Here is a 125,730-nt window from a genome sequence, read left to right as displayed (position 1 = left end):
GTACCTAGAAAACCTCATCAAGGCACAGCTGAAACGAGGTTTTGTTTTCTTAAATACGGTATTTTCCACACCCAAAATTAAAGGGAATATACATCATTTGCTTTTGCTGTAATTTTCAGAAATGGATGGAATTGGGGGGTTGGAAATATAAAGCAAATATAGTTACACTGACTTTTTGGAGGTTTTGGGTTCGAAAATGCTATAAAAACCAAGAAAAACGATCATTTTCCTGTAGTCTGGTTCCCTGACTCCATATAAGAAGAAACAGAGCAGTTTACATACATTGGGGAATTGTAAGGTCAGGGAACCAGTCTAGCTGGCTCGTACCCGTTCTTAGGTTTGTAATCGATTGCAAACAAGTGCAATGGTCAATTGGGACCAGTATTTGAAAAAAAAGCCAGTTGTTTCCAACGCTGATCGGCCGATCAGCGTTGGAAATTGATACAAAAATACCACTTTTCTTGAAAATGACAGTATACCAGGTGCCATAATTTTACAGGATGCTTTAGACTGTCATTTACCAACATCCTATTAAGGTATTTCGCAAAAACTTGGTAGTTTTATTTTTCGATGTTTGCCAATGTTGTATATTCCCTTTAAAACGAACTTTTACCTTGGCTAAACATACATTAAAACCTAAAAAAGACATTTTATGCATTTACCTTGTGAACGAATGCAACATATTCCTATTGCAATTGAAGATGTATAACTAAAGCGGAAGTTCGTACATTATGTTGTAAGGGCATTATGTTACCCGCACACTTTGTCATAAAACTTATAGGTTTCTCTCGAAAAAGGCGCCTGCGTTAAAGGTGATATTACGACCTGAAATCACCGAAAATTTCAGGTTTTTGCAACACTCTTTAAAAAAGTTTCAGTTGAAAGGAAACTAACCAGGGAGGGCAGTATTGCAGTGTTGTGTACATTAGTCCACGGGTCAGGACCCCAAAATCCACCAATTTTTGTTTCACCTTGAATGTCCAGACCCCATCTTTTTAACGTTATCCATATGGGCATTAGGGGGCGGGCCGTAACCCCCCGACCCCACAATGCAACATTTTATATTTACTCCTGCATGAACGCGAATCTCTAGATATTCTTTGATTGATGAACATCTCAAGATTATATTTTGATATGATATCGTTTTCAATGTGGTAGCTTATTATTGATTATCACCCTTTGAATGTCCAGACCAAAGATCGCTGTACGGCGCTGTATGATCTTTGGTCCAAACCTTTTTGTCAACGAATCCTTTTGGCATCGGGGGGCGGGGCCACCCCCTCCGCCCCACAATGCAACAGTTTATAATTACAATTACTGCTAGATCTAACAAAAATCTTCTAAATCACCCAGAATTAGCCTATTATACTCACATATAGATGTTATGCATTTAATAATATTTTTTTTAAAAATGGCCGCGTGTCTAGCCTAGCTTTCATTGAGTTACTTTACTTTGTAGTCGTACACGTCAGGGAATCTCAACGCCAGGAATATGCCTGCCTATCCCCGCTATTATAGTATTCAACGATTTGTTTAAAGTGATTGAAGCATGTTCAAAACAAAATCTGCCATATTCTTAATAGGATCACCGATTTTACAGAATTATGTTAACAATCTGGTACAAATTTCCATATGCTCTATAGATTTTCTGCTGGATTCGTTGTTTTTTTCAAGCAGTCTGACAAGTCTAGCCGAAAATCGGTTAAAATGTTATCTTGTGCGGTACATGTACACCATTTTCGTCTGCTCAATTTTTTTAAACAGACTCCCTCGTCCAATCAAATTAGCTAGATTGACGAGAAGACGTCACCAACATACTTCTGACCAATGAGAGACAGGCCACGCGAGCCACGCGTGCTACGTCACGGTACTTCCTGGAACGCCCTCCCGTCTTATAAAAAAAATAGGGAATTTGGGGTCAACGGACACTGTACTGGCGCGGACAGCTCGCAATGTCACCAAAAAATTGCCTCAAATTTCACAAGCACAACTTGATACTTTAACCTCCGAGTCTGTTGTCCAGCTTCAAGCCTCCAACGCGGAAACTTGTGCATCATACCCTGGAGTCTTCATGGGCGCAACAAAACATCAAATTTGGACGCTTGGAGTCTTGCAAATCGACCAGAAAACCGGCCTCATGTACGGGGTCACTGCACAGCTTCAACGCAGACATGTTGCATGTTGCGTCGTCGTCAACCATATTGAAAGGTTGACTTGAACTTTGCTGTAGGCCTACAGAACTTGTCATAACTTTTGTTCAAAAGCACTGAACTGGACTTCGCAAAGCATTCCTTTGGATGCTCAATTTGTTCTGAACTGAACTGAATGGACACGTGGAATTTATGTGAACTCATCATTTTGTCGAATGATCTGAAATGACGTTTTTGGAAAATACTGAAGTCAAGCTTTTGGAGTTCGTTGGGGTAAGTCCAAATTTGAAAATTTATCTTCTCCTCCCGTCACATAGCCCCATAAATGTGGCCCATTTACTGGACTACCTCCGTAAACATAGGCCACACTTCCACATGTACAAAAATGTGTCGAACTTTGTCAAATTTTGATTTTCACATTTAGGCTTAGTTTGTAGGTTTTTTTGCTTTAGAAGCATACTCACCGTCTTTTAGGCTAATCACAAAGTGCTGCCCTTTTCAGATGTCTATTTTTCGTGAAATTTCCAGAGTTTGCACACGTTTGCGTATCAAAATTTCAACATGAAATTTCAACAACAAAAAAGACATCTGAAAGCCCTTTTAATTTAGAGTTAATAGCATGTGAATACCGGCCAATTTGTTTGTCAAAATCATACATGCACATGCCTTTTGGTGCATTGCACATTTCATGCACTGTGTCAAAAGCCAGCTCGTGGTGGAGTCTGCACGTGAGCCGCTCGTGGCCGGCGTGGTGTGGACGTGGTATTATAGATTCCGGTGATTCTTATTGGTTGAAAAGTTGAAAGGCCGCGCGCGCGTTATGCGGCCAGGTGCACCGTTTTTGCTACACTTTCAAAGACATTTCAGCAAGGCAGGGGCTTATAGGGATTTACTCAAAAGTTGGAGTAAACAAGTTTAGATTTTCGTTGGAGGGTTCCTTGGAATTTGGTTGCCTTTTCGTTATGATTGTATTAAAATTACAGGTTTAAAACTTACCAGAACAAATAGTTTCGAACTTTTCTGTTATTATTTAAAGATGAAAAGAAAAACCTGAACACCATAAAGGAGAAAACAACGGAGCCAATGGATTTTATCATAAACCTGAATTTATTTAATGTAAGCACACTATTTTGAGTATTAGGGCGGCATTCCAATGGACTAAAATCATTTGTTTTTTGACAATGTATCCACGGATCTCAAATTTGTATTAATTGCTCAAAATATGTAACTTTAAACCATTAGCTTTAGGGTAACTTGTATATTATAAATGCTACTATAAGTTCAAGAGGACAGCAAAAGAAAACTATTGAGAGCTGAATTATGATGATTATGATTGTATAAATAGAGATGTTATAACAGATAGCCGACGGATTTATTTGAAACTCAAATGAATTGGAGAAGACCTGCTGTTGCGATTGAGACCAGCGAAATTCGACGTTTGGAAGAAGGCAAATAAGGCAAAGTTGTGATTGTAGTAAATGAATGCTTATGGTTCAGGTTAAGGCGTAGGATTAAGGCGGGGTAGGCACATGGCGCGCGTAGGCAGCTGAGCACACCAGCAGCAGCGTAAGGGAGCTTAAAGGTAGAGTCTATCATTTGCAGCCATCCGAGAAGTAACTGGCGTAAGTATTGTTGAAAAACTAACTTGGTTGAAAGATAGTAAGGAGACTAAACTCCCTGTGAAATTATTCTTTCTGGGAAGCTGTCATTTTGAAGTAATCAACGAAAGAAGGCATTTCCAACGGTGATTCTTAAGAAGCACCGTAGGAAAATTTAAATTAGTAGTTCGTTTTGTTATTCAGCGAAGCGCGCACAAGTATTCGAACGACGCACACGCGCGCGCGGTTGTTATAATTCGTCGGATCAGTGCGCGACGTCGCGTATCGTTGCAATTCAAAACAATTCAAAACATGATTCAGCAACTTTTGATTTGAAATTGAGATCTTAGAATGCTGTTTTTCTCGGAATGTACAGCTGAAGCTTAGCTGAAACTTCATCAGGTTAGTTGCTCAGTATCCTTCATTAGATTTTGAACTCTTTTGTTGCTTCAAACGAACAAAATGCACAAATTACAAATGATGGACTATACCTTTAACCTGGCACGGTCATGGTGTAAAAATTAACTTATAAAAATATTTTAACAAAACAATTTAAAAACTACCTCTTCGGGGTACAGTTAGAACCGTCGGGCAAATCGTAGCTTGATCCTTAAAAAAAATAACGGTAATCAATTTAATAAAAAATTGCATCGAGGTAGTGCGCACTGTAACGGAACAATACAATGTTATCGATATTAGAACATTTCTTTTTAATATCAATTTTGGTTTTTGAAATAAGTAGACTTTACTGAGCTCTAAGCTTACATGGGTTGATGAGCATCCGTCATTTAAAAAAAAATAGGAGGACATCGTTGGGATAGTTTTCGCAATGTTATAATTGTATGTATGGTATATATGTAGCCAAATAAAATATAAAAATTAAAGTGCATAAAGAGCAAGTGGTAATCAAATAATAATAGTTTAAATGGCATGAGAAACCGAGGAGTTATAAATATAATATCATCGTAACAATCTAGTGTTTTAAACGTTAAAAATCCATGATGACTTCCATTAGGATTGTATTTGCTGCAATTAAAATCCTGTATTGTTACGGTCACAATAGCTCGATAATTTGACATTTTTATTATGAAGTGAAATCTCTTGATGTCAAACATCGTGACAAATGAGTGTACGAAAATTCATTTTAATATAACGTGTATTCAGTGGCGTAGCCAGGAATTTTCAGTGGTGGGGGGGGGGGGGCGCTGTGGGGGTCTGGAACATTTCATGGGGGCGTCATGTAGATCAATGATAACATTTTTAGAAACTCAAAATCTCAGTGGCGGGTGGGGGCTACTGGGGGCGACAAGATTTCATAGGGGTGGGGCTATCGCCCCCCACGCCCCGTGGCTACGCCACTGCGTGTATTTCCTGAGTTGTTGGCCCCAAATCGAGTTTGGTGGTGGAGATCGAGACCACTATAATAGAGGGCGCGACAAATAAATAGTGGTCTTAACAACGCATCAACAGGGATGCTGCACAAGTGAAGAAAAGCGTAGCCAGGAATATTTTAGTGGGAGGGCTCGGGGGGGGGGGGGGTTGGCAGGACATTTCATGGGGGGCGTCATGTAGATCAATACTAATTTTTTAAGAATCTAAAAATCTCAGGGAGAGGGTGGGGGCGACTGGGGGTGGGGGTGACAAGATTTCATGTGGGGGAGGGAGCTATCGCCCCCACGCCCCCCTGGCTACGCCACTGCGTGTATTTCCTGAGTTGTTGGCCCCAAATCGAGTGTAATTCTTGAGTTGTTGGGCCCCAATCGGGTTTGGTGGTGGAGATCGTGACCCCTATAATAGAGGGCGCGCCACAGAAATAGTGGTCTCGGCAACGCATCAACACGGATACTGCACAATTGAAGAAAAATAACAACCTCGTTTCCGATGAACTACTCAAGAAATACAAAATGGATTCAATTGAGATTTCGTGCCATTAATTTTCACGATGTGTAGCATAAGTAGTTTGAATGGCGTGAGAAACCGTGGAGCTATACTTACAGTATGATCGTAACAATTTAGTGATTTAAACGTTAAATATCCATGTTGACTTCCATTAGATTGTATTTGTTGCAATTAAAATCCTGTATTGTTACGGTCACAATAGCTCGATAATTTGACATTTTTATTATGAAGTGAAATCTCTTGATGTCAAACATCGTGACAAATGAGTGTACGAAAATTCATTTTAATATAACGTGTATTCAGTGGCGTAGCCAGGAATTTTCAGTGGGTGGGGGGGGGGGGGGGGGGGGGGCGCTGGGCGGCTGGAACATTTCATGGGGGCGTCATGTAGATCAAAGATAACATTTTTAGAAACTCAAAATCTCAGTTGGGGGGGGGGGGGGGGGAGGGGGCTACTGTGGGGTGACAAGATTTCATAGGGGGGGGGGGGGGCTATCGCCCCAACGCCCCCCGTGGCTACTCCACTGCGTGTATTTCTTGAGTTGTTGGCCCCAAATCGAGTTTGGTGGTGGAGATCGAGACCACTATAATAGAGGGCGCGCCACATAAATAGTGGTCTTAACAACGCATCAACACGGATGCTGCACAAGTGAAGAAGTTTTAAACACTAGATTGTTACGATCATATTATATTTATAGCTCCACGTTTCTTCCCGCCATTCAAACTACTTCTGCTACACATCGTGAAAACTAATTGCACGAAATTTCAATTGAATCCATTTTGTATTTCTTGAGTAGTTCATCGGAAACGAGGTTATTCTTTTTCTTCACTCGTGCAGCATCCGTGTTGATGCGTTGTTGAGACCACTATTGATGTGGCGCGCCCTCTATTATATATAATGGAGTTGACCTGTGGTCTCGATCTCTACCACCTAACCCGATTTTGGGCCAACAACTCAAGTAATACATGTTACATTAAAATGAATTTTCCTACACTCATTTGTCATGATGTTTGGCATCAAAAGATTTCTTTTCATAATAAAAACGTCTCTTAATCAAGCTATTATGACCGTAACAATACAGGATTTTATTTGCAACAAATGCAATCCTAATGGAAGTCAACATGGATTTTGATCGTTTTAAACACTAGATTGTTACGATCATATTATATTTATAGCTCCACGGTTCCTCACGCCATTCAAACAACTTCTGCTACACATCGTGAAAACTAATTGCACGAAATTTCAATTGAATCCATTTTGTATTTCTTGAGTAGTTCATCGGAAACGAGGTTGTTCTTTTTCTTCACTCGTGCAGCATCCGTGTTGATGCGTTGTTGAGACCACTATTTACGTGGCGCGCCCTCTATTATATATAATGGAGTTGACCTGTGGTCTCGATCTCTACCACCTATCCCGATTTTGGGCCAACAACTCAAGAAATACATGTTACATTAAAATGAATTTTCCTACACTCATTTGTCATGATGTTTGGAAACAAAAGATTTCATTTCATAATAAAAACGTCACTTAATCAAGATATTATGACCGTAACAATACAGGATTTTATTTGCAACAAATGCAATCCTAATGGAAGTCAACATGGATTTTGATCGTTTTAAACACTAGATTGTTACGATCATATTATATTTATAGCTCCACGGTTCCTCACGCCATTCAAACCACTTCTGCTACACATCGTGAAAACTAATTGCACGAAATTTCAATTGAATCCATTTTGTATCTCTTGAGTAGTTCATCGGAAACGAGGTTGTTCTTTTTCTTCACTCGTGCAGCATCCGTGTTGATGCGTTGTTGAGACCACTATTTACGTGGCGCGCCCTCTATTATATATAATGGAGTTGACCTGTGGTCTCGATCTCTACCACCTATCCCGATTTTGGGCCAACAACTCAAGAAATACATGTTACATTAAAATGAATTTTCCTACACTCATTTGTCATGATGTTTGGAAACAAAAGATTTCATTTCATAATAAAAACGTCACTTAATCAAGATATTATGACCGTAACAATACAGGATTTTATTTGCAACAAATGCAATCCTAATGGAAGTCAACATGGATTTTGATCGTTTTAAACACTAGATTGTTACGATCATATTATATTTATAGCTCCACGGTTCCTCACGCCATTCAAACCACTTCTGCTACACATCGTGAAAACTAATTGCACGAAATTTCAATTGAATCCATTTTGTATCTCTTGAGTAGTTCATCGGAAACGAGGTTGTTCTTTTTCTTCACTTGTGCAGCATCCGTATTGATGCGCTGTTGAGACCACTATTTATGTGGCACGCCCTCTAATATAGTGGTCTCGATCTCTACCACCTAACCCGATTTTGGGCCAACAACTCAAGAAATACATGTTACATTAAAATGAATTTTTCTACACTCATTGGTCATGATGTTTGGCATCAAAAGATTTCATTTCATAATGAAAACGTCACTTAATCAAGCTATTATGACCGTAAAAATACAGGATTTTATTTGCAACAAATGCAATCCTAATGGAAGTCAACATGGATTTTGATCGTTTTAAACACTAGATTGTTACGATCATATTATATTTATAGCTCCACGGTTCCTCTCACCATTCAAACTACTTCTGCTACACATAGTGAAAACTAATTGCACGAAATTTCAATTGAATCCATTTTGTATTTCTTGAGTAGTTCATCGGAAACGAGGTTGTTCTTTTTCTTCACTTGTGCAGCATCCGTATTGATGCGTTGTTGAGACCACTATTTATGTGGCGCGCCCTCTAATATAGTGGTCTCGATCTCTACCACCTAACCCGATTTTGGGCCAACAACTCAAGAAATACATGTTACATTAAAATGAATTTTCCTACACTCATTTGTCATGATGTTTGGCATCAAAAGATTTCATTTCATAAGAAAAACGTCACTTAATCAAGCTATTATGACCGTAACAATACAGGATTTTATTTGCAACAAATGCAATCCTAATGGAAGTCAACATGGATGTTGATCGTTTTAAACACTAGATTGTTACGATCATATTATATTTATAGCTCCAAGGTTCCTCACGCCATTCAAACCACTTCTGCTACTCATCGTGAAAACTAATTGCACGAAATTTCAATTGAATCCATTTTGTATTTCTTGAGTAGTTCATCGGAAACGAGGTTGTTCTTTTTCTTCACTTGTGCAGCATCCTTATTGATGCGCTGTTGAGACCACTATTTACGTGGCGCGCCCTCTAATATAGTGGTCTCGATCTCTACCACCTAACCCGATTTTGGGCCAACAACTCAAGAAATACATGTTACATTAAAATGAATTTTCCTACACTCATTTGTCATGATGTTTGGCATCAAAAGATTTCATTTCATAATAAAAACGTCACTTAATCAAGCTATTATGACCGTAACAATACAGAATTTTATTTGCAACAAATGCAATCCTAATGGAAGTCAACATGGATTTTGATCGTTTTAAACACTAGATTGTTACGATCATATTATATTTATAGCTCCACGGTTCCTCACGCCATTCAAACCACTTCTGCTTCACATCGTGAAAACTAATTGCACGAAATTTCAATTGAATCCATTTTGTATTTCTTGAGTAGTTCATCGGAAACGAGGTTGTTCTTTTTCTTCACTCGTGCAGCATCCGTGTTGATGCGTTGTTGAGACCACTATTGATGTGGCGCGCCCTCTATTATATATAATGGAGTTGACCTGTGGTCTCGATCTCTACCACCTAACCCGATTTTGGGCCAACAACTCAAGAAATACATGTTACATTAAAATGAATTTTCCTACACTCATTTGTCATGATGTTTGGCATCAAAAGATTTCATTTCATAAGAAAAACGTCACTTAATCAAGCTATTATGACCGTAACAATACAGGATTTTATTTGCAACAAATGCAATCCTAATGGAAGTCAACATGGATGTTGATCGTTTTAAACACTAGATTGTTACGATCATATTATATTTATAGCTCCAAGGTTCCTCACGCCATTCAAACCACTTCTGCTACTCATCGTGAAAACTAATTGCACGAAATTTCAATTGAATCCATTTTGTATTTCTTGAGTAGTTCATCGGAAACGAGGTTGTTCTTTTTCTTCACTTGTGCAGCATCCTTATTGATGCGCTGTTGAGACCACTATTTACGTGGCGCGCCCTCTAATATAGTGGTCTCGATCTCTACCACCTAACCCGATTTTGGGCCAACAACTCAAGAAATACATGTTACATTAAAATGAATTTTCCTACACTCATTTGTCATGATGTTTGGCATCAAAAGATTTCTTTTCATAATAAAAACGTCACTTAATCAAGCTATTATGACCGTGACAATACAGGATTTTATTTGCAACAAATGCAATCCTAATGGAAGTCAACATGGATTTTGATCGTTTTAAACACTAGATTGTTACGATCATATTATATTTATAGCTCCACGGTTCCTCACGCAATTCAAACGACTTCTGCTACACATCGTGAAAACTAATTGCACGAAATTTCAATTGAATCCATTTTGTATTTCTTGAGTAGTTCATCGGAAACGAGGTTGTTCTTTTTCTTCACTCGTGCAGCATCCGTATTGATGCGTTGTTGAGACCACTATTTATGTGGCGCGCCCTCTATTATAGTGGTCTCGATCTGCACCACCAAACCTGATTGCGGGCCAACAACTCAAGAAATACACGTTACATTAAAATGAATTTTCGTACACTCATTTGTCATGATGTTTGGCATAAAAAGATTTCATTTCATAAAAAAAACCGTCAATTAATCAAGCTATTATGACCGTAACAATACAGGATTTTATTTGCAACAAATGCAATCCTAATGGAAGTCAACATGGATTTTTATCGTTTTAAACACTAGATTGTTACGATCATATTATATTTATAGCTCCACGGTTCCTCACGCCATTCAAACGGCTTATGCTACACATCGTGAAAACTAATTGCACGCAATTTCAATTTAATCCATTTTGTATTTCTTGAGTAGTTCATCGGAAACGAGGTTGTTCTTTTTCTTCACTTGTGCAGCATCCGTGTTGATTCGTTGTTAAGACCACTATTTATGTGGCGCGCCCTCTATTATAGTGGTCTCGATCTCCACCACTAAACATGATTTCGGGCCAACAACTCAAGAAATACACGTTACATTAAAATGAATTTTCCTACACTCATTTGTCATGATGTTTGGCATCAAAAGATTTCATTTCATAATAAAAACGTCACTTAATCAAGTTATTATGACCGTAACATTACAGGATTTTATTTGCAACAAATACAATCTTAATGGAAGTCAACATGGATTTTTATCGTTTAAAACACTAGATTGTTACGATCATATTATATTTATAGCTCCACGGTTCCTCACGCCATTCAAACCACTTATGCTACACATCGTGAAAACTAATTGCACGAAATTTCAATTTAATCCATTTTGTATTTCTTGAGTAGTTTATCGGAAATGAGGTTGTTCTTGTCTTCACTTGTGCAGCATCCGTGTTGATGCGTTGTTAAGACCACTATTTATGTGGCTCGCCCTCTATTATAGTGGTTTCGATCTCCACCACCAAACTCGATTTGGGGCCAACAACTCAAGAAATACACGCAGTGGCGTAGGCAAGGGGGGCGTGGGGGGCGATAGCCCCCCCCCCCCTGCTATGAAATCTTGTCGCCCCCCAGTAGCCCCCCCCCCCCCCCTCCAATGAGATTTTGATTTTCTAAAAATGTTATCATTGATCTACATGACGCCCCCATGAAATGTTCTAGACCCCCTCCAGCGCCCCCCCCCCCCCCCCCCCCCCCCCCACTGAAAATTCCTGGCTACGCCACTGAATACACGTTATATTAAAATGAATTTTCGTACACTCATTTGTCACGATGTTTGACATCAAAAGATTTCATTTCATAATAAAAACGTCACTTAATCAAGTTATTATGACCGTAACAATACAGGATTTTATTTGCAACAAATACAATCCTAATGGAAGTCAACATGGATTTTTATCGTTTAAAACACTAGATTGTTACGATCATATTATATTTATGGCTCCACGGTTCCTCACGCCATTCAAACTACTGATGCTACACATCGTGAAAACTAATTGCACGAAATTTCAATATAATTCATTTTGTATTTCTTGAGTAGTTCATCGGAAACGAGGTTGTTCTTTTTCTTCACTTGTGCAGCATCCGTGTTGATGCGTTGTTAAAGGGAATATACAACATTTGCAAACATCGAAAAATATAACTACCAAGTTTTTACAAAATACCTTACTAGGATGTTGGTAAATGACAGTCTCAAGCATCTTGTACAATTATGGCACCTGGTGTGAAGTCATTTTCGAGAAAATGGTATTTTTGTACACGTTTCCAACGGTGGTCGGCCGACCAGCGTTGGAAAAACCTAACTATTTTTCAACTACTGCTCCAAATTTACTATTTTTTCAGTCCAAATTTTGTTTGCTATTGGTTACATGTTCATGAACGGATGCAGGCCAGCTAAGACTGGTTCCCTTGCCTTACATTTTTTCATCATCTATAAATTGATCCATTTTATCTTTTGTGGAGTCAGGGAACCAGACTAATTGAACCTTTTTTGTTTTTCTTGGTTTTTCCAACCTTTTCGAACACAAAACTTAAAAAATGTCAGTGTAACAATATTTGATCTATTATACTAACCCCTCAAATAGTTCATTTCCGAAAATTACAGCAAAAGCCAATGATGTACATTCCCTTTAAGACCACTATTTATGTGGCTCGCCCTCTATAGTGGTTTCGATCTCCACCACCAAACTCGATTTGGGGCCAACAACTCAAGAAATACACGCAGTGGCGTAGCCAAGGGGGGCGTGGGGGGCGATAGCCCCCCCCACTCCATCCTATGAAATCTTGTCGCCCCCCAGTAGCCTCCGCCCCCTCTCCCCCACTGAGATTTTGAGTTTCTAAAAATGTTATCATTGATCTACATGACGCCCCCATGAAATGTTCTAGACCCCCCCCCTCCAGTGCCCCCCCCCCCCCCCCCACTGAAAATTCCTGGCTACGCCATTGAATACACGTTATATTTAAATGAATTTTCCTACACTCATTTGTCATGATGTTTGGAATCAAAAGATTTCATTTCATAATAAAAACGTCACTTAATCAAGCTATTATGACCGTAACAATACAGGATTTTATTTGCAACCAATACAATCCTAATGGAAGTCAACATGGATTTTTATCGTTTAAAACACTAGATTGTTACGATCATATTATATTGATAGCTCCACGGTTCCTCACGCCATTCAAACGACTTCTGCTACACATCGTGAAAACTAATTGCACGAAATTTCAATTTAATCCATTTTGTATTTCTTGAGTAGTTAATCGGAAACGAGGTTGTTCTTTTTCTTCACTTGTGCAGCATCCGTATTGATGCGTTGTTGAGACCACTATTTATGTGGCGCGCCCTCTATTATATTGGTCTCGATCTCCACCACCAAACCCGATTTCGGGCCAACAACTCAAGAAATACACGTTACATTAAAATGAATTTTCGTACACTCATTTGTCATGATGTTTGGCATCATAAGATTTCATTTCATAAAAAAAAGTCAATTAATCAAGCTATTATGACCGTAACAATACAGGATTTTATTTGCATCAAATGCAATCCTAATGGAAGTCAACATGGATTTTTATCGTTTTAAACACTAGATTGTTACGATCATATTATATTTAATCTATTTTGTATTTCTTGAGTAGTTAATCGGAAACGAGGTTGTTCTTTTTCTTCACTTGTGCAGCATCCGTATTGATGCGTTGTTGAGACCACTATTTATGTGGCGCGCCCTCTATCCGTGTTGATGGTAGCACACCAGTAAATTAACTTCCATAGAACCCAAAAGTAAATGCTCCCACTTCAAAAATTCGGGGAAAATACTCACAATTCTCCAAGGTTTTCGAAACACACATCAAATTAAAACTTATTTCATCATCTTTCATTTTCTGTTCAATTTTTGGGCGGTCAACTGATGACTTTTAGGAGAAATTTCCATCTGAAGATGATCACCCCTGAAAATAGTCCTGAAGCCCATCGCCATTTTGAAAAACAATGCCTACACTCCATTGCAAAATAGCGCGCTTTTAGGGTCCAAATTACATCCAAATTACACAGAACTGCAAGCTCCCAGTCCTGTGCACGGCTTCCACCCAAATTGTTTACGAACACTCAAGTTCATGGCCCACAGCATGCTCAAATATCGAAGATTTTGAGGACATGCAAATCGTGATTTGGCCGGCGCAGGCAATTTCGGACCGATTTACTGGTCTGCACCCAGAGGTTTTTAGCACTCTGTTTAAGACCGCTTAGAATCTGGGTGCTGATAATTACCCGAGCCGGAGGCGAGGGTAATTATCAGCACCCAGACTCTAAGTGGTCTTAAACAGAGTGATAAATACCGACCGAGCACATATTTATTCCCATTCATAAAAACCTTTTCAGTAAAAAAATATCAAATAATTCGTTCAAAAAATCCCGATTTTGTTCAACAAGTTCACTTCATGCTTTTTTAAACATCCCTCTAGCAAAATAATGGAGTGTTCAGCTGGTGAGTAAGATGTAAACAACCCTTTTATGGAGATTGACGCGCGCGTAGCATGTTCTGCGCGATGTTGCGCAGAACGCACCTGGGGCGTTGCGTTTTGAATTTAGAACTCTGAAATACTGACTCCCTGGTAGTGTTGCGCATGCCTACGTGAGGATTGTGAACGTTCAACCAATAAAACGGTAAGAGGCACTGGATTTTTAGGAGTCCACATTTTATTTGACACTGAAAAAGTGTTTAAGACCAGCTAGCCTAGTCTGGTTCCCAGACCAAAAGATTCCGACTTTTCCTGATGAATCCGGTGTCACATGAAAATCCGACTCCTATGAAAATCGGACCCCTTTTCCCTTTTATTAATCCCTCTCACGTGACCGGTCATTTTCCTAATTATCGTACTTACGCATGCGCAGTATTACCAATGAGTCCGATTTTCATAGAAACCTACATTCACGCTACACCGGTAGCCTCCGGTAATACAATGTATTACAATTTACGTCACGTGACTAAAACGGGAGGAATTCCTCCTTTTTCCGAAAATTTCCGAAGTTTACCGAAGTCGTTTCGTCGACAATCGGATAGCGCCCGAGTATTTCTGAGCATATAAAATAGGTTTAATTAACTGCTAATTGCTTATTAATTTTATTTTAAATGAGTTGATGATTAATATTCATTGTTTTCATTTTAGAAAACTTGAAATTCAACGACGATTTTGTGCATCAAATATACTCGGATCGTACGGGCGAACTTTTTGCTCCGTCATGTACAATTTTGAATTTGACGACCGTTACCGAGATTTTCCAAAACTCGGTCTTCATTCGGCTCCGCCTGCTAACAGTGCTATTTGGTTCCTAATTTTGAAGATTCCAGATCAACATTACTCAATGTTATCTTACAAAAACATCAAACTGTATTGTCATAACTGTATGATATTACGAAGCAAGTGATTTATTTAAAGATTTGATCAGAACATTAAAAGCTAAAAGTGATAAAGCGAAATCGGAAACGAAGCCGCGCTTTGAAAAAGGGCCATTAATGTCGTCATGTTTATTTTTAGCCACGGAGGCTGGCTGACCTACAATTTAAGACGTGAGCGTCGGGAATAATTGTCAGGTCTGGGAACCAGACTACAGCTAGCCATGTCTTTATCATCCGTTTAAGACCCTGCCACGTGACGGGCTCTCGACCAATAGGAATAGCTAAACTGTCTGAGGTATTTATGAATGCCCTTTCTATAGAGGGCAAGCTTCATAAATAGTGGTGGTACTTATAAGTTATAGCCTCTGACAAGGCATCATGAAGGCGTTGACTTTTGAACAAAAAAATACACTCATGTACAACCTGTATTTAATTGTAATTTCTTCCAGTGATTTGTCATGATGATCACATTGGGATCTTATTTTTAATTTATAACAATGCATTACGTTGTGCGTTTTGTGAATGAGCAGTTCTCTGCTCCAAACAGACACATTTTCAACGGGCCCCGCACTAGTTATCACAAATTTTAAATTATTCATCAGAGCAGATTGGTATCCTCGATCCTCCCTCTGCGCAGATAAGGCTTTGCAACCAAGTAGCTTTAAAAAAAAAAAGCAAAGCAACCACTCTTTTCCTCAGCAAAACTTATATTGTTGGCTTACGATCATCCACCGTGCCGAATAACACAGAAAAAGCTCTTTATTTGTGGCAGCAGTTTTGGCGTTGTACAAAACAATCTTGCCTTATTCTGCGCAGGGGACGCTTCGTGCTGTCCGGGCCATGTAACTCAATAAAAACTGTTTTTTAATAACTAAGACTTATTGGCTTGAGGAAATTACATTTTCTGAGCTTTTCGAGCAAAAGTTCTTTCTTTTTCCTTTCTGTTTTTCTTTGCCAATACACTTTTCGTTACTAGTTTCAAGATTATTTTGAATGTCCTTTTTTCGAGATTGAAACAAGGGCTTAAATTTACATATTTATATAAATGTATTTTATACATATTTATCTACTAAATGAAGATCCCAATGATATTATTATTCTTATCATCCCATGCAGAGACAGTTTTTAAGATGTCGGATTTTAAAACATTATGAACCAAAAAAATCCCAAAAAATATAAGAATTGTGTTTTTTAGTTGCACCGTAAGTTTTACACACTCGTAGAAACTGCAAATTTTTATCTTTGACATCTTAACTATAATACTGACAATATTGGGAGACCAAGAAAGGTCACCTTTTGGTCATATTTTCGACTTCTGCAGGCCCGGAAGCATCTGCCTGCATTTGTACTTTTATTAGCTGTAAAAAGCCGGTGTTTTTCATATTGCGCCTGAATTCCCGGTAAAGCCTTCAATTTCCATTTTTTTTCGGCTGCTGTTTAAAGTTCGTGCATCAAAGCATTTTTTACGATGCATGCCTTGCAAAATATAACTAGAAAGGCGAGTGCGGAGAAATAGGAGCGCGTTGCTTTAGGAGGTCGGACGATATTGACAATTTTATTTCATTTCTTTAGTTCTACAAAATGAGGCCAACTCGTGAATGAAGCCTAGTCTCGGTGACATGCGCAGCATTTTGCCAACGGTGCAGTTTTGGAAGCAACACATAGAAAAAATGACATATCTATTCAATGAGGAATAAAAAAAAATGGTTTTATCAGATGAAAGTTTACCCATAGAGCTATATTATTTACCACGAACACGGCGCATGCTGTTATGAAAGGGCGCCCTCTCTATTGAGCAATGTTTCATCATCCATGTGGTTCTTTTGACTTTTGCAGTTTTGGTGTTCCCGGTCCCTGCGCTGCCTGCTGCAGTTTTCAGCATTTTTCCGTCGGCATTTTCCGGACGTGCCAAGTTAGTGCTAGGCGGACGACAAACGAGTTCTAACCATGCCTACGATCGCGGTACCTAGAGACTTACTCTTTGAAGCACTCGGGAGAACGTACAGTGAGTTTTGGATTGGTATTTTTTCTTGATCAACTTGTTTATGATGTTCCATGCATAGTGCCCAGATTCCGGACAAACAGCAATGCCAATCATAATACGATATAGCCCAGGTGGACTCCCTTTACTCCCTACGTTACGGAGGGAGTCCAGGGTATGAAGTGCTCAAAACCGGGCGAAAAAAATTATGACCAATATTTTCAATATGTTTACCTTGTTGGAGAAGCCAATTTTTACGTAGCAGTATTCTGTGTGTCCTTATCTATTGGGCCGGGGGTACTCCTAGAACTATGAGGCTCCGCGTGAGCGGAGCCTCATAGATCAAGAAGCCCGCAAAATTGCCTGCAGCACAAAACACTAATAAAGTACAAAAACGTCCATCAAAATGCAGCCATTTCACACAGAACCGCTGCACAGTTTGCCCCTTTACTCCGTACTTTATCTCTTGACATACTCACGTATCTTGTGCGGAACTAACATAGGTGGATTCTGTCGGTTTTTAGGCCAAAATGATGAAAAATATGCCCTTTCCGCATTGAGCCAACCTGACACTTGAAACGTGCACGCATTATGATCGAGCGATGATTTTCGGTTCGCTCGGAGCGCGCCGCGGGGGGTACGGTACATGCACTTGTACGCATGCACATCATTTCGCTTGTACCGTACCCCCCGCGGCGCGCTCCGAGCGAACCGAAACTCATCGCTCGATCATATGCGTGCACGTTTCAAGTGTCAGGTTGGCTCAGTGCGGAAAGGGCATATTTTTCATCATTTTGGCCTAAAAACCAACAGAATCCACCTATGTTAGTTCCGCACAAGATACGTGAGTATGTCAAGAGATAAAGTACGGAGTATAGGGGCAAACTGTGCAGCAGTTCTGTGTGAAATGGCTGCATTTTGATGGACGTTTTTGTACTTTATTAGTGTTTTGTGCTGCAGGCAATTTTGCGGGCTTCTTGATCTATGAGGCTCCGCTCACGCGGAGCCTCATAGTTCTAGGAGTAGCCGGGGGTTCAGGAATTCCATATGCGATGCTGACCGACCTTAATCAGGAAAATAAACTCGAAAGCAACGTTAAACTTGTACATTGTTGTAGACTCTTTTCATTGCTAGTTTAGTCGTACAGGACGTACGTCCGTGCAGCGTGAACGCGCAGTGTGCACGCGCGATTTGCTTAGTAACCACCCTCAAACACATGCGCACTAACTTGTATTTGTAAGCGCAGTCGCCTATCCAAAGATCGGGCGTGTTTTAGCGACCGTGACCAGAAACATATCTCGGCTTTGATCATTGGTGGAGTGTTTTCATGACTTCGGTTGGCTGGAGTGACTATCGGCAAGACAAAGCCAGTCTTGGGCCAAGACTAGCGAGCATATATGCGATGCGTAAGAAAATCGCATCTTCTACTGTAAGAAACTGTTCAAAATTACTAAAAAAATATGTCATTTGAAGAATTATTTAGAGAAGTCTGCTTTATGTTGACGAAAGTCATTTTGGAATGATAAAAAACACCCTCGAGTCTAATTTGATCAAAAGTAAAGAGTGGCCATACACTACACTCACGCCAACATTATGCCTACCACGCTACCAAGTTGTGGAGCCTTGCATGCTCTAATGACATTACAAGACTAACAAATGATATTTTTGCCTTTTACAGCTGATGAAGAATTTGAAGAATTATGCTTCGAGTATGGTCTGGAGCTGGATGAAATTGTAAGAATTTGTTTGCAGTGGACATTTTGCCGGTCACAGCAAAGATGTGATGTACTTACCGGCAATTTCTTCACAACCAATAAAAAAATTACTGGAATGGTATCAACCAATCAGAGAAGACTTACGGCATAACATCGCTCCTTTGCATTTTGCCTTGACCGGCAAATGTCCATTGCTTTATTTTTGTCATTTGTCACTGTCTCATTTTCCCTTTGATTTTATTCTTTGAATTCTTTTTGGTACTTTTCATCACTGAAGAAAAACATGAATTGTTGTTCATTCATTCATTACGGTTTATTACACAAAAATATCGAACAGCATGTCAAAAGACTAACAATGTCTGATTAACAAGTTAAAAACAAATTTATACGAGAGTAAAACAGTAATGACAAAATAAAACAGAAAAAGTTGGCTTACAAACAAATTGTTACTACACTATTGCATTAAAAATACAATTACCAACAGTCATTTTGGACTTTTCATTATTTTTGTATATCTCTGCACATAGGCTTGCATTTTATCGTAATACCTTTTTACCAGAGAAAACAGACTGACCTTGGACTTGTTTTTTTTGCTTCTTGTAGACATCCGAGAAAGCTATGATTAGCAAAGAGCAAGGAGCTGAGAAAGCGGAAGGAGCATCGGATGTAGTCATCTACAAGGTGGACATACCGGCCAACAGGTCTGTGAATTACTACTTACTCTAGCCGTCTGGGCATATTTAGTTTTATACAGGATTAATTTTAAAATCGCTGTATTAAAGCAGCTATCCAAAAAGTGACTGGAGTAATTATTGTTGAAAAACATACGTGGTTGAAAGATAGTAAGGGGACTTACTCTCTGGAAAGCTGTCATTTTGAAGAAATCAACGAAAGAAGGCCTTTCCAACGATGCGTCTTAAGAAGCACCGTAAATTGTAAATTTACTGTAAATTGTAAATCATTATTATTATACGTGTAATAGTACCATTAAGGAGACACGTCATCGTTATTTCTTCGCACGATGGGAGACATCGGTCATTAGGGAGACATTTTCATGTCTGCCTAATGTCAGAGGCAAAATTTTAATGTCACAATTAGATTATATTTGTTGCTCGTAGTCTAATTTGTTAACATACCAAAATTCATGGAAAAAGGACAAGGGAATATTGGGTTAGGGCACATTTTAAGTTTGAAAAAATTGTGCACAAGTCTATGGGGATGTCTCCCAAATGTCCAATCCAGGGTAATAATAATTATTATTATTATTATTAGCCGGATCTTAATTACCTGGTTATGGCTTACAATTAAACGTGTGCCTATGGAAGTAGCCGCAGCCGCTGTGATACTGGCAGCCATTATTTGGATGCTTCTGGTACCCTACATGCACCTTCAACCCTAACCCTGCGGGGTATTTTAGCTAGACACCCTGCTGAACGCAGCAATATGCCACACTCTTCAAAATGGCAAGCCTGCTCAGTGTACAAGCATGCAACTTTTCCTCGGATCCGCTGTTTTCCTCGTTTTTTACTTCTCATGAATGCCATTACAAATTGAAAAATACTGCACAAAGTCTTGTGTGGTTTGGAGTTTCCTCCTTTTTGTCTGAATTTCCAGTTGCATGCCTGAGTGTAGCAAGATCCATCGGGTCACAAATCTCAATGCCAAACAGCCTCAGAATCTTTGATCACTGATGCAGCAGGATACAACTGTGGCATTGTTCAGTGGGACGAGCTCTCATTGTTTGAGAATTGGCCGTTTATGCACTTGTGTTGATGGCTCAATGCAGCATGGTCTCACAGACTTTCCCACCTGAAGCACTGAGTTGCGTCTGGCAGGGTTAGGGTATAATCTTTCACTTGAGGAAACCAATAGTACTTATTTGTACTTTCAAGGGAAGTCAAGCCCCATGTGAAGCAATAGTGACTACCTAGGTGGATTTGGCAAGATTAGGGTTAATCTAGGTTATTTGTCTTCAATCCACAGGTATGATCTGTTGTGTCTTGAAGGCCTGGCCCGTGCCCTAATGGTCTTCCTACAGAAGATTGAACATCCGCGCTACGTCGCTACGCCTCCGGCTGATGGAAACATGCAACGCCTTATCATCAAACCTGATGTAAGTTGTAACCATAGGTGTTGATCACTTTTGATCAAACTGATTGCCGTCAATGCAGTTGGCGGCGAGTTGACGACAGTTGACTGCAGTTCACTGCAGATGACAGTGTATTAACTGCAGTTGACAGCAGTTGATGGCAGATGACGGCAGTTGACTGCAGTTGACAACAGTTGGCAGCAATTGAAGCCAGTTCATGCCAGTTAACGTCAGTGGACTGCAGTTGACAGAAGTTGACAGCATTTGGCAGCAGTTGACTGCAGTTTACTGCAGATGACAGTGTGTCGACTGCAGTTGACAGCATTTGACGGCAGCTGACACTGCAGTTGACTGCAGTTGACGGCAGATGACGGCAGTTGACAGCAGTTGACAGCAGTTGACAGCAGTTGATGCCAGTTAATGCCAGGGGACTGCAGTTGACTGAAGTTGACAGCAATTAACAGCAGATGACAGCAGTCGACTACAGCTGACAGCAGTTGACAGCAATTGATGCCAGTTAATGCCAGTTAACGCCAGTTGACTGCAGTTGACAGAAGTTCGCAACAATTGGCAGCAGTTGACTGTAGTTGACGGCAGTTAACTTTAGTTGACAGCAGTTGGCAGCAATTAATGTCAGTTTCGCCACTTGACTGCAGTTGACAGAAGTTCGCAACAATTGGCAGCAGTTGACTGTAGTTGATGGCTGTTGACTGCAGTTGACTGTAGTTGACAGCAGATGACGGCAGTCGACTGCAGTTGATGCTAGTTATTGCCAGTTGACTGCAGTTGACAAAAGTTGTCAGCAATCGATAGTAGTTGATGGCAGTTGACAGCAGTTGACGGCAGTTGACTGTAGTTGACAGACGAAGACGGCAGTTGACTGCAGTTGACAGCAGGTGACTGCAGTGGACAGCAATTGACGGCAGTTAACTGCAGGTGATGCCAGTTGATAGCAGTTAACAGCAATTAATATCTGTTTCATCTTGCCATGCACTCATATTACAATGTCTTACATATTAGTTCTAGATGAATCGATAAATCCTTACAGTACTGGGACAGTGTTTAACAGTACAAGGTTTAATGCTTTAACCTATAAACGATAAAAGCGTAATGCCCAATAGCAAAGGGCTTACCTGGATAATTTGTTTACCCTTTTGTTTTTAAATTTTCATGTTTCAGACAGCGCGAGTTAGACCGTTTGCGGTGGCAGCCATCTTGAAGGATATAACCTTCACCCCAGAGAGCTACAAGAGTTTCATTGACCTACAGGACAAACTGCACCACAACATAGGCCGGTGAGTAGGTTTGTGACGTTAAACGTTTAAAGCTTCAGTCCGTCATTTGTGGCTATCCAAAAAGTGACTGACGTAATTATTGTTGAAAAGCATACTTGGTTTTAAAATAGTAATGGGACAAAACTCCCTGTGAAATTATTCTTTCTGGCAAGCTGCCATTTTGAAGAAATCAATGAAAGAAGGCCATTTCCAACAATGCGTATAAAGACACATTCTTGGAAAGTTCCGATAGGAGTTCATTTCGGCGAAGCGCGCACAAGCATTGACAAGACGTACAGGCGTGTGCGGTTGCTTTAATTTGTCGGTTCAGTGTGGCTGTGCGACATCGCGTAGCTGCAATCGGCACAGTGAGAACGTGTCTCTGACACTGAATTCAGGCCCAATTCTAAACATGACTCAGCAACTTTTGATTTGAAATCGAGATCCTAGAATATTGTTTTCTCGGAATATACAGCATTCACTAAGCTAAAACGTTATCATTCTTTATCAGATTCTTCTTTGGATTCGGGTGGTGTTATTATTGAAAACGAACCAAATGCATGAAAAGTACTTGATCCTATATGCCTTTAGGGTTTGTTCTTTGGTGTCATTTTTATTACTGCTATTCCTTCAGACGACGAGCTCTGGTTTCCATGGGAACTCACGACTTGGACACCATCCAAGGTCCGTTCTACTTTGATGCTCAGCTGCCGGAGGACATCAAGTTCAAACCCCTGAACCAGGTCGGTCTGACAATAATGGAATGGTCCATCTTGAGAATGCAGAATTGTGCTCACTTATTCCTCGTTTTGATAAAGCAGATAACAAATTTGCTATCAGAATTGTGCTGACTTATGCCTCATTTTGATAAAGCATGTTATAAATTCATTGTCAGAATTGGGCTCAATTATGCCTCATTTTGATGAAGTAGATAACAAATTTACTTTCAGAATTGTGATGGCTTAAGCCTCATTTTGATAAAGCATATTGCATATTGTCAGAATTGTGCTGACTTATGCCTCATTTTGATGCGGCAGCCAACAAATTCGCTGTCAGAACTGTGCTGACTTATTCCTCATTTTGATAAAGCAGGTAACAAATACGCTGTCAAAATTGTGCTGACTTATGCCTCAGTTCGATAAAGCAGGTAAGAAATTCGCTGTCAGAATTGTGCTGACGTATTTCATGAAGTTTCCATTAACTTCATTTCATTTCTGAAAATTTGAATAGGAATAAGTGATTGCATATTCGGATGTCCTGATATTTGACACAACCTTAACTCCCGTAATTTTATTTTTAACCAGACTAAAGAATACACTGCTGTTGAGCAGATGGAACTGTTCTCTACAGTGGGTCACCTCCGCCACTATCTGCCCATCATACGTGACAAACCTGTCTATCCTCTTATACATGACAGCAACAACGTAGTGCTGTCGATGCCTCCTATCATTAACGGTGAGTCGTTCGTAACTGACATATTTTTTCCTGACCCCTCTTAACCATTCTTCAGTGTTAAGAGTCGAGACGCAAGTTTGATCGCAACTTCCATTGTTGCCTCTGCCAAGGAGGCTATGTTTTCATAGGCATTGGTTAGTTTGTTGGTTGGTTGGTTTGTCTGTTAACAAGATAACTCACATATGTTTGGGGTGGTCCTTGGTACAAGTACAGATCGTTAAGATTGTGAAAGTGATCCGGATCTAGGTCTTGATCTAACTCTGGCACCCTGTGTGTTTGACCCATAGAGCTATATTAAATTACTAGAGCGCTAACTTCGTGTACAAAGTAATGCCTGCTGGGCGCATCCATGTTTGTGCACAAACCTATGGAGACCTAGAAATTGTGTACGGCTTTTGTACGGCTATTTGCATATCTGCGTTTGTATTCCATACCGGTGCGTTATCGAAGCCAATACGCCCAAAACTGAAACGTACGATCAGCAAATGAGCGTGTCATTTTGCTCTACGCAAACAGGGCAACGCATGCGCGTATTTGCTGCAGATGCTTTTTGCTGTCACGTTTTTTTAACCGGCAATGACGCGCTTAAGTTGTTTGCGTGTGTTCTACTTGCGCGTTGCATGTAGAGTACACTTTCAAAATTCAATCCATCTAATTTCATTGTGTTCTACAGACACGCACATGAATTCAAAATGTCTGCGCCCAGGACGGCTTCAAAGCATCTCCGCGCGCAGAATGATGAGTTAGCGCTCTAGTAATTTAATATAGCTCTGCGGTTAAACCTGTGAATGTGGCTATATGGGCTCCATGCACCAACAAAAGAGGGCGCATTTTTACCACTTTTGAGAGTTCCAGGGACCAGTCGTGATGTGAAACCGTGATTTGAAAAAGTGTTGGCAAAACGCTTGTTGACAGTGCGTGTAACCGCGCGATGCACTGCGTTTAGTACAGTACATACATTTATGTACAGAACATAACATGAGAAAAGGCTATTTTACTCACATATGTGTGAAAAGTTGTGCACATCATTGTTTTTTAATCTACCTATTTCAGACTAAGTTACAATCATAAAACAGATTTTTTTCACAATTCAAAAATAACTTCATGGAATCCCTATATCCCTAATACCTATACCAAGAGGTGAATTTGCCCATAGTTTTGATTTTATTAGGGCACCGCGCAGATCATGTGTATTTATATATTGGTCTGAAATGCCAGTCTGATCTACACGTAAATTACGTGTAGCTGTGCACTGTTTCTCTTACAGGCGAGCACTCCAAAATCACTCTGGACACGAAAAACATGTTTGTGGAAATAACGGGGACGGATCGGAACAAGATCGAGATCTCGCTGGACATTCTGGTCAGCACCTTCAGTCAGTACTGCTCCAAGCCTTTCCAGTAAGTTCAGCCACTTCACAAAAACTGCAATCAAACAGAAAATATTGCTTAAGAAAAATCTTACATGCTTAGCATTTAACAAGCCAAGAAAAGCTTACTTGCAGCTTACACCTGGTGATCATATCAGTTGGTTACCTGATTTTTTTCTTATAAACAAATAATTTGTAAGCTTACCAAATTTCTGTGCTGAATTGAAATCTGCCCCATGCCAGTGCAAAGATGAATAGATTGGTTTTTTTTCGTTTTCAACAAATATGATACTTAATTTTTCCAATTTCCTTATTTTTCTCAATTCACTCACTCGCCACATTTCTATCAAACTTGAAGTTTTTTATTTCAAAAATCAAACGATCAAACTTATCAAATTTGAAGTCCAGAGAACTATTTACAAGAAATTTGAGTAATTATTTGTATCGCTATTAAAAAAAATATCACTGAATATCTCACTTCTTTGATTTTTAAAATGTTGTCTCTGTTTTTGCCCCCTTTTTTCTTTGTAGCCCTTACATGTAAAACCGGACTTGGGCTAACATTAATATCTTGCGAATTTCATTAAAAAAATCAATGATCAATGAATTACACATAAGGGTGTGCATTTACGGGTAGTACAGGAACCGGGTACCCTATGGCAAAAAATACGGGTACCCGGGTACCCGTTAAAGAAATCCAAGCCAAAAATTCAAATCTGGGAAGTTGCTGTTCAGATTGTTCATAAAGGTCCGCACGATAATACTGACACCTCGGTGCGGCAATACGGCTAGATAGGGTGTATACAGTGAGCTCTTTAGCTATGTGGTGAAAACTGTAACTTTCGCAAGCATCATAAAACGTGAAATTGGTTTTGGTTTTCCATGTATCGTGTTTTTCATTTTGAAATTTTCCCATTGACATTCAAAACATTTCTTTTACATTGACTGAGAAGTTATTAAGTAATTAGCGAAGTTGGTTACGAGTACTCGATTCCATAATCTGGAACCGGTTCCATATAAGGTTCAAGTAAGGTTCAAGAACCATAACCAGTTCAAGTAAGGTTCCAGATTATGGAACCGGTTCCATAAATTGGAACCGGCCATTAATGGAACCGGTTCCATAAATTGGAACCGGCCGTTAATGGAACCGGTTCCATTAGCGGTCGGTACTTGGGCACCCGGTTCCGTTGCATGGCCCTAATTTACACATGTGCCTGTTTTCTTTTATCAGAATCGAAAGTGTTGAAGTGACTTACCCAGATGGCTCCAAAACTATCACGCCCACGTTACGGTACCGCCATGAGCAACTGCCGGTGAAGCTGATCAACAGCAGGATAGGCATCAAGTAAGTCATCACAAAATCACTGGGGAAAAAAATGAGCATGGTAGGATTCAAATCTACGACCTTTGAAATTCCAAACTGGTGCTCTGAGCTATGCAGCCCTAGTTGCTGGAGCTTCAGCAAAAACTACAAATTGCATGAAAGATGATCGCACATCAATTGTTCAGTCCCGCGACCATCATGCAACTGACTATAAACTGGCATTAACCCTCAGTTGTTTGATCAGTCACAGACAGTCAAAAATTCAATCCTGTTCCCTTGCCATGCCTTTACACAGCCTAATCACCAACAGTCAGATCATATTTCCGGTAGGCACTGTGACAGTCAAATTCCATCATCAGACAAAAGCAGGTGACTGGTGGGCGCAGCTGGCTAATCAATCTCCTACAGTCAAAGCATAGCTACATCAGGTTTTATAACAATTTAGCAAGTCAATCCTGCTTTATGAAGGCAGGGAGCACTCAACTGTTACAAACAGTCACTTGAATGATTTTGACTGCTGGGCTGGCCTTGATGAAATTGCCAGCCAGAGAGGGAGGGTTAATTCTCAAAAACTTCAAATTCACTGGTGACATGAGTGGCCCTTTTTCATGTTTATTCATAATCTACTTCTTCCTCTAGTGAGGATGCCGAGGCGTTAGCCAAGCTTCTGACCAGAATGTGTCTGAGCAGCGAAGTCGTCGAAGACAAGAAACAACTCCGAGTAGAGGTCCCCCCAACCAGAGCTGATATCCTTACAAACATTTTTAAATTTCACATTTTGAATTATTTATCGGACAGTTCTTGTTAACCCTAACCCCTAAACCCTGATGCCAAGGACCTTGAATTGCCCTTAACCTACCTCCTCACATGTCATCCATGCCTGCGACGTGATCGAGGACGTGGCCGTGGCGTACGGCTACAACAACCTAGTTGAACGCATTCCACAAACCAACACCATCGGAGAGCAGCTCCCCATCAACAAACTGACGGACCTGCTCAGGCACGAGATGGCTGCTTCGGGATTCACTGAAGTCCTGACCTTTGCTCTGGTAAGTTGAACCAAAAAAAGAAAATTTTGAAGTTGAACAAAGTGGGGTTGGAACCTGCACCCTGCAGATTGCCGTTCTGGCGCCCTACCAACTGAGCTATCCAGCCCTATGTTGGCAGTTCCCCAGTTTGTTAGTTTATTTGTTAAAAGTGCTGTGGCCTCGTGGTTAAGGGCACTGGATTCGTGGTCTGTGGGTAAAATTGCAGGTTGTGGGTTCGAGTCCAGCCCGGGGTCATGGTGTGTGTGCCCTTGGGCAAGGCACTTTATCACTCATTGCTTTTCTCCACCCAGGAGTAAATGGGTACCTGTGATTGCAAAGATGGTTATTGTGATTGAGTTAGCTTCCTTGCACCTAAAAGGCTGCATCGAGCTGTATACTCCCCAGGGAGCTGAGATAGTATTTTGAATGCCCAATGATTAGGGGTAATAATAACGTAAAGCGCTTTGATCTTAGTTAAAAGCGCTATATAAGAACATTATTACATTTGTAAATCCTTAACAAGCTATAAATCCTTTAATACCATGTAGCATATACTGGTCACAATGGTCTAGCAACATTAGGAAGTCACTCCTTGGTGTGACTCCTGGTTTGACCTTGACTTTTTTCTTCACTAGCCAGCTGGGCTACTGAAACAGACTCTTAACTAGCCCGCGGGCATTTTCACTGTGCCGCATGTTCGTCTTTTATAGAGTGTTTCATATACAACAATGTGTATACAAGTAAACATGTATCCTGATGCAATCTTGTCAGTGTTTTTAAGAAACAGATTTAATAATTTAACCCTAAATGGTTAATAAAATTAGACACAAATTGATACAGGTTTGCTTTCTGAATTTCGTGATTTATTTCTTCCTGTCTTTTTATCTTTGCCGTAGCCCAATAATTTTTGACTCACCAGCCAGGCTACTTAAGGAATAGTTTGACTAGCCCGCCGCTGTTTTGACTGGCATTTGGCTAGCGGGCTACCGCTAAAGTCGAACCCTGGTGACTTAATATTAATGGTGGATTGAAGTTGAACTATGAATCCCCAACAGGGAATCAGTCTAAGTTGTGTCTTGCATTTTCCTTTTCCCCCCCTTTTCTATTTAGTGCTCTAGAGAAGATATCTCTGAAAAAATGAGGAAGGATATGTCTACGACGAATGCTGTCATCATCTCCAACCCCAAGACCCTAGATTTTCAGGTAAGCATTGGTTATCGTGATTCTAAGACACTGGATGCCAAGGTCAGGGGTAATCCCTTTCCCAAACCCCTAGATTCCCAGGACATCTCTTTACGTAAGACCCTGGATTCCAGGTAAGCATTGGTTATTGCGATTCTGATACCCTGGATACCAAGGTCCCAGATAATCCCTTTCCCAAATCCCTAGATTCCCAGGACAGCTCTTTCGTAAGACCCTGGATTTTTAGGTCAGCACTTTTCTCATTTACAATGTCCCTGGATTCTTAGGTCACCTGCTTTCCCAAACACTTACAACCTTGATTTCAAAGTCGATTCTATCAGCACTAAGACCCTTGATTTCCAGGTCAGTACTTTTATTATTATTATTTTTATTAATCATTTCTGGTAATGAAACCAAGGATTCCTCAAAAGCGCCCTAGGCACTGTAGCTCGCAAGCCTGAAGAAACCTGTGGAGAGAAGACAATGAGAAGAAGTTACAGTTTTAGAGGTGGGAGGAAAAGCCCAGAAGAATATTCTGGGGAAAACCCACGGTATCAGGCAGGGACTGAAAACCCAATCCACATATTGGCCCAGGCAGGATTCGAACCCGGGTCACAGTGGTGGAAGGCGAGGAAAGTACCGCTATGCCAACCTGACTCCCTATCCCAAGTCCCTGGATTTTTAGGTCAGTCACATTCTCCAGCACTAACGATCTCAGTGTAACATCAGCAACCCCGCTAGTACTGACCTGGAAATCTGGGGTATCCTAACCCCCAGATTTCCAGGGCAGCACTTCTCCTTACGCCCCAGACCCACAATTTTTTCAACTTGTATTGAATTGAATCCGTTATGGTTTGGAAGAACTGGGCTTTATAGTTAACCCTCCTGCTATTTAAACAGACACAGACAGTCTAAATTTCCATCCACTTCCTCTGCTGTACTTTTAACACAGGCTAGTCACCAGCCGTCAGATCATATGTTAAGCAAGCACTGTGACTAGTCAAACTCAGTCAACAGACCATGAACAGACAAAGCAGGCAAGTTGTGGTCACAGCTGGCTCATCAGTCACCCGGAGTTAAAGAGATAGTCCATCATTTGTAATTTGTGCATTTTGTTCGTTTGAAGCAACCAAAGGGCTTAAGATCTAAAGAAGGGTGCTGAACAATTACTAACCTGATGAAGTTTCAGCTCAGCTTCAGCTGTATATTCCGAGAAAAACAGCATTCTAGGATCTCAATTTCAAATCAAAAGTTACTGAATCATGTTTTGAATTGTTTTGAATTGCAGCTATACGCGACGTCGCGCACTGATCCGACGAATTAAAGCAACCGCGTGTGCGTCGTGCCAATGCTTGTGCGCTACGCCGAATAACAAAACGAACTACTAATTCAAATTTTCCTACGGTGCATCTTAAGACGCACCGTTGGAAAGGCCTTCTTTCGTTGATTACTTCAAAATGACAGCTTCCCAGAAAGAATAATTTCACAGGGAGTTTAGTTCCCTTACTATCTTTCAACCAAGTTTGTTTTTCAACAATAATTACGCCAGTTACTTTTCGGATGGCTGCACATGATGGACTATGGCTTTAAAAGCAAAGCTGTATCAAGTTACATAAACAGTCACAGCCAGTCAATCCTGCTTTGTGTAGACTGGGACTTTTGAACTGCTGTTAACTGTCACTTGATTGATTTTAACTGAAAGGACTTCTTGGCACAGACTGTATGTTTGCATAGGAGGGTTAATGATATAAGGCTTACAAACAAAAGTGCTAATCTCCAAATAACTTTAATTTTTCCTCTAGGTCGCACGCACATGTCTTCTGCCAGGAGTTCTGAAGACCATCAGCAACAACCGTAAGATGCCCTTGCCCATCAAGGCCTTTGAGATCTCAGACATCATCGTCCAGACTAAAGAAAAGGATGTAGGGGCTCAGAACCTGCGACATTTCTGCGCCGTGCACTACAACAAATTACCGGGCTTCGAGGTTTGTCTTGATAAGTTCTTCCGAGAACACTTTTCTATAAATATATTTTTATTTTCAGCATGTAATGTGGATTCCATGCAGGGACTTTTGATGGTGATTTGCCAACTTTTGTAGATAAAAAGAAATATTTTGCTTACAAAAAAATGCTAACAGGCAGGTATCATGCCCCGTACCGCACTCTAGCTTCACCCTTGATGACATATGACCTCAATAACAGGATCAAGTGACATCATTATTATTATTATTATTATTATTATTTATTTATTATTATTAATTTCTGGTAATGCAACCAAGGATTCCTCAAAAGTGCCTTAGTCACTGTAGCTCGCAAAGCCTGAAAAACCCGTAGAGAGAAGACAGTGAGAAGAAATTGCCGTTTTAGAGGTGGGAGGAAAATCCCAGAAGAATTTTCGGGGGGAAACCCACGGAATCAGCCAGGGTCTGAAAACCCATGCCAAGGCGGGATTCAAACTCGGGTCACAGTGGTGGAAGGCGAGGAAAGTACCGCTACGCCAACCTGACTCCCCTAAAGCTAAACGTTAACGCTTTAGTCACTTTAGTTCCGGAAACCGCCCGAGCACTCTATGGTTTTATTGATTCTTCAGTGAATAAACACATTGTAATACAATGTAGTACAGGTGTTAATTATGGGTAAAAGAGTTTTACATGAGATGTATCAAGTTGACGGCATGTCACCTGATGATGTCATGTGACTTTTGTCACCTGACTTGTAGAGTGACTGAACATGGCTCTTTATACTTTCAGGTCATCCATGGATTACTGGATCGCACAATGCAACTTCTTGAAATTCCCTTCTCTAAGGAAGATGGCTACCACTTGAAAGCAATTGAAGGTAGGAATTGATTTTGGGAAATTGCCCATGCACAGTGACTATAATCAGAAACAGGTCATTAGTTGAGCATTTTTACAAATTCTTCTGTGCTTAATTGATGTAGTTGTAGGAACCAAAAAAAAAGCCGGTCATTATCACGCAGTGAAGACCGGATCCTCACACTGTTATTCCCATTAATAAATACCTTTTTAACGAAATAAACAGTTAAAATGCTCCAATTTTGTGACTTTCTTTCGGCGATATTTCCAGACTTTTTTGTGTTCATGTTCATGGGCCATATTTTAACTTATGCGTGGTACCCTGTCTCTTCAATAAGCGTTGTTATATACACCACAGCCGGGCCTAGGCTGCGCTGGACAACGTCTTCATTGTGTACGCGTACAACGTCCAGGGTTTGGACTTCTGCTGCCGTAGCGAAACAAATTACAACAATGTTGTCATATTTTTACCTGATGGAGGAAGCTGAAATTTCGTTTACACATTCCTTGTGTCCAGAATTACAAAGATGCTTGGTTTAGGAAAGGTAAATATGTTGATGGGCGAAGTGTTTACAGAAAATAAATCGTAGATCTGTGCTTTCGTCGTAAACATCCTCAGTATACTGCACTGCATGCTGTACGATGTCGTTTCAAAACTTCCTTACGCGCGCGCACCCATAGCAACTGTGTTGCGTACGCGCGCGTCAGTCTCACGCGAAGGTGGTTGAGCGCATGTGCAGTGCTGTATTGTTACAAGCTGCCGTATGACTGTTGTAAATTTGGCCAATCATTGCCTTCCATGGGGCTGGATCAATGCTGGTTCAGGGGCCATTTTTTCGCTTGTTCTTTGAAGCCAGTCTTTATATCACCGTTGATACACCCCCACGTGATCGAGTCTCGACCAATCAGAAACCATCAACTCTCCAAGGTATTTATTAATGCAATATAACTATACATAATTATACCCAAAGTGCCGGTCAGACAAAAAGTGTAGAAAGACTATGGGATTTGGGATAGAACAAAAAGAAAAAGCAGAAAAAGAAAATCAGTGCAAAAACAAAGGCTTTCCCACATACTTTTCTTTTAGATTCTACCTACTTCCCTGGACGGTGTGCAGACGTGCTCTTGAAGGGCCGGAGTATCGGACGCATCGGGGTGCTGCATCCTGAAGTACTGACCAAGTTTGAATTGACCAATCCCTGCGCAGCGCTGGAAATCACTATAGAGCCCTTCCTATGAAGGTCGAAGCCATTCTAGACTTTACATTCTCTTAATTAAGGGTCGTTCTTATATATTGCTTAACGTATATGTATGGTTATCTGTGGCAGTGTGTATGGACTCACTTCAGTTGTGGTAGAGGGTGGTTTTGTAATTAGAAAGGTTTTGCATGCAAATGAATTCGCCTATGCATATGTTTAAATACCAATAACGGTTATTGGCTTAACTATTGTTACAGGGATAAAAACATACATGCGCCAACTTAGGTACCATATGCCCTTGGGTCTCAAAAATGTGTCAATGTCTTTGTTAGGAAGGCACTAAAATATAATTACAATATAAAAAATGAGGATGATACTTAATAATAATAATAATGGAGATTTGTAACGCGCCATGTCTGTAACATAGTGACACTCCTGGCGCAGCGTTATTACCCTGCTCATTGGGCTAATGAAACATTCCAAAGACCATCTCAGCTCCCTGGGGAGTATACAGCTCCATGCTGCCAGTTCGGCGCAAAGCAGCTAAATCAACCACACTAACCATCTCTGCCCTCACAGGTACCCAATGTTTTACTCCTGGGTGGAGAGAAGCAATGAGTGACAAAGTGCCTTGCCTAAGGGCACACGCACCATAGCCGCAGGCTGGACTCGAACCCACAAGTCCAGTTTTTTAAATGTATATTGGTCATGTACTGACAGTGTTGAAATAATCATGAAATCCATTAGACATTGATTTCTTACAAGCCATTTACTTTACGAGCGAAAAATTATTGAAAGTATCTAAGTGTTTTGGAGAGTGTATGAAAGCAAGGGTTAATTAAAAAGGCTAAAGCTGTAAAAACCAATATTTTGTTTTGGTATAAAATCTGGCCCCAGATTATCTCTATGAATTAATACCTGAATACCGCCCCTCACAAAATCTTCGCTCCAGCTCACAACATCATCTAATTCCACGTGCACTTCATAACAGATCTTATTGCCAATGGACATTTCATTATGCAGCACCAGAAGAATGGAATAAATTACCTCATCAAATAAATATCGGCCCATCCTTGGAAAATTTCTAATCACAACTTAAGACACACTTGTTTGATGTTTTCAGAAACGCATAGAGACATTGCTTGTGTAGGCCTACATTGCGCTATGTAAGAATTAAATGCATTTCTGTGAATTCAGGTTGGTTCTTTTAATCAAATAATGGTCACATTGTCAGGAACTTTAAAGTAATACATTAAAGGGACACGTTCATCCCACTCTGGCTCACATACATGTAAGAAGCGTTTGAATGTGTGAATTGGGCCTGTTTGAAGTGCATCTGCTACTTAATGCAGGTCAACATCTGTTGACACAGCAAAAATGTATGATGTTTTATTTAAAGGGAAGATACAACATTTGCAAACATCAAAAAACGAAATGATCAAATGTTCACGAAATACCTTACTGGATTGTTAGGGAATAACAGTCTGAAGCATCCTGTAAAATCGTGGCACCTGGTGTGCTGATATTTTCAAGAAAAATTGTATTTTTCCAACGCTGGTCGGCCGACCAGCGTTGGAAAAAAAACTGGCTTATTTAAAAAAAAAACTGCTCCTAATTTTTCATATTTAGTTATTCTGCATTTTCTTTGCAATTGATTACACACCTGTGAAGATAGAGGTACAAGCCTGCTAGACTGATTCTCTGACCTTACACTTCCCCAAAGTCTACAAATTGCTCTGTTTCATCTTAAGTGGGGTCAGTGGGTCAGGGAACCAGACTACAAGAACATGATTAGTTTTCTTGGTTTTTCCAGCATCTACAAGCCCAAAACGTGAAACAAGTCGGTTTAACAATATTGGCTATAACATCCTAATCCTCCAAATCCATTTATTTCTGAAAATTGCAGCAAAAGCAAATGTCATACATTCCCTTTAATACTTAAATAAAGAGCTTTTCAATTTGACAATAAATTTGATTAAGGTTTATTCCAAAACGGGCAAACCCACTACAGACAAAAAAACCCAGGAAAGTTTGGTTCTTGATGTGAAAACTGATTAGCAGGCGGATCTTCAATATTTGGTATTCTCGCAAAGACATGCTCCTTCAAATTTTTCCCAAAACGGATGAAGTATTTTTTAATTATCATCATTTCAAATTCTCACTTTAGTCAGTGTTTTAACACATTTTCCTGTGCACAGTCAGTGAAGAAGTACAACATTCTCTCCAGCCTGCATAGGTTAAAAAAATCAACAGTTTTCGAGAACTTGGCATCCCTGCCCTTTACGTACGCACTGCCAAAGCGGATGTGCGGCAGAATGATCTCGAGATCAATTATTATGTGTTAAGTAATGGACATTTGTACCAGACTTGCCTTGTCAATTTTTAGTGTCGACATATTAAAGCGGTATCTAGATATCAGTATGGTTCAGTTTGCCTCTTGTTCAAGTCTTTAACTTGTGCCTAAACATGTTAAATCATGTAAAATGCACAAAAATGAATAAATACTTAAGAAATGCTTACGAAAAAAATGTCTTGATTTGCGTTCACTTTGATTAATTTGGCTGATGGTTGTAGACTAGGTGTCAATTTAATTATTTTAAAATAGTAGTCAATGATATTTCTCCTTTTCATAATGATGTTGTTAGGATCGAAAAGTTAGGCAGTCAAATTTTGAAGTTGATATCGCTTTTAGGGTCGACTCGGGTAAAAGCGGGCGGGTTAGCCACGACAGCCAGGCTAATCGAACGCTCAACCGCGGGCCATCACGATCCTCACGTGACGCCCGTAGCCGCGGCCGTAGCCACTGACAACGTCCGTTTCGTACTGGGTCTTCGTTTGCGATTTACTGCTTTTTCAGTCAATTGCATTACTCAAAAAAGTTGGGCTGGAATAATAGCGTCTGAAGTCGCAATGAACTTAATAATATGTTACCTTTTAAACTTGAAATATAAAAGTTGACTTTTGGGTCCACTTGACATTTCCGCTGTCCGGTCGCCATATATTTCCGCTGTCCGGTCGCCATATTTCCCGTTTCTAGGGATGAACAACGCATGCGTATTTCCACCACTGACTCTGCTCCACAGCAGGGTGCACGCAAGTAAATAGGCCAAAATCCTTCCCCTGAGCTCATGAAAAAAAGTTATACACTCAAAGTCTTCTATATTAGAGAGTTTTGAGAGCCGTGGAATTGGGAAATTGAAGAAATATGGCAATATACCTCTGGCCCGGACTTGGGGCTTCCAATTCAGAGCATTTTGGATGCAATCGGGCCCGAAAGTGGCGCTATTTGGCCATGTTGTGGAGGGATCCGTTTTTTCAAGATGGTTACTTTCTACTTTTGGAAACATCACAGGGGTCGTTTTCTTTTAGTGAGTATTTCTCAAAAAGTCATCGGTCAACCCACCAAAAATCAAAAGAAAATGCAAGATGACACAGTGCTCATCATTTTTCTGTGCAACTAGAACTCAATGTGATAATTTTGAGTATTTTTAAAAGAATTTTGACGTATGGGCATTGTCTTGGGAATTGTTTTGATTTGGTGCACCCAGCAGGGTCCTGGTGCCAGAGCTATTGAGCTCATGTCCTGTATAACAAAGAGCCCCAATAATGACGTCAGAGCTAATCGAACGGCACGGGGCTGACCCGTGTCGACCCGTGTGAGCTAAACGAACGCAGATGTAGGCGTACATGGAAAAAAAAGAATTACTGAAGAGAGATATAGGCCCCCTATATGTAGTTTACCTCGAAAATGATGGTGTCTTTCTGTTTACGTGCATTGTCTTTATAAAAGATGTATAACTATCGGTAGGAGAATCTGAACCCCCCCCCCCCAAAAAGAAGAAGAATTAAGGAGGTCTTCTCTATCAAAATATGAACAGAAGAACCAGTCTACTGTTTTCCTGCCCAAAAAGTTAAACAATACCCTGGGTATGATCTAACGGTAGCCTTGAAGTGACATTACAATCTCAAGAAAAGAAAAAAAATCCTGTGTGATATCGCGAATGCAAATTTATTTGCTATGAAAAAGACATCCCCATTGTGAGAGAAGTTTACTCTCTGACAAATTGAAAACCAACCACTAAACAAGCGTCATATATAGCGATGTAGGAATTGTGAATTCTGGGGTGACTCCGAGCTCATATGCCAACGATGTCCACACCGGGCCGCCGTACGTTTAAAATTCATGCATTTCCTGCCAACGTGTTGAAAAGTTATCAAAGGTCTTGACGAGAATAAAATGCAGCATTGAAATTCCAGACCAGTTTTTTTTGACAGTCTTTCACGCCGCGCGGCCCTGAAAACCTTCGAATTGAAAAAAACATGTATAGCCTACGTAGGCCATCATTCATAGTGCAACACGCCTAGGTCGAGGGTTGAGGAAATGCATGAACGCTTATGAACTATTCAATATCCCGCTGGTAGAACTATGCGTGTCGTGTGAGACCACAAAATCTATTCGTACATGTACATGTATTTATGATCACTTATACAGTGCTGACGATCGAGCAACGGCAGCAACATGTTAGAAACTGGATCCTAGCCTGCGCATGAATTGAAACATGATGTAGCTTTCCGCAGACCTAGGATTGTGCTTTTGGCAAGTTTCCAAGCGCCCACGGGGGACTGAACCTGCATTATCGCTAACACACAGTCGATAATTTGAAAGCCACGCATAGCTGTGAGATTGCCTGGCCTATCGAACCCGGAACTTATTGCGGAAATTGAACCGAATATCATTGCCAAGTGAGTGTTTAGGTCCATGTTCCTTTTTCCTGTGTGCTTGGACATGTTGGACCACAAGTGATGCCTGTGAACTGATCGACTGTACTCCAACGATTAGCAGCTAACTGTAGGTAAGCTCATTCAAGTTTGCCGTGGTGTTTAAGATTGTGGATCGTTATGGTACCATCATGTCTAGGATCGGTGCAGGCTTATGAGCTAGAACAGTCACGCCTCTAATTTGCTAAATATGAAATCATGCATGTAGTCACGCCGATTTCACTGGGGGGGGGGGGGGGGGGGGACAATGTCTGTTTAACCCATTAACAGTTGTCACCAAGTTCAGGGGGGGGGGGAGCACGATTTCGTCATATTGGAGCGTGCCCCCCCCCCCCCCCCCCCCCCCCTCGGCTACCGCCGCTAATAATTTGCTGTACATTGAAGCAGTCAGAAATTGTTGAATATCTTCTTGAATTTGCACCATGACTTGACCTTTTAGCTAGTCTGTGGAATATCCCCTATGACATGCGAGCAGACTCGGCGCTAATTATGCAAAACAATTAAGTCTGCGTCTTGACCTCGAGATTCTGACCATTCAGCGGGCGCCTTCTATATCGGGTCTTCGGTAACCCGATGTCGTCTTACAAAAACGTGGCATCCACATTGACAAATCAACAGCTTATAGGCTACATTTCTGATCGAAATGACGTCTCAGTTTTAAAGTCGACTCCCATTAGCTGGCGCGCGGGGTCGCATACAATTTGCATGTTGGGACATATCAGACGTACGTACGACCGTGGCTCTTCACACATGAATTAATCTGCTCCACACAATGCCGTTCAGCATGACATAATTTGAAAAAAACCTAATAAAACTGCAGGATATTCCGAGAATGTTTGGAAGGTAATGATATTTCCGTTTGCTATTACTGTGGTAGATTGTGTCTTTAGTTTATTTGTCTTTCACACATATAAAACAATCACCGGTCATCCGAACAACTTCAAACTTGTCACTGCACATTCTGGGTTCTGAGCAATACAGGGTGAGTAAAAAAAACGAAACCCAAATGTCGGTACCATTACTTTTAGGGAAGTTTCCATGTAGCACTTTCAAAATCTAAGATATGAAAGCCCAATTCATAAGCTTTCTTTTAGTACAAGAATCATTCAAATCACTTATGTACTTTTCAAGTTACGGAATTTTAAACACAACCACCGTTTTAAGGTTCTGTCCATGGAACACAAAAAGTTCAGTGTTCTTTCAGCAAAACGAAAACAAATCACATAGGGATGTGTGTGAGTTGTTTTGTTTTGATGAAAGAACTCACGCCTTTTTTTGTGATCCGTGGACAGAACTTTAAAACGAAGGTTGTGTTTAAAACTCCGTAACTTGAAAAGTACATGAGTGATTTGAATGATTCTTATACTAAAAGAAAGCTTATGAATTGGGTTATTATATCCTAGATTTTGAAAGTGCTACATGCAAAACCTCACTAAAACAATGGTCCCGACATTTGGGTTTTTTCTTTTTTTACTCACCCTGTACAGTGCCCGGTGTTACAGACGGACAGAGAAACTCAGCTTTTCTTGGGATTATAGTTAGATCGATAGATGTCTTTTCACAATAAAACGATTATGTTCATCGGATTGTAGCAAAGAGGGAAATTAGATTGGAGGTTTAGTAAGAAGAATGAGGAAATAACTTTTATGAATATGATTTTATTTTCGCTGTTGAAGGAGGAAGACTTCCAGCCAAAAAATATTGCTTATCCTTGTCGGAGGGAAATGAGCAATCTCCTCCGAATAATGTGTAGTCGTGAGAGTAACTTTGGAAAATTATTACCGAGTTCCCTTGTGGAGGAAGTATGTGTGGGGCCGAATTCATGAGCCTCGAAGAGTAGGGTATGAAGGGCCTTCGAGTGGACACTGTAGTCCGAAACACTGCCGAAATTGGGACTCTGTTACTGTATACTGAGTGCCCACTACATCGCAAAATACATATGCAATGTGTGAAATAAACTGGCACATTAAGCACTTCTTCAGCACTTGGCACAAGAAACATCATGTATAATAATCATATTGTATACCAAGCCCCTTTTCCCATACATTCTCTCCACAATTGCTCAACATGACCTGCTAACGCCATTTCTGCGAACTCAATCTCCTCTGATAATGTGTAGTCGTGAGAAGAATGTTGGAAAATTATTACCGAGTTCCCTTGTGGAGGGAGTATAAGTGTGGGGCCGAATTTATAGAGCCTCGAAGAGTAGGGTCAAAAACTAAAGGACCTTCGAGTGGACACTTAAGTCCGAAACACTGAAATTATGACTCTGTACTTCATATTGAGTGCCCACTTCTTTGCAAAACACATTATGCAATGTGTGAAATAAACTGGCACATTAAACACTTCTTCAGCACTTGGCACAAGAAACATCGTGTATAAGAATCATCTTGTATACATTCTCTCCACGATTGCTCAATATGGCTTAACCAAGAGATAACAGGCCTATATGCGCCATTTCTCTCTCGAGCTGAACTTGAAACCACTCGGCTTTTCTGTGTATCGCAAAAGATTGACGATATCGCTGAATGGAGATCTAAAATTTGATTTGACCGGTGACTGAAACAGGTCTACTGCTGACCTCACCTATGCATGCCTTATAAACCACTCGGCTTTTCTGTGTGTCGCAAAAGATTGACGATATCGCTGAATGGAGATCTAAAATTTGACCGGTGACTGAAACAGGTCTACTGCTGACCTCACCTTTGCATGCCTTATACATTTTGGTTATAGTTTTGTGTGAAGATCGAAAAAGTTGGCCTGATGTTGTTTTGCATTCTGTTTTTCTGCTTTCGAGCTCTTACACCCCTTCGCATGTATTGTATTGTGTACCACAACAACTGCAGTGCAATAGTATACAGAGTTATAAAAAAAAAAACCTGAAACCCAAATGGCAGGACCAATTTTCGAATGAAATTTTGCCTGTAGCACATTCAAAATCTAGGATACGAATGCCCAATTAAAAAGCTTTCTTTTAGTACACGAATCATTCAAATCACTCATGTACTTTTCAACTGTGTACTAAACACAAACACCGTTCTTACAGTTCTGTCCACGGATCACAAAAAAAGGTAAGTGTTCTTTCAGCAAAACGAAAACATTTCACGTACATCCCTATGTGAATTGTTTTGCAGAAAGAACACTTACCTTTTTTTGTGATCCGTGAACAGAACTAAGTTCAAACGGTGTTTGTGTTCAAATTCCGTACCTTGACAAAAACGGTGATTTGAATTATTCTTGTACTAAAAGAAAGCTTATTAATTGGGCTTTCATATCCTAGATTTTGAAAGTGCTATTTGCAGAACTTCATTAACGTACTATTGGTCCTGTCATTTGGGTTTTCTTTGTTTTAATCACCCTGTATTGTAATGGTCTGTACCACAACATCTGCAGTGCAATACCGTTTAATATTTCCACTTTTCGTTTTGAACAAGTTGAACTCGCGTGCAAAGCTCAACTTTTTGTCGACAATTTCCTGTTGTTGTCAGTGTCATATCTGCTTTCCTCTCTCATTAATTTTTTCCCCTGAAAAACTATATTAACATGTTTCTCATGCAATTAAAGCACATCCCGCATAGAATTATTTTTTTCTTCAAGGTTTACGAATTTCTCTTCGTTATCCATATAAAGACGATTGGAAAGAAGTCTTCGCACAATAAACCTCTGTTTCACGTATGAAACACTCGCACGCTATAACTATTGTTTAAAAGAAGCTAATGAATGATTGATTTCATACATGCGCATGGGAAACGTTTTTTCCATCATTATTTCTTTCGCTGGTTGTGTACATACAATTGAACGAGTAGATTGACGGCATACATGTACATGTTTGTTCCTTATCGTTTTTTCATTGGGAGAAACGCCATATGTTTGCATGTCTGGGTTCATCTTTTTATAGCACACTTATTTCCTTATTGGGCGGCTGTGAACAGTAATCGTAACTAACAAAAGCATCCCACACAATTTGAAAAGGGGCAGCACATTTCGTTTCCGCCTTTCTTAAAGGTGCACTTTTGTCCAAAGATCGCCAACCTGAACAGTGTTCGGCTACCATGCAAAGGCATGGCTCAAATCCAGCAAAAAGCCATTGGAATCTGTGCAAGGCTATTATTAGCCTGGCTCCAGACAATTTAATAATACGTACCAAGTCAATGACAATTTAATATGGGAAAGTACCCCAGCAATGCGGATAGCACATGTGTTTAAAGCATCGCCTTTGAAGAGAAACATGTGTGACTGGATTTAAGACTAGTACTCTGACGGCTCGATTTTTGAGAATCAACATCATGCATTTACTATTAGGATATGGAAATACAATGTACACGATATAATTGCGTGCACTTAAATTATACTTTAAATTATCCTCGCAAAGTAAAATTAACATTCGTTCGTCGGCAACGCGTTTTAGAGCCCACTAATCCCCGAAAATATTATTGTTTGGATTGTTTGCTTATCCTATATTTCAATTAAAGGTCTGGTTGAAAGGAAACTGACCTAATGTTTTACCGTTACCGAGAAAAGACGAAAAAACCGGTTGTTTACATCAGACGCGGCGGACATTCTGTGGCACACGCATACGTATTTCAAGCCGTGTCCAGTACGATACAATGTTGTGTGTGTGTCACATAATACACACTGCACCAATACTCAAATGTTGTTTATTGCACGTCCGCAGAACGCGATGCACTCTGCGGCAGGATTCACAACTAACACACCGCAGCTCGATTTTTGAGTCAAAATTTGGACCCCAAAAAATCAGTCTTGCATGGTTCTCGCAAGAATAGCACAAAAGCGCCCAGATTTTAAAGGATGGTTGTATGCACGTTTATACCTTACTTTTCAATGCTCTTTCCAATTAACATCATTTCGTTTAAAATGCATTTTGTAGCCCAAATGGGCGCATTCCAGGACGGGATGATACCCCTTTAATACCGACTAGTCTTGCTTGCAGTTAAACCAGCAGCTTTATTGGAAATAAACCCCCTTATGAGCTGACATTGGCAACGACAAGATTTTCTGTCAGTGTTGATCATAAATTTGATCCGTTATGAGCGTGAGCCAGTCGTGCGCCGCATAATAATGTGCGAACAAAAGAAATCATAATAGGGGATTTTCCCAAACGTTTTCCCATCTGGTAATTTCTCAAAGGCAACAAAAGTCGCCGCGTAGGCCTACTTGGTTGCGTTATATGAGTGAATATATATTGCATGTTCTCAACATCGTCGTCGAAGGGAGGATTGTATCTGAGGCGAATTTTCACTCGTACCCCCCGCCCTGCAAACAGGACGCTGGGATACTCTAATGAGCTTCACGCTCTGATTGGTTGGATTTTTCCGTGACCTGTGACCTGCGCGTCATCACGGCCATGGCTCTGCAAGGTTTGAAACGGCCGTTGAGATTGATTCATTACTCTTTTATTCCAGTTTAGAGATGCTTTTTTCTCGTTGAAAAGCGTATATGTAGAAAATTCTGTAAAACTTACCTGTGTTGTAAATTTACAATTCCCGTCACTCGCTCAGGCTCCGTTTCGAATCATGAACGGTCGGTTTGCATTATGCGACGCTCAAAATTGTGTCCACATGGTCCGCAAATGAAACAGAAATCACATCCGGTATGGAACGCGTGCATTTCTATGGGAAGTTTTCGGATAGTATTTGCGCACATCTAACTGCGGTCTTGAACAGCTGCAGCCAGATGCTTTATAGTTCAAAGGCCACTTCCTTCACAAGATTCTGTGAAGCTCATCCGATCCCAGCGTCCTGTTTGCAGGGCGCGGGGTACGAGCGAAAGGCGAATTGGGCATCATGATGGCTTTTGCACTCAATATTAAAATGCTAAAACACTTAATACATATGTAATGTAATTATTTTAATGTAAATCTTGAAAATACACCTTTGTGTCCCATTTAACATTACTTTCAATTTTCATTTTGCAATTTATAAGGTCATTTTGGTGCCTTTAGCTTTTATGCTCAAGCAAGTTTGCATATTCATTTGCCAGAATTTTGGATATTTTGCTGTTGTACATTTTCTTTTCTTTGGTGATTCGTTGTTCCGGTGCATGACGGCCAATGAGCAAAGTTTTCTCAAAGATGTTTTCAATGAGCAAATATTAGGTTCACAATAAACAGAAAATCTATAAATTGAACACTGTCTTCCTGATATGGCATCACAGCAGCAACACCCTCATTCGTCAGGAAACGCATGGACGATTTTGAACGTTAAAAGAAGTGCACTTTTCACTACACGAAATTAATCAAAATGTTCACCATTAACACTAACTGTGTAAGCAAAATCATATGAAAATTGGAGGATTCAAAACCGTTTGGCTATAAAGAAATATATCATAATGAATCCATTTTTTTTTTACTGTATAGCTGCCTCTTCTACGGGAGAAGGGAGTCGATTTTTTTAATTAAACAATTTTAGTGAAGGAGTGATGACGCCTTTTTTACTTCGATGCTTTAATGAACTCAACCCTTTTCCTACAAGGATTCGTGAAATATCCGAAAAGAAAGGAAAAAGGAACACAGCGCCCCTACTTTTAAATAGGGTGCAGCACACCCCTTCCGCTTTTCTGTCAGCATATCAAACGACGACATGTCCCGGGTGCGCCACTGTCTTTCTATTCCCCCCCCCCCCATTAACCCACCCCCGTCTTCCCGAAATGTTGGTTGGGTTCGTCTGTGTAGGCCCTACACTTCAAACTTCAGCGTGCTCATGGCGGACAAAATTCTTTGCACTGATGACTTTGCCTGGATCAAAAACAGCAGCAACAATAACAACGACAAACGTCACTTCATACGGCTATGAAAGTACATGTATCGCCAACGAGGAAATACAACAGTTTTTCAGAAAGCAACACTCAACAACCACTAGACCTATAGGCTATGGAAACACAAGTATAGTCACATTATTGTACTTGAATACGCGAGTAGTTTCGTTCATTTGAATATGAAAACAAAATGGTTTAGGTCGTTGTATATAGGTGTGTTGCGCATCCGTGCCTTTGCTCGCGGTCTACAGACAAAAATGGATTTGAAGGCCAGTCCATAAGCCATGGAATGCAGTATAGCAAATCCACATGGGACGCAGTGACATTTACAACTAATAATAATCTACAAGAGCATGCTTTATGATTCAAATTGTACATGTTTTTCACTCATTATTAGCGTCATATATGAACCGAGAAGGGAAAACTTTGCTTTGAACGTCCCACATGAAGCTCTCGGTCTTTTCATAGTCTCCGACGAAAAAAACAATCCACCCAAAACGTAGTTTTTTCCTGTTCATGTACCCTTAAGGAGACCTTTGTTTTTCGTCATAAGTTATACCCACTGATCTCTATATAAAGACTGGATAGCTAATAAAGAGCCGCACAGTGTACGAATTTGACGCCATATTGGTGAGACCGGCTGGTGATCTACAAAGGACAAGTTACCGTATTTATAGACAGCATGATTTCTTTTGTAACGTCGCGGCTCACTTGACTTATATTTTGGCCACCACCACTGACCAACTGACCAAGGTTTACTACAATTTTTCTAACGTCGTGGTTACTTTTATAATGCCGAAAATCACTTTTTCGGCGTTTTTGAAACAATAATCACTACGGAAATGTGTTCCTTTTAGAACATCATAATATGTGTACGTGACCAAAATGCGCGTCAACTGTTGATACAACGCGCGCGTATTTACGCGTAGAACGTTCGTATAATACGCGGCCATCTTCGTGAGACCGGGGGCGAATTGGTCAATATGCAAAGTCTACTGTGTGAATGTTGTATGCATATCCGCTATCCAGTCTTTATATAGAGATCAGTGCTTATACCTTAGGGAGACACCGGACCTTATAGGGAGACATTTCAATGTCTCCCGAATGTCATAACTCCTATATTTAAAGGCAAAATTTGATGTCGCAAATAGGCTAGATCGGTTGCTCGTGTCGTGGTCCAAAACATAAATAAAAATTCGTGGGGGCAGGATATAAAGGAAAATACCGGGGGTCAGGGGTCATTAAAGGTGGAAAATTGTGTGCACATCCCTATGGGAATGTCCCCCTATTTGCTAAGGTACCATTTCCCGTAATAATTTCTATAATTCTTAAATTAAAACAAAATTGAATTGGGCCTATACGTTTGTCCAAGGTCCTGCTTATAGGATCGAAATGTCAACCCAATCAGTTAGCAGTTTGCACCAGTTTTATTCATTTTGTATAATTATTGAAGCATTTCCTGTAAGCAGAGGCCAATTGAGAAATTGCACGGAAATGTGCAAAGCACGTGAAAACATATTTGGTTCCTAAACCAGGATATCGAGCCTAAATGTCCTGCATTGTAAATTCACAGATGACACCTCGCTTAGTGAACTTGCTACCGGTCTCTGAGAAATTGGGCAAAGTGGAGTGCACTATTAAAGGCATATCATTTGCTTTTCATGCATTTTGGTACATTTCCAATAATAACACCACTCAAAATCAAAAGAAGAATGTTAGAAACCTAACCTGATGAAGTTTCAGCTCAGTGGATATTACACCTTTCGAGAAAACAGTTGAAATTAAACCATGCACCACCTTTTGATCACAAAACACGATTTCGTCAGTATCATTCTTTATTTCCGAAATCACTGAGTCAATGGACTCGCTGATGATCGATGGAAATCACCTTCATTTTTTGATTTCTTCCAAATGACAACAAGCCAGATGGAATAATTTCACGAGGTGCTTAGTGCCATTGCGATCTTTAATCCACGCAAGCTTTTTGATAATAATTCGATAGGTTACTTTTGGGATAATCATGCAAATAACCCTTTTCTTCACGTCAGATTTGCAGTCTATGATTCGTTACATCGACGACATCTGATACCTCTTGGTGTATAAGTCGAGGTGTCGAGAGCCATCATGGCATACGTCAGGCAAGACTCAAAGATGCCTCAGTTGAAGCAGAAGCTTCACGGCTTCCTTGCCCACGGGATTCAGGACTTTCCCAGCCTGGTGACCTTCGGCGCCACACAGGAAGACGACCAGGAATCCTTACAAATTGTAAGTTTGTGGCCATGAAAATTGTCGTTTGATCTTGCACCAATATAGGATCTGTTAAACTTGTTTTAAAAACTCCTTGTTCTGAAAACTGTTGTTTCCATGCTCAAAACCTCAAACACTTGTGCGACCTAAATTCGTAAAATCTTGATATGCATATGCGCAACTGAAATACTAAACTGCCACTGGATCCTTGCCAGAAGTGGTATTCTGGCTTGGGAATGGAGAAAAATGTTTCTGATATACCGGGGACTAGACGACATGTGAGTACTTGTACCATAATGACTTGACATCAGAGTGGATGACTTGTGAGGACATTTAGCTAACTTATGACTTGACTTAAGACTGGATGACTTTGTGAGGACCTCTGGTTGACTCGAACCGTACTGTTGGTGTTTTATTTGACAAGGAGGAATCCTGGCGGAAGTTTATCGATAAGACAAAGCTCCGGGAACTGACCAAGAAACAGAAAGAGCAACAAGATGCTGTCTGGGAGATCATCAGAACTGAAGTCGAGTTCATCCGAGACCTGCGCATCATCGAAGATGTCTACCTCAGCACACTGGTCAACCTCCAAGCTTCTATCATGTTGAACGACATTGAGACTGAGAACATCTTTAGTAACATCTCAGCCATTGAGAAGCTTCACTCAAGGTTCTGGAAGGAGAAGCTGTCTAATGTTCCCAAGAAGGCCAGAGCGGAGAAAAGGCTTCCCAAGGCTGTAGACTTAGTCGAAGCCTTCAAAGGTTGGGTAAGTAGATATATAAGAAGTAATTATCCAACATAACTCAAGTGAAACAAATTGCTTTGAACAAGATTTGACACCTAACTCTTGCTTGATGACATGGCTGATAGATTTGCCTAAGATCCCAAAATCTTGCCATCTTAATTAGAAGAAATCTCATTTACATGTTTATCACATTGTTTACTTATTTGTGTTTTGGAATAAAGAATAACAGAAGAACCCATTCATTTCCCCCTTTGAGACACGATACGAGTGTCAGTGTAAGCCTCCAATCAGTTTTTTTTTCTGTTTTAGTTTGAAAGTATCTCTGTACCCTACCATGAGTTTGCCATCAACCAGAATGATTGCCTGAAGTATCTGAGATGCAGGACGAAGGACAACGAGATGTTCAGATATTTCGTCGAGGTAAAACCTGGGAGCTGTTGTTTTGTGTGAATAAGAAGAAAAAGAGCATTTCTGGTATGAAATAGGGAGGTTTAGACAATTTCTTGTAAAGTTTGGTTCTCGCCAACTTGAACTCTTGGATTTTTTTATCAATGCTGTGTACTCAGTGTTACCCAAGGACTTGCGAAAAAAAACCGGCTTAATTACTCGGGTTGGACTCAACCACGAACTCCTCTCAACAATACAAAATTCTTGAGAAAGAGAGGCTTTACTAAGACACCAAAACCCCAAGCCATAATTCCCTCATTTTCCCTTTTAGTGGGCCCAAAAGCATCCTAGGAGCCGAGGCCTCAAACTCCACCACCTCCTGGATTCTCCCCTGCGTCGCATCGCCAAGTACCCGGTCCTCCTGGCTGCACTGGAGAAGACAATGGATTATCAAAATCAATACCTCTCCAAACCAGTAAGTTGCAGAGAGCTACCATTGATCTTGTAGACAAGGTTTTTGCAAGTTGCACATTAAATCTTTTCGAGTAAAACTGTTTTCGAACTATATTTTTACCTGCAAGCAGTGATGAAGTTGAGTCCACCACAAGTTCTTTCACTAGTAAATCACAAGTTCCTTAAGTCCAGTCACAAGTAACAGGTGTGAGCAATAAAGGAATGCCATTGAACAATTCATTTGAATAGCTTGTGACTTGAAATGAGATTTGAAAACTTGTGATAGAGTTGTATGGACTTGTGAGGACTTGTAATAGACTCGACTACAACACTGCCTGTTTGTCACTTTTCTATTCATTTTTATTTTATGAAAGGTGTCAGAAATCAGAGCATCTGCAGTACAAGTAAGCCTCGAGGGGAGAGATGAAATGGAAAGACAAAAGAAGAGGGGGTCCTTTGAGGTATGGAGGTCACCTAGGGGATCAAGGGAGTATCCCAAGTCTCCCTCTGATGAACTTTTCAGTGAAGTATGTTCAACTTTATATTGACAGTGTGCTTCTATTGTTGTACAGCGTGTGTCAATAAAAACGCAGGATTCAAAGCGATTTTTTTCCGAGAAAATTATGCTACTGGTGTGCCTAATTGGATAAGGATTTGATTGTCCTTAATTTCATCTTTGACAAGATTTTTGTTTGGTGGAATTTGGACTTTTGGTTCAAAAGTTATGACAAATTTTGTGAAGCCCTTCTGAAGCGGGTTGGTCTGATTCAATGACCTTAACACAACGACCAGTTATGTACAATGTAGGTATGCATTGAAGACAATTAAACCAGAACAAAACTTTCTTTGAAACAACTGATGATAAGTATCACTTAAATTTAATAACTGGACTATCATTGTTTCAAAGCATCATGAATTATTGACTAATAACATTGATTGTGGACTAAAGGATTATGTAAGCCTAATCCTGCCACACATGTCCTTCTTTGTGATCCACAAATACTTTCACCTGTACTGAATTCAAACCTTTTATTAGGTATGTGTGATTTCACAAATCAGACCAGCTTGGAATTTATAACCCTTCTTCAATGTACTCTATCTCTGGACAGGATTGTCCAAATGAGATGGGATAAAAAGCATAGTGAAGAGAAGGAAAGGTACTTTGAAAAGAGGGTTAACATTATGATGAACAGGGGTGGTTTATATTCTTAATATTTTTGTTTCTAATCCTGCGGTTTTTTTTGACACACGCTGTAGTATGGTGTACAAGTCATACAAAATATGGGACAGGAATGTAGGATAATTAAACCTCTCAGACGCAATGGTGTACTTTTTTGTCTTCTTTACCAATTGAATTGAACAGTACTCATATCTGGGTACTGATTGAAGGCAGTATGTGTTTTTCAGTTCATCTGTTATGTTGCTTATTTTTATTTCCAGTCCTTTGATTGTGTGTCTGTTGAGGAAGCCAAGACTCTTGAGCTGGAGGAGACACTGAATGATATCATGAGGCACGGACTTCAAGATTTCTCGAGCCTTCTGACCTTCAGCACCACGAGAGAGGATGATGAGGGTTGCTTTAAGATCAAGGAGTCTTGGCGCGCATATGCAGACAAGGAGAAGCTATCTGAGTTGGACGAGAAGGAGACAGACCTACAAGACGCCATTTGGGAGATCATCAAATCAGAGGTTGGGTTTATCCGAGACATCCGCATCGTCGTCGATTTTTATCTCTGCACTTTGCTGAATGTGCAAGCATCCGTGTTTCTGAATGAGGTTGAGACGGAGCTTATCTTCGGCAACATCACTGCCATCGAGAAGCTTCACACGACATTCTGGAAGGAGAAACTGTCAAACGTCGTCAAGAAGGCACAGGCTGAAAAGGAGCTGCCATCAGTCTCCAACTTGGCTGAGGCATTCCAAGAGTTTGCCAGTCTATTTGCCCCGTACCTCGAGTTCTGCACCTCCCAGAAGAATTGCTTGAAGTACCTGAAAGATCAGTCGAGGCAGAATAACATGTTCAAGTTCTTTATTGAATGGGCAGAGAGACATCCCAACAGCCGAGGCCTCAAATTGATGGATCTCCTCGAGTACCCAATGCAGCACATCGCAAAGTACCCCCTTCTTCTTACTGAAGTAGAAAGCAAGCTTTGCGAAAGTCAAACAGAAGTATCCAGCACAGTAAGTCTTACAAACATTCCTTGGATTCTTGTTCAGAATATGATAGATGTGGGAATGGGGAGATTGATATTATTACTAAGAATATTTCCAAGGCCCGGCAGTTTTTGGAAGGTTCAATGGTGTTTTATATGTTTCTAGATGTTTGAAGAGGTACTGTAAAGGTAATGGTTATTTTATTAATATGATTATTTCAAAACAGATATCCCAGGTGAAGGAGTTTGTCAAAAAAGTGATGCACGAGTCCACACAAAGACAAGAAGAACAAGGGGATGAAGATGGAGGTGAACAAATTGATTCAACGGAGAACAAGACATCCACAATTGGAACATTAACAAAGCAAGACGACTCTTCCTGTGAGTATGTAGATGAGATCGTCACGTGTCTAGTCCGGCAAGATCCCAGGTTGAAGGAGTTGCAGCAGATGCTGGATGACATTCTGACCAACGGGGTTCAAGACGTTATGAGCCTGTTGACATTTGGCACTAAGGAGGAGGATGCAGAATGCTTCCAAATCGAGAACTCTTGGCGTGACTTTGCAGACGAGGAGACACTAAGTGGATTAGATGAGAGGCAGACAGGCCAACAAGAAGCCATCTGGGAGCTCATCTTAACAGAGAGTAGATTCGTCCAACGCATTGGCATCATTGAAGACGTCTATCTGAACACCCTTCTCAACCTTCAAGCCTCCATCATGTTGAATGAGATTGAGACTGAGAAGGTGTTCGGCAGCATCGCTGTAATCAAGAAGCTCCACACGAGATTCTGGAAGGAAAAGCTCTCCAAGGTTGCCGAGAAGGCTCGAGCAGAGAAGAGGCTGCCCTCAGCCTCAGACCTGTCGGAGGCATTTGAGGGATTTGGGAATCTCTTCGCGCCCTATATCGAGTTCTCAGAGCAATATCACGAGTGCCAGAAGTATCTGAGACAGCAAATCAAGACGAACGAAAAGTTCAGGTATTTCTTGAAGTGGGCGAAGGGTCATCCAAAAAGTCAAGGTGAGAGTCTGGAAGACCTTTTACAATGTCCCTTAGGACGCATCGCCAAGTACCCCGACTTCCTCACTGCAGTAGAGAGAAAGACGCTCGAAGATGGGACCTTATCACAAAGAGTAAGTCAAGCATGAATCATCATGGGCATGACTTGTTTCTTTTCTAAACAGTGTGTTTTCATGACAAATTTAAAAGGACCAGTGAATGGGAAATTCTTGTACTATGTGTAAGCTTTTACCTCACAGAAGCTTTATAAATTCAGAGATAACTGTGTAAAGCATCCCATTAACCGGTGAGTAGTTATCCTTGACAGTGCTTAAGGTTTATAATCTTTTTTAAGCCATTTTTTTTACTTTCACAAAACTGTATGTTCAGTACTACTGCTTGGTACGTTTTGTTTTGCAAATGATAAATTTTTGTGGTTAATCGGGAAAAGGATTTTAAGACATTGAAAAGATAAAAATACATCAGTCCTAAGACATTGTTTTGTTTTACTTCAGATACAGGAAGTGAAGGAATTTGTTTCTCGAGTCGATCACGAATTGAAACAGGAGGAGGACAGAATGAAGACAAATTGCAACCACAGAACATCCATGAAAGACAAGGAAGCTGATTCTTCTTGCGAGTACGTTGATGAGGTCGTTACAGCTTTGATACGGCAGGATTCCAAGATGGTTCAGTTGCAGGAGGTACTGGATGATTTGATGGCGAGTGGACTCCAAGATTTCAAAGGCTTGCTGCAGTTTTGCCCACCGACAGAAGACAAGGAGAGCTGCCTCCAAGTTCAAGACACGTGGCAGGAACTTGTGGGCCCGGAGGAGCTTTGTAAGATGGACAAGCAGGAGGTGGAACAACAAGACGCTATCTGGGAGATCGTAAAGACAGAATCTTGCTTCATCCAAGACATCCGTGTCGTCGATCTTTATCTCCGCACTCTGCTCAACGTCCAAGCAGCCATGCTGCTGAGCGACATTCAGACAGAGAAGATGTTCGGCAACATCTCTGCAATCGAGAACGTCCATGACAAGTTCTGGAAGAAGCTATCCAGCATCACCTCTATGGTGAGGGCAGGGCAGGGGATGCCTTCAGTCGTGGATTTGGCAGAGGCGTTTGAGGAGTTTCCGCAGCTCTTTGCACCGTACATAAAGTACGGCGTTGCTCAAAGCAAATGCCTGAAGTATCTGAGAGAGCAGAAAGTGAATAACGAAATGTTCAGGATGATTTTAGAGTGGGTTGAAAGACATCCAGATGGCCGAGGTCTCAAACTGCAAGATCTGCTCAGCTTGCCAATGCAGCGCATCGCTAGGTATCCAATCCTGTTAGCTGCGATAGAAGGAACACTCGATGAACAAGACAAATCAGAAGTGTCTGAAATGGTAAGTTAAAGTCAAAACGTATGCATATTTGGTGCCACGATTCGGGCAATGTGGGTGCAAGTCTTTTTCTTTGGAAGAAAGTTGTTCGTTTCTTTGATAAATTAGTTCAAAACAAAATTGTTCAGCCCTGCATTTGCTTATACCCGAATGCTATTTGTCCGTGAATAACAGTGGACATGTGAAATGAGCATTCATTTATCTTTCGTGTCACCATGTCCAGACCCAATTAGCTCCAATAGGTGATAACTAGCCCTTCAAACACTGAATGATTACCATACAAAGCAATGTACTGATCGATCCTATGGAACAATTTATGGAAAGCAGTCTTGGTTCTTTTTATTCAGATGTCCCAAGTGAAGACATTTGTGAGGCATGTTTATCTGGTGTCAAAACAGGCAAAAGAGAGACGGATTTTACCCGAGGGAACTGGCTCCCAATCACCCCTGATTCGCAAGGCAGCGGTCAGACATCAATCTTCATCCAAAGAGGACAACAAGATGCTCCTGTTGATGGAGATGCTAGAAGAGTTTGTGACGGACGGGATTCCCGATTCACCAGCTGTGCTGTCTCTGAGTGGCAAGAGAGAAGACGATGAGAAGTCCTTCCAAATCGAGGAATCATGGCGATCACTTGGTGACCAGGAGAGGCTGAGTGAGATGAATAAAAAGGAGGAAGATGAGCAAGATGCCATCTGGAAAATCATCACAACAGAAGTACAGTTCATCCAAGACTTGCACCTCATATTAAACTTGCATCAACGATCGCTCACCAATCTCCAAGCATCCCACATTTTGAATGAGATCGAAAACGAGAAGATCTTCCGTATCACAGATGCCATCTTAAGGCTCCACACGAGATTCTGGAACGACAGCCTCTCAACTGTCATCAGCAAGGCACGGGAGGAGAAGAGATTCCTCTCGGCCAGAGACCTAGTCGATGCTTTTGAGGGATTTGCAGATCATTTTGCCCCCTACACCGTGTTTTCAAAGGCTCAGAAGGAATGCATTAAGTACCTTAGGGAACAAATCATCCACAACAAAATGTTCAGGTACTACTTGGAGTGGACCGAGAAACACCCCACGACCAGAGGTCGCTGTCTTCAAGATTTTCTGGTGTGTCCAATGCAGCACATCACCAAGTACTCACTTCTGCTTTCCAGATTGGAAGAAACAGTGGATGACCAGGACAAAATGGAAGTGTCGAAAACAGTGAGTTGAAGTTCAGTTACCAAGAACTTTTTGGACGTTTTTATATGCTGTGGCCAAACGTTTTAAATTTGTTTTTATCTAATGCTGGTTTGATTTGACTGTCTGGCAGTTCATAAAATCTTTACAGCAAACTTGCTATGTTACATTTACTGAATTATGAGGCACCGATGGTCTTGTTTTTAGTTGTCACATTGTCCAATAAGTATCGGCAAATTGGCTAATGTCGTCATCATGTTGAGTTGTGTACATAAACAAATAACATTGATTTTATAATTATCTCAGCTCGCCGAAGTGAGGAAGTTCTTGATGCTTGTGTCTCCCAAGAATGGCCAAAAAGCAGAGAGTCAGGGGCCGGTAGAGCAACTTGGAGCAACTAGCCAACATAAAGGGGCAGTTGGCGGGCATGGCACCAATCCATCGGGGGAGTATGTAGAGGTCTTCGAAGATTTGGCGAGTGAAGATTCGGACATGCTGAGGCTCACGCAGACGCTAGACGAATTTGCGACCTATGGGCTTCAGGATTTTCCAGCGCTGCTCACGTTTACCATGAAGAGAAAAGACGAGGAATGGTTCGACATCGAGAGATCGTGGATTGAGTTCATCGACCAGGAGAGGGTGTGCGAACTTGATCAGAGCTCGGTTGATCAACAAGACGCCATCTGGGAGATTATCTCAACAGAGGTTAGCTTCATCCGCAACATCCGCATCGTTGTCGATTTGTATCTCTGCACTCTGCTCAACCTCCAAGGCGCTATCCTGCTGAACCAGATTCAGACAGAGAAGATCTTCAGCAACATCACTGCCATCGAGAAGCGCCACTCCATATTCTGGAAGGAGAGACTGTCCAACGTCATCTGGAAAGCACGCGAAGAGAAGAGGCTTCCGTCAGCTCTGGACCTGGCCGAGGCTTTCGACGGCTTGGAAGCACTCTTCAAGCTGCACGCCAAGTTCTGCACTACCAAGATCAAGTGCCTGAAGTACCTCCAAGAGCAGACTGAGAACAATAAGATGTTTAGGTTTTTCATTGAGTGGGTTGAGAAAAATCGTAAAAGCCGAGGCCTGAGGTTGCAGGATCTTCTCGAGTTGCCAGGGAAGCGCATTGCTTCGTATCCTGTTCTTCTCACTGAGGTTGTGGAAAAAACGCTTAAAGACGAAGACAAAGAAGCATTGACTAAAAGAGTAAGTCCAAGGTCATAAAAGTAAAACGTAATATGCTAAGAGAAACTTTGATCTGTTGGACTAATTAACATTGGTATATACATGTACTTCAATCTGACAGTATGAGCAGAAAAATGTGTTTCTCTTAAATTCTCAACTTCGATCAGTAAAATCTACATTGGATATAATTTGAAAAAAATCCATTCCATGCAGTAACCGGTGCTAAGAATGGATGATGTATTCGACTTGAATGTTTTCATTTGAACATTATTTCGAACATAGGCCTGTATTTTGTTCTTTGTGATTTTTTTTATTTAGGTATCTGAGGTGAAGCAATTTTTAATGCAAGTGCCTCTCGAGATGACACAGGAATCTGGCAAGGATGAGAAGACCTTTTATCGCACACAGTCCACGAAAGATACAAAGATGCTCAAGTTGCAGCAGACTCTTGATGAGTTCATGACCAACGGGCTTGAATTCTTCCCCACCCTGATGACCTTCACGACAGACCGAGAGGATGATGAGGAATGCCTCAATATCGAGGACTCCTGGCGTGCACTTACCGACAACAACAACTTGAGTGACTTGGACAAGGAGCAGACGGAACAGCAAGAAGCAATCTGGGAGATCATTAGCGCAGAAGTCAATCGCGTCAAGGACTGCCGCGCCGTGGTTCTTCTGTACCTCAGCACCTTGTTTAACCTGCAAGCCAACGGCATGCTGAACGAGATCCAGACGGAGAAGGTCTTCAGCAACACCACCGCCATCGAGGAGCTACACATGAGATTCTGGAAGGGAAAGCTGTCTAACGTCCTCAAGAAGGCTCGGGCAGAGAAGAGGCTTCCCTCGGTGGCAGACTTGGCCGATGCTTTTGAGGGGTTCGCCAAGCTGTTCGCACCTTACATCAGGTTCTGCTCCTCCAGCAACGTTTGCCTGAAGTACTTGAAACAACAGGTTGATCAGAATCCCATGTTCACGTTTTTCTTGGAGTGGGCAGAGAGACATCCCCACAGCCGAGGCCTCAAACTGCAAGATTTCTTCGTCTCCGCCACGCAACACATCTGCAGGTACCATTGTCTCCTGAAGAAAGTGGAAGAGACGATGTCTACTGAAGATGGCAAAATGGAAATTAGCAAAAGGGTAAGTCGATGTTTTATCACAACCAAGTGTATGTCCTGATATATCACAACAAGACGGGCACTCCTTAATGTTCAACAAGAAGCTGTATCTTGGTGATTCTTTTCTTTAGAGATGCTCCAGGCTCGACTATGGATTGATAAAATACTTATTGATCAGATAATGGACTCGCAAGAAGTTATCAATTTAAAAAAAAAACAATTTGTGCTTGTTGTGGTAGAATGAACCTAATTAAATTTCATGTTTTGTTTCTCAACAGATATCAGAAGTAGAGTACCTCATCGGGCAACTAAACCACATCATTGAAAGTTCGAGCCAATCGGTGTCTTAAGACACAAGAAATGTGGAGATTTATGCGCACGGCGAGACAAAATTTACATGCGATGTTAATTCTGTATGACTACTTTTTTGTAAATGACCTTGAACATGGAACAAGAAAGTTGAGATAAGATTTTCTCTCAATTTTGATGTGTCTTTACACAGAGCACACGCATGCGCGTTTTTCCCCCTAAAGAAAAATGCATCGGAATAACCTGTACAAATTCCGTTTGTTTATTTCATTGCACTTAGAACCAGACGTGCCTGGTTGAATGACATATCCATCCGCCACAACCGAAGCCATTTATTGTGGCGGTACAACGGAAAATATGTAGCTAAAATTAAAAACAAAGTAGGCCTAAAATATATTTTCATAGAAATGTTTATAATGATGTCGTAACAATTTAGTGAGTCCTTTTTATCGTTCTCACCTCGTCCTTCAAAAGCTAGCCATCGCGCGAAGAATAAAAACTAAACTCAGCGTTATATGTTAAGCCTCTTTGTTGGACATATCGTTCCAGATCTATATCGTAGCATTCGTAGAATTATGGTGTAATTCCTTTTTTTTTATGGCAAAATCTTGTGAATGTTGCAACCTGACGCTGTTATTTTTCTTCATATATCATCTCAATGAAGGTCAGTCATTGCAAAAATGATGATAAAACATGAATCTGGGACTGCGAAACATTTCAAGGTTTATAGAAAATACTTAGAAAATGTTCTTGACTCTCCATAGACTTTGTACACAACCGCTAAAGTAGCGTCAGGTTGCAACATTCTTTCCAGATCTTATAATTTATAATTGATTGGAATTATTTTAGTAGTTGGCATTTTGTACGTGAGATGAATGTATTCATATCAGCAATGGAGAAGTTGCCGAATGTTTTATTATTTCGTTTGATGATTTCGGAACGAGTTTATTTTAAGCGTATTAGGCCTAACAATCCGGATTATTTTTAATTTTCAAACTATATTTTTATATGTTTTTATAAGCTTAGTGCCTTTGATATGAGGATAGCATTTATATTCAATAATAAGGCTTCCCTGTGAAAATATGACTAAAAATAAACCACAGAAAATTATTGGAAAAAAAATTGAAGAATTTTAAAGATACTGACCGACATGACTCAAAATATAACGGCATAGTAAGTTCCTATTATGCATTTTCACCACAACTGTTCATTGTGTATCAAATCTCCAAATATTTCATAAATTTTTTTAGAGTGTGAGTTAGAAGGAACGATATAATTATAGTTAAAGGTTGTCAAACAGTTAAGTCACTTCGTTAATATCCTACCAGTTGTAGCCCCAGATATATACTCGTTATATATGAAATATATAATATAATATGAAATTATTTTGTGAAACGTTTTGCATAATGGTCACACAAGACTAGAAGTGAGAAAGTTGTTCTTTGGTGTAAGATGAACAGGGAGCACTAAAAATGTTTGTGATTTTGTCAGAATGTTTATCAATATGATTCTCCTCATTGTTCTCGTACAATCATATTCACTTAGGGGCAATTAAGAGATAAACTTTAATATTCTTATAAAATTTGGGGATGATGTTGGGTATTAATTGTAGTACCGCACAGTGCCACGATGTAGATAATGATAATAAGTTTGGTAAAGAGAGTATTTTCCATTAAAACTGATAAACGGTTGAGGAATCAAATAATGTTGGTACACGTATTTGTAAATTATTTTTTAGCTTTTTATCGATTATCTTGCGTTTGCTGGATGCGGGTCCACAAAGAATGTACATTTTTGATATTCAGGAACAACATATACAGGGTGAGTAAAAAAAAAGAAACCCAAATGTCGGGACCATTTTTTAAGTGAAGTATTGCATGTAGCACTTTCAAAATCTAGGATAGGCCTATGAAAGTCTTCAAAAGCTTTCTTTTAGTACAAGAATCATTCAAATCACTCATGTACTTTTCAAGTTACGGAATTTTAAACACAATCACCGTTTTAAGGTTCTGTCCACGGATCACAAAAACTTCAGTGTTTTTTTTTTCAGCAAAACGAAAACAAGTCACATAGAACGCACACAACTTTGTGTGGACCAATCCGGCATGCTATCAATTCTATATAGCTATCACGAAGGTTCCCGTCGATGGCAAAAGCATGTAGCTGGCTGTTGTTCACACAAAAAATCCGACGTCACTAGGAAGTTGCTAACAATAACTTGTCATGTCCTTGAAAGGGGGCTCGCGAGTACATAATTGTGATCACTTGCTCGGATTCGTCTATGTTAATTAGGGTAACGTCGCTTCAGTTTAAACCACGCCCACTGCACATTAATTAGCGTAACCACTGGAACCGCAAGTTAACGCAACAGGAGTGTTTAGCCAATCGCCGCTTGTAATCAGTGGTGCGCGCGCGTACATGACGAGGTCTCTCGGTTTATTCACGAATCGGCCATATTAAATTAGTAAATTGAGAGGTAAATCCTCTATCATTGTTGGAACTTGCGAAGAGCAAGGAAAGCACTGACATAAAGTTAATAACAAATGAATACCAGTCTGCTCTGATGAATACATTAACATTTGTGACCTAACATACCTAATGTTTTAAGCCACATTTAATTAGATTTGAGGTGAATGCATGAATACTCTTGCACCATCCCATTCAACAGTTCACAATTTATAAAATACTTTCAGAGAACACGACCAAAATGGCTTTCCGGTTCGTTAGTGTGACGTCGTTGTCAATTCAATCACGGTGTAAAATAGCACGAATGGAACCGAAAGTTCAATTAACGCAATTCGAGCGTGTAGTATGCATCCGAAGAGCAAATATGAGACCTTATTTGGACTACGAGGACCAACTTATAGGACCGGTTTTTAATACAAGGGGTTCATAGTGGAAGTAAATTAATGGTTGGGTAATCCTTACCGTACCTTTTAGGACCCCGTTCCTATATAAGGTTAAAAGACTCACCAAAACAGCTGACTAAATGACACTCAAACGTGACATTCTGATATATTTCGTGACACATTTGAACAGTTGGCAATGACACCTTATCAGCAGGTTTAATTTTGTGGAGGACAGGGCTAAAGACGACGATGACAAACAGAAAATATATTAAAAAAGCAAGATGGCGAACTGCAAAAAGGTACGTAGGAAAGTCCTATTTTTTTTTTACATGAGGTGCTTTCAAAATTACAACTAACATGAGTTTACCTGAAGAAAAAAGACTTTTCTAGCCTGCAAAGGTCACTTTGGTACTGGACAGTCATCTGCAAAAGTCAGTTTTGGAGAACTCGTAAAAATAGAGGTGTCCAAAAGATAAGGATTACCAATATTTGACTATTGATTGAGTTAATAAGTTTGTCAAAAATTCGTTGGATAAACAACGCATGCGTGTAACGTACCTGATTCCACTGAATCTGCGCTCCGAGAGGGTGGCTTACCCGGGTGAGCCCCGAAAATGACGTCAAAGCTTATCGAACGGCACGGGGCTGACCCGCGTCGACCCGGGTGAGCTTAACGAACGCAGCCAAACTGCACTCAGTGAGGGCGCACCGTGCAAAGGGTGTGTGTTTATGGCACAATTGCCGCCAAAGTTGCCGCGCGCCAGCAAGTGCTGATAAATTGCGCCCCCTTTCGGCGGCTAGATTCGACTATTTCCATAGCGAACGTGGTAGAGCTAGTCATGATAAGAGGTCACCGTTTTCTTTTCCGGAGCGGGTTAAAGAGCAATCAATTTTTGTTGCGGAAGTGAACATCATCTGCATGGACATAAACTGTTGGCTCAGCGTTCATTGTAAAGAGCCACATTTTTTGAGCCACTTTGTTTTTAGCCACTTTAAGTCCGGCCGGAAGTCGGGTTCACTTGCGGGTGTGTTAGTCCGGATACTGCTGTTGCTAAGGGAAATGACGTTACAGCTGTCACCTGGTTGCCAGGCATAATTTATTTTTTGTTTACCTCGGAGTGAGTTCTGCAAGAGTGGAAGTCAGCCAGCCGGGAGTTTTATTTTAAAATAAAATAAACAAAGGCCCTCGCCATAGTATCAACAAACAACTACATGGAATGGAGAAAATAAAATGTTTGTATGGAGTCAATATTTTTGTCTGGAGTAGTCCTTAGCTATATGACGTAATTGAATGCTGACAGTCTAAACAAAAAAAAACACACCATGACTTTGATAATATTTAAGTCTAGACTCCTTTACCTTTGACCTCGAATGTAATATACAACATTTTGCTTCTGCCGTAATTTTCAGAAATGGATGGATTTGGGGGCTAGTATATTTTATAGCAAATATTGTTACACTGACATGTTTAAAGTTTTGTGATGGATGCTAAAAAAAAAACAAGACAAAAAATGCTGTTCTTGTAGACTGGCTCCCTGAAACGGAACAAGTATAGACGTCTGGGAATTGTCAGGTCAGGGAATCAGACTAGCTGGCTTGCACACTTTCAGTTCACGCGTACCGATTGAAAACAAAATGTTGGTAAAAAAACTGGGGGCAGTATTGGAACCAAAAAGTAACGATGGTCTGCAGACCATCGATGGATACAAAATTCCACTTTTCTTGAAATGGAACACACCCGGTGTCAACTGTCATGATTTCAAAAGATGCTTGAGACTACTATTATTCGTTACAGTCAAGTAAGGTATTTCATAATAATTTGGTAGTTTTGCTTTTTGATGTTACGCAAATGTTGTATATTACCTTTAAATAGTGGTGAAGTTTGGCCAATTTTGTCATTTCACAATAATTCTGATAAAAATAATAGCTTTAAAAAATCCCCAATTTCACCATCATGAATTGCCTACAAAAGTAATCCTAACCAAATTGTTTGCGGTTCATTTTGTTTTACAAATAAAAACAAAAATTTAAAGAGTTTTCTACAGTATGGAAAGTCATTTGCATATCTTGCGTATTACGGTAGCAAAGAAATGTTGATTGGTCAAAGCTGACGCACTTAATTAAATATCACTGCATATCTGCTACGCAATTGGAGGACCATTGAATGGCTGCGCAGTAGACGCACAAAACGGCGAACGATACCGAAGTCTGCGCACATCAGTCACCCCGAATATTTTCCTTGACCCGATGATGAATGAAGACTGACTTAATATTGCGTGAATTTACTTTGCTTTTTAGCATTTGTTTAGTCGTTGTGTGAAAGAATAGCTAGGCAGGCTCTGTGTGCAGCACCATCTCACAGTGCTACATGTACATGACCTTGGTAACTTTCCCATGAACCAGTCAACCAGGAAGTACATGTACAAGTTTGACAAATTTCCCGCTATGAGCTGCTAATCGTTGGGCCGCCTACTTGCATCCTGCATCATTCCAGAAAGTACTACCGTCACGATTACACAACAATTTCATTGCAGAAAGTGACCTCAAAATCTATGAATTGAGGTGCGTTTAGACACTGTATCTATCATCATAAACTGTTTTCCCAGCAGCAGCTACTGAGTGAATTGCCTGATAACCGAACCACCAGCTCAGCATTGTCGCGACAACTTTCCTTCAGGCAAAGTTTGCAGACGGCAGCTATGATCATTTGAATAACAATAAGGTAAGCTTAAATTCTAAAACTCCTTTCCCTATTCGATGGTCCATTACCATAATCCTGGCCCAATTTATCGACGGATCAGTGGCCGGGTAACTTTAGGGAATGTCCCTTTTCATTAGCTATAACGTCACTATGATGATCATCCGGTTGTTGCTGAAATGAGCCCGGCTCGGCCGCTCCGCTGATCCCGGGCACGCACCGGCACTGCACCATATGGTTTTTGCATCATTGCATTCCAGTTGCCCTCGAGTGCTAGTTTATTGTTGTGTTGGAAAACCGAAAAACAGTGACTGAGCAATAAACATGGGGAAAACAACACGCATATCAATAAGATAAAAAAAGAAACAATTTCACTTTGCCTCGATAAATTTCTTCATACTTAAAAACCACGGATCTGTTGAACTCAGTCTTTAAATAGAAACATAAAAAATGGAATGTGTTCATTAAGGCCTGCCCTGTATCACATGATTCTTCAACGCAGTATGTTTTCTTTCATGATATAAATTTTCCTGTTTTGGATTTCCGTCTGATCGTTTTTCCATATGACTTTCTATATTCACTGGAACCACTTGTTGATTACTTCATCAGTCTCGACGCAAAAGAAATCGGAAAAATTACTGCTCATCTCAAGTTCGTCACGCCCCGGCGGCCGGCCCCTCCCCTTTTTCGGTTGACTGGTCGGAAATTGCCAAGATTATTGTAAAACACAAATTCATCTTGGCATCTCAACAACGATAGCCCCCCCCCCAAAAAAAAAACACCGTTTCTTAAATGATAATCGACAATGTACCATCATGGTACCATTATGTGGGGGGTACGCCTATATTACGACGAGTAAATTCTCGAACTTTTCCCACAGCGTTGAGTCATAATCATTGAACCGTAAAGGATTATGGCACAAATGGGGGGTCGTAAATAAATTGGTTCCATGCATGGGGTACGGTGCACCATACACGTAGTACACGTACGTACGTACGGCGGGTCCACGCGCGCAATTCGCAATAAATGTCAAAGTGAAACTTCGGTCCTGTATGTCCTGTTATAATTTTGTACTTTTTGTGGTGGATTTGTAACGCGGAGACAATGGATCAAGTACCACAAATCACGGTGTCAGAATCAACGTAAGTCATTGTTGAGCTAGGGGTAATATATTTGGGGCTGATGTGTCGGGAAGTGTGAAAAAACTTTCGAAGTTTTGGGACAGGAATTACAACAGTCTGGTACCCCTTGCCCCCTGCGGTTGAGGGTCAAGGCAGCTGGGGTGGTGCGCCGTGCCTGGGAAGCGTTTCCCCCAGCAGGGTGTCCGGGTCGTGTCCGCTCAAAGTGGCTGTCTCGTGTAGCTTGCATCAGCTGTAAACGAAGGGGATGTTGCGGTTCCCTATCCGTTCTGTCATGATCCAACCCACTTCTCTTGCCTTTGCTCCACATAATTCACATTAGCACCATATTTGTCACTTCTTGTCTTGTCTTGATGAATACTGCACCAACTGACCAACACCCCTTCTCAGGGGTCACTATTTTATTAAGAGATTTTTGAAAAGATTTTAAGGATTTTCTTCAACTGATCTTAACAATTCAGTAGTCAGTTGTTGGAAGTACTACATGATCAGATGATGATCATGTGCCAGTTCAGGAATCAGGAAGAAAGATTCCAGACATAATTTTCCTTCCTCAATGCTGGGACTTTGTTTGGAAAGATTATGTAAAATGCACAACAAATAACTAAGTGAACATTCCCTTTATTGTGCACTTTATTTTGACTGTCCGTGACTGTTTAAATGGTAGCAGGGTATAAATTGTGAACTTCTCTCAATCGTTGCAACTAGCTGTATTTCAAATTTGTATGTTTAATTGTTCTGTGAGCACTCAGTGCATTTAAAAACTGTAGCTGAAATAAATTGCAGATTAGGCGATAGTGATGTATCATGTGTCAGAAACAGGATGTTGGCATTCCTTCCGCCATTACGTGCCAAGGTTTTTGTCTAATTAATACACATACACAAACCGAAGGGCTTGAATTGCAATTAAAAATCTACCAGACCACAAGCCCATATTACTGGCTCTTCATTTGCAAGACCACTGGATTTCTGCTACTGCGGTCGCCGATAATGTCCGCCCCCTTCAGCTCCGGCCATTAACTGTGTCTCCAGTGTCCCGAGCGGGTCTTAAAGGGACACTACATGTAGGTCCTGGAACAGCCCAATTGGGCTACAAAACGCGCTTTGAACGAGATGATGTTAATCGGAAATAACATTTAAAAGCAGGATATAAACATCCACACAACTGTCCTTTCAAAACTGGGCGTTTTTGTGTTATTCCTGTATTATGCGTGCGAGAACGAATTTCGGGGTCCACTTTTGCAACCCCATAAATTCAAGCTGTTTGGTTGCTAGTTGTGTTTTCATTCATTGAATTGAGTGTTCGCCTTTTGCGGACGTTGAAGAAACCATTTTTTTTGCATTGGTGATGGGTCACCGCGCGCTGTTCGCAAGACACAGAACGTGTTTATCGTACACTGAGAACGACACGAAAAACGTATTCGTACTCCGTCATGTCCGATGTAAACAAGCGGGGTTTTTTTTTGTCTTTTCTCGGGAACGGTAAGACTTTCAACCAGATGTTTGAAATAGGCTAAGTAGACAATCCAAAACATGAAATTTTAGAGGATTTCAGGACCTAGTGCCCCTTTAGTCGTACCATTAAAAACCGACCAAGCATGTATAGTTATTCCCATATTTAATTATCCAAACCCCTTAGTCCTTAGCCTGATTTACTAGGAACCATACCCATCCTGGCAAATTCCAACACCATATGCGAAACTTAACTGCACGCATATATTTCTGACTTTGATTCTGGAGGTGTGCCAACCCAAATGTAAAAGACTGTCAGTTTAGGGGTACTGTACCCATCCTGACAGATTCCAACAAAACATGCCGTTGGGGTTTGATGGGTTGAATTCTGTTAGGGTGAATAAGTTATGGAAATTAAAGTCATTATGATGTACATGTATGTATGTACGGTATAACTTAAAAGAACACGCATTCGTGGTAAACATTTTGTGGATGCAGACATGCAGGAATTGTTTTTACATTGGTTTATCTAGCTCCCAGACTTATGTTCTTGAAACCCAATGGTTCTTGAGTCTGGAGTGCTGAATGGTAACTCATAGCAACCAATGAAAACTGGTCCATGTTTTCATCGGATGACGCCATGCCGCCCAAACCTATAACATGATCACAAAAATGGCTCATGAGTTCGATATACCCGGTAGGGCCTAAGCTATGACTTTTTAATATAATTTTTTTCAAACTTAAATTTTTATTATTAATTTCTGGTAATGAAAACAAGGATTCCTCAAAAGTGCCCAAGGCACTGTAAGCCTTGCAAGCCTGAAAAAAAACCTGTAGAGAGAAGACAATGAAAAGAAATTACAGTTTAAGAGATGGGAGGAAAACCCCAGAAGAATATATTGGGGGAAACCCACGGAATCAGGCAGGGACTGAAAACCCAATCCACATGTTGGCCTAGGCGGGATTCGAACCCAGGTCACAGCGGTGGAAGGCGAGGAAAGTACCGCTTCACCAATCTCACTTTGACACTTTTGACATAATTGTATCAGTAATGATCGGTAATGTAAACAACTGAGTTGCGGTCACAGAAAGCATTAGACACATAATCGGTCTGACAGCAATCAAATCGACATTTGAAACCGTCAAACCTTGGTTTGAAAAGAACATTTGGTACTTCTGGTTCCACTTTTTGTACATGTAACAAAAGCTTTTTGCCCTTTCTGTTTGCCCTGTAAATTCTGACAACCTTTGCCGACTCTAAGCCTTAACACTTTCAGATCACACCTTCACAGAAAAAACAATATTTGAACAGTGTTGAATGCAGACCAACATTTACGGAGGAAATAAACAGTTTAAAAATAGTAACACACCTTGCTTTTCATTGAAATGTGGAGTTTTCATAAATTGCACAACTTTTCAGAAAGTTCTGTTAAAAAAGGTCACTGAAGCATATTAAATCTACAGTTATTATCACAAATACACTTACATAACACTGTAGGCCTACGTCTGTTGATGTGAAAAGTTTTGGAGGTTTGGCTTGTATTTCCAGGGGAAAAGTAATAAGGATTTTATGTACCAAAGACTCATAGGAGGCCTACTCCTAATTTGGGGGGTTATTATCCACATGGGAATGGCCATAAATCATTCTTTAATGGCTTTTCATCTTCATGAGCAAAAACGACGGTCCTAAAATGGTTCTAATCTGGAATAAACAACTATTGAAAAACAAGTTTGCCCTCCAGGGTAGAGAGATATTTGTGGTAAACAGTGTTTTACTCAAGGACGCTGGTATTGGAATGTAATGTCCTAGTTTTTGATGAACTTTTTGTTCATCTCTTTGCACAGCATTAGAATGGAAATGAGGCAGCATTCGTGAAACAAGTTACAAAATTACAACTGTTACATACCAAGTGTGGACACTCCCTTGCTTTCGTGTAGTTAAGAAAAAGCTCATTTTTACTCTCACTGTGAAAACACTTTCAACCCAATTTTTTTTCTACGATTCCCTTTAGTGTTTCTCTTCATTTTGCCACGGATAAACCTAACCCAAAAATGCCTCTAAACCTGTTTTCCAGAAATGGGGAAACACTGTGTGGACTTGCCCAAGTCCACACAACGTCGCCTCTACCTGGTTCATGTGATTTTTGACCTCTTTTGTTTGGAAGTCCACACAGTGAATGTAACGCTTACAATCCCGGGACATACCGTTATTTCGTTTTACCGTTTTGGATTTCCTCAGAAGCAACAACAGTAAACGAGCCATTGACTGTTTTGTCGTTTTACAGTTTTGTAAAACGGTCAAACGGTATTAAGTCACACAAAAAAAAATTACCTTTTTATTGTTTTTGTAAATTGTAAAAAGTAATAAACGGTTAGTTGCTTTATTTTTAGAGTGTTGTTTTACAAAAACATGACAATGTCAAAACGGTCAATAGTCTTGTCGACCATTTTTTTATTCAGGTTTAAGTTGGCAATTATAGCAATGCGGCACCTTGGAATATTAATGTGTCCTTGGGATCAAGTCACTGCCTGTCAAATTGCCCTCCTTACATTTATGTCGTTCTAGTTCTCACGACAGAATTTGAGAATATTGGCTATTAAAGAGCCGCGCTGGCCACTCCAATTTCCTTCAACATATCTGCAACTTCTTCGTACGTCTTACCACCCTGTAACTATTCTGAAATTTCCTCCATGAAATTTTCCAGCGCCATTTTTGTTTGCAACTCTTCAAGCCCCACCAACTGAATCGCAGTAGATGGGGGTCAAGGTCACGCGAGGAATCACACCGCGCATTAATTATGCCGAGGTAACACTTCTTCGTGCACGGCATGGTCCCCTCCAACCTCCTCCCCCTTGCCCACCGCCACAAAATGCACCACGGACTGTTAACTATGACACTGAAATAAAAAAAAAACAGTCTGTATTCAATACTGACCGTTTTGCTGTTTATCAAACTTATTTGTGTAAAACTGTAAAACAAAAATCATTGATCGTTATGCTGTAATGAAATTTACTAAACTGATAAAACGGAATAACCGTATTTATCTTAATACCGTTTGCCGTTTTACAAAACTGTAAAACGACAAAACGGTCATCGGTTCGTTTACTGTTTTTGTTTTTGAGGAAATCCAAAACGGTAAAACGAAATAACGGTATGTCCCGGGATTGCTTACCCATGTGTACAAATACAGTGGTTTAACCCTAACCTTCCAAAATCCACTTTGCAAAATGGAGGATTTTGCAGGATTGAGGCTATGTATGGCAAAACTGTGTTGCTGATTTCGTAAGATGCACTGTGTCAAGGTCTTGGGCCGGACCTTGTGTTGTTTATCAGCCATGCACAAGTTTAGGCTTACGGTACATGCCCATGTACCAGTATATTGTACTTGAAATCCTCCACACTGCTCCAGGTTGTCACTGGCTCTGCCTCAACATATTGACAGTGATTGCCGGAGGTTTTTGCAGGATTGAGGATGCTATTTTTACATGGAGGCAGTTGGAGGATTTTGCAGAATTGAGGTTACATCGTAGCAAAAATGCCTAGGGAGTTAGGGTTAATTGATTAATAAACTGCAGGACTTGCCATGCATGTGTGCGGAGGCATAAGAAAGGTTTTGGGGTGAAAAGTATTAGTAGTACCGGTAGTAAAGTCTGTAGTGAGCCAATTTAAGGCCAATCAGGCCAGACTTTATCTCTGGTTTCACTTTCAGTAGTGTGAAATGACCGAGAATATTTGTACTTCCCCCTGGATGGGATGCCAGTCCATCGCAGGTTACTCCCCAGCTAATGCCGGTACCCATTTATACTCCTGGGTGGAGAGAGGCAAGTGGGGGTAATGTGGCTTGCCCAAGGACACAATATGTCGCCAGGAGATGGATATGAACCCCTGACCCTGTGATCTCGAGTCAGGAACCCTAACCACTGGACCTTACTCCCAGCTCTGAATTTTCTTATTAAATACCAGTAGTAACTACACTCAACCAAAAAAGAAAGTCCCCCCCCTTCCCAATACTTTGTTGTCTAACTCAAAAACTACTGAGCACCTCTCACTCAAATAATGACTCATCAGCACAGAAATTCCTCAGCAATCCAGCCATACTCTTTATTTGGCACAAAACAGTGATAATGTGTACAAAATTATGCAATTTATGACAAATGATACTGAAAACAGTTGCACTTTCGTATACGTGCATGTTGGGGTTCACACTCATCTTGCTCGTATACATGTATGTACAAAAGTGCAACCTTTTTTCATAAATTGCATAATTTTGTGCACATTATCACTGTTTTGGGCCAAACATAGAGTATCCATGCTGGATTGCTAAGGAATTTCTGTACTGATCAGTCGGAGTTTGAGCAAGATGTGCCCAGCAGTTTTTGAGTTAGACAAAAAAGTATTAAGGGGGGACTTTCTCTTTTGGTTGAGTGTAGTATTAAAGGGAATTACAATGTACATCATTGGCTTTTGCTGTAATGAAATGAATTTTCAGGAATGAACTATTTGAGGGGTTAGTATAATAGATCAAATACACTGACATGTTTGAAGTTTTGTGTTCGAAAATGCTTGAAAAACCAAGAAAAACAAAAATGTTCAAGTAGTCTGGTTCCCTGACTCCACTAAAGACGAAATGGATCCTGTTCCGGAAAATTGTACGGTAAGGGAACCAGTCTCGCTGGCCTGCACCTGTTCATGAACATGTTGCCAATAGCAAAGAAAATTTGGACTGAAAAAAAATGGTGAATTTGGAGCAGTCGTTGAAAAATAGTTAGGTTTTTCATACAAAAATACCACTTGTCTTGAAAATGACTTTACACCAGGTGCCACAATTTTACAGGATGCTTTAGACTGTCATTTACCAACATCCTAGTAAGGTAGTTCCTAAAAATTTGATAGTTTTGTTTTTCGATGTTTGCAAATGTTGTACATTCCCTTTACCGGTACCTTTTCTGATGCGTGTTGTAACCATTTAGCATTGCCATGGAATTGTACCGAATGTTCGTTAAAAAGTGAAAGAGGGAAATTGCAGCAGGAAAAACCACAAAATTGTCAACTCAGATCATGAAGAAACAATGATTTGACACTACGAATAGCTACATGTATCAGCTTTCTAAGGGAAACATTTTTGAGGAAACAGCATGTGAAGTTATTCGCTATAATTTATAAAGAGAGATGCTCGGTCGGTGGGAATCAGTCTAGCCTGCATGAATTGTCTGGCCACAAACAATCAATGTTTCATTCAAAAGTGAAGATCTTTGTGTTGCCAGAAATATGGTAGTATTAAAGTAGTCTATTACTGAATGAGCCAATGTGGCCCATCAGGCTGGTGTTTATCTCCGGTTTCAAGGACAGAGAATATTTTTACTCCCCCTGGATGGGATGCTAGTCCATCACAGGTTACTCCCCAGCTAATGCCGGTAACCATTAATACTCCTGGGTGGAGAGAGGCAAGTGGGGTAAAGTGGCTTGCCCAAGGGCACAACATATGGCCAGCAGCTGGATTCGAACCCATGACCCTCTGATCAAGAGTCACGAACCCTAACCACTAGGCCACACTCCCCAGTAAAATAGTAATTCATTCAAATTTAAATTAAATTTTTCAGGGTGAAAATTAATCTTGTTCATCTCCGAACCTTTTTGCATTTTAAGACATAGTGCTTTTTTGGAGATTTCTTTTTGTTAACTTGTTCATGTTTCTCCATAAATAACCCCAAATCTATATATATATATTTTTTTCACAGACATCCAATGGATAAAACTGACACTGTGCACATCTCATTTGAAGAAGGACAGCAGCCTCCTAGCAACGACATGGATGCCGATCTCCATGACAATGCCCGCTCCTCCTTCATCTCCAGCTCCTCGGGGACGTCGGGAACATCCGACGAGTCGATCAACTACCGAGACTCTGTTATCTCGTACACCTCCATTGACTCCATGGACAGGCAATCAATTGCTTCAGAAGGTTCGTGTATACATTGTCAGTGCGAAGCTTATGCCATGCTTAGAACTTACGCAAAACAATTACGCGATAAACTTGGCGTAGCTGTGCAATGTTTTTAAACTAATTCAAACATCTTGGTAGAGGATGGTAACGGATAACTTTTACGAAGTCTGTTTGTGTCTGAGTTTTGTTAGATCACAAAACAGTTGTTTTGGAAAGAAAGTTGTCTGACTTTCTTCCAGAATCGTGCGGTGGCTCTAAAAGTTTTGTCACGGGTAAAATAGTAATTCAAGACATGGTGACGTCACGCTTTGTTTACATGGGCGCTTTCCTATGGGACCCGGGGGGGGGGGGGGGCGATTGATTGGCGTCCCCACAAGTAAACAAAGTGTGACGTCATAATGTCTTAGGTCTATTACTTTAAAAACAAGCTATGAATTTCTTGTATCAACCTTGATAAGTTAGAAAAATGACAGGCTCCACAAGAATCATGATTATTCAGTGAAATAGTCCATTTTCAGTCGCTAGGCCACAACCTATATACGCCACCTAAAATGATTGCGTAAGTTACGCCATAGTTTGTTGCGTAAGTTGTGGACTTATGCAATGTGCAACTTTTGTGAAATGTGTCATAACTGAAATGTTGGGCATTTCAACTTGCGCAATAAAATGTGGCATTAGTGGATTGATGCCATTGCGTGATTTTTGTCAAATCAACTGCTGAATACTTACATACTTGTGCATGTAGGACCTTTAACCAGTTCGCGCCGGAGGCCTTGATAATACGCACTGGCTGTTTTTGTACCCAGGCACGGCTGACGCATAAAGATGTCAAGAGTGCCGTCTAAACAAGCTAATCCCTTGTTCCTTTTGTACACACACCCAAACGTGTGTTCACTGTGGATCGTGGACGTCCTATTGTTCCTCTTTTGTTTGTAACTTTTTAGGGAGACTCCCATAGGTTTTGTACAGGACCCCAATTGTGGACGTATGCTGGGAATCGTGGACGATATTGTTCACTTTTGTTCTCCGGTATTTTTCGTCCACGGTTTGAAAAGATGAACACGTACACACAAAGTCTGTGTTGTCTGTGGAGGCTGACCGTTGTGCACAGCCTTTTGTTGTACAATTTACGTTCCACATACATGTATACCCCGTTGTATTGAAACATACAAGGTTTCGGCAAGAAATATTGCACAAGTACTGTTGAAATGACTTTTATGAATCAGTATTTGTGGCGTTTGCCTGTATATCAGAAGTTGGCTGGGAAATTTTTAATTTTGAAAATTTCGGCAAAATTATACTCGGGGCTAAGTGGTTAATAACACTGTGTATTGAGATTCCCAAAACTTAACAATGTGGTACAGAAAAAAAATCAAAACATTCAATAATAAAAAAAAAGGAAAACAAGTGTCAAAATCATTTAAGAACAAACAGTAACTATTTCCATATTTAGGGTTCATACTAAATATTCATATGTTTCACTGGTTTCCTGTTTAGCTGGTGGCCTGTCTCGCATTAATTCCACACGCTCAATGCCCCCGGAAAGGACCCACAATGATTCGGATGGATCCGAAGACGGCCATATGCTCATAAAGTAAGTACTGAAAAAGTTGATTCAAAACTATGAATTTGTGATTGTCATTTTAACTGTTTTGCCGCAATGCAAAGTATTTGAAACTTTTTACTGTTTAAAGTCAATGTTAACCCAAACTCCCTAGGCAATTTTGCTGGGATGCAACCTCAATCCTGCAAAATCCGCTAACTGCCTCCATGTAAAAATTGCATACAGCCTCAATCCTCCAAAATCATCCGTTAGGCCAATTTCTTGAATGTGGTCCTTGGAGGGGTGACCGCTGCCTCAATCCTGCAAAATCCTCCAGCAATCACTGTCAATATGTTGAGGCAGAGCCAGTGATATCCTGGAGCAGTGCGGAGGGTTTCAAGTATAATCCAGGCCTAAATTTATGCACGGCTGAGCATAAACAACACAAGGTCCGGCCTAAGACCTTGACACAGTGCATCCTCCAAAATCAACCGCACATTTTTGCCATATAGCCTCAATTCTGCAAAATCCTCCATTTTGCAAAGTGGATTTTGGAGGATTTGGGAAGGTTAGGGTTAAACAACAATAGTGTGATACCTTCTTCAATTTAAATGAAAGTAAGAAACTTTTCAAAAGTTATTTTGACGACACTTTTTGTCACTAATGTCATTGTCACTACTAAATGAGGTGACTTTTGTGAACTTTTTTCCCGGAACATATTGAGCTCATAAATATTTCTTGTGAATATGAGGCGGCATGCTTTATTTTTTACCTCGAAAGCCTTTGTTCATGTGTAAAACCATGACTCAAGGAAATGTAAGGTCAGCTGGTTTTCCTTTCCAAAAAAAATTGTTTTTTCTCTAGAACAACGCAAGCCATTGTTAAAATTGTGACGTGTATCCGTCAAAGTCCACCACATTTAACATTTTGCTGGTTTTGGGAAAGTTGAGTTCAACCACTATATGATTTATTTTAAACTTTTCTCCAAATGTGGTTAAAAAAAAAGAGTTTGCGGTCGGCTTTTTTCCCCCAGCCTGATGAGGAAGCAGAATGGTCCCTTTAAAAATGTCCTGGATGGATTTGAATGTCATACTGTAGAACAAATTTAAACAAATTGTAGAAGATTAGGGAATGAAAATTTTGATCTTAGCAGATTCTGTCTCAGCATTCTGATCTGTAGTGCAGTCAAGGACGAGCAGGTCCTCTAGATCTTTCACAAACTTCTGAATTTATTTTTATCATTTAGCGGTCAAATATTCTGCATCGGATAGATCTCCTTAAAGTTATTGTAGAGTAGATCATTATTTGCAGGTACTGGTATTCTAAAAGTAACTGACCAAAATATAGTTGAAAAGCTTACTTGGTTTAAAGATAGTAGTGGCACTAAACTCCCTGTGAAATTATTCTTTCTGGCATTCTGTCATTTTGAAGAAAGCAATAAAAGAAGGCCATGTGACACATTGTTGGCAAGTTCCGTTAGTTGTTGGTTTGTAATTTGGCGAATCCGTGAATGGGTGCATGCAAACGTTGACACAACAAACACGCGCTAGCGCGGTTGCTATTGTTTGTCGGTTCAGTGTGTGACATCGCGTAGCTGCAATCGGCTGATTGAGAATGTGTCCCAGATGCTGGTTTCGGGTGCAATTTAAAACACGACTCGGCACCTTTTGAATTTAAATCGAGATCCTAGAATATTGTTTTCTCGGGATATACAGCATTCACGGAGCCAAAACTTCATCATGTTAGCTGTTAAGCACCGGTCTTAAGATTTTGAGCACTTAGTTGCTTCAAACGAAGAAAATGCACAAATGACAAATGATACCCTATTTTTAAAAACAAGGGCTCAAATTAACTTGGGTTTTCCATTCATTTCAGTGGCATTTTCGGTTAAGTTTGATGTGCAGCCCAAGATTTGTTCAACCCTTGTTTTGTAACCACTGTACCCGGTACAGTACATGTTAAGTCAGTTGGTCAGTCAGTCAGTTCATCGACTCAAACCAGGCGTGGCTTGAGAAGAGCACAATGCCTGACATGCCACACATCATGGTCGCCTATACAGCTGGACAGCCCTTCCTTGGTGTCGACTTCTGCGTCTTCCATCAGGACCTTGTCCATCGTCTTCACTGATCTCTCCCCCCCCCCCCCCCTCGGATAGCCCAGATCATCCTGATATGGCACCCATCAAGGGACTTGACTAAGGACTTATTGAGGGTACATGTTAATTAACTCCCTAGGCCTCTTTGCTAGGATGTAGCCTCAATCCTGCAAATTCCTCCATTACTTCTTGAATATGGTCCGTGGAGGGGTGACCACTGCCTGAATCCTGCAAAATCCTGCGGCGGTGACTGCAATATGTTGAGGCTTGGCCAGTGACATCCTGGAGCAGTGTGGAGGATTTCAAGCATAATCCAGGCCTATATTTATGCATGGCTGAGCAAAAACAACACAAGGTCCGGCCCAAGACCTTGATAAAGTGCATCCTACGAAATGAGTAACGCACTTTTGCTATGTAATCTCAATCCTCCAAATTCCTCCACTTTGGCAAAAAGGATTTTGAAGGATTAGGGTTAGAGTTTAGCTCCTTTGTTAATCTCCCTAGCGAAGAATTGAGGTTTTTTTTGTACCAAGTACCGGTACATGTAGACCAGTCGTGATTACTGTTCGTGTGTTAAGTGCAAAATTTCCTCTTCCAAATCTTTTTTTATTTACAACGTACATGTATACTTCATACATGATCTGATACACCGTGCTCTCTGGAGACATGCACACAATAGGGAACAAAAGATTGTATACGTCTCCACAGGCCAATTTCTATAGATGAACACGTCTCCACAAGGTTTTCACAAAATATATGGATTTTCCGCCCCCCCCCTAAAAATTTTGAAACGAAAAATTTTGAAACTCGACACATGCATAGAGCAACTCTTCCTAAACATACCCAAGAAATTTCATGACTATAGGTCAAAGGGTTTTGGAATTATGGCTAATTAATTATTCATATGTACGAATGGCAATTCTGCTCTGTGTACACGACGTATATGCGAAAATTCAGTTTTCATGGCGCGTAGCGCCGGAAAATTTTTCGCTACGCGGCAACCCGTGATCCGATTTTTATGTTTTTGGTATCAAAAGATGCGCAAAGCTCGAGGCTAAAAAGTCATAAAAGCTCGGGTCGCGAAAAAATTTTTTTGAGGCTATCACGGAAAATGTTGAGGGGGGGGCGGATTCCACCCCCCCCCCCGGCCCCTTTAGGGTTAAAGTAAAAAGGCGTACATATCTTTTGTTGGTTACACATTTTGCGTCTGGCATTTCCTTATATTTTGTTTGCATTTTTTTTGTAGACAAACTGTATCTACTGTTCGTATGTGGTGCAAAATGTCGTCTTCCAAATCTTTTTTATTTACAATGTACATGTACACTTCATACATGATCTGATACACTGTGCCCTCTGGAGACATGCACACAATAGGGAACAAAAGATTGTACACTGCACTCAACTGGTTGGCCATGTTGGGCAGAAAAACCCACTATTGTTGCTGAACTGTAGTTTCAGAAACCCTTGACATGCATGCATTACTACCTGTATGCATCAATACAATGTATACGTGTACAATGAATGTATACATTGTAGCACATCTGCCATTTTTCCTGTTTATGTACATTCGTTATATTTTTCCAAAACCTGGTTCTGCCAGGTTTAGGAAATGAGTAGCATGTCTCTTCGAGGAAGTGAAAGAAAAAAAAACCCCGCCCATATTGTTGCAACTTGTTTGTCACTGTCAAACTTGTGACCTGCCTTTACAGAATGTGGATAATGGTCTCGTGCATTTATAACGCATAGCACAGGTGTGCCGCTATTCACCTGATTTGAATATGAATGCTTGAATACCAAAATCTACAGGTGTATTCTATTATTCATGCACTTGTGCTGTAGAGTGGGTTATCTATTGGGTCAAGTATGCACATGTATATTTGCTGGTATATTGCCTACTACAGCAATAAATGCATGTTGCTACTGCTATTGGAATTACTCATTCAATTATAGCAAGTGGTAATGGTTTCAAAGTTTTGGACGTGTTGTGTTGAATAGAATTTTGCTGTTGTCAATGTATACAATCAAGTATTGAGAATTTTTTATTGCAAAAGTTTTACTAATTCGGGTGATTCACAATGCAGTGCGCAACCAAGAGTTTGCCATGAACAGCGCACCGTTGTTACGTCGCCTTCATTGGCTACCAATTCGAGCACGCATAAATTTCAAACTTCTTGTCATTGTATACAAATGTATCAACTCTATGGCACCTTCATATCTCCGAGAACTCATCTCTTTCAACACATCTGTCTATGCCACCCGCTCATCATTTGACAAAACACGTCTCCATAACCCCCAAACTAAGTCGCGTACTGGAGATCGTGCCTTTCAAGCCGCTGCCCCCCGGCTGTGGAATTCCCTTCCCCGTGACATCCGGGAAGCCAACACACTTCAGCTCTTCAAAAATAGACTCAAAACCCATTTATTTGTTTTTAAATCATGCCATATATATGTTATTTTGCTTGTATAGTTTTTTTTGTATAGTTCTGTATCAATGCATTTTTTGTTTGTATCTTTAATTATTTTGTCAGCTTTTGTAAAGCGCTCCGATCCTTATATAAGGATCTATAAAAATGCCTATATGTATGTATGTATGTACATGTATGTATGTATGGAGAGTCCATTTTTCAAGTTTAAGGTCGACAAAACATGGCCCATTTGAAAGAGTGTTAGTAGACAACTTGAGCTAATATGTTATATTGGGGCTTAGCGTTCTGCTGCCTTACAAAAACACTATGTTGATAAAAAGAAAAGAAAACGTATACTCGAATCATATGCTTATGAAAATGCTGGCCGCAAGAACTACATTTTTGTACATGTAACAATTTCAAATGTCCCGCACTGCGAATATGTCGACCATCTGCCACGATTAATGTACTAGGAAAAATGAACTCTACATGGCATACTCTTCAGGTGGCACACTATTAACACCCGAATTGAGTCACTACATGTACATGTATGTGACGTTGCCCAATTAAGGTTTGAAGAAAACTACAAATATGGAGGATTTTGTAATTTTACACCACAAATGTAGAGGACAAGTAGTAAACTGACTGATGGAATGACCTAAATGTATGGTACCAGTACCGGTACCGGTATACACATGTGCATACATTTATATTGCAACAAGCAATGTAATTCACACACTAGACAAACAGCAACATGTACCATAGTACATGTAGTGCTGACCTGGAGACTATTAAACCAAGAAACCACAAATAGCGACCATAAATGAGATTGCATCTTGTACTTGCCTGGTTGATTTTTATTTGGCAAAGTGCATCACCCTTCGGTTAAAGGAGCATGCAAATTGTACGCAGGCCTGGCAACACTCGCGCATTGAGCGTGAGACTCGCGCAGTTTAGGTTATTTTCACGAACTCACGCCAACACGGAATTTCTCACGAAAAAAAAAAAAAAACTAACTTCAAACTTAAACAGGATGTTTAATCTTTTGCTAAAAAAAATTGGTTAAAGTGGTCAGAATTGTCTCAGATTGCACCACAGAGTGTCTAGAATCCAAAATTTTCCGGGGTCCTAACCCGACACCGTCTGGGCTTCGCTCTTCGCGGTCGCATTCGTTCTGATCAAGCTCCATCGCCAAATTCTCATGCTCAGCTCTTACTCAAAGTTGGCACGAGTATACATGTACATGGTACCATGTAGGGTGCATTCCACACAATGCGAACAATTTTTTGTTTCAATTTTTTAGTCATCTCAACATTTATTTCCAAATTGCAAAATGTACATTCAGATAACTATACAAAGGTCAATATATGAAAGATGTTTGATAAAATACAAGAATAATAACAAGAGCTGTTTCGGTGTCTACCGATATGTAAGACAAAAATGAAAGAGAGACAATTATGGAGGCATATTCAAAAGACAACAACTTATAGAAATGCCATTTTAAGACAAAAACTGGACAAACAGAACGTACAACAGATCGTACGGGAAAGACAGAGAATGGAACAGGACAGACAAACAAACAAAACAAAAACGAACCAAGGCACTGGGATGTATTGACAACTAAAAGCTGAAATACTTGAAACAATGCCACTGTTTGCCAATTTTCGCGATCTGATTTTGTGCCTAGCCAATAGGAATTCATTGGCAACATTTGTGTTGTTCGCATCAAGAGGAAGAACTGTGCACCCCTGATTATCTGGAGTAATCTACAGGCTTTACTGTACAATGCTTCCTCCTACTGTATTTACTGATAGGGTTATACCATACGTACACAATTGTAATCAGTCATTACAATGTTGGGCAAACAGATAGCATTTCAGATGTGTGTTGTACAAATATAACTGGCACCATTGTGATCAGGTTATCATGGTTTTAAAAACAGTAGCCCCAAATTGGGTGCATGTTAAACTTTTTGAAGTAGCCCCCAAATTGGTAGTCTGAGTATCACCCGTTATCCACGGAGCCAAGTCTCTACTAGGTATAAAGTCTGATATGTCTAAACATGCAGATGTATGCAAGCCGCGCGCCAGCCAATCGGGACGTCAGTTCATTCCCAAATCAGGACTAATTGTTTGATTGGTCAATTCTAATGCAGTGTTTTGTAATACAACAACAGCCGGGCGCACATTGCGTAACATGATACAGAGCGCGTGACACAGGTTTTTTTTATCCATGTCTATAACGCTCAACGGGTGAATGACCGAAGACCCGATATCGAAAGCACCCACTGATTGGTCAAAATCTAGAGGTCAAGATGCGGTTGTCTTGCATAATTAATCAGCAAATCTGCTCAAATGTAATAGACCATAGCTTTCGCAATGGTCTATTACTTTATAGATTTCCAAATTGGGGGCATAAGTACACTTTTTGAACTCACCTCAGTCCCTGCAAAATATTCACTCACAAATCCCGAAATTTGAATCCTTGTGGCGACATCGCTTTGTTCTCATGCATTTACAAACAGGTATGTGGTTTGAAAGATGTTTTCAAACTCGCTCCTATTTGAACCAGAATGACTTTGCTGGGTCGAAATGTGGACCAAATGTCCCTTACATGAAATACTTTAATTTGCGACGATAAGTACACCTTGGAAATTACTAGTTTTTGTATAAAATCCACATTTCGTGAAATCCTTGTGGAGACCTTTTTTTCACACCTTTAGAAATTGCCTTGTGGAGACCTTTTCAACCGTTTGTTCTGTATTATACCCGGGTCGCCACAGGGTAGCAGTTTTGGAATCACCGTTGTTGATGGCAAACTCCAGCTATTTAATTATTCATCAACCAGACCCTCCAAGACACTTTGTTATTTAATTTGCAATAAAAAATTCCCAGTGTTTGTTGCGCGCAGCTTCAATATCTGCAAGATTATAGCAGAGATGATGACCTGTCGAGCATTCCCCCCAAAATGCTAATCCTCTGAGCCAGTTCACGTCGGATGATGTAAGGTTTTGGTATTCGGACGGATGACGGATAAACACGCAGCGTGCGAGGCCAGAATTATTGCGACCTGCTCGCAGCGAGCGAGGCCGGAAATATGAGTGTGCTGCCTGAGGGTGATGGCTTCAACCCGCCTGGCTTGAGGTCGAGTTAAAAGTAATCCTGCGCCTCGTTCCGTTCTTGTCAAAATAATCCCGGCGTGAACTGATGATACACATCAACCAGACCCTCCAAGACACTTGATTATTTTGCCTTAAAAAATGCCCAGTGTTGTTGCGTGCAGTCAATGTCTACCATGTTATAACAGGCATGAACTGTCGGGCGTTCCCCCCAAAATGTCAGCCCTCTTAACAACGCTCACTGTTTGGCGTATTTTGCTGCTGAGTTTTTGCTACCGACTAGCAAAGTAATTAGGGCCGTGCATCGGAACCGGGTACCCGACCGCTGATATCAGAAACCGGTTCCAGATTATGGAATCGAGTACTCGTAATTATACCTTTACATATTACTTACAACTTCTCAGACAATGAAAGAGAAAGGTTTTGAATTTCATTTATGGAGAATTTTCAAAATCAAAAGTAGGCTACATGGAAAAACAAAACAGATTCTTGATGCTTGCAAAAATGCAATTTACACCGTAAAGCTAAAGAGCTCACTGTACACACTTACTGTTTTGATGCACCGGTTTGGAATAGTCATCGTGGGACCTTTGAACAATGTGAACAGCAACTTCCGAAATACAAATTTTGGGGTTGGGTTTCTTTAACGGATACCCGGGTACCCGTGTTTTTTTCAATCGGGTACCCGATTCCTGTATTACCTGTATTGCACACCCCTGAGAGCAAAGCTTTTAAGAGTCGCCAAATAATGTCTAATTCATCGAAATCCAATCAAGATTCTTTCAAAGAAAATTAAATCAAAGAATTTTGTCTTGTTAGATCTTTTGGGGTTAAATGACAATGGGTTATCGGAGGATACACATGCACACACTGACCAAATAAACAGAAGCGTAACAGTAGTTAAACTAAATATCCAAATCTTATCTTTCTTTGTTGCTTGGGTGTTATCTGTCGGACAATTTAATCTAATCAGACGGTGTTTACCCAGCAATTAAATTTCTGAAAAATGAGCCATTTGTTGACTCAGACGGAGTCAATATTTACTTCATAAGAGCTGTCTCCTAATGCGGTGTTTTTGTTACTGGTAGCTACTGGTGTGCAGTTTATTTTGAATACAAGTTTGTAGATGTGCTGCATTGTTTCTCCCCTTTTTTGAGTGTTACGGCAAATATGAAACTGAAACTACGAATAGTGTACGAAGTGGAAGAGTTAGTTGTGCATTATGTAAGACCGTAAGTATTGTTCCTTCAATCCTTGCCTGGGAAATGTAGTTTCTAATTTGGAAACGCTCAGTTGGAAGTATGTACATTTATGATGTGAGCTGTCTTTTAATGTGCAGGATAGTTCGAGACTAAGAAGTTTACTACGCAATCTGTCCTGAAGGCGTTTTTTTCAGGAAGTGTATTTATACAAGCACTGTGACTAGTCAAATTCAGTCAACAGACAAAAGCAGGCAAGAAGTACCTACATTGTAGGCACAGCTGGCTTATCACTCACCCACAGTCAAAGCATCTACCGTATCAAGTTACATAAGCAGTCACAGCCAGTCAATCCTGCTTTTTTAATAGGTATAGGCTGGAAGCTCTTAACTGTTGAAAACAATCAGTTGATTGATTTTGACTGAAGAATTAAAAGGACAATTTACATGTAGCATACCAGTAGCCTATGGTGTTCTTATTGTCAACCTTCAAAGTTTACCATTTTGTCTAGTACAGGGTTAGTCAAAAAAAAGTGAAACCCAAATGTCGGGACCATTGTTTTAGTGAAGTTCTGCATGTAGCACTTTCAAAATCTAGGATATGAAAGCCCACTTCATAAGCCTTCTTTTAGTACAAGAATCATTCAAATCACTCATGTACTTTTCAAGTTACGGAGTTTTAAACACAACCACTGTTTTTAAAGTTCTGTCCACGGATCACAAAAAAAAGTGTGCGTTCCTTCAGCAAAACGAAAACAATTCACACACATCCCTGTGATTTGTTTTCGTTTTGCTGAAAGAACACTTAGTGATTTGAATGATTTTTGTAACTACATGTACATGTATAAAAGAAAGCTTATGAATTGGACTTTCATATCCTAGATTTAGAAAGAGCTACATGCAGAATTTCACTAAAACAATAGTCCCGACTTTTGGGTTTCGCTTTTTTAGACTCAACCTGTAGTACATACTTCTAAATGTTTTGTCTGAGGATTGTTTGGTAGGTCTGTACATACTGTACCGGAACATGATTTCGGATAGTTTCAGAAACAAACCAAATGTTTAATTGTCACGGGATATAAAGGTCTTGTGCAGGGACAGTCCCTGACTCCCTGTGTTTGCTTTGGACACCAAATTGACCCGAGGCATACATGTACATGTACTTCCTGACCAAGTTCCTGATGAGATATTGAAAACAGTTTTCGTCAACATGATCAAGCTACATGTACATGTATAGAGTGTAGTGTAGTAGTGTACATGTACATTTTTATCCATGCTGTAAGGTGAAGTAAACACACATACATGTACATATGAGCGCGTGTTACATGTAAAATCAAGGACACACACGTGCAAAATCATCGGAGAATCGAGGACAGAAACCGAAATGAGGACTCCTCAGTTGGAAAATGTGCACAAAACCAATGAGAGCTGTTGCGAAAAAGTACAAACAAAGGAAAAGGGAAGAGGAACAAACGAAAATCTTCGATTTACACCATAAACAAACCTTCCACTATACAAACATTTGATCATCAACCGAATGTTCGAATTAGGTTTTTGCCGCTCTGATATTCAAAAACAAAACAATTACTCACATACACACACGACTGTGATGTTATTTTATCGTATAGTTGCGGCATTTTATTGTCGGATGCCACTTTTTGTGTTGGCAGATAAAAAACCTTGACAATTATGAAATATGTGTACACACTGCAAAACACTCCAATTCAATTGCTGAACACAAATTTTAACTGGCGCGCTCTGCATGCAACTTTTGACCGGCGCGGCATGCAGTTGCTGCAGGCAGTTTCGAATATCCGAATATTCGGTCAAAAACAGTTACGAGTAATCGAATACTAAATTTTCGAAAAAGGACAGCCCTAAAAACTTGAAAAGAGAACAATGCTTCTGAAACTAATTAAAGTTGTGTTCAAAGCAAATATGTACAAGACAAGTTCAAAATACAAAATCAACATAGTCATGCTGTTGTTTTTAATAGTATGATAATGAAACATAAACCCACAATTGGTGAACTTTTATAGGAACATGTGGGTCGGCAAATAACACTATTCCGGTCTGGAAAATCGAAACTCCTTTTCCTGAACTCCAGGTTACTCTAGAGTAGCATTGCTTGAAGTGTTGTTTTCATTTTCACTTTCTGTTTCCCGCGCTGTTAAAGGTCAGTCGTCGCAAACTCTAGCTGGTCTTTTTTTGTTTTTAAAGGGAATATACAACATTTGCAAACATCAAAAAGCAAAACTACCAAATTATTATGAAATACCTTACCGGACTGTTATTGAATTACAGTCTAAAGCATCCTGTGAAATAGGGGGGCCCGTGGTGTGCTGTAATTTTCAAGAAAAGTGGTATTTTTGTATCAATTTCCAACACTGGTCGACTGACCAGCATTGGACAAAACTGGCTATTTTTCAAACACTGCCCCAAATTTACCACATATTTAGTTAGTCGGCATTTGTTTGCAATCAGTTACACACCTATGAATGGGTACAAGCCAGCTAGACTGGTTCCCTGACCTTACAAAATAAGTGCTTTGGGAATAAGAATGAGATCATAAAGAAGAATTATGTATATTTTCAGGGATAAGATTTTCCCGATTTCTTCATTTTTCAGGATTTCAGAATTTTTTTTGTCTAGATTTTCTTGAGTTCGGGATTTTTTTGGACAGAATTTGCATGATTTGGGGATTTTTTTGGACAGGATTTTCATGATTTTTGGATTTTTTTGTCAGGATTTTCATGATTTGGGGATTTTTTTTGGACATTTTTTTGGACAGAATTTTCATGATTTCGGGTTTTTTGTGGTCAGGATTTTTCCTGAATTCAGATTTTTTGGGTCAAGATATTTCCTGGTTTTAGGATTGTTTGGTCAGGATTTTTCATGATTTCGGGATATTTTTGGTCAGAATTTTTCCTGTTTTCAGGATTTTTTCTAATTTCAGGATATTTTCGGTTAGAATTTTTGTTTAATTTCAGGATATTTTTGGTCACGATTTTTCCTGATTTCGGGATTTTTGGGTCAGGATTTTTCCTGATTTCGAGATTTTTTGGTCACGATTTTTCCTGATTTCAGGATATTTTTTGGTCAGGATTTTTCATGATTTCAGAATTTTTTTGGTCAGGATTTTTCCCGATTTCTGGATATGTTTGGTCAGGATTTTCATGATTTCAGGATTTGTTTGGACAGGAAATTTTTCTGAATTCAGGATATTTTATCCGATTTTTCCTGATTTCAAGATTTTAAAATCTGGAATTCCTGAGGTTTGACATTTACATCAAAGGCTTCAGGCAAATACAAATATACCGGTCGGTATACCTTAGACTGTACATTGGTTTTGGGGCCCCCAGTAAACCTCAAGCCTTTAACCGATTATTTCATGGAATTTTTATTTCCAGCAATCTCACCCAGGCCTGTATTTTTTTCGCTTGATTTTGCAGGAACGTTGTAAGGAAAACCCTGACTCGCAAGACGGCCATAAGAAGAACACACACTCTTGTAAGTATACTTCAACCAGCGATGGCATTCAGCCTTACTACATAGCTAACGATTCGTCGGTCGCACCACGAAGTGACGTATCGTGTGCGCAAAGTCCATAGACGATCCGTCACCTCTTGGTGCACACAGGGCCAGATTAAGTGTTCCGTAGGCTCTATTTCGTCCGAGGCACCAACATCAGTTTCATAGCGTTGATAAGGCCAAAAAAAAGAATAGTTCTGCTTCCGGTTACCCGACCGACCCTATTTTTAGGCTGCGACCCTAAAATTTTTATCAGCAATTCGAAAAAAAAAAAAAAAAAAAAAATTGAATAAATAAAAATAAAATCTTGTTGTCTTTTCTGTCTTCACAAAATACCTCTCAACAACCCATTTGCATAAAAAAAATGCTTGTATTTATTTGTTTTCTTACTTACATTCGCTTTTTATCAAAAGAAACCTCCATTATTTTTACAAATTCACTTCGCGATATAACTACTTCGCAATTCGATGTAACGGTGACTATAATCACCGTAATCTCGTGGCGACGACTGGTTCCCGCTGCGCTGCGCAGGGGCCAATTTAGAAGACATGATGAAAATGCGGTAACCAGTCCATAGCTACATTGTATGCGACCGATAGCGCGCTATTGCAGGCCACTGTCAACTAGTCGGATTCGACATCGTAAAAATGCCAAGAAAACACCGATGGAGAAAGAACATTTTTGCAAGTTAATTTACAGAATTGATCTAGCTTGTCTGTGTATGTGTTTTCTGTGTTCAAGAGTTCATTTTGAGATCGCACTACTCGTATTTGGAGTGATACATGCCGCGTGTTTCCCGAAATTTTTGACCGTAAAAACAGGTCTGTCGGCCCATGGTGGGCCACTCGCCACACATGCACGCATCACACACCTCGGAGTTTTGGCCAGCTCTCCGCGTCTTGACTAGCGTTGTGCATATTGTGCGAACGACCTGAATTTTCCATTATTTTTTGAAATTATCGAACGTAAATATATTGACAATAATTAAAGGTAGGTTTTATTCACTTTTTGTTGCCTTTTCGTGTATAGCTTTTGTAGTGCAATGGAAATAGTTCAGGCTAAAACTTTGCATATTATTGAATACCCCATTCAATCTGCATAAAAAAAATTGGCAAAAAAAAAAAAATTTCCGACCGACCGACCCTATTTTTGAAAGGCATGTAATCGGAAGCAGAACTATTTTTTTTTTGGCCTAAGCACTGGAGCCTCACATTTCATGTTGATGCTAAGCTTTCCCAATATAGAGACGCTAAGACGTTAAAAAGATTTCTTGTGCGTGTGTGGATGGTTCGAAGTGTTTATGGCACACTGTGGTATTTTCCTAAGCCCTCAAACTTTTCGTAGGCCCCCAAATCTTTCGCAGCCTAGGCACAGTGCCTACTGTGCCCATTGGATAATCCGGGCCTGGGTGCACCTGACGGATTTGAAGGAAGAATTCTATTTCCATTTCGTTTTCATTATCACTGAATATGTTTTTTTTTTATGCAGACAGAAAATACCCTCCTATCCCCTCCAAAAGCTTTTATATGGCACAGCGCCTCTTTATTTGAACCAGTTGTAAAAAAATGAACAAATGCTGTATAAATATCCGAATTACGTATATGCAAATTTAAAGATGCAAAAGAAAGACTTGATGAAGAGAAATACATACAGCTAATTTTTTTCCTCTTTACAATGTAGGTGATAATGACCATACGTTTTTAATCACAGGGTTGCATAATTCTCGGGGGGGGGGGGGGGGGGCTGAACCATTAGTTATTGAGGGGAACCAAATACCTCAGTGTGTCCCATATATTTATGGTGTGTCCTCATTCTTACGTGTGTAGATACCTATGAAGCCGTCCTGGGTGCAGACATTTTGAATTCATGTGCATGTTTGTAGAACATAACTAAATTAGATTGAGGAAATTTTGAATAATAATGTAATGCATTGCGGAAGAGCAATATTTGTATAAGCAAGTCATGACGGTTAAAACACGTCACGGCAAAAAAATCATCTGCAGCGGATACGGGTTTGCATTGTTTGCACAATGCAAAACGAAAGGTCCTTTTACTGAAAGTGCTTTTTGATTCTGGGTATATTGGCCTCGGTAACGTTCCTGTATAGAATACAAACGCAGATAGCCGTACAAAAGTCGTACAAAATTTCGAGCTTTCCATAGGGTTGTGCACAAACATGGATGTGCCCAGCAGGCATCACTTTGTACATCGAGTCATCGCTCTAGTAATTGATTATAGCTCTATGGTGACTCCCCATTCATTGAAAAGTCTTCATTACATAATTCAAAATGTCTGCAATGGATGTTGTAAATTATCTAAACATCGTCGACTGCCTCTCCTCCAGTCTTAAGATCTAAGTGGCTTTCTTATCTCCACTCTGGCGCTCCGCTCATTCAAGAAATTTGTCTGACAAAATAATCATCTGCAGATAATCTGCATCTTGTGCATGTGTTTACTGATGAAATAAAGAGAAACTTAGCAGATACATTAACCCTGTCCACATTGGTGCTGTTTCACATTCTCACCCAGATGGAGATTATGTAACAAGATAAGGCCGCATCTGAATTGATAATGGCTATGACTTGGAATCACACATGGCCTATGGAAGCAGCTTAAGCCACTTTTCATAGACACGGCTACATGAAAGGCAAGGCATCGTTTGGGATGCCCAGCTTGAGTCCGATCAGCGTGATCAGTGCACTCGGAACTAGGAGAACCATGTATATGAAATCGCTCTGCAAATTGTGTCTGTCGTTTGATTTTCAGACGCCGAACTCCTCGCCGAAAGTCAAGGACCGCAGGAATCGTTCCATCTCGTCATCCGACTCGCCCCTCGCTGAACTACAGAAGGTTTGTACTATTTAAATTAATATTAATAAGCTTGAGTGACCTAAAACAATTAGTGAATTTGTTCTGATTCCATTTGGGAGCGTGTTTCCATCAAAGTCGGTTTTTAAATTTGTAAAAAAAATTTAAAGGTAATATACAACATTTGCTTTTGCTGTAATTTTTTGAAATGGATGGATTTTAGGGTTAGTATTTTATAGCAAATATTGTTACACTGACATGTTTAATGTTTTGTGTTTATAGATGCTGGAAAAACCAAAGAAAAAACCCTGCTCCGGTTAATTTCTTTGTTCAGCTTTAAAATTGTTATATTTTTGCACCAAGTCAGTTTCCCTTTGTGGTTTATTTTTTTTTAAAAGCTTACAGCACTAGGAAACGATTCTGAAACAAAACATTTTACTTGCGATAATCAAAAGTGAATTTTTTTTTTACCAATTATCAAGGATAATCAAGCCACATTAAAGGCAATGTGCAACATTTGCAAACATCAAAAAACAAAAGTACCAAATTGTTATGAAATACCTTGCTGGACTGTTAGTGAATTCACAGTCTGAAGCATCCTGTGAAATCATGGCAGCTAGTGTACTGTCATTTTCAAGAAAAGTGGAATTTTGTATCAATTTCCAACAATGGTTGGCTGATCATCGTTGGAAAAAACTGACTTTTTTTACTGCCCCCAATTTACCAAATTTAGTAAATCCACATTTTTTTTACAATCGGTTACACATGCGTGAACAAGTGCAAGTTTCTGGTCTGGTTCCCTGACCTGACAATCTATAAACTGCTCTGTTTCATCTGAAGTATGGTCCGATAACCAGACTACAAGAACAGCTTTTTTTTTCTTGATTTTCCCAGCATTTATGAACGCATAAAATTGTGTAAACTTGTCAGTGTAACAATATGCTATAAAATACTAACCCCCAAATCCATCCATTTCTGGAAATTACAGCAAAAGCAAATGTTGTATGTTACTCTTGAACAATTTCTCACAAAAGGTTTGTTATGAACGACCCAATGATGTCATCATTGTTTATGTAGTGGGACATTCATTTGGTGGATGAACTAACCCAAAGTTCAAGTTCATCCATGAGCCAATAAACAAACAAGTAGCGAAGTCAAGGTGACATACTCCCACATGTAGGTAATTCGGTAAAGTATTTAAAGGTACAGTCCATCATTTGTAATTTGTGCATTTTGTTCGTTTGAAGCAACAAAAGTGCTCAAAATCTAATGAAGGGTGCTGAACAACTAACCTCATGAAGTTTCAGCTCAGCTTCAGCTGTATATTTGGAGAAAAACAACATTTTGGATCTCGATTTCAAATCAAAAGTTGCTGAATCATGCTTTGAATTGGGCCTGAATTCAACGTCCGAGACACGTTCTCACTGAGCCGCTTGTAGCTACTCGATGTCGCGCACTGATCCGACGAATTATAGCAACCGCGTGTGCGTCATGTCAATGCTTGCGCGCACTTTGCTGAATAAAAAACCCCAGCTACAACGGAAAGGCCTTCTTTTGTTGATTTCTTCAAAATGACAGCATGCCAGAAATTTCAAAGGGAGTTTACATGTAGTTCCCTAACCAGTGGCGTCACCAGACTTTTCAGTCTGGGGGGTGGGGGGGGGGGCACCAGCATTTGATGGGGGGCACTTAGGTGGATACGGATCGCCGTCCTGGGGGAGGGGTCTAAGGGGAGGGGGTGCCCCCCTCCCCTTTGGAAAATTTTCGCATACGGAGGATGGGCTAGATGCAAAATGGTGCCACATTTGATACTAAATTCGATCTGAAGATATCTCCAGAAATTGCTATTTAACCAACTCAGATGATGGGAGTTGAATATAACAAAATATATATATATTTTTTTACCAACCCAAATCTCAGATGGGGGGGCACTCGGGGGGGCACTAGGTTTTCCAGGGGGGGCACGTGCCCCCCCTGGCCCCCCTTGGCGACGCCACTGTCCCTAACTATCTTTCAACCAAGTATGTTTTTCAACAATAATTACGTCAGTTACTTTTTGGATAGCTGCAAATGATGGACTGTAGCTTTAAGTTAAAGGGCCCACAACTTGAATTTTACTTGGAAACATATTTTGTGCAACTTTCTACTCCTCTTAAATGTATGAAAACTGTTTGACATCCAGTTTTGGTTAATTTCATTGAATAGTGCACTTTTTTGGAACATTTAAATTTGTCCATGCTTTACCTGACAAATGAGGGCGCTGTTGCTGTGATTTCATTTCAGGAAGACTCTATTCAGTTTAGTGGTTTTCTATTGAAATTGTGAAACCAAAATTTGCTCATTGAAAACATTTGTGAGAAAACTTTGCTCACAGGCCTACTGCCATGAACTGACACAACGAATCACCAAAGAAAAGAAAATTTACGACAGCCAAATATCCCAACTTCTGGCAAATTTTGGTCCTGAAATAACTGTTACATTGAGGTTTCTGTCTGAAATGACATCACACTTTTTGCTCATGAATATGGACATTTGCACTACCGGTAGCGTAAAAACCAAAAAGGCACCAGATTGCCCTTACAAATGGAAAAACAAATAATTGAAAATAATTTTAAATGGGACACAAAGGTGCATTTTTAAGGACTTCACTAAAACAATTACATTAAATGGGCCCTTTAAATTCTTCCTACTTTGTTTACATCTTGCATGTAGACCTCCAAAGTTTGTTTTTCGACTTCATGTTCATAGTCATGCTTCCTGTTTAGAAGCGACATTTGATGAATCTGTCTCGTGCGTTGTTCGTCACTGTGATGGAATTTTTGTCTGGTTTCACCAGCAAATAGAGTCACATGTTCGTTCCTATAATATTAGTTGCAGATGTGATTGGATTAAAAATAGTCCATTGTACATGTACTATGTACTTCATGTTATATGACTATGAACTTGGAGTGCCGTGGCCTAGTGGTCTGGGCATTGAATTTGTGGTCTGCGGGTAATTCTGCAGGTTGTCGGTTCGAGTCCAGCCTGGGGTCATGGTGCGTGTGCCCTTGGGCAAGGTACTTTGTCACTCATTGCTTCTCTTTACCCAGGAGTAGATGGGTACCTGTGAGGGCAGAGTTGGTTACTGTGAGAGGTTGATTACGGCCAAGAGCGCCAAAATGGCTGCCTACATACCGGTAGGCTTTGTCACTCATTGCTTCTCTCCACCCAGGAGTAGATGGGTACCTGTGAGGGCAGTGTTGGTTACTGTGAGAGGTTGATTACTGCCAAGAGCGCCAAAATGGCTGCCTGCTGGCCGTGTATGCTCCCTAGGGAGTTCAGGTTTCAGGAGTGTTTGCTTGTTAAAACAGGGAAAATAAGACCTGTAAAATGCTTTGAAGTGAAGCACTATTTACTGTGTAAATGTCTGCTGCTACTTCTACATGTACAAATAAACTGAAAGGGAATATGACTGATTATTTTTCTGTAGACTTACTTTTTGGCTAATATGATAAAGATTTATTCATTTATTTATGTCATGTTATTTTACCAGGGTAGCCCCATCAGTTGCCAGTGAACTGTTCTCCCTGGGGGCCCTGGATTACATAAAAACATGATATAATAACGACAAAAATTACAAAAAACACATTAAAAGACATAATGAATGCATTACTAAAAATAACCCAAGGAATTAAAACCACACCAAAATTAAAAAAACTAGATAAAAAAACAGACGATGTATTGATAAACAGGTTAAAAATGGAACATTAATCCTGAGTTAAAAAATTCCATTATCTTGTTTAAAAATGACGTGTGACATCGCTTGTCCCTTGTCCATTAAAAGGCAACTGTTCTTAAAATACAAACCACTCCCCAAGAACCATAAATAAATCCCTATACATCTGTAACTTTCATCTATTTATTTCCCCATTACAGAGTTTTAAAAGACGTGAGATCATAAGCCAGTTTTAAGATTTACGCTAGCGCCATGTGACAAATCTCTCTCTTGGGTTTGGGAGGTTCTTTTTCAACCGAGGGAAACTCAACGTTTCAGACAGTACATGTATGTTCTGACCGTCATCAAGAGACTGAAGTCTGTATGCTCATGACGACGAGCAGAGTACAGGGTGAGTAAAAAACAGCGAAACCCAAATGTCGGGACCATTTTTAAAGTGAAGTTCTGCATGTAGCACTTACAAAATCTAGAATATGAAAGCCCAATTTATAAGCTTTCTTTTAGTGCAAAAATCATTCAAACCACTCATGTACTTTTCAAGTTACGGAGTTTAAAACACAGCCGCCATTCTAAGGTTCTGTCCACGGATCACAAAAAAGTTCGGTGTTCTCTCAGCAACACGAAAACAAATCACATAAGGATGTGTGTGAATTATTTTCGTTTTGCTGAAAGAACACACTTCTTTGTGTGATCTGTGGACAGAACTTTGAAACGGTGGTTGCATTTAAAACTCCGTAACTTGAAAACGACATGAGTGATTTGAATGATTCTTGTACTAAAAGAAAGCTTATGAATTGGGCTTTCATACCCTATATTTTGAAAGTACTACATGCAGAACTTCACTAAAACAATTGTCTCGACATTTGGGTTTCGTTTTTTTTTAACTCACCCTGTATACTGTCCGAAACATGAAATCCATCCCCCCTTCTTTTGAGAACCTCACAAACTCACAAAAGAGATTTTCCTGCTGGTGCTACCGTAGTAATCTTTAAACCTTTACCATGCAAACCATTCAATCTTATCTACCGGTTCTTGTGGTGTGGGGCAGGTAGGAACACTTGTAAATTTGCTGACTTTTTCCGCAAATTTTCCATGTTTTGGTAGAAAAATTCCAAAATGAAGAGCATATGGAGCAGAGAGGGATGTTTTGATTGTGGACTCTGCTTGACATGCTTGATAAACAACCTGCATTTTTTTATCACATTAAAAAGTAATTCCAGAATTTATTGCCAAATATTCAGTATTATTACAAGGCCACATACATGTACTCCCCTGCCAAGTTTCCAACCACAGCATATTAATTTGCAGTCTGCCCTTGAGTCACCAGTATTTATAATACCTGAATATTTCCTCCATCCAACACCAGCTCAGACAGTTTCAATAGGCTATTGTGTCGAGATTCATTTGAATAATACCCAGGCACCGGGGCGAAGAACTTTGTGCTTGAAACCCAGTACTTCTTGTTGTTACCGAACAAGTGAAAACAAAATAAAATCTTCCCCGGAACAAGATTGTACACTTTCCTTTCAATTCGCTGATAATTGCTGAGAAAGATTGTAGGTTTTTTGCCGCCGCCCCTTTCTTATTGTGTTTTAGGAATGTGGAAAGATATAATTTCCACCTTTCTGTTGTCATGTGACTCTTTTTGTTGTCACATGACAGACAAGGCTAGTCGCAGACAATGGGGGTTGTCCTGGGAAAGTTATTCAGGTGACTTTATGATGGGCCATTTGTGTTGTGTTTTTGCTGTACATGTATGTACTTCTGTGATGGCCCCGAACCAAGTATAAATAATAGTACATGTACATGTACATGTGTACATTTATATGGTGTGCGTTCTATGAGGCTTCAAGAACCAAGAAATATACATGTACTTGTGCATGTTCATGTTTGCACTGACAAGACTACATGTATAAACCCTACATGTACATTGTAAAGACTGCCTTTATCAGTGTCCAGCTCTGTCGTTTTCTGAGTTTTCTAAATGAGGCAAAATCTGTGACTTATTATTTTGAAGTTGGAAAGATATAATTTATACCTTCGGCTTGGGTAATTATCAGCATCCAGACTCCAATCAGTCTTAAACAGAGTGTTTAATACCTCCCAAATGTATTCCCTTTAAGAAGCCTAATTTATTTCAGAGGGCCGCAGATGCCCAAAACAGAAAGGAGCAGTTTTTCCTAAATACAGGGTGAGTCAAAAAAAGTGGAACCCAAACCCCATAAAATATATTTCATATTTAAAAAAATATGTAGCACCAAAAATAATAATGACTGGAAAACCAGTTTCATCAGCTACTTTTAGATGAAAAAAATGCTGGAATTGCTTGATACGTTCAAAGAATATCACCATTTAAACACAATGACCCCTTAAACCTGTCTCGTCCAACAAAAAGCAATTCATTTTGTGTTTTGGAACAACCAAGAAAATGACTCTGAATACTTGTTTCAAGAACTGTCACCAACTGTATTAACACAATATCTTTATTAACAACCCTGGTTAGGAAAACAATATGATTTACAAAATCTATTTTTTTATGGGATGGGCCTTCAAAGGGATTCTGTTGAGTAATTTTAACGTTTAAACTGAAATTTTATCGCTGGTGATGTTCGAAGACAATTGCGACGACGATTCTTGAAATCGCATTTTTTTGACAAGACAGGTTTTAGGGTCATTGTGTTTAAATGGTGATACTTTCTGAACGGATTGACCAATTTCAGTCATTTTTTTCATCTAAAAGTACCATATGAAACTGGCTTTCCAGACATTATTATTTTTGGTGCTACATATTTTTAAAATATGAAATATAACTTTTGGGGTTTGGGTTCCACTTTTTTTTACTCACCCTGTTAAAACAGACAAATCCAATTTGATGAAGAACACAGCCAGTACATCTTTACGAATAAAACGTGCACCAGAACTTCCTAAAATTGAACCAAAACAAAAATGGATACTATTTTCAAGAAGTTTCACTCTCAGTATTAATCATGGTAATTGGCTCTTCTTGAGAAAGAAAATAGTTCTCTTTTAAAAAGTGGTTTTGTCATTGCAAAAAGTTATGCAGTGAAAGGTGTGAAAAAACATCAGGAAGTGAGGGCCTTTAGTCATGACGGTATCAGATTTCCTTGTGTTTACCGCACAGGTAAAATATCAAATTGCATTTCGTTGAAAGATGAAGACGAAACTTTGTGAACTTCCTCAATTTGTGAACTTCTGGTTGACCTGTCCCTGTCACAGAGTGAGTCATTTGCATACGCACTTCCTAGAATCTTCGAGGTCGTTCTTGGGTGTTGCTTTTGTCGGAGTTTAGCGAGATGATTGACAGTTGATGAGCTCCTTGCACTGACGAGGAAGGATGTTTATTTTTACGACTTTTGAGAGCCCGGTGGACGGGACGAACAGCTTGCGCGTACTGGTTTCATGCGCGTTTAGCGCGAAGTACCGGTACGCACAACTTTTGAGAGCCCAGTGGACGGGACGAACAGCTTGCGCGTTCTGGTTTCATGCGCATTTAGCGCGAAGTACCGGTACGCACAACTTTTGAGAGCCCAGTGGATGGGACAAACAGCTTGCGCGTACTGGTTTCATGCGCGTTTAGCGCGAAGTACCGGTACGCACAACTTTTGAGAGCCCAGTGGATGGGACAAACAGCTTGCGCGTACTGGTTTCATGCGCGTTTAGCGCGAAGTACCGGTACGTACAACTTTTGAGAGCCCAGTGGATGGGACAAACAGCTTGCGCGTACTGGTTTCATGCGCGTTTAGCGCGAAGTACGCACAACTTGTTTTATTCTAAATGTGCACAAAGCCATAGAGTCTTTTTCTTCGCATGAGCGTCAGCAATGCGTTCAAATGTCTGTCCCAGTGGTCTCCCCCAACTCTCCCTTTCTTACCATTGAGGGGGTACTTGAGCACGGTGCATGGATACATTGCGTCCCTCATACAGGCTGTCATGTGTGGACCTGATTAAAAAGCGCCATTAAAGAGGTTGTGGAATGCTCGAAAACATTTCCGTCATTTTTTGGGTATATGTAGCCTAAGGTGTGATGAAAGAAAAACGACTATTGTTTCTGTCATGAAATGAGTACAAAAGGTACTTTTGAGAGCTATTTTTCAGGTCCTGTTTCGACCCGAACGTGCAATTTGTGTAAAAGTCGTCGTTGCGGGCAGCAAACAAAACACAGTAAATCGTGACGTAATAAACAGGACTGGTTTATGCTACTCTGCATCGGGAGTCCTGTTTATTACGTCACGATTTACTGTGTTTTGTTTGCTGCCCGCAACGACGACTTTTACACAAATTGCATGTTCGGGTCGAAACAGGCATGACAGGACTTGAAAACAGCTCTCAAAAGTACCTTTTGTACTCATTTTATGACAGAAACAATAGTCGTTTTTATTTCATCACACCTTAGGCTACATATACCCGAAGAATGACGGATATGTCTTCGAGCATTCCACAACTTCTTTAACTAATTCTGCACGGAGGTCCATATCATTACAAGGGGGGGGGGGGGAGGCATAGCTATAGACCTTTTTACACTAGTTAAATCTCGGGCTGGATGCAGGTTTTAAAACATTAAGTGTTACACACTTCAAAAATTTCAACCCTGCACCAACCTTGAGATGATTCTGCCTTTTCACACTAGACAAATCTTGGAATTGACGCAGGGTTGGGGCTGGGTTGTAAAACATGCAGTGTTACACTTGAAAATGTTCAACCTGAGATTGATTTAGCCCGGGCTGAACTGAACCCTGCGCCAGACCAAACAATTCTCATTGTTGACGTTGGGTTGAGGCAGGGTTGAAAACATGCAGTGTTTCACACTTGACAATTTTCAACCCTGTGCCAACCCTGTGTCAACCCGGAGATTGACTTCGCACGGGTTTGAACTCAACCTGGTCTAGACTAGGGTTGAAATTTTCAATCCGGGTTAAAACACTCGCCAGGGTTCAAAACAGTAACTGAGTGAAACAAGCTCGGTTTGCGCAAAACAAGTGTGAAACGATGCAGGGTTGAACGTGGCTTTGAAAGAAAAAAGTTCAACCCGGGATGGCACTGGGTTCACCCAGGGTTGAGTTCAACCCGGGTTGAGAGGCTCCAGTGTGAAAAGGCCTCATTACAGCATTATTGGAGAAGGATTAGAAATCTTCAAGTTACAAGTAACAGAGGAAAAGACAATAACAAAGGAATATAATAATGTAGTCAAAGTTCATGTAAATACTTTGTAACAACATCAGAGTTCATGTAAATTCTTTGTAACAACATCAGAGATCATGTAAATACTTTGTAACAACATCAGAGTTAGACTTTGTAATAACATCAGGCTTGATGAAATTACAACACTGAATTTTTTTTCCTGTAATTTTTCCCCTTAACCAAATTAACAAAGAGGTAAAATCCAGTGCTAAGAATTACACGTCTGTGTCACACAATTCCAAAAAAAAGGAAGGTTTATGATAAACTTCAAGTTCCGCATCCAGAGAAGGTCATCCGGAAGTGGTGGTATGCCATTTTGCAAGTACGGACCACCGTCATAAACTCAGCATGGCAGTAGCTTATCCTGGTTGCTAAAAAACCCCTGCGTGTGTGTGTGTGTGTGTGTTGACAATGCATGTTTCCAATTATCATGACAATAGGTTGCGAATTGTATAGGGCCTATAATCCAATTCAGGAAGATGATACACATGCATACACGTAGCGCGGTGTACTGGTCTTGAGTATTTGGGGGCCGAGAGCCAGGAAATAACCACGACCGATGCGGATGAACGTTGCTATTGAATTACCGTCACACGCTTGTAGGCTAAGAGTCTAGTTGCGACTTGATCAGTTTTGTTGACTGCAGGCTGGCGTTTTTTTTTTGTTCTGACAATGAACTTGTTCCCGTCTGAAGATGTCCAAAAGAATTGATCAAATTTGACAGATCCTGCCGCGGATAATATAGTTTGGTTCATTTCCTGTAGTGCCTACGCACAGAAGTTGGATTCTATTGTGTGAGTAATGTATTTCATTGTATATTCGGGACAACGAGTGGGAAAATATAGGCACGTATATGGAGTAGTTTTCGCTTAACTTTTAAAAGCCTTCTTATGTCAACACCCGGCATCACTGTTTGTGTGAGATATTTGCTCAAGAATTTAAGGAAGTTGTGTGCAGTATGTACATGGAAATCGGTTTTACTTCCTGGTACCGGTACAACTGTACATGAACAGTGTACATGTATAGGTACCGGTACATGTACAAAAGGTGTGCATCTTTGTATTTTTATAAACAAAAATACTTTGAATCTTACATGGATTATATTGTACTTTTACTGTACAACTACCGGGTAGGTATGTATGATATCCATATTCTGGTTATGCATTTAATTTCTGATGTACTTGTACTTTCAAAATGCAAGTTGTTTTGGAAATACCGGTAGTATATAATCCTGTGTGCTCGTTCAGTTCAGTTTGCATGCTTTATTTTGTTTCAAGTAATAGTTGGAATGATTTGTTGTTTTTGTGTATAGAGGGGCGCAGTCAAGGAATTCATCACAGTGTACTTTGAGCTTCGCTTTTACACACAAACCCACGAGATTCAGACAACTAGAGACTTACTTCTGAGGTAAGAATTGTGATATTTTGTTTTACTATACCTCATAAATATTCATCAGGCAACCGCGGCATATCATTGGTCCATTCCAGCAACTCAACCGTTTGAAAGTTTTCACTATCACCCCGCGTCTTCGTACGCGCGCATGACGCGCAAAAACCAGGAAGGCACTATCACACACCTGGGTTGCAGCAGTTAGATTTGTTCCAGTAATGTGTTATCTCTTTACCAACTTCGCATGTGCTTTACGTGCGTACCGTGGAGAACACCAGTGAGGACAGTTGCATGTGCCAGTCTATTACAGCATACATCAAAATGGCGACCGGTGGTGCTCGCTTTGCGATTTTAACCGAGTAGGAAGTGGGTGAAATATTACACAATAAAATAAATGCAGTGTTTTGCGTGATTGTTACAGTTATTAAATGACACAAAATTAACTTTCTATTCTGTCTGCCTCCTTAAATTAAAATAATGTTTCACTTTATCCAAATTCTGCATGATCAAAAACATGGTGGAATGGACGAATGAAATACCGCAGCTGCCTGATGACTATTTATGAGGTATAGTCAAACAAATACAACATGTTTTTGCGGGGAAATAGTGAAAACAAATGATCCCTCGGTGTTGGATGATTGGTACTATCTCCCTCGGCTCAATAGTTTTCACAATTTCCCGACAAACCATGTTGTATTTGTATATTACAGTGGTTGTCAAATACGCAAACAAACTGCTAATCATATTTTCGTGAATACAGATTACAAAGCATATATCATAAGAACGTGTAGAATAATACCTTGGATGCAACTTTCAAACTGCATGCATTTGAAAGAATATATTTGAATGCAAAGAATAAAACAATAAAATAGGAGTCAACAAACTTGGCATACTCTGACATTCCCCCCTTCCCCCAACTTTCCTATAAGGTGATATACAACATAAGCATTTTGTTGATTAACTTTAAAGTAACATAGTACAGTTTGTATATGTGCAATAATAATAATAGTAACCCCGGTATATATATGGATTTACATGTATAAAGTGCACATTCTAATATACATTACAATGTACTCATATATGTACAGTGTATTCAGATAAATATTAGCAATTAATGATTTGCAAACCCGACCCGAAACCGACCCGGACCGAAACCGACATTGGGTCGGGTCGGGTCGGTTTGTCCATCTTTTCAGTCGGGTCGGGTCGGTTTTCGGGTTTTGCATTTACATTTTCGGGTCGGGTCGGGTCGGTTTAGCCATCTTTTGAAAAAAAACGAAATAAACTAAAATAAACCAAAACAGTTGAGAAATTTAGGTGATGCAATATTATTGACAGTCACTGTGACTGCAGCCCATTGTGTGGTGTGGCCACCGAGCGCACTATCAAGTTCCCACGGTATTAATTTCTCCAGTCGGATGGGACTGACATTGAAATAGATAGATTGTAATGTTTTTTTTCATGATACCGCGTGGTGACCACGCGTTTGTTCAATAAGCGGAGTTACTCTCGATGAACCCACTGAGTATGACAGAGAGAGAGACGATGGTTTTGAAAAAGAATTCATGCTACGTGGATATAGGGCAGGCACTAAAAAGTGATCACTTTGTCCAAGCCAGGTATTCGGGTTTTTTTTCTCGTTTTTTGGGGGTTTTTTTTCCTTGGGTTGGGTTGGTTCGGGTCGGTTTTACCTTATTTTTTGTCGGGTCGGGTCGGTTTGAGGGAGTTAAGATCGGCTTCGGTTCGGATTCGGTTTATATCTCTAATGTTTTGGGTCGGTTTGGCCTGCTCGACCCGACCCGATGCACATCATTATTAGCAATGTTAATCGATTGCATTGACCAGCCATCTGTGTGGTGGGATTTTAGGTTAATTCATGAATGCATAAGAGGTCTAATCATCAAGTAAAAAAATTGCAGGTACATGTAGCACCGTGTGGAAAGTAATCTCTTCTTGGAAGAAGTGTGGTTCTGAAAAGAACCGGTTGGTTGAGTGTAGAACTCGACGTTTCGGACAGTGTGCTCTGTCCATCCTCAAGAGGGTGAGGACAGACTCATCCTCCTGAGGAGGACAGAGCACCTGTCTTAAACGTTGAGTTCAACCAACCGGTTCTTTTCAGAACCACACTTCTTCCAAGAAGAGATTACTTTCCACATGGTTCTTTCCTGCAATCTTTCTACTTTGTCTCATCCGTCATGCAAAGCTTCAAGTCAGGTCTACTCATGCATGTCCTTTTGAACGAAAGTGAGCAAACAATCTGTGTATTACTACCTGCCTACAGGGTGAGTCAAAAAAATAGAAACCCAAATGTCGGGACCATTGTTTTAGTGAAGTTCTGCATGTACCATTTTCAAAATCTAGTATATAATGGAAGCCCAATTCATAAGCTTTCTTTTAGTACAAGAATCATTCAAATGACTCATGTACTTTTCAGGTTACGGAATTTTTAAACACAACCACAGTTTTAAGGTTCTGTCCACGAATCACAAAAAAAGATCAGTGTTCTTTCAACAAAACGAAAAGAAATCACACGGGGATGTGTGTGAATTGTTTTCGTTTTGCTGAAAGAACGCACACCTTTTTTTGTGGTGGCTGTGTTTAAAACTCCATAACTTGAAAGTACGGTACATGTACAGAAGTGATTTCAATGATTCTTGTACTAAAAGAAAGCTTATGAATTGGGCTTTCATGTCCTAGATTTTGAAAGTGCTACATGCAGAACTTCAATCAAACAATAGTCCCGACATTTGGGTTTCGTTTTTTTTTTACTCACCCTGTATTGTAAAAAATGATGATCATCTTTGTTATGTTTTGTAAGCATGTTGTTTATTGTAAGGTTACAGATTGCTTCAAGACCATTACATCTACATGTATAATTGATATTGTATGGATATTTGTTGTTACATGTACCGGTACCTTTTAACAGGGATGCAATCAAACCCATCCTGGCAACGGCCGAAATCGACTTGCGAGGCATCGACATCTTCATAGAATCCTCAACATCGCCGACGCCTCTAGACTTTCCAACATACCCCTTGAGTGGGAGGCACCTCCATGTCAGAGGTTAGAAATCATATTTCACCCTTGACCTTTGACCTTAGATCATAATTTTTTTTGGATTTTGTCTTTTTGTTTTTGCGATTTTTGTTTGTTTTTCTTTTTTGTTTTGTATTTCATTTTTTGCTTGTTAATTTAGATTAAGGGAATAAATGTGTGCTTGGGAGGTTTTAAACACTCTGTTTAAGACTGGTTGGAGTCTAGATGCTGATAATTACCGGAGCCGAAGTAATTATCAGCATCCAGACTCCAACCATTGTTCAATAATTTCGCTTTATGTTTTTTGAAACACCCCTCTAGCTTTATAATGGAGTAGCTAGCTCGCGAGTAAGTCGTAAACAACGGTAAAAGGCACTGGATTTCATAGGAGTCCAAATTTCATGTGACACTGGAAAAGTGTTTAAGACCAGCCAGCCGGTCTTTATCATCCATTTAATACCGGCCACGTGACGGGCTATGGACCAATAGGAAAGTCTAGTATTATCATGTGCCCCTTTATGAACAATCTCAACAGCAACTTCCGTGATTTGAATTTTGGGGCTGGGTTGCTGAAATGGGTACCCGGGTACCCGTGTTCTTTTTTTTTTTCCAGTCGGGTATCCGGTTCCCGTACTAACCGTAAATGCACACCCCTAATGCTTGGATGGCTCATATGTAAATATTTTCCATGGTTCATTTTCGTAACCTAATTGTATGTTTGTTTCCTGTTCCTATTCTTAGCTAAAGCAGGCAAGAACTCCAAAGCTGTGATCAGCCCAAGTTTTGCCCAGAAGACCATGGAAGATGGAGAGGAGAAGGAAGATTCGGGGGAACCCTTTATTGCGGTAAGTGAACTCATCAGCGTTTGCTTCTTAGGTTTTCCTTCTTTTTTTTTTTTTAGGTTTCAGGTACCCAACTGATTGAGGTTCTTGCCACCTTGTAACTGACTTTAGGGCTGTCGTTTTTGAAATAATTTAGTATTCGATTACTCGAAACTCTGTTGGACTGAATATTCGGATATTCGAAACTACATGTACCAGCTGCAGCTGCGTGCCGCACCAGTCAAAAGTTGCATGCAGAGCGCACACATTATAATTTGCATGCGGCGATCGGTGTGGAATGTTATGCAGTAAGTATTTTATAAGTGTCAAGGGCTTTATTCCTGCTAAAAGGATAGTTAAAGCCCGAGTCCATCATTTGCAGCTATCCAAAAAAGTAACTGGCGTAATTATTGTTGAAAAACATACTGGTTGAAAGATAGTAAGGGGACTAAACTCCCTGTGAAATTATCCTTTCTGGCAAGCTATCATTTTGAAGAAATCAACGAAAGAAGGCATTTCCAACGGTGCTTCTTAAGAAGCACCGTAGGAAAATTTAAATTAGTTGTTCGTTTTGTTATTCGGCGCAGCGCGCACAAGCATTGGAACGACGCACAGGTGCGCGCGGTTGCTATAATTTGTCGGATCAGTGCGCGACATCGCGTAAAGCTGCAATTCAAAACAATTCGAAACATGATTTAGCAACTTTTGATTTTAAATTGAGATCCTAGAATGGTGTTTTTCTCGGAATATGAAGCTGAAGCTGAGCTGAAACTTCATCAAGTAAGTTGTTCAGTATCCGTCATTAGATTTTGAACACTTTTGTTGCTTCAAACGAACAAAATGCACTAATTACAAATGATGGACTATAGCTTTAACAAAGAACAGCCGTCGACAACAAAATTACTGTCAAAAATAATAGTGGCACCTGACAATAAAACACCGCAACTTTATGATAAAGTAACATCACAGTCGTGTATGCGCATAGTTGATGATCGAATATTCTAATATTCAGGACAACCTTAACTGACTTAGACCCTTCTCAGCAGTCAACTCAAAAGTAATCCCAAAAAAGCGTGTGATGGCCTAGCGGTTAAGAACACCGGACTCACGTTCTGGTGTTTCAGAGGCAACAGTGACGTGGGTTCGAGCCCGCCGGCGGACACTTGTGCTCTTAAGCAAGGCACTTAACCATTATTGCTTCGTCCTTCGGATGGGACGTTAAGCCGTAGGTCCCGTGTGTTGTATAAATACACGTAAACACTTATCGCTAAGAGAAGGGGTTTGCCCCGGTGTTTCTGGCCTCCTGTATAAACACCCACGTGGAGTATTTAGGAGAAGAACAACCAAGAACCAAGAACCAAAGCGCTCGTTGTTAGTCAATTCCAGCTTGCCAAGCAGCGTACCGTAGATCTCCACATTATTCGGGACTATTCTGGATCAATTCGTACTATGCTTGATTCTTGGTTATTCTTAATAAATTCTCAGCACTCTTTGTGATTCAATCTTGCTAAGTTCTCGGATAAATCTGATTTATTCTTAACAAAATCTTAGTGTATTTGTAAGTTATTCTGAATAATATTTGTACATTTTTTGGATACATTCCTAATGATTCGGCATGATTCTGGACTGTTACCACCAAGAATAACTCTACGAAACTTGTAAGAATGCTGTAAGAATATCCAGAATTAGTTACGAATACAACAAGAATAAACCAAGAATTGAAATTGGTTCACGAATCACCCTGACAATGTCAAAAATTGTCGGAGCGCTTAACCTTTAACGGTCTTTCACCGAACTAACAGAATCATCCCAAGGCAGCCAAGAACCATTTCCCGATTTACTCCGGAATTGCTATTCGTGGCGATTCGGCTTAAAAATCAGGAATGTGTGAACCTGGGATTACCGTTTTCTTGGTCGTGCATAATTATAACCGTGTACATGTACATGTAGGACAGGTCAGTTGAAGTGAACTTGACATGCTTAGTGAACTTGACATGCTTAGTGAACTTGATATGTTTAGTGAACTTGACATGTTTAGTGAACTTGACATGTTTAGTGAACTTGACATATTTAGTGAACTTGACATGTACATGTATAGTGAACTTGACATGTTTAGTGAACTTGACATGTACATGTTTAGTGAACTTGACATGTTTAGCTTGCAGTTTCTATGATGCTAGACCTGGAGCCAAGTAGGGCTGAGTCAATTCGAATAATTGAATATTCGAATATTCGACCTTCAACTCGATCGAATATTTGAATATTGGGTCGTACCGGATGCCAACTTGTTGATGAACAAAGCATGTACAAAGATAGTTCCATTTACTCACACAATTGGACATTATAATCACTACAATAGCTTCTCACTTTTATGACTGGCACTAGCAACGATTTAGCAGGCTTCAGCACACATACATGCCAACGAGAATTATACAATTTTGCCTTGTTGAGGATTTGTTTCTCTCGAACAGTTGCAATGATTACGATTTTGTAGCATGTTTTCTGCCGCAATACTTTTTTTGCAACAATAATCAGTCACTCAAGACCTGCATACAATACGGTTAAAAATGGTAAGCCAAATATATGCCCAACAACATCTACATCAAAGCGGACAACAGACAATGTAGTAAATCAATAAAAGCCAAGATGGTCATGGTTGTCACCAAAGCTAAATGATATTCACACAATGTATTTCTCTCTTACGCATAGCATTTCTTTTCAGGGGAATACACGCTTAATGCCAGGTTGGTACCGGTACACCACTGAACATGCTTGGCATTGTTGCATGCCAAAACTAGTGCCCTTGGAATTTTGTATTTCCCTTTACGTAAACATGTTTACAGTGTTTCCTGTTGAAGTGATCTGAATCAAGTATTGCAGCACGTTTTCTATTTATTATTCATTCATAAATACCTGGTTGAGAGCCCGTCACGTGGGTGGTTTTAAACACAAATCCTGCGTTCTGCGCCACATCGCGCAGTACTGGTACTTGCCACGCATGCCAATTTCCATATAAGGAGATTATTGGTATTACACACACGAGGCACATGCCGTAGACATGGCCAGAGAGGTGTTTCACAAAACGTGAAGTAAATTGCTGAACACAATCATTGGAAGTTAGTGAATTTTTGACTTAATTTTGACTTTTCGATCAAAAGGTATTTATGAATGGGAATAAATATGTGCTTGGCCAGTTTTAAACAAGTACATTTAAAACCGGCTATGGGCCTCAGGCTGGATGCGGATAGTTGCCCGAGCCCAAATTCCCATACACGTCATCCGAAGAATCTTTGGTTTGATCGGCCCTGTAGCATATGGGACACAGATGCGCACTACCTATGCATGTTCCGCGTTCCACTTGCATTTGTGGGATAACTTATCCTAGTTTACTTTGCATTAGTGATTGTACATGTATGTACAGTAGTTTTTGTTTTACCTCTAGTAAAAGAGAAGAGAAATACAGGGTGAGTAAAATAAAATGGAACCCAAATCTCTGGCCCATTGTTTTCGTGAAGTTCTGCATGTAGCACTTTCAAAATCCAGGATATGAAAGCCGAATTCATAAGCTTTCTTTTAGTACAAGAATTATTCAAATCACTTATGTACCTTTCAAGTTAAGGGGTTTTAAACACAGCCGCCGTTTTAAGGTTCTGTTCACGGATCACAATAAAGTTCAGTGTTCTTTCAGTAAAACGAAAACAAATCACATACATGTAGGGATGTGTGTGAATTGTTTTCGTTTTGCTGAAAGAACACACACCTTTTTTTGTGATCTGAGGACAGAACTTTAAAACGGTGGTTGTGTTTAAAACTCCGTAACTTAAAAAATACGTGAATGATTTGATTGATTCTTGCACTAAAAGAAAGCTTATAAATTCGGCTTTCATATCCTAGATTTTGAAAGTGCTACATGCAGAACTTCACTAAAACTGTGGTCCCGACATTTGGGTTTCGTTTTATTTTACTCACCCTGTAGAATATCAAAGTCTTGGTTGCATTTTCTTGCCAACTTGTGTCAGATCCTGGTAGCGTTAGGTCATCAGTCGCTGTGAAGATAACACTCACAAGTGAAGGGATAGATACACGTACATGTAGAATGTGACTACACGTTGGCATGTAGTTGAGTGTATTTGATAAGATGATCTTTTATGAAGGGTCTAGTTTGTGATGGCTGTTTGTGGTTGTAGTTTTTTATTTCTTGATATGAATTTTTGATGTTTTCATTGTGCATAGCATCTTTGTTATTGATTCACCACACAACATACATGTATGTGTACGTGTCATGACCCTCACCACCATGACCTTATCACCATTCTCACCCCATCCCAATCTGTTATGCTACGGTAGCAGCACCACCAGTATTTGTCTGATTCAAATCCATCCCCATCGATCATCACCATTGTCACCCCTACATGTAGCTGTCACAATCATCACCAGACACCACCATTATCGTCACCACAGTGACAATTGTCACCACAGTGACCATTATAACCACGATCCCCACCACACCAGCGTGACCTCAACAGTGTCACCAAGTTTCCTTGTCGTCCTTATTTATGTCATTGTGTCCACTATGAGCCTGTCATTGTGGCCATTTGTCATTGTCACTGTACAGTACTCATTACAATTGTCCATGTCATAATCTCAATTCTACAGGGCGAGTAAAAAAAAAACGAAACCCAAATGGCAGGACCAATTTTTGAATGAAGTTTTTCCTGTGGCACTTTCAAAATCTAGGACATGAAAGCCCACATATCAAGCTTTCTTTTAGTACAAGAATCATTTAAATCACTCATGTACTTTTCAAGTTACAGAATTTTGAACACAAACACCGTTTTAAAGTTCTGTCCAAGGATCACCAAAAAAGTAAGTGTTCTTTCAGCAATATGAAAACAATTCTCATAGGGATGCATCATTTTTGCTTCGTTTGCTGAAAGAACACTCACCTTTCTTTCGTGATCCGTGGACAGAACTTTAAAATGGTGTTTGTGTTCAAAATTCTGTAACCTGAAAAGTACATGAGTGATTTGAATGATTCTTGTACTAAAAGAAAGCTCATTGATTGGGCATTCATATCCTAGATTTTGAAAGTGCTACATGCAAAACTTATTCAAAAAACGGTCCTGGCATTTGGGTTTCCTTTTTTTTTTCACTCACCCTGTACAGTACTCAATATTACAATTGTCCATGTCACAATCTCAATTCTACAGTAAGTCTTATTGTTGACGTCCTTTTCTTTTTGTTGAATTGTTGTTCTTACATGTACCTGTTAAAGAACTCCCAGTTGCACTGTTTTTTTTGCAATACTTGTTTTCGTTTTGGGTCATTCAGACAATCCCGATGCGGAAGGATATGTCTAAATTCCTGGGCGTGGAACAGAAGGAGATCCAGCCGACACCAAGAGTACGCACCCTTTTCCTTCTTTTCGTCTGTCTTTTCTGTTTTCTGCTTTTGCATGGCCATCAACAGACCATTACACTGCATTCCCGTATGAAGTCCACATGCCCACATTTTTGTTTTTTAGCGTAGTTCATGATAATGCCAGTGCATGCATGCCAGTTTGCCATTGCTGTTGACTTGAACTACATGTAACTGTCACAAAGTTGTACAGGGCATCCTGAAAAAAAATGGTGCATGTAAACCCCTCCATTTTTGCTAATTTGCAACCAAAATTTTCTGCGGATGTTTACACCATCTTTAAGGTAATAGATTTAGCTTGAAGATACCGTTTGTTTCATTGAGATTGCTTTTGTAAATCCAAAGATATGTTTGAATAACGGCAAAGCCAAGAAACCCATTTTGTGCCACTTTCTGTGAAGCAGTTAAAATCAATATAGTCCTAGTCTAAAACCAAATGACTTTACTGTTACTGTTAGTGATTTTAACATTTTTAAGCAGAGTGTGCAATATTTATTTATATTTAATTGAACTCTTTCATTGAAGTTTTAAAGAAGTGAACCTGTCTGTACTATTAAAATGTTTCAACATAACAAAACCCTATATTGTCTTGTGAATGGAATGTTTGTCTTACACCCACAGGGATAATCTTATCAAAAGAGCCATACTGGCATTGTATCTTTGAATCACTCGCTTCCTAAAAGTGGCACAGAAGGGTTTTTTTTTGGCTTTGCGGTTATTTAAACATATCTCTGGATTTACAAAAGCAATCTTAATTAAACAAATGGTATTATCAAGCTAACTCTGTAACCTTGAAGATCGTGTAAACATTTGCAGTAAATTCTGGTTGTAAATTGGCGAAAATGGCAGGGTTTACATGCACCATTATTTTCAGGACACCCTGTATTGTACATGGTTCTGATATGTGCCTCAAACCAATCAGTTTGCATGAAATGGTCTAGGTAGCAGACTCATCAGCAAATTTTGTTTGTTTTTGTTTTATACTTTGTTTTACATGTTTGTTTGTGCTAACTTTACTTTATTGGCCATTAGTACGAATGTATGTATTTCAGGGACAGATGTTTAGCCTTTCCAACAAGGTCGAACGAAAAGTGTGGGAAGCGCAATTTCCTCTGTGTCTGTCAAAGATTTGTTTTTACATGTTAATGTACCGTACATACAGGGAGCGTATGGAATTGTGTTTTTTTTAAAAAACTTTGTGAGATAACTTTTGTGCAAAAACATTTACCTACATGTATTCATGCATGATAATGTGTCAGATGTCATCAACACTAAAAAACAAAAAGTTCAAAATTTGGATGGCCCTTCACCGACACTGTTTACTCAATGACAGTGTTGTCCCAAGTAAAGGAAAAAAACTACTCGCGTGGGACTCGAACCCACAACCTCCTGCTTATCAGAATTGAACTAGCTAGCCGAACCCGACAAGCTTGGTGGTCGAGTGGTAAGACGTCTGCACTACCGGTAGTAAGGAGGTCGTGGGTTCGAGTCAAACCCGAGTATTTTTTTTTCACATGATTACTTGGGACAACAAACAGTGAAGTGCAAAACCAAATATTGAATTGACATGTACATCACCCTGACGCAAGAAATGATAAGCTTAGGCTCCTCAACTTGTGACGTACCGGGGGTAAATTTTAAGAACAGCTCTTTTTTTTTCAGCCCTGATTTTTTGAAACTTGTACATTTTCCAAGAAAATCTCAAACTAAAGCAAATAAAAAATGTATGAACTTTTAACACACATTTTGCTTCGCCACACTGCATGATGTCATACATATGAACATTGTTCATGAAAATGTTAACAATTGTGCAAGTTTTAGAATTTATTTGTTGTAATGATGCATGTGTTCTTATACTGACTACATTTTGTTTTCATTTCAGTTTCAGTTCTAGTTTGCTAGAGATAAAAAAGTTTACAAGACTTTAACAATCTAACCTTAGGCCAAGTAAACAAAAAAACAGTTTCTCGTCCCTCCTGCTTCTTCATTTTCCCAGCTGCCTCCTTTTTTTTTTTAATTCATACATTTGCAATATAATTTACTCCAATATATTTTACTCCTGTGCGTTTATATTTGTTTCCAACAAAATTGTAGCTACAGTAGAAAAAGTGATTTTTATACCTCTGTCTTAAATACTGTATTTTCATTGGCCTAGAACGATCACGTGTTAAGTTTATAAAAAGTCATGGCACACTCCCTGTGGGATATCATGTACATACGGTACGTACAGTACGTACGGTGTGAAACGCTTGTATCGTTGGTATCCACGCAATTTTCACCATGTTTTCACACATGAGTGGGAGCAGCGAACTAGCAGACGATCAGCTGTTTCGAGCATGCGACATGCATGTCAGTTGCCGTTAGATTGTCATGATTGTTGTGTTTACTGCGGTTTGTTTTCGTGCTGTTTGTTTTCGTGATTTTTACATCAAAATCCAAACAATCCAAGACAGAGGTATAACAAAACAATTGTTGACTGCTGTGATGTGGGATATGACGTTTTGAACACCCTCGGGGCCCATAGCACCCTCGGCCCCTCGTGTGCTCTAAACGTCATATCCCACATCACAGCAGTCAACAATTGTTAAATGTCTCCTATGCAGCTATGTAGAAAGGGTTATGGTTTCTTTGGACACAATTTTGTATCAGCAAAAGAGTCCAGAAAATTGAAGAATCCATTCGCCATCTTGGAAAATCTGCCATCTTGGAAAAAAAAGCAAAAATACTTTTAAAAACGCCTGCCTTCTTCATTTATTAAAAAGGCCAGACAAGGAACTTCTTTATTTTTTTACTCGGCCTTGTCCAAATATTTGATTGTGTTTTTTTCCCCTCAACTTTCAGTTTGGACAGATGAAATTAATCTTTGGACCATTGGCTATGCGTTACTTAATTGCTGCACTTGTACTGAAATCGCAGTTTCAAATTGTAAAAAAGGAAACAAGCATGATAAAAATTTAAAACTCATGAATTTGTTAATTACATGTGAAGCAGATGCTGATGTAGAAAGCAAGCAAATATAGTGGGTGATTTTTATAAAATTTTGGTTGGATTGTTTTTTTTTTGGGGGGGGGGCATTGCCCATGCCAAAGTTGCAAAAGAATTGCATTATGCATGCAATTTAAGTTTCCTGTAGTTAGTTAGCAGCTGGATTTTTTTTCAATAAATAAATTCTGTTAAAAAAAGGTTTCTCATAAATATTTTGGGAGAGGAGATTATGAAAGTTTAATTTTGAGAAAAAAGAAAATCACAAAGAAGCTTGGTAGACTGTTTTGCGTGACTTTGGTAGACTTTTGCACAAAAGCCTGACATTTGGTGGATGCGCATATGATGTGCGCGGTTGAAATGTGCTTTATGCATTAAGATGTGCACTTGTTGTTTCTCAGCGTGCGTAGTGGGCAGTGAGGGTTCCAGACCAGTAAATAAACTTCCATTGACCTCAATGATAAATGCTCCCACTTCAGAAATTCGGGAAAAATACTCACAACTCTCCAAGGTGTTCGAGACACACATCAAATTAAAGCTTATTTCATCATCTTTCATTTTCTTTTCAATTTACGGGGGGTCAACTGATGACTTTTAGGAGAAATTTCCATCTGAAGATGATCACCCCTTAAAATAGTCCTGAAGCCCATCGCCATTTTGAAAAACGATGCCTACACTCCATTGCAAAATAGAGCGCTTTTAGGGCCCCAATTTCATCCAAATTGAACGGAACTACAAGCTCACAGTCCTGTGCACGGCTTCCACCCATATTTTTTACAAACCCTCCAGTTCATGGCCCACAGTATGCTCAAATACTGAAGATTTTGAGGGCATGCAAATCGTGATTTGGCCGACGTAAAAAATTTCGGGCCGATTTACTGGTCTGCAACCTGAGTGTGCATCAGTCTATTACTGTACTGGCTCTGTAAGAGCATGAGCACAGAATTCCCTGGAAAGCAGTGCCATGAAATGAAGCCGAGGACCTACATTTAGTGTACATCACTTGTGACTTTAGTCTGGTCCCCTGTCTCTGCATTGTCCTTCGGACTTCAAATATGGGGACAGGTAGCTAGCAGCAAATCCTGAATACATTAGGAGGCTTTCCTCCTAATGTATGCAAATTATATGCAGGACATGCATTAGGTCAGACTCTCGCCTCCTGAATTTAAAATCACATCGGTATTAAATGTTTGCGCGTTTTGCAACCAGCCTATTGTAAAATGGCAACAGGCCACAAATGTGCAGTTTCGGAGGTGATGAGCGCTGAAAGTGTCTCTGGCAAATATGAATAAAGAGAGGGGCTTACAAAGTTCAGTATTTAAAACCTATACAGTTGAAATGCTTGAAAGTTGCCTTCATGGAGACACTGGCGATTTTCCGTACTTCCAAGTATCGTCCATGCACAAAGCTGAATAGTGATTCAAAAATAAACAATCCCTACTGCGTGTGCGCAGAGGCGATCTAATCACTGGCTTTAAAATGGGAGCTACAATCCCAGCCAAAATGGTTGGGACACTTGGAAATAACCTTAGCCTCCAACGGTCACCAACTCCCCCGTTCCCCCGGTCAATGTTGTTCTCTTCAGGGGATGGAGCACACACCACGCAATGAGAGACAACATTGAGTGGGGGCTGGGGGGTTGGGGGCCCAGCGAGATTTGGCCAGGATTGCTCACGGTCCCCATATTTTTAGGGGGGTGGGAAACAGTATTTGTGGTTTGAGCTAATTTGGAAAGCAGCAAGCCCTCAGCATGTTTAGCTAGAAAGACAGACTGCGCTGGCAATTAAACTTCCTCCACGTATTTGAGTTCTTGCATGATAGCTCAGTATTAAACCCACAGAATACAATGGAATTTTTCTTTTGGCAAGTGCATCCCGACTGCATTAATTCCGTAATAACAAATAGCAACGCTGCATGAATGACCACCTGTTTTGGTCGTTGGCAGCTATTCATTTGCTTCTTTGTTTGTTGTGTTTATGCCTGTAGCAATCCACACAGACTCTTGAGAGAAAGAAGGATCTTACTAAACTCCTGGGAATTAATCAACCCGATCCTATTCCAAACTCTAAGGGAAACCGTCGGACGTCCGTCGCAACTGGTCAGCCCGTCACCATCAAAGACCCAGCCAAGGTATATGGTAGCAGACCAGTAAATAAACTTCTATAGACCCCAATGGTAAATGCTCCCACTTCAGAAATTCGGGAAAAATACTCACAACTCTCCAAGGTGTTCGAGACACACATCAAATTAAAGCTTATTTCATCATCTTTCATTTTCTTTTCAATTTTCGGGGGGGTCAACTGATGACTTTTAGGAGAAATTTCCATCTGAAAATGATCACCCCTGAAAATAGTCCTGAAGCCCATCGCCATTTTGAAAAACGATGCCTACACTCCATTGCAAAATAGAGCGCTTTTAGGGTCGAAATTACATCCAAATTACACAGAACTGCAAGCTCCCAGTCCCGTGCACGGCTTCCACCCATATTTTTTACAAACCCTCAAGTTCATGGCCCACAGCATGCTCAAATACTGAAGATTTTGAGGGCATGCAAATCGTGATTTGGCCGGCGTAGGCAATTTCGGACCGATTTACTGGTCTGCACCCATATGCCTCCTGCCCTGCCTCGGGGGTAATAGTTCCAGAGGTTATAGTGCAAGGGGTTATAGTTCAAGGGGTAATAGTTCTAGGGGTAATTGCTCAAGGTGTTATAGTTCAAGGGTTATAGTTCAAGAGGTTATAATTCAAGGGGTAATAGTTCTAGGGGTTATAGTTCAAGGATTATAGTTCAAGGGGTAATAAGATCAATGGGTAATAGTTCTAGGTATAATATTTTAAGGGGTAATAGATCATGGGGTAATATTTCAAGGGGTAATGGATCAAGGGGTAACACAATGTAGTTCTAGGTTTAATAGTTATAGTGGTAATATTGTAAGGGTAATAGTTCAATGGTAATAGTTTAAGGGGTAATATATCAAAGGGTAATAGTTCTAGGGTTAGTATTTTCAAGGGGTAATAATTCTAGGGGTATAGAGTTCTTGGGGTAATAGCTCAAGGGGTAATAAGTTGAGGGGCAATAGTTCTAGAGGATATCATTCTAGGGGTTATAGTTCAAGGGGTAATAGTTCAAGGGGTACTAGTTCTAGATGTAATAGCTCTATGGGTAATAGTTCACTTGCAACCATGCATACAAAGGTCTTGCGATGGTTAATGTTGTTCACAAAATTGACACGGAAATAAAAGGACTGGCCTGTAAGACTATCACATACCCATCTTTGTACTGTTTCTTGCCTTTTCACATCCTTTGCTACCTCTTTCTTTCCTGTTCAGGAGAAGGTGGACCCTAAGTTCCTCAAGTTGAAGCAGACTCTGGATGACTTTATGATCAACGGTCTGCCCGACTTCCCAGCACTCCTGACCTTTACTACAAAGAGAGAAGACGATGAAGAATGTTTCCAATTTGTGAGTCGCAAATTGATTCCGTCAGTTCCAGTAATTCTGACAAGCACACATTTTTGTGCCTACAAAGTATACATGTGGTCTATGGTGTTTTGTACACCTGGGGTCTACGGTGTTTTGTGCACATGTGATCCACTGTACATGAACAGTGGGGTTGGCTTGGGGGGAGGGCTAACAATTTTTTGTTTCAATTTTTTTTAGAAGTTTGAATTTTTTCAAAAAATATTTCCCCAAAATGTTTGGCCTCAGAAAAATATATAAACCGTTATGTTTTTTTATTTGTTTTAAATGTTTTTTTGGGGGGAGGGGAACCGACTATTTTGACGTTGGTAGCACCATTTACAGCACTATTATACTACTCGAAAATAGGCCACATGCATTTCACCACGGTCAGTCAAATCGTGGGACCAAAAAAAAATCCCCCCCCCCAAATAAAATAAATTGACAACCTCTTGGAGGGGCCCCCCCTTGGGTTGACATTTGGGGGCTAGGCAACGATAACATCAGTACCCCTGGCCTCCCACCAAAATGTTGCCCCTGGCCGTAACAGATGATCTCTTTGTGTTTAATTTGCACAATCTTAAGAAAGCGCACATGGCTTCCCTTGAGAAAGGAAACAAGAGTGAGTGTGGATAATGCAATGTTGACCTTTGTTTTAGGAGGAATCTTGGAGGGCGATGGGAGACGAAGAGACGGTCAGCCAGTTGACCAAGAAGCAGACGGACCAACAAGAAGCCATCTGGGAAATCATTAAAACCGAAGTGGGCTACATCAAAAACATCCGCATCATGGTGGATGTAAGTACATGGCGATGGTAGACCAACAGGAGAGGGTTGGGGGGGGGGGGGTTAAACTCCCCATCTAGGGCTGCGAAATAAAGGAAAATAAGAGGGAAAACAATACCCGGTGCCTGTCAGTAGCTTAACCAGGGGGCGAGATGCAGAGTGGCAGGTAGGATTGAGATTTTAAAAAACAAAATCGGGACGCTGATAGAAGCAAATCAGGATGGTAAAAATGGGTAACGGGACGAATATTCAGTTGTGCAACTCAATATTATCTAGTGATTGCCCTTTTTTCACGAGGGCCATTTTTCACAAGCGCCCTTTATTGACAAGTAACTTTGTTTATGTCCCGCGAATATGTTGTGCCGCGTTCGGTGTGCCACCTATTGTCTGAAAGTTTCAGCGCCCCCATGGGAGGAAGGTGTTCAGCCCTTGGCACCCCTCCCCCGACCTTTTGATTTTACGGAGGCTGGATGTCCGGTGAAAAAACACCTGTCTACCTTTCAGCACAGATGCCGAGTGCCCTTGCCTCGCCACTGCAATGGGCAAACAAAACCCTGGTTATGCACCTGACGCCTGTTAAACCCACCTCATGACGGCTAAGCCCACCTCTTGAACAATGCCTGGAGCCCCTCCTACACTGAGCTTCTGCCAGGAAAAACCCAGATTGTTTCTCTTAGGTTTAGCTTTTTGTTATGAGGGGTCGCACTTGTTTCATGCTTGTCTCGTTAACCCTACATGTTCCCAGGCTTTCAAGCAGACCCAGGTGAAAAAGTAGGAGCACAGTAGGATCAAAAGTTTCAACAACAAAAAACAGGACAAAGGTTGGGCTTTGGAGGACAAAATCAGGACAAAAGTCGGACTTTTGCGGGCTTTCAGGAGTAGTTTTTGTTGATACCCACCCATGTCCAGAGCATCATAAGCCTCATTTGGCATGTTCTGTACTCACAACACTTGTGCTTCATCCTCAACTAAGCTCTTGGAAGTACAGTTGCAGTACTCCTGCGCCCAAGCCCTTCATTGTGGGGTGCTGTGGTCCAATGGTTACGGTGTTTGACTCGTGTGCCGTGGTACATGGGTTCGAGTCCTGACCGTGGGAACATGGTGCTTGTGCTCTTGAGCAAGGCACTTTACCATTATTGCTTCGTCCTTCGGATGGGACGTAAAGCCGTAGGTCCCGTGTGTTGTGTAATATGCACGTTAAAGAACCCAGTAACACTTATCTTTAAGAGAAGGGGTTTGCCCCGGTGTTTCTGGCAGTGGCTGCAATATGCGCCGCAGCACCTTGTAAACCCTTATAAGGTGCTACATAATGGGTCTCATATTTCTCATAAACTTTATTTACCTTTCTTTAATAATAGACATATCTCCAGCGCCTTGAGTACCTAATAGTTGGTAGATACGTGCGCTATATAAGACTCCGATATTATTATTTTTATTATTATTATTATTATTATTTACATATGATAGAGTGTAACACTGTTATGCTGCTGGTTTAATGCTGCTGGTTTTATTCCATTGTCTAAGAACTGACAGATTAATGCTTTGTCTTGTTGCAGTTTTATCTGTGCACTCTGATTAACCTCCAAGCGTCTGCCATGCTGAATCAGGTAAGTCTACTCTATGCTTATTTTTTAACTCTTTGTTCAGTTAAAAAACAAGAAAAGACTAGATATGAGAATTAACAAAAAATCAAAGTATGAAGCAGAGTAGAGAAGTTTTGAGGATCCAGGGAGGTTCCTACCGCATAGAGAGTGTGAATTAATCCTCAGATAATGCCGGATCAAGGTAATCCCAATGTGATCCCTAGCTATCAGCCTTCTCAAGGAGACATCTGAAATTGCGCAAATTACCGATTTTCCCTTTGACCTTGATGTGATCAGATCGAGACTGAGAAGATCTTCAGCAACATCTCTGCCATCGAGAAGCTCCACACCAGATTCTGGAAGGAGAAGCTGTCCAATGTCGTCACGAAGGCACGGGCGGAGAAGAGGATACCATCTGCCACTGACTTGGCAGAGGCCTTCGAAGGGGTAGGCATGGAATTTTCTCAAAACAAGGAGGGAAAAAGGGCGGTACAGCTTTGTCTCTGAAAATCCGGTCAGGACCTCTGAGCCTGAGATTTTCAGCTCCATGCACCATTTTCAGCTCCAAACTACCTCTCAACAGAGCTGCTACCAATTAACGAAACCTATTTTCCAGACAGCAAAGACGGCAGGTAGCCATACCCAGTTCAACCTGTAGCTGTGGCTACTGCTCCGATTCTTTTTAGGACATTAACAATTAGAGTCAAATCCAAAATCTATTCAGTCAGACTGCTCCCAATCAGTCAGGGATTATTGAAGCCTGAAGGTCTGGGCTTCTCCCAAGTTTGGCTGGACTTCTCAAAGACCAAGCCACTCCCGTCCCTCTCTCTTTCCCTTCCTCTTTCACCATGAAATGTTAAAGCAAGTGCTTCCCACTTGGATAGAAAGCATTTTCAGTTGATCTTTGATGTAAATCCTGGTACGGATCAATTTTATCCAGTTTGCAGATCTCTTTGCGCCGTACATCAAGTTCTGCACTGACGAGCACGAGTGCATGAAGTATCTGAGGGAACGGACCAAAGACAACGAGATGCTCCGGTTCTTCATTGAGGTAAGGTAGTTAGGCAGGTTGGTGTGATACTATTAGGGCCTCATCTCAAAAAGTATTCCTGACAAGTTGTGGACAAGTTTATCCGCAAGAGGCTGATTGTAGGGTATTTAGTTTCAGGGTTCTGAAGTTTTCCAGAATGTTCCCGCAATGAAGTTATCAGCACTGTTTACAACTTCCTTCAGGATGATTTGCAAGACTGCAGCTCTCAGTATCAGTCTTGTTAAAGTAGAAAGCTATATCCTTTGAGTGATCCCCATGTTCTATTTTCCAGGTTTTCAGCATTGCTAATGTTGCTAGCATCATGACTTTAAAATTATTATTATTATTTATTTGACCAAATTACAAAACACAACAAGCAATCCACAAAACTAAACAAAACTAAACAAAAACAACCAATCCAAGCTGGCCAGGATTGACAAAAGTATAATAAAACACGGTAACTCGAAAGCCTGTCAATCCTAAATTGAATGGTAACAAGAATACATTAAAACATAGATACAAAGTTGAATGAAAAATAAGACCGCATTAAAATAAAACTTTAAACAGATAATTAGATTAAAAAGATTAACAGGAGGCAAGATCCCTGGCTACATGGTATATATTGGTTTATGGCTTCTGACTAGCACCCCTTCAACAAATACATTAACAAATTGGGGAGCTGCCAACATAGGGCTGGATCTATCCAGCTCAGTTGGTAGAGCATCAGAACAGCAATCCGGAGGTTACAGGTTCAAACCCCGCTCCAGTCAATTTCTTTGTTTCTTGAACCATCCTTTTTTGTTGATCCTCACAGTGGGCCGAGAGACACCCGAACAGTCAACGACGCAAGCTGCAAGATCTCCTGGTCTACCCAATGCAGCGCATCACCAAGTACCCTCTCCTCCTGATAGCTGTTGAGAAGAAGACCCTCGAAGAAGGTGAAAATGCAGTGGTCTCCACTAGGGTAAGTCGCATAGAGAGTCTGTCTACGTACGTCCTGGAACAGTCTTCATGAATGCCAATCCACTTGTGGCTTGGAAAAGTCAATAATGAATGCAGCCTGACAGCTTTTAGCTCTGCTTTTTATCCCCCTGGCTTTCAAGCCAGACAGGGGGATATTGCGATCGCGTATTCCTTCTGTGTGTCAGTGTGAGTTTGTTTCTGCATTCAATAGGGGACGTTGAGCAATAGAGGACAATAGGGTCCCCAATTCCCGAATGTCCCCAATTTAGAATCGTGTACAAAACATCAAGAGGTCTTCCTAAAAAGTTAAAGTACAAACAAAAGGGGGACAATAGGGGGTCTCCGATTGCAGGCACATACACACTTGTGTGCGTTTGTTTATGGTGTAAATCGAGGACACACACGTGCAGCATCATCGATGAATCGAGGACAGAAACCGAATCGAGGGCTCCTTGGTTGGAAAACGTGAACAAAACCAATGAGAGCCGTTGCGAAAAAGGTTTAAGTACAAACAAAAGAAAATCCTCGATTTACACCATAAACAAACGTGCTAGGGTGTGTGTTCCATTTCACTGTAAAGTTCAGTCATCAATCTCAACCAAACTTAAAAGGTGGTCAGGGGAGAGAAGGCTGATGGCAAAAAAAATCCTTTCCAATATGGATATTTACGAGGTCTCTGGAGAGATACTAATGACTCTAACATATGTTAGTCCGGTATCTCACCCAAACTCTCCATTCAACCTAAACTCCCCATTCAACTGAGAAGTGGTACCTGCCGGGTGGACAATCAAGGCCGTCACTGAAAATCGCCCTTACTAACTGCCTGTACATGTATACAAACTGCCAGGATACCAGGGGGGATCGCGCAAGTTTTACTTGCAGTATTTTTTATAGTCTGGCAGGTCGGAGACCGGTGCTTGATTGTCCTCCGGATATTTAATACAGGGTCAAACTATTTGTATTGGCTTGCATGTCAGTAGCCTTGGTCACGGCATTCGATGACGGAGTTCGATGATTGATGTTTGGCTGCGAACAATGCGCCCATGTCACACGTACCGTGAGCGTGAACAGCGACCTCGCGTGTCTAGGCTACACAATGCAAATCAGGTGGGGCTAACTGAATGCCTTGGAACAACCATATCGATTGCCTGTCTTTTTCAGGCAATTTTGGTTATTTTGTCGCTGGATTTATATCGAGTTATATCTGGTCTGCGGACTCCAAACTTTTTGGAGAATGTAGCCACACTATCCAGCTCTATGTCCATGTAAAGTATTTGTCTGCATGACTAAACACTGAATAATAATCTCATCTTTATTCGCATACGGTGTCGTCACTGGAAATCCAGTGACAAAATGAAGAAAAACATACGCCAAGGCTCACGGATGTTCCAAGGCATTCGCTCAGCACCACCAGTGTAGCCTAGCTGTGTAAGGTCGCTGTTTTGTGCTTCATACAGTACGTACGTGTGACTGCATAGCGTGTGGCTATGTGTATGTTAGCGGCCGACCATCGATAATCGGACACTACCGGTATTCGCCTTGACCAAGGCTAGTATGTCAGACAAGGAACAATTGACAATATTAGGGCAATGCCTGTATATGATTCATGAAGTGAGGTCTCCACTGTAGCTGATTTCATTTTTTTTCCCTGCAGATATCGGAGGTGAAGGAGTTTGTGATGCGGGTGAACCATGAGCTAAGACAGGAGCAGGAGAGGCAGACGATGGAAGACACTATCGATCATATAGAATCCTTCGAAGCCGTCAGTGTGCCAAGTGGATGCGAGGAGTTGGCAAAGGTAAGGAACCTCGCTGTCCCTGAGCAAGAATCTTACTGCAATACAAACATTTTGCGGTGCAGAAAGTAGCTGTAAGAAGCTGATGAAAGTAAGGAACTATAGGGATCGTGTTCTTGGGCAAGAATCTTACTCCAATACAAACATTTCGCGGTGCAGACAGTAACTGTGAGAAGCTGGTGAAAGTAAGGAACTCTAGGGATTGTGTTCTTGGGCAAGAATCTTACTGCAATACAAATATTTCGCGGAGCAGACAGTAGCTTTGAGAAGCTGATGAAAGTAAAGAACTCTAGGGATTGTGTTCTTGGGCAAGAATCTTACATCAATACAAACATTTCACGGTGCAGAAAGTAACTGTGAGAAGCTGGTGAAAGTAAGGAACTATAGGGATTGTGTTCTTGGGCAAGAATCTTACTGCAATACAAACATTTCTTGGTGCAGACAGTAACTGTGAGAAGCTGGTGAAAGTAAGGAACTCTAGGGATTGTGTTCTTGGGCAAGAATCTTACTGCAATACAAATATTTCGTGGAGCAGACAGTAGCTTTGAGAAGCTGATGAAAGTAAAGAACTCTAGGGATTGTGTTCTTGGGCAAGAATCTTACATCAATACAAACATTTCACGGTGCAGAAAGTAACTGTGAGAAGCTGGTGAAAGTAAGGAACTATAGGGATTGTGTTCTTGGGCAAGAATCTTACTGCAATACAAACATTTCACGGTGCAGAAAGTAACTGTGAGAAGCTGATGAAAGTAGGGAACTATAGGGATTGTGTTCTTGGGCAAGAATCTTACTCCAATACAAACATTTCGCGGAGCAAATAGTAGCGGTGAGAAGCTGATGAAAGTAAGGAACTCGAGGGATTGTGTTCTTGGGCAATTCACAGTGCCAAAGCGGCGTCGAGAAGCTAAGGTGACAATTCTTCAAACTGTTGTCCTTCAGCAACAATCTAACTGCAAGGTGAACATTACTCAATGCAGAAAGTAGTGCAAGAAGCTACTGTAACACTAACCTACACCACTCCCTTTTTTTCCCCTGGCAACGTAGCTTGTAGACGAGCATGCGACCCTCGACCTACTTGGCAGTATGCCAAATGCCCCGCCCGCCCAAGCCCGCTGGCTTCACATGAAGGGGGCCTTCAAAATGCGCGACGCCGACAACCGATTCGATGCCTACGGGTTTCTCTTCACGGACATGTTTGTCCTGGCCAAGCCCAAGAAGGGGGAGAATTACAAGATCATCAAACCGCCGATGCGCGTGGACATGATCCGAACGCAGGAGCTCAAGGACGGAAGTGAGTAAACGGCTGCGGTCTCTTATATGCTAATTTTGACCTCTGTTGACCTCATGATTTGCATGCCATTTGCCGAATTTGCATGTGACCCGAACTGGTTTGAAACCTCACTTTACCAAACACTAACACTAACAATGACCAACTTGACTTAAAAAAAAAAAAATGAATAGGTAACCGTACAGTATATCATTTGTCATTTGTGCATTTGTGATGCGATCAAGCTAAATGAGTCGTTTGTCGACCTTGGTCAATTTATTTTTTACAGATTTGAAAAGAACACAATCTCAGCATTACTGCTGTGAAAACTGCATGCTGGTACCATCTTTAATTCAAAAATTATGGAAGTCGGAACACCAAGAGATGTGATGAAGTGGCCTTATTTTGGCATGAATCTCCAAATGAAACTTCCCGACAAACGACTCATTTTAGCTTGATCGTGTCACATTTGTTTCATTTGAAGCAACCAAAGTGCTCAAAATCTAAAGGGTGTTGAACAACTAACCTGATGAAGTTTTAGCTCAGTGAATGCTGTATATTCCGATAAAACAATATTCTAGGATCTCAATTTCAATTGAAAAGTTGCGGAGTCATGTTTTGACTGTGCCTAAAATCAGCGTCCGGGACACGTTCTCATTCAGCCGATTGCAGCTACGCGATGTCACGCACTGAACCGACAAATTAAAGCAACTGCGCGTGCATGTGCATCCTTTCGACGCTTTCACGCACCCATTCACGCCGAATTAAAAACAAACTACCAACAAAAATTTCAAAAAATGCATCTTAAGACGCATCTTTGGAAATGACCTTCTTTTACTGTTTTCTTCAAAATGACAGCTTGCCAGAAAGAATAATTTCACAGGGAGTTTAGTGCCATTACTATCTTTAAACCAAGTATGCTTTTCAACAATAATTACGTCAGTCACTTTTTGGATAGCTGCAAATGATATATTCTACTTTTCAAAAACAAGAGTCTTTAAGAAATATTTGTGGAGTTGTAATGAGAATTAAAGGGCAATGTTATCTGTAAGAACATCCAATTGCTCTCCAAGTTGTCTGAATTGTTTTTCTCTTTTTTTGCCATCAAAATGTTTGCTTCTATTTGTTCAAGGTGGTTTTGCCCTGGTGCATGTGGATGAGTATAACTGTGCAGTGTACGGCTGCGTTCTGTCTGCGGCAAACACCCAGGAATGGTTGCATAAAATGGAAACAGCACGGGTAAGTTATGACAACATAGCTACAGTAACAGGCTTTCAAGAGTTCCCAGTGTTGTTGACTCGAGTCGCTGACTCAAACTCGAGTCGCTATTTTTTTAACTTGCGACTTGACTTGACCTGAAAAAATATGACTTGTGACTTGACTTGACTCGACTCGAATAAATTTGACTTGTTGACATTAAAGGGAATGTACATCATTGGCTTTTGCTGTAATTTTCAGAAATTAACTATTTGAGAGGTTAGTATAATAGATCAAATATTGTTACACTGACATGTTTGAAGTTTTGTGTTCGAAAAGGTTGGAAAAACCCCAAAAAACAAAAACGTTCAAGTAGTCTGGTTCCCTGACTCCACAAAAGATAAAATGGATCAATTTATAGATGATGGAAAATTGTAAGGCAAGGGAACCAGTCTAGCTGGCCTGCACCCGTTCATGAACATACAACCAATAGCAAACAAAATTTGGACTGAAAAAATGGTAAATTTGGAGCAGTAGTTGAAAAATAGTTAGGTTTTTCCAACGCTGGTCGGCCGACCACCGTTGGAAATGTTTACAAAAATACCATTTTCTTGAAAATGACTTCACACCAGGTGCCATAATTTTACAAGATGCTTGAGACTGTCTTTTACCAACATCCTAGTAAGGTATTACGTAAAAACTTGGTAGTTTTATTTTTCAATGTTTGCAAATGTTGTATATTCCCTTTAACACGTTTCTTAAAGTTACAAAAAAACCACAAACCTCTGGGCGTTCGTGCGCACTAGCATAATCCATTCAAAAGAATGCAGATAAACATAGCGAATTAGCAACCAGCACGCGATAGCTGGGCATCCTGAGCCTGCCACACGCCTGTTTCCCCAATCCGCCACAAAGCAAAAAGAATTCACATCATGCGTTAAACAAAAACGTTCGGAAGGACATTTTGTCAGACGTCCTTCAAACATTCAACATGATGGAACAAGTTTGAAAATATTATATCGAAATGCGTTTTTAGACTCTTTAGATACGAATAAGGTGTTTGAGAGAGGATGTTTGAAAAGTATGAAATTTTAAAAAAATCTCCTTACATGATTTACGCTTTGAAAAACCCCATTCCCATCTCTACTCTGGCGTCGATCACATAAACTGGTCCCATACGTAGTATGTGCATCTAATATTTAAAAAAAAAAGACTTGAGACTTGACTTGAAAAAAAATTGACTTGGGACTTGACTTGACTTGTGAAAATTGACTCGAGACTTGACTTGATTTGTGAAAATTGACTTGGGACTTGACTTGTTTTGTGAAAATTGACTTGAGACTTGACTTGACTTGCTAAAACTTGACTTGGGACTTGACTTGACTTGAAAAAAAAATTGACTTGGGACTTGACTTGACTTGAAAAAAAAATTGACTTGGGACTTGACTTGACTTGTGAAAATTGACTCGAGACTTGACTTGACTTGGGAAAAAAATTGACTTGAGACTTGACTTGCCTTGCTAAAACTTGACTTGGGACTTGACTTGACTTGGAAAAAAATGACTTGGTTACAACTCTTGAGTATTCCTACTTTTTCCTGTGTTGAATTGTGATTAGACCTTTTGAGTTTGAAAGCATGACTCTACCCCCCCAAAAAATGTGTGACTGGAATATTTGTTTTCCTTCTTGACAGGAGCTCTATGAGAACATGTGCAGCTTCGAACTCAACTACCACAATAGAAAGGAGGTGGATGATGGTTCTGGTGAGCCTCCAACGTCCCCGGAGGCCATGGTCTTCTCCATGCAGAACACAGCCTTCCCACTCATAGTCGACAATAACTCCCCCTACTCCAGCCCTCTCAACTCGCCTAGGCTAAAAGACCGCCGTATGCTGTCGCCCCTGAGCATGTCAATACAAGGGGGATCCCAGAGCTCGCTGAACACAGCAGGAGGGGTTTCCCCAGTACCCGAAGAAGACACGGAGGAAGGGGAAGAGGGTAAAGATGATGCCTCGAGTGAGGTGCATCAGGTATCTAGCCCAGGCGCCGCTGAAGTAGGTATTGACGGTGGCTCGCCTGCAGACAAACTCAACTCTCTGAGTGACCAAGGCAGAAGCACCTTCCCTCCTTCCAAACGCCAGTCTCAGAATGGGGACAAAGTGCAGAATTCGGTTCCCACGGTAGCATCAGGTGAAACCAACGGAGGTTCACCAACCAAGACGCAGACAAAGAGCAACCAACGGAGACCAGCTAACCTGACGTTACCTCCAACTCACCCTCAGCCCACTTCTCCAGTGTCGCCCAATAACACCACCATCATGGCCTTCGAATCAGACGATGATGAGCCATCGGAACCAATGTGCCCTATGCCACTTTCAGTTGCTCCCAGTTCACCCCGAAAGATCTCCCTACAGCAACCCCCCATGTATCCTGTCAATAAATCACCGAATAGAACCAGACGGAAAACCACGACCGCACTCGGGAACAATAAGAAACAGAACGGAGAAGAGACCAAATCCAAGGGCAAATTTAGCAAACTGCTTAATAAAAAGAAGTCTGCTCCCAGTAAGATATAAGCAGAACAACAAGGGGTCAAAAACTGCAAATTAATAAAAAAAAAAAAATAGTCCACTGGTTCTGTCAGAAATTTTCAAACTGAAAAACAAAGACCCAAAACTCAACGCCATCCATTTCGTTTTCAGGAACCAGATGTGAGGCACGTCTACTTTTGATGTATGCAGCTTTTTGTCATGGGTATTGTTAAGTATTGTTTCTTTATGATAAGGGAATGTCTCAAAAGTTGGAACGCTTTGAACGTTCCAACAGGGAACAAACGTGTGTTTCCGCGTGGCAATGTTGGACTATGCGCATGCACGCTTATTCGGGAATAGCCTTTCGTCAACGCGTGTCTACCCGGATTCTGGCACAAAAAAAGACCACCTTCACCATCCCGTTGAGCTAATCTTTATTCATTTCTAATAAATATGAATCATGCATATATGCGGATATATGAACCAATAGCCACAAACAAGCCATTTTTTGACGGTGATGCCACGCTCCCGCGCGCGCCGCACTATCTTGGAAACAAGACGCGCAGGCATTTTAGTCAGTATTTACAACATGTAATGCTTTATGCATAACAATTTCTCTACCAAATCGGTAGATAAATGTGAAGAAAAATAAAAGCATTCTCGACGCGATAGTAAAGGCCCTCGTGGCTTCGCCCCTCGCGCTGGCCTTGTTTCATGCAAGCATCCGGGGCCTGGCACCGGCCAAACGTCCGTGTATATATAGCCACGCGGGCCTTGACTAAAGGCCAATTCGGGAACGGCCTGTTCCAGTTGGGACCACGCTGGGAACAGAGTGCATCCCCGATGGTGTTCCTATAAGGAACATTCCATACGGAACGGGAACGTTCCGACTTTTAGGGCCTTTCCGTTATAGAAGGAATGTTATTTGTTTTCTAAACACACACTGCTGGACAGTGAAAGTTTCACTCAGATTGATAGAAACGTGATGGCTGGTCCAGCAACTTGATTCCTTTGGAAAAGATACCGCAATTTGTTTTTAAGCATTAGTACAATGTAAATGTACATGTATACTTTGTAGGTAAGCTAACAGCTAGTAAATATAAACTCTAAGTTATTGGTGACTGTTTCACATTAAGTATTAAGGAAAAAAATAGCGGAAGATGACGCTTTAGTCCATGTGTGGAAGCATATCTCCTTGAAATTTGAGGATTATCAATACAATTTGGCAAGTTCTTTGCGCCATAAGTCGTGCAAGATTTGCTCAAAAGACGCTGTTGAGCATTGCAAAACATGCTAGGAACAGGCACGCAACAGGCAAAAAAAGGTCCATTAAAGTATAAAGTATGAAGTATGAAGCTTCAAATTTCCTCTTAGTTAGGTTACCTGGCAGTTGCGTGCTCGTAGGAAACTAACTTTGTAACATATCTGGTATGAATCGAACATTCCATCACT

The 125,730-nt window shown here is 40.4% G+C and overlaps 3 protein-coding genes across 5 annotated transcripts; all 3 read left to right on the top strand.

The window, feature by feature from the left end:
• Positions 1–17,028: 17,028 nt before the first annotated feature.
• LOC119732265 (phenylalanine--tRNA ligase beta subunit-like) lies at positions 17,029–33,050 on the top strand. The gene is made up of 15 exons (XM_038205717.1): positions 17,029–17,180; positions 18,835–18,890; positions 19,475–19,572; positions 20,855–20,984; positions 22,140–22,255; positions 22,869–22,977; positions 23,539–23,689; positions 24,957–25,089; positions 26,290–26,403; positions 27,022–27,128; positions 27,250–27,431; positions 28,521–28,613; positions 30,395–30,577; positions 31,343–31,430; positions 32,496–33,050. The coding sequence occupies exons 1-15, from the start codon at positions 17,123–17,125 to the stop codon at positions 32,645–32,647; spliced, it is 1,770 nt and encodes a 589-aa protein (XP_038061645.1). The 5' UTR covers positions 17,029–17,122; the 3' UTR covers positions 32,648–33,050.
• A 3,922-nt stretch (positions 33,051–36,972) lies between these two features.
• LOC119732129 lies at positions 36,973–58,034 on the top strand. Its single transcript, XM_038205524.1, has 13 exons — positions 36,973–37,460; positions 46,209–46,425; positions 46,832–47,173; positions 47,462–47,572; positions 47,871–48,014; positions 48,367–48,519; positions 49,433–50,173; positions 50,373–51,278; positions 51,660–52,535; positions 52,880–53,743; positions 54,026–54,922; positions 55,220–56,041; positions 56,298–58,034. Exons 2-13 carry the CDS (start codon positions 46,285–46,287, stop codon positions 56,367–56,369), a joined length of 6,069 nt encoding a protein of 2,022 aa, XP_038061452.1. The 5' UTR covers positions 36,973–37,460; positions 46,209–46,284; the 3' UTR covers positions 56,370–58,034.
• Positions 58,035–61,446: 3,412 nt separating this feature from the next.
• LOC119731585 (pleckstrin homology domain-containing family G member 5-like) lies at positions 61,447–124,911 on the top strand. 3 transcript variants are annotated; one of them, XM_038204776.1, is made up of 20 exons: positions 61,447–61,899; positions 70,206–70,429; positions 71,909–72,005; positions 84,223–84,280; positions 87,068–87,151; positions 97,336–97,430; positions 100,339–100,475; positions 101,190–101,293; positions 106,601–106,672; positions 111,656–111,799; positions 113,000–113,131; positions 113,788–113,925; positions 115,470–115,520; positions 115,794–115,943; positions 116,437–116,547; positions 117,341–117,490; positions 119,144–119,287; positions 120,329–120,575; positions 121,684–121,790; positions 123,442–124,911. In XM_038204776.1, the coding sequence occupies exons 2-20, from the start codon at positions 70,213–70,215 to the stop codon at positions 124,321–124,323; spliced, it is 3,120 nt and encodes a 1,039-aa protein (XP_038060704.1). In that variant the 5' UTR covers positions 61,447–61,899; positions 70,206–70,212; the 3' UTR covers positions 124,324–124,911. The 3 variants fall into 3 exon arrangements, with proteins under 3 accessions (XP_038060704.1, XP_038060703.1, XP_038060705.1); XM_038204775.1 differs by lacking the exon at positions 61,447–61,899 and adding an exon at positions 62,852–63,017; XM_038204777.1 differs by lacking the exons at positions 61,447–61,899; positions 106,601–106,672 and adding an exon at positions 62,852–63,017.
• The last annotated feature ends 819 nt before the right edge of the window (positions 124,912–125,730 follow it).

This window comes from Patiria miniata, unplaced genomic scaffold, assembly GCF_015706575.1.
Source record: "Patiria miniata isolate m_02_andy unplaced genomic scaffold, ASM1570657v1 HiC_scaffold_24, whole genome shotgun sequence".
In the NCBI taxonomy this organism is placed as follows: Eukaryota; Metazoa; Echinodermata; class Asteroidea; order Valvatida; family Asterinidae; genus Patiria; species Patiria miniata.
The sequence above is the reverse complement of the archived record's forward strand: the minus strand, read 5'-3'. Positions and strand labels throughout refer to the sequence as shown.

Coding starts and splice junctions, on each gene's coding strand:
- LOC119732129 (XM_038205524.1), top strand. CDS start 46,285: ATGGCATACGTCAGGCAAGACTCAAAGATGCCTCAGTTGAAGCAGAAG. Junction 47,174..47,461: donor TCGAAGCCTTCAAAGGTTGG/GTAAGTAGATAT, acceptor TTTCTGTTTTAG/TTTGAAAGTATCTCTGTACC. Junction 48,015..48,366: donor ATCAATACCTCTCCAAACCA/GTAAGTTGCAGA, acceptor ATTTTATGAAAG/GTGTCAGAAATCAGAGCATC.
- LOC119731585 (XM_038204775.1), top strand. CDS start 62,980: ATGGATCAAGTACCACAAATCACGGTGTCAGAATCAAC. Junction 70,430..71,908: donor GCAATCAATTGCTTCAGAAG/GTTCGTGTATAC, acceptor TTTCCTGTTTAG/CTGGTGGCCTGTCTCGCATT. Junction 72,006..84,222: donor GACGGCCATATGCTCATAAA/GTAAGTACTGAA, acceptor TTGATTTTGCAG/GAACGTTGTAAGGAAAACCC.
- LOC119732265 (XM_038205717.1), top strand. CDS start 17,123: ATGCCTACGATCGCGGTACCTAGAGACTTACTCTTTGAAGCACTCGGG. Junction 22,256..22,868: donor CTGCACCACAACATAGGCCG/GTGAGTAGGTTT, acceptor CTATTCCTTCAG/ACGACGAGCTCTGGTTTCCA. Junction 27,432..28,520: donor AAGTCCTGACCTTTGCTCTG/GTAAGTTGAACC, acceptor TTTTCTATTTAG/TGCTCTAGAGAAGATATCTC.